The sequence below is a fragment of the Sinohyriopsis cumingii genome, chromosome 4 (assembly GCF_028554795.1).
Source record: "Sinohyriopsis cumingii isolate HCF-2022 chromosome 4, ASM2855479v2, whole genome shotgun sequence".
NCBI classification, from domain to species: Eukaryota; Metazoa; Mollusca; class Bivalvia; order Unionida; family Unionidae; genus Sinohyriopsis; species Sinohyriopsis cumingii.
The window spans coordinates 25,904,777-26,048,955 of record NC_142964.1 but is presented as its reverse complement, the minus strand read 5'-3'; the positions used below and the strand labels follow the sequence as shown (position 1 = coordinate 26,048,955).

The 144,179-nt window shown below is 38.8% G+C and overlaps 1 protein-coding gene across 2 annotated transcripts; it reads left to right on the top strand.

Annotated features, from left to right (window-relative positions):
- The first annotated feature begins 66,789 nt into the window (after positions 1 to 66,789).
- Positions 66,790 to 129,647, top strand: LOC149800835 (ceramide transfer protein-like). Of its 2 annotated transcripts, none has more exons than XM_089954844.1 (14): positions 66,790 to 67,187; positions 80,502 to 80,618; positions 87,089 to 87,193; positions 88,536 to 88,668; positions 89,854 to 89,970; positions 94,280 to 94,434; positions 98,936 to 99,028; positions 108,245 to 108,331; positions 112,301 to 112,372; positions 113,596 to 113,763; positions 118,623 to 118,686; positions 125,506 to 125,705; positions 126,142 to 126,265; positions 126,728 to 129,647. In XM_089954844.1, exons 1-14 carry the CDS (start codon positions 66,951 to 66,953, stop codon positions 126,853 to 126,855), a joined length of 1,800 nt encoding a protein of 599 aa, XP_089810970.1. In that variant the 5' UTR covers positions 66,790 to 66,950; the 3' UTR covers positions 126,856 to 129,647. The 2 variants fall into 2 exon arrangements, with proteins under 2 accessions (XP_089810970.1, XP_089810969.1); XM_089954843.1 differs by having other exon boundaries at positions 87,086 to 87,193.
- Positions 129,648 to 144,179: the final 14,532 nt, after the last annotated feature.

The following is a 144,179-nucleotide window of genomic DNA, read 5'->3' as shown; positions in this document are numbered from 1 at the left end:
TTCCTCCTCGCTTTCTTCCCTTCTTCTTTTTTTCTCCTGTTTCTTTTTCTTCACCTGTCTTCTTTCTTCCTCAGAAGAATCCCTCTCTTCCTCTGAAGAATCCCTCTCTTCTTCTGAAGAATTCCTCTTTTCTTCTGACTCCTCTTGTTTCTTTTTTGGGCAATCTGGAGACCAATGTCCTTTTTCTTTACAATAATAACAGGTATCTTGACTTTTGTCTTTTTTATCCCCTGTTTTTTTTCTTTTTTGACGGTCTGGACACTCTGAAGACCAATGCCCTTTCTTCTGACAGATATAGCAAGTATCTTGACTTTTATCTCTAAAGGAAGGAGAGTAGTCCGTAGGCTGGTCTGAAGAGAATTTTCTAATGACCCCTCGCAAAGCTCTGACGAAACGTTCCATCTGGTTAGTCTCTTCCATCGTTGTGCTCGGCTTGAGAGTGAAATGAACAGTGAAAGGACAAGACACACACCCTTTTATATACGCTGGTCTGCTATGACTATAAAGTAGTTTATGGTGTTTGAACTTGAGTCATTTGACTTTTTGCTTTCAAGATGAAACGATCCCATTCATTCGAGAAGAAAGAAGAAGAAAGTAAGAGGCAGAAACGTGATCTATCGCCTCGTACCAGGGCTGAAATCTTGGCACAAATTCATGCCAGTGATTTTGAAGAGGACATGAGTGAACCAGAATCCGAACCCTCTAAACCAAGTTCACCACCCTTTGTCAACCCTGAAAAGTACTATTCCATTCGAGAGACGGAAAAGCGCTCCTCTAGAAAATTTAGAACCACGGCTTACAAATACACGGTGAAGTTTAAAGATTTCAAGTCCGAAGTATCGTTAGAGAAAGCAGAAGGGTTCATCACTGAGGTGTGGGATTCTTTGCTCACTGCACTTAGGCGACAATGTCAACCCAAAGAAGACGATCGCTTGAGACTTTCCATACAACACGACGGTTTGAAATCCCCTGTTTGGATCGAGTTTAGCACCCCTGCAGAATTGACTGCTTCCAAAGTCATGGACAAGATTCAACACGTACAACAATCTAATGATCAGTTTGACATCACCGATGGTAAAGCCACACTGGACATGACCCACGTCTCTCCTCCTCAAGGGACAGGACGCAAAAAGATGTTATTGGTGGACGACCTTCGCAACACCAAAACGAGTCTCGTCCGAATTAACAACCCTCATGACCAGATGTGTTTAGCCCGTGCCATCGTGGTGGGACGAACCTATGCCAACAAGAACGACACGGTAGAATGGAAAAGAACCTGGAACACTATTCAACGTTCCGACCGAGCCAAACAACGAAACGAAGCAGAACTCCTGTTACAACAAGCCGGACTGCCCAAAGACACACCCTGTGGCATTCCCGAGATGCAAAAATTGCAAGATGTCCTAGCTCCACGATACACCTTGAAAGTGCACCCTCAAGAAATGCGCGGGCCTCTATTGTTTCGAGGCCAAGATTTTAAGGACGGAAAATACATTCACCTTTATCATCACGATGACCATTTCGATACCATTACCAGTATCACTGGATTCCTGGGATATGTTTATTATTGTGAGAAATGTGACTATGGTTATAATAATCGAGAGCAACACAAACATTGTGGATGGAAATGCTCAGGATGTTTGGCCTCTTCACCCTGTCTGAGCGAAGAACCAGTGCCTTGTTCCACTTGTCTGCGCACGTTTGTCAGCCCTACCTGTTACCAACAACATTTGAAGACGCAAGGTTCACAGAAGAAATGCGCTTGTCAACTGCTGAGATTGTGCCCCGCGTGTGGACAAGTCATACGTACCAATAATACCAAGGCACACGTATGTTCAGGAAAGAAAAAATGTCACATTTGTCACCACATCGTGGACTTGGAACACGAATGTTACGTGCAAAAATACCAACCACCACCAGAGAAAGAGGACGGTCACAAGAAGAAAGGCAATTTCATCTTTTTCGATTTCGAATGCATGCAAGAGACTGGCATTCACATTCCTAATTTCTGCGTGGCTCATCGAGCGTGCGAGAAGTGTATTCAAGAACCTATCTTCAGTTATTGCCCTCACTGCAGCAAGATTCCTGGAGGACGTGAAAAAATCTTTCGGGGGACGAACACGTTAGCCGATTTTGCCCAATGGGTCTTAGACCCCGTCGACAAGACGTGGAGCCAAGAGGATATCGAACGTTACGGAGATTGTCATCGTCATGCCACGGTGATGGCTCACAATTAATTTCTCCGGATACGATGGACAGTTTCTTTTGAGGTATTATACGGAACAAGGCACCGAGCGTCCTAAAGTGACTTTGAACGGAGCCAAAATCATTTTCATGCAAGTGGGACAAGTACAGTTTAAAGATTCGATGAGTTACTTGGCCATGCCTTTGAGTCGAATGCCTAAAACGTTTGGAATGACAGAAATGGCTAAAGGGTACTTTCCACACTTTTTCAATACGGAAGCCAATCAACACGCCGTTCTACCCCATTTGCCTGAGGCTCACTATTACGACCCCGACAACATGCGTACCGAACAACGAGAAGCTTTCTACGCTTGGTACCAGATTCACGCCTCGGACCCTTTCGACTTTCAGGAAGAAATGTTAAAGTATTGTCGTTCCGACGTGGACATTTTACGACGTTGCTGTGGAAAATTTCGAGAACTGTTCATGGAACACGGAGGGGTCGATCCTTTGAAAGAAGCTTGCACCATTGCCAAAGCGTGTTCCTTAGTGTATCGACAACGATTCATGCCTGAAAAGACCGTGGCTGTCATCAGTCCTCAAACGACCCACTTTGTCAAACGTCAATACTCGGTCAAAGCCCTACGTTGGTTACATTACTTGTGCGACAAGGAAGACAAGTGGATTCAGCATGCCCGCAACGGAGGGGGCGAAAAGACCATCGGAACGCATTCGGTCGATGGCTGGGACTTAGAAAACCCCAAGATCGTGTACGAGTTTAACGGTTGCTTATTTCACGGATGTCCCGTCTGTTACCCTGACCGTGGCACTAAAAATCAGTTTTTGCAACGAACCATGGAAGACTTGTACCAGGACACTTGTCAGCGACGCTTGAAGTTAGAACAGCAAGGATACCAAGTGGTGGAAATGTGGGAACACGAGTACGATCACCGTATGAAAACCGATCCCGAGTTTAAACGCCTCGTGGAAAGTTACCAGTTCATGGACCCGCTGAACCCGAGGGATAGTTTCTACGGAGGAAGGACCAATGCTACCTGTTTGCTGTACCAAGCCGACGAAGAGAAAGGAGAAGAAATCAAATACTTGGATGTGTGTTCGCTGTATCCCTACGTGTGCAAATATTGTCGTTTTCCCGTAGGGCACCCACAATTGCTGACGGAACACATCGACCTGAAAAACATTCGACAATACGAAGGCTTGATCAAGTGCAAAATTTTGCCTCCCACGAACCTATACCATCCCGTCTTACCTCACCATTGTCAAGGCAAACTGATGTTTCCCTTGTGCCGTACTTGTGCCGAAACGTGCAACCAAGACCAAGCTTGTCAGCACAGCCAGGAAGAACGGGCCTTGACGGGAACCTGGGTCAGCGTAGAATTGTTCAAAGCTTTGGACATGGGATACCAACTGTTAGAAGTGTACGAAATTTGCCACTTTCCCAAGACACAACAATACCGCAAGGGTGACCCTACTCAGAAAGGCATTTTCGCCGACTACGTGGATGCCTTTCTGAAACTGAAGCAAGAAGCCAGCGGCTATCCTTCCAGGTGTCACACTCCCGAAGACCAAATACAATTCAAAGAGAAATACTACGAACAAGAAGGCATCACTTTAGACCACATCGAGAAAAACGAAGGCAGGCGATCGTTTGCCAAAGTGATGTTAAATTGCTTGTGGGGTAAAATGGCACAACGACCGTGTTTACCCAAGACGGAATATTTGACAGAACCTTCCCGCTACTTCCAGATGATTCACGACAAAACCAAATACATGAAACACGTGGACGTCGTTCGAGAGAATTTGATCTTGGTCAATTACGAAGAAGATCTGGACTTTGTACAAGACGACCCTTTTGGAAATGTCATCATTGCGGCTTACGTGACAGCCCATGCTCGCTTAAAATTGTACGAAGCTTTAGAACTGTTAGAAGAACGCGTCCTGTACTTTGACACGGACAGTTGCATTTACATCCATCACCCGATTCAACATCACCCTAACATCGAAGGAGACCGTTTAGGAGCCTGGACAGACGAGCATCCCGACGACAAGATTCTAAGTTTCGTCAGTGGCGGTCCCAAAAATTACGGCTACGAATACCGTGACAAACAAGGAGAAGTGCACACGACGTGCAAAGTGAAAGGACTGACTCTGAATTATCGTACCAGTCGAGTGGTCAACTTTGGGGTATTGATAGAAGCCTTGCAATCGGGAGAGGATGGAAACTTTAAAGTGACCACTCACCAACCGAACAAGATTGTACGTTTACCCACTCACCACATCGTCAGTCGACCCTTGGAAAAAGTCTATCAAATCGTGTACCAGAAGCGAGTGCGACTTCCCAATCATTTCACCTTACCGTACGGTCACGTCGGTATTGGTCTGTATATAAAAAAGGAACCCTAGGCAAGATCGATAGTTCATTGGGACTACCAAGATCGAGCGAACAAGATGAATACTTTGAAAGAGACATCGTTCCAGTTTGGGGATTGTAAAAAAGTTGTATCTTCCTCTGGTGTGACTAATATTGGATGGATAAGACCCATGCATTGCGACGGAAAATGTCCGGAAGGAAACTGCGATTGTCCATGCGGTTACCATTGTAATTGCGTAACGGAGTTTGCAGACGAGTGCGATTGTGAGCCTTGCGATGGATACGATGCTGTACCTTGTGACCTGAGCGATGCCGTAAAGCATCATGGGAACTTTGTTCTCACTGCCCCTATCATGGAAAGTGATGCTGTGCGTGTCAAACCTGAGGGATGCGAAAGCGATGCCGCTCGTCCTCTTAGACATTTTACCGGGTTTAAAGGGGAATGTCGACCTTCACGTTTACCTCCCTACGGATGTCATCCAGCCCTGAGCAAACTCCTGTTCATGTCACCCAACCCTCATCGAAACGAACCTGTGAAAGACGAATATTCGTTTCCTGTGCGTTTGTCGGAATACTGCGACTTTGAAAATCGTCTTCAATCGTTCAAAGGAAAATGGCCAAAGTATCTGGGAGGACCGACCCCCGAAGAATTAGCCAGAGCCGGATTTTTCTACTTGGGCGAAGGAGATAAAGTCAAGTGCTTCAGTTGCGGTGTGTCACTTCACCACTGGGAACCGCAAGATTCGGCCTACGTAGAACATGCTCGATGGTCACCGAATTGTCATTACTTACCCTTAGTGGGACCGAGACATTGAAGTAACTTCTTACCATAATAATCTGTTCATGGATACTTTACAAGAGAACATTTGTGCTTTGCCTGTGGAGTTGAGAGAACGCATTTATCGAGAACTAGTTAAAATACAAGTGAAACGTAAAGAACAATTGCATCCGTTACGTCACCGGTGTTTGAACCACTGGTACCTTCAGGCTATACAAGGACTGATTGAGTTGAAAGTGTTCCATTGGACAAACATTGATCAACGACCTCCTGGTTATAAAAAGGAATGGTTTGGTATGGACGATTCTATCTACTACATTGTAAACGTACTGCATCGAATTCCAGAGGAAGAGTTAACGAATTACCAACATCTTTCACGCAATGTCAACTTGGTGAAAGAGGAAACTTCTGAACGAATTGTAATGTGTAAATTAGTGGTGAAACGATTTAGATTCGACAATGAATTAAAACCATGTTTGTGCAAACAGTACATTTCTTGTGTCAGACCAGAGAGGATTTAGTATGACCTATTCATGGATACTTTACAAGAGAACATTCGTGCTTTGCCTGTGGAGTTGAGAGAACGCATTTACCGAGAGCTGGTCAAAATACAAGTGAAACGTAAAGAACAATTGCATCCGTTACGTCACCAGATCTTTAACCACTGGTACCTGAAGGGTATAAGAGAACTGATTCGTCAGAAATTGTTTCAGTGGTCAGACCTTGTTCAATACTTCCAGGCCCCCGATGATTCACGTGTTGATCATTTTGGTTACTTCGAGATTCACCTAGAGCAACCCATTGAGGAAGACGAGGTAAAGGATTACCAACATTTATTACGTGGAATATACTTAGCGGAAGAGGAAACTTCTAATCGAACTCTGACGTTTCGGTTACAGTATGCAAGATTTACATTCCCCACTGGAGAACGAAGATCACTGGCTAGAAAGTACGTGTATTCTTTTCGAAACAAAGAGACTATAAAAACAGACAGCTATACCACGACTTATGTCGTATGTAATCCAACAGATTCCGTGGAAGGAACTCAATGACCATATTCAAACCGTGGATCATTACCATCGATTATTACAAGAACTTTATCCATTCTATTTGGGACGACAAGTGGTGTGTGTCTTAGTGACTTGTTTTCTGGGATTTCGTTTACCAGCCGATTCTTTGTGGACTCTTTACGATCAGTACTTACCACCTCCATGGCCTTAAATGGTCACGAAAAACTTCTTTTGCTCAAAGTCTTGCGGTTTCATCTGGATACTTCTCGACCTCAACAGGAAAAAAAGATTCGTCAACTTTTAGCTACCCAAGACGTGTATGACGATGTGTGTGTAGCTTGTGACTTACACCCTCATTGGACAGATGTTCGTGACTGGAAAAAGGGGGGTTTTGAGGCTTGGACCCAAGAAGTGGCCCAGTATGCACAAGAGTTGTTCAAGGAAAAAAGTTACTTTTCAACCTGTGTTAGTGACGGTGCCAGAAGAACCCGTCACCGAGAACAACCACTCGCTTCAGGACAGGACTGTCGTGGACATTCCTGAAAGGTCATTCCGGGAGGACACTTGTGTGACAATACCTCATGTAGAGACTGTAAGAACATTACACACTGTCCCTAGGACATCTTGGTTACCCAAAACATGTTGTACAGACACTTGTTTATATTCCACTTTGATCGCTTTGCTGTGTTTTATATTCCTGTACATCACTATTTGGGTTGTATGTATTTTTGTCTTTCGTGTTCATATTTGAAACATTCAATAAACGTGTTCTGAAAAAAGTATATAAACTCTTGTCTTGTTTGTTTTTCGTGTCACAAGTGACATTTCTCACACCATGGCTACCTCTGCTGTCTCTGCTCCCTCTTCCTCTACTGTCAAAGTCATCGACGAACACTTAGATCGTGCCAGTTGGGAGGCTTTGTATCTTCGCCATCCCTTTAACATGCTCATTGCTGGACCTAGCGGTTCAGGCAAAACCGAATTCGTCAAACGTTTGATCGAACATAAACATCATTTGATCGATCGGCCCCCTCAACGGATCGTGTGGTGTTACAAAGAGTGGCAATCGGCGTACAGCCTTTTGCGAGAAAGTCAAGGCGATTCCATCGTGTTTGTGGAAGGCATTCCTAAAGAAGACGACAGCATCGTCTCTGACTCCCGTCAAACCCATTTGGTCATTTTCGACGACATGTTAGGAGAAGACGAAGAAGAAATTAAATTGTGGTTCACGCGCAAAGGGCATCACCGTAATGCCAGTGTCATTTACATCACCCAAAATTTGTTTCAACAAAGTAAAGCCCATCGCACCATCAGTCTCAATGCGCATTACGTGGTCTTGTTTAAAAGCCCTCGAGATAAATCGCAAGTGCAAGTCTTAGCCAAACAGTTAGGAACGCCTTGGCTGACTCAGGCGTACGACGATGCCACTCAAACACCACACGCCTATTTACTCGTCGATTTGAAACCTACGACCCCCGATGATTTGCGATTTCGTACCCACTTGTTTCACCACTGGTGCCAAGACGGAGGGCCTGTCCTGTACACGTCTCCGTCCTCGACTTCATTTCACTCCCCATGAAAAAAATCTATAAAAACCTCAAACCCTTTTTCGTCTGTCTCACACAGTGTGAACATGACGTCCCTTCAGTCACATCTTCCCGTCAAATTGATTCGTGCCTTGTATGGCATCAGTCGAGAAAAAGATCCACAAACACGAGCCCGTGTCTTAGAAGCTAGTGTCAAAGAAGTCTTACGATGGTTCACGGTGACGGCACGTCAATTACTCCAAGGAATCATTCAGATTCCTCATCAAACCCAACGCTTTTTCGATCGAAACAAAGTCGCTTTGGTCCAACTGGCCGATCCCCGCATCGACACTCAAACCAAAAAACAAATCATTTTGAAACCTGGAGGGAGCGGTACTCTAGGAGGGGTCATCATTCGCTGACTCTTAAGATGGGATCCTAATGCCCCCAAAGTTATCCCCAAGACAAAAGTCCAACGAAGCCCCAAGAAGAAAAAGAAAAAGACCAAGTCCCCAAGAAGAATAACTTCTCCAGTGGCAGGACCCTCCTCTGACCAGACACCACCACCCCGGAAAAAGAAAAGAAGCCCCCAGAAAAAGAAACAGAGAAAAAGTCCCCAGAAAAAGAAAAGTCCACAGAAGAAGAAAACTAGTCGCAAGAGAGGCACTTCGGCCAGGATGCAACCTTACACTCGCAAACCACGACCTGCCACAGCGTCTCCGGCAGCCTCACGTTTGTCCACTTCTCCGTTGATGTCACCAGGAACTGAAGAGTACTTGGAGACGTTAATCACACCAAGAACTTCTCCGTTGATGACCCCCAAAAGAACTTCCCCAGTGGCAGGACCTTCCCATTTAGCGGCAGTGGCTGCTGCTCACAAATTACCTTCTCCCAAAATCAAAGTCCATGAAAGATCGGGCATGTTACAAAGTTTACTGGATTTGTCCAAGCAAGAACTGGCTCGATTTAGTCCGTTACGTACCCCTGCACGACGTGTCATGCCTGTCATGAAGTTGATACGCCGTAAAGACAATCAGTGGCGACGCGTTCCAGTATAAAAAAGGCCTGTGACCAAGTAGGGTATCAGTGTTCTTTTGGTGCTCCTAAAGACTCAAAGATGTCACCCTCCAGAAAACCCCAAGGAAAGAAAAGGAAAGGAGTGCCACCACGTTTAGCCAAACATGGGGACCTGTTATCTGTCCTGTCCAAAGCTTCTCCACCCCTACGAAAAAAACTCATTCAAACGGCCTCCAAAGAGGTCATCGATACCGTGTGCGAATGTTGTTTGAACGTTTTGAAAGGCACGATCCCTTTGTCCAAACACCAGAAACAATGCTTACGCAAACATCGTCACGTTCTTCGCCAAATGGTTCAAAAGAAAATTCCCATTCGTCAAAAAAAGAAGATGTTGGTTCAACGTGGAGGCATTTTGCCTCTCTTGTTAGGCCCCATACTGAAAGGAGTCTTGGGAACCATGTTGGGAGGACTGATGGGAGCAAGATAAAAAGGCCTTCGAAAGTCCCAAGATCTCAGAATCGACCCCTGACAACCCCATGGAAGGACGAAAACTAGCTTTAGTGCCTTACAAACGATGGATGGAATACCATCGGTGGCAAGAACAACGCACCCCGCATTTACCTCCCAATCCCAATTTGAGCGAGATGTCCCAGTTACAACACGAATTGCAGTCCTTGATGGATCGCCAAGATTTGTCCGAAACAGAAAAATCGCAAAAGTACGGTCAACTCTTGCAACGACTGCAACTCTTTCACCAGAAAGCTTTAGACGAAACAGCTTTACCCACTCTGAAAGATTTTAAGACCTTGATGAAAAGTCCAGCACCATCATCATCATTACCACCACTACCATCCCCAAGGGTCACCAGAGATGCTACCCCACAAAGACCTGAGGAAGAAGAGATGCGCGAAGTGTTTCAAACACCGTCAGCAGCTCCCATTTCGAGTAAGATTGCAGCATCCTTGTTGACCCCGTCCCCTACACCCCAACGAGAAGAAATGAAAGCTTGGGTTAAAAAGATGATGTCCACGCCTCCTTCGACAGAAGTGAAAAAGAAAGAAGGGAAACCAGAAGCGAAAAAAGAAAAGAAGACCAAAGCCATTCCATTGCCACCACCACCACCACTACCTTCGACTTCTACTCCCGTAGCCCATCGGACACGTAAATCCGTTTCCAAACCACCCTTTCGACCCACCCAAAGTAGCATCACCGAAGAGTGGGTGACTTATTAACACACCAACACAAAATAAAAAATGGAAAAAGTCTTAGCCAGCATTTACTACGATCCCTCACATCCTGCAGGTTACGCAGGAGTTCAAAAATTGTATCGTGCTGCCAAAACGCGACTGAAAAGTCTCCGTTTACCTCAAGTGCAACGATGGTTACAAGAACAAGCTACCTACACTTTACACAAACCCATTCGACGCAAGTTTGCCAGAAGTCGCACCCGAGTGGAAGGCATCGATCATCAATGGCAAGCCGATTTAGCCGATGTCTCTCATTTGGCCAGCTACAATCGCGGCTACAAATATTTGTTTTGTGTCATCGACGTCTTTTCCAAATTTGCCTGGGTCGTGCCTTTGACTTCCAAATCGAGCAGCGAGTTAGTGCGAGCCCTGCAACGGGTGTTGAAACAAAGCGGTCGTCGCCCTCTTCGATGGCAAACGGACAAAGGCACCGAATTTCTGAACCAAGCTTTCCAAAAAGAATTAAAGAAACGTGACATTCATTTTTTTACCACCGAGAATCCCGAAACCAAAGCCAGCATCGTGGAACGTTTTCAATGTACTTTGAAAGAACGCATGTGGAAATATTTTACGCATCACCACACTCTGAAGTACATCGACATCTTACCACACCTGGTGCAAGCGTACAACCAATCTTACCATCGAAGCATCGGACGTGCCCCGCAAGACGTGACTCCCGACAACGAAGTGCTGGTGTTTGAGCGTCTGTTTGGTACGTCCGCGACGAGGGCTGTCCCCGAGAAAAGTGGAGAGTTGACCGTAGGAGATTGGGTGCGCATTGGCAAAACCAAACGCACCTTCGACAAAGGTTACTTACCTAACTGGACGACCGAATTGTTTCGCGTCACTGGACGAGTGCATGGCCGTCATCCTGCCGTCTATAAATTGGAAGACATGAACGGAGAAGTACTCAAAGGAACGTTTTATTTGCCCGAGTTACAACGTGTCACCAAAAAAGAAGACGACGTGTACGACATCGAAAGCATTCTCGAACGCAGAACCCGTAAAGTGGGCAAACGACGTGTCAAAGAAGTCAAAGTACGTTGGAAAGGATATCCACCCAGTTTCGATTCTTGGATCGACGCTTCGCAAGTCATCGACTATAAAAAGAAGAAGTGACCATCATACCCTTTCACACATCAGACGCAGCTACGTCGACCACTCCTTCTTCACCAAGTTCTTCTGTGCAAGATTTACAAAAACAACCCTTGTGGGTGTGGTGTGGAGAACGTGTGCCTAAAACGCAAATCGTCTTTTTCTGCCAAATCTTCGTGGTGTATTGTGTCATCGGGGCAGCCATTGCCAATTTGAGTTTGCAACAAGGAGACAAACAATTGTGGACCATTTTATTGAGCAGTTGCATCGGTTACCTGCTTCCCAATCCCTCCCTGAAATTCTCCTCGAACGGGAACGTTGTGTCAAGTGCCAGTGCCAGTCACCACTCCAACCACAATCAGAACCCCATTTTGGGCGGAGACACGCCTCTGACGTCCATTAATAACCCCTCGGACAGCCACAGAACTCTGGAATTATGAGTCACCAAAACCAATTTTACTTAACCTTACCCAGTGACAGTTCCATGGAGGTGTTTCCCCACAACACGTTGTGCTGTTACACGGCCAAATTACCTCAGACCATCCCCTTAGATCACGAAGCCCATTGGGAAGTGGCTTTAGTGGAAATGATTCACCCGACCCAAGTCCTCAATGTCCTTCCCAATCAAAATGTTTTTGATGTGGAAGTTCATGACGAACAATTGCAACAGTACTTGGATACCTATGGCAAATATGACAAGAAAACCCCTGGCACAAAAAATCAAAAGTACACCACCTATCACTTGTTCATTCCCCCAGGGTATTATTTTAGTGGTCAACATTTGGTGAGCACCATTACCTCCAGGTTTAATGTCGTGTTTCTGAAAGCTTTGGAAAGTGTCAAAAAAAGTGTCACCATGGAATACCACAAAACAGCTCGTCGCTTCTTGATGAAATTTGACGGGAGTAAAATCCTGTCCATTTTATTTTGTCCTGAATTGTTTGACATGTTGGGCGGAGACATGGACATGAGAATGGCCATGATGAAGAAAAACGAATCACCCATCGTTTACGACAACGAGTCTTTTAGCAAGTTATTTCGTGCCCCGGTAGAACTGAACCAAGGACTGAATTTGATGTTTGTGTACTCCGATGTGGTGGAGTACAACGTGGTGGGACACACCTCCGTACCGTTACTGCGTGTCATTCCTTTCAAAGTGGATTCTGCCGCGAACGCTGACGAGGAAGGTGGAAACACTTATCACGTCCACCGCGAATTTGTCCATCCTCACTATTTGCCTGTCAGCAAGTCGTATTTGGACACGGTCAACATTACTATAAAAGGAGATTTGGGACAAAATATTCCATTCACCAAAGGAAAAGTCACGGTGAAACTCCATTTTCGAAAACGGTTCTCTCACGATTCGTAAGTAAGTCATGTATCCAGTGTACCGAGGGGTTCCTCGACAGCGAGGACACGGTTTAGGAGACATGCTGAAATCGGCCTTTCGTTCGGTGGCTCCGGTGTTGAAACCGATGGTGACACGCGGATTGCACGCCTTGAAAGATGCGGCACTGACGCAAGGCAAAGAATTTCTCCAAAATGTCATCATCGACAAACAAAACCCTAAAGAAGCCTTCATGAGGGCAGGCAAAAATGTCTTGCTGCAAACGGGTAAAGACATTTTGGGCCGACGAGACACACCTATAAATGCCCTGCACGCTACCGAGTCAGGCATTCAGCAAGGACAAGGCAGAAAGAGACGACGAAGAAAACACCCTTTCACCAGACTTCAAGCGAGAAAGGCCAAGAAAAGAAGAACCGTTCGAGACTTAGACGTTTTCGATTATTGAGAAAGAGAAAAAAATGATGCACCGAGAGTCTTGCGCTTGTTCCAAGACGGAACTGGACCTGTTTGCCATGCCCCCCACCATGATGACCATGCAAGAATCCCAGTGGGTGGAATTTCATCCCGTCTCCTCTTTGACGGAATCAGCTCCCATCGAGTTTGAAATCAAAGGACAACCCGAAGATTACATCGATCTGAATAGCAGTTACCTGTATTTGAAAGTGAAAGTGATCAAAACGGACAACACCAATCCAGGAGGCGATGCTAGAGTAGCTCCAGTCAACAATTTCATGCATTCCTTATTTAGCGAAGTGGACTTGTACTTGAATAACAAACTGGTCAGCAGCAGCATGGATACTTACCCATATCGTGCCTACTTGGAAAATCTCTTGACGTACGGAAAAGAAGCCAAGAATACTCATCTGGATGCTTGCGTGGTATGGAAACCTGACACAGCAGGTGTAGGCACGTTTAGCGACACAGTCCTGACAGAAGATGACAATCCTCACAATGTGGGGTTTAACGACCGTCGTAAGAAAATTCTGCAAGGGCGAAGTTTAGAACTGATGGATCGTTTGCATTTGGACATGTGGTTACAAGAAAAGTATTTGCTCAACGGGGTGGATATCCGTCTGAGACTGAATCGTAGCAGTGCCACTTTCCATTTGATGGCCCATGCCAACGAATACAAAACTATCATTCAAGAAGCCCGACTTTACGTACGTCGTGTGGAAGTGTTACCTAAAGTGGGAAACGACGTCAGTCAGACGTTGAGCAGAACGACTGCCAAGTATCCGATACGACGCGTAGAAGTGAAAACGTTCACCATTCCTGCTGGACAGCGATCTATGATCGAAGATCATCTGTTCCAAGGACAGTTACCCAAACGTTTGATTGTTGGTATCGTCAGGAATTCAGCCTTCAACGGAACCCACGATCAAAATCCTTTTGAGTTTCAACATTACAATGTGTCCAAGATCGAAGTCAGTCGCGACGGCAAGACCTTGTGTACCCGACCCTTTGAGCCCAACTTTGGTGTCGCAAAGAATTATTTGAGATCGTACGTGTCGCTGTACGAAGCCACGGGACAGTTAGGAACCAACACTAGTCACGGTATTTCGTACGACGATTATGCAGGAGGCTATGCTTTGTGGGGTTTTGATTTCACTCCAGACCAAGGCAGCGACGAGGGACATTTCCACCCTATAAAATCAGGCCAGATTCGTGTGGAACTTCAGTTTGCAAATCCACCTCCAGATCACACAGTGAACGTCATCCTGTATGCAGAATTTGACAATACCATAGAAATCAACAGTTTGAGAGAAGTCATTCTAGATTACTAGAAGTCATGGAAGACTGTTATCCCTCTTTACCTAGTGGAGAAACTTTGGACATGAAATGTGAGGAGACTGTGGAAGAAGAAGTGATCATAATGAAGTCGAGATGGCCAGAACAAGAAGCCCATTTAGTCTCCTGTTTTGCCAAACACTTGGTCGATAAAATGACGGAATTGATCAAGAAAAATTGCTATGGATGTCAAAACGATCATCCCAGTCAAATTCAACACGATAAATGCCTAATGTTAAGTCAAGAAGAAAAATTGGACGAGTATCTGGACGAAGCTTGGAGTCTCATCTCGAACAAAGACGTGTTGCACCAGTGGTATAAAGACTTGCGTGAACATTCTTGTCCACCATTAACCACTCAAGAGATCCATCGTATCGAAGCTCTCCTGAATCAGAGTGAGGAAACAGAACGAATAACCGTTTATTCGTCAGACATTTTCAAGCAAAAAGTCAGGATCGAATTGACGACTTATTATTACCTGTGAAGAAGAAAACACAAAACAATGGATACCTGGGAACTTCATTACCTTTTGAACCACAGTTCGTATACGGCTTCTTGGAATCCTGTCGTCTGTGCTAAAGATGAACTCCCTCATCGCAAACCTAAAGACCATCAAGCTTATGTGATCAACACGGACGACAGTCATCTCCCAGGAACCCACTGGGTAGCCGTCTACTTTCCTCAAGAAGGATGTGTGGAATATTTCGATTCGTACGGATTGCCCCCTTTGGAAGACGATATCATCGACTTTATGAGAAGAAATGCTCAAACCACCCGATTCAATAACGTGAAATTACAAGGCACAGATTCCTTGGTGTGTGGACAGTACTGTGTGTATTTTCTGCATCATCGCAGCCTGGGCTATTCCTTAGAACATTTAGTGACTCATTTCGATCCTCGTTCTTCTGCTAGAAACGATGTGAAAGTAGATCGATGGTTTTGTGACCATTATGCTTATCTTTTATCTCAAGCTAGGAAACGTAGTGTCCATCAATGGCCTAATGATTTCCAACAGTGGAAATCACAATTTCATTCACAACGTTGTCAGCCCTGTTCAAAGTAGATTGTACATTGAGAAAAAATGTTTGTAATTTGAAGAAAAAAATTGTTTGATGTTATAGTGTTGGATTATTGTTAAAAAATGTTAGAGTTGTTGTTTAGTGTTAAGTGATTTTTGAATAAAAAATGTTGTATTTTGAAAAAATGCTTTTGTCTTTTGTTTAGCTATAAGACTGTTGGATTGATGCTCTTTCATTTCTTACTATCCCTCTCATGACACTCACTAAACGTTACGGCTCGAAAACCGTGTGGGGGATGTTTTCCTTCACGTCCGCGCTTTGACTTTAAGAACCGGGGTTGTTTCCAGTCTAACCATCCATTGTCGACTCATCCTCCTACGAAGATGTGCTCCAAACTAGCTAAGCTCAACGAAGCCTACGTGAATTTGCATAGGGTCAGACACAGTCTGATACCGAAGCCAGAAGAAATAGAGAATGTGAGAATGTTAAAAATCACTGAAGACCTGATAGAAGAGCTCTTCAGAGAAGAAATGAACAGGGAGAAAGAAGAATGGACAGAGAAGTACAGACTTCAGAGACAGCAGCAACAGCAGCAACAACAGCAACAGCAGCAGCAGCAACCTGAACCTGACAGAGGCTTTGTCGATTGTCGTATCGACACCAAAGAGTTCTTCTTCTCTTTCCGAAGAAACAGACCTATCGCCAGAAAGTCTATCATCAGAGGACATCGCATTCTTAGAAACTAAAAAAAGAATGCCATAGCAAAACAAAAAAACAGCCCTTTTCAGGGCTACCCAATACTCTGGAAAAGAAATAACGATCGATTTGCCAATGTGAGTAGGTAGAGTAGTGTGAAAATAAACACTAACTCTTTCTTAAAAATGTGAGGGTATGTGTTGGTGTGTTTGTGTTAGTAAGTGATCAAGTAGGTTGGTGCGGATAGTAGATTAAAATTATGTTTTTTTGGTGTTTGAGGTGTATATTTGGAGTTAGATTGAATTGCTTTGCGTATGTGGATAGTCTATTGAAGTGATTTATAAAAAATTTTACAATAGTGATGGGTAGCATAAAAAAGTGAGTGAGTGTTTCTTTTAGGTCCGCGCGTTGTTGTTGTTTTGGTCATGATCTAGGTAAGATGAATTTTATGTTATTAGGGGATGTTTTCCTTCACGTCCGCGCTTTCAGTATAAATTGAAACTCGTTCGGCAGTCCAGCTACCCTTGTTGATTGATCAACACCAAAAAATGAACACGAGACTTGAGAAACTGTTGGAGCTTCATGTGCATCTGGAATATGCCAGGCGCATATTAAATGAACTGGCCGCGGAAGCCATTGTCGAGGAGGGAAGGATAAGAGAGGAGGAAAGAAGAAACAAAGAAGAGGAGGAGAGAAGATATAAAGAAGAAGAAGAAAGAAGATATAAAGAGGAAAGAAGAAACAAAGAAGAGGAGGAGGAAAAGGAGAGAAGAAATTTCAAAATCCCAGAGAGCGAAAATTGGGATTCTGAAGCGACATATCCTGCCTCTGCTCTCTCCCCCCAAAAGGTAAAAAGTAACTGGGGGATAAGATGTGTATGTGGCGCCAGGCCTGGAAGGTGCCACCATTAACCAGGTGTCCATGAAGTTCCAAACAAAACAGCCCTTTTCAGGGCTACCCAATACTCTAGAAAAGAAATAACGATCGATTTGCCAATGTGTGTAGGTAGAGTAGTGTGAAAATAAACACTATCTCTTTCTTAAAAAATGTGAGGGTATGTGTTTGTGTGTTTGTGTGTTTGTGTTTGTGTTAGTAACTAATAAAGTAAGTTTGTGTGAATAGTAGATTATGGGTTTCTTTATTGTTTCTTAGCGTATGTGAGAGTATAGTTTGGGTTATATTATATGAAATGAGAAAAGTGGGGGTGTTTTCCTTCACGTCCGCGCGATGTTAGTCATGATCTAGGTAAGATCAAATTTATGTTTTTTAGGGGGATGTTTTCCTTCACGTTCGCGCTTTCACTATAAGAACCCACAGTGTTCGTTGTTCAAACCATTCTGCAAAGAATAAAAAGAAGATGGCGTCAAACCAAATCGACAAAATACAAACCTTGCAAGACGTTTTAGACAACTTAGGAATAATGGAACAGATGCTATTAAGACTGGTTGAAGACCATTATTCCTATAGTCCCCATCGTGTGAAGATGGAAATTAATAACTTAAGGAAAGCAAAGGACAAGATTAGTGGTGTCATGAAAGAGATCAAGGAGGAGAAGGAGGATGAAGAGGAAAGAATAAGAATACGCAATTGGAACGAAAAAATTGAAAAAGAAGAAGAAAATGAAAAGAGGAAGAAAGAAGAGGAGGAAGAGAAGAAGAATGAAGAGGAGGAGAAGAAAAAAAAGAAAGAGAAGAAGAGTGTAGGAGATAAAATAAGAACTTGGTGGAGGAAAAGAAGAAATTAGAAGAAGAAAAACCCAAAGGCCCTTTTCAGGGCCAGCCATATATCTCGAAAAGAGATAGCCTTTCCATTGCCTACCCCTTTTTTTAAAACAAATTTTTTTTTAAAAAAATCCCATGTTAAATTCCCCTTGTACGTAGAGTGACCCACGATTTATTGCCATGTTAAATTCCCCTTGTACGTAGAGTGACCCACGATTTATTGCCATGTTAAATTCCCCTTGTACGTAGAGTGACCCACGATTTTTCGCCATGTTAAATTTCCATTGTACGTAGAGTGACCCAGGGGTCCCTGTAATGCTAATTCCCATTGTACGTAGGGTGACCCCTTTCACTACTTATGTATGACCAGTGTATTAGGCAATGCGTCAAATCCGTCTTAGACCAATTTTTTTTTTTAATTTCAACCCCTTTGATATGTTGAAGGTAGAGATCTGTTCCTACAGTAACACAATTCTTTTAAACTTTGTGGGGCCAATTTAAAAATACAGAGGGCTACATTTATGGGATGGGATGGAGGAAGATGAAACGTCTGAGTTTATTGCTTTGTTAGATGTTAACGAGTCTTTATTTATTATGGGGAGTCGGCGTTGGGACAATATTTCTCAAACAGAGTAATTACTTTAATTCTAGGAACAAATGCCATAATCTACAGTATTCGCGAGAATTTGTGATAGTATGGATTCGTTATTACTTAACACAAGGAATTCTCCAGATGGATATACGTATTCGTGTTTAGTAATTTGAAATAGGAATAGTTCTTTGTTTTAGATATTTCGATCATGTCTCGTGGTCCATGTTGGGAAGTACTAATATTCCTTTCAGAATGGCTTACTAATGAATCATACAAACGTGAAACCAGAGAAATGGTCCCAGTGTGAAATTAGTTTCGTAATGAGAGTTTTTGTAAGGGTCATTTTGTTAATGACATCTTTTTTTTAATACTGATATATTATGATCACAATTTCGCACTGTAAAATGAGTCGTGTATCAAGCGCGTCGATTCATTCATGAAATTCTCAGGTTAAGATGTATTATAGTTCAGGTAAACACCACGTGACCTAACCCAGGACATGAGTTCTGAAAGGCCAACATGACTTATTTTATGACTAGTCGGTGTTAGAACAGCTCATGTGTTTACTGATATAGTGATTTCGAAATACCAAGGTGATTCATTCAATTCCCGTACTGCATTCTCTCTAATGGTTATTTATATTCCATATAATTATTTCGTAGAATTAGGAATCATTACTAGTACTCTCAGCCTTGGAAGAGTTATATTTAGAGAATTGATTCATTTATTTGACTCAATCCTTCGTTATAATTACAGTGGATACATTATAGCTGCCAAGGGATTTGAATTTATGAAAATACATTTTAGAGTTATAACATCTGAATTGTTGATGCATCATTAAAATACAGGCTATCATTTGGAATACCTTTGGAACTCATTCGGTTTGAGAGAACATTTTGGACATTATGATTTCATTCACCTTAATGAAAGTTATTTTTAGTTTTCGACATTGTCTTTTAGGGAATAAATGATCTGTTCCATTATATAAAACTTGTTTGGTATCGCTCTTTCTTGTTTCTTATTTTCATGTTTCGTTTTAATTTCAATTTTGTTACTTTCATATCAGAGCTATATTATACAGTACACAGGCTTACTAAATTAACCCAAAGCACTTGCATCCAATATTTCTCTTTCCACCAAATAGTGAACCAAAAATTTTTTAATATCCTATTTTAAGTATGACGGTTTTATATCCGAAAGAGGAGAGCTACTCATCTTTACGTAAACAATCCAACCCTTCCTGGGTCGGATTGGAAGCAAAACTCTCCACCATCTATGATATTGTGAAAACTTGTTGTTTTCACTATGTGAAATTAAGAGACCAGGGACAAAGAAAATGAATTCAAGTTTTAAAATATTAATTTCTCTGAAATATTTATAAAATTCATATCCGGACGAACCCCAAATTTCTGCTATGATTCAATGGTCATAAACTAAGAAACAGAAAGAATCAAAGCCAACGCAATTTGTAACACTTAGCAAATAGTGTCATTATCAAAGTTATATAGGAACGTGCAGTATTATTAATTGAATCCAAAATAATCCTAAAATGGTTCTATCCAAATCCCAAAGAATAGAATGTTCCGAATGAATTTCAAATTCCCGAGTGTACTGCTCTGCCAATAGTTTTGATGTACTAAAATGAATTGTCCATAACACCTTTGAATAAATTCACAATAGTCCAAGAATACTATTTTAGTCCAATGTGATTACGAAAACTTTGTAATTCCGATGAATAATCATAACAAATGTCTCCTCTCAAATTATTTAAACACAACATACAGTACCACAAGAAAAATGGGAATTAAACCAATTGCTCAGTTCTCTCCTTAATATATGCAAGAATACAGCACTAAAACGCATTTTGTTCCAACTCGCTATGTAAGATTTTTGTATATATCTCACATCGTAAAATAACATATCTAACCTAACCCATCTAGTTGTTTCAGTGGGAAATAACTTAATTCTTATAAGAACTCACCCGACTGTACTATCAAATGGAAAATAACCTCCAACATGAAACCGTGTTTGATTATTAAAAACACCATCATTGGCGGCTCAGTCTCGAGAGACCATGCGAATAGCGCCCTTGGAGTGTTGTCTTTCTCTGGGGTGTTGCCATCGTCTGCTGTGGCTGTGCAGGCCTATGCGCGAGTGGCAGTCCCTGTTGCAGTTAGTACAGACATACTGGGAAGTCCCAGTTACTGAGGTTGCTGCCACGCTTTTCTTTCTCTCACATTTCTCTGCCGCCAACTGGCCTCTCCTCGCATCAGCGACTGCTATGACCTTGCTTATCTTCAGTCTCCAGGTGCCTCGATCCTCGGCCAGCAAATCCCAATCGTTGGGTGAAATGTCGCATGCCTTTATGTCCCTCTTGCACACATGCTTGAAACGAAGTGAGTGGCGGCCGACCCTTCTGGCACCAGTGGCCAGCTGTCCATATAGGATGCCCTTTGGCAGCCTCCCATCCTCCATGCGTTGGACATGTCCCACTCATCAAAGGTGGCGTTTGCTCCGCATGTAGTATATCCTGGGGGTACCTGCACGCTGCAGGACCTCCCTGTGTGTGACGCGGTTTTACAAGCTGATTTTCAAGATGCGTTTTAGGCACCGTATATGGAAGGAGTTGAGAGGGCGCGCTTGCCTCATGTAGGTGCTTCAGGTCTCACTTCCATATAGAAGGGTGCTGAGAACGCAGGCTTGGTAGACTTGGATCTTGGTGTGCTCTGTCAGCGCGTTGTTTTTCCACACCCTCTTTGTTAGTTGTGTAAATGATGGTGTTTGCATTTCCAAGCCTTCTGTTGAGCTCCACATCAAGCGAGAGAGTGTTGCTAAAGTTGACCCCAGGTAAGTAAAGTTGTTGACTGCTTCCAGGGTGACACCGTTAATTTCCAGGGTGACACCGTTAATTTTGATGGAAGGGGCAATGGTGGTATATGGCACGCTGATTTTTGTATTTTCCAGGCTGATGGTGAGCCCAAACTGCTTGCAGGCATCAACGAAACAGTCCCCCAGTCTCTGGAGGGCGTCCTCAGTGTGGATCACAAGAGCCGCGTCATCTGCAAAAAGCATCTCCCTGATGAACACCGACCTCACCTTGGTCTTCGAACGCAGTCGTGCCAGGTTGAACAGCCTCCCGTCGGACCTGGTATGTAGATATACGCCATCAGTGGACCAGTCGAAGGCGTAGGACAGGAGCAGGGATAAGAAGATCCCGAAAAGGGTTGGCACGAGCACGCAGCCCTGCTTCACGCCGTTGTTGATTTGGAAGGAGGCTGAGAAGGATCCATCATACAGGACTGTTCCCTTCATATTGACATGGGAAAAAAATTATCATGCTGCTGATTTTTTTGGGGGGCAGCCAATCTTAATGAGAAGTTCAAAAAGGCTCTTCCTGCTGACCAGGTCAAAGGTCTTGGTGAGGTCGATGGACATCATGTAGAGTGGTTGACCTTGCTTTCTGCTCTTCGCTTGGAGTTGTCGTAGGGAGATGATTATGCCTGTCGTCGACCTGCCTGCTCTGAAGCCGTACTGTGATTCTGGGTACACACGGTCCGTCAGCAGCTGCAGCCTGTTAAGTATGATGTGGTCATACACTTTGCCATCGACGCTCAGGAGCAAGACCCCTCTGTAATTATTACAGTCGCTGAGGTCTCCCTTGTTTTTGTAAAGCGTCACAATCGTGGCGTCGCGCATGTCTTGGGGGACTGCTTCTTCCTCTCAGCAATTCCAAAGTAGCTCATGAAGCGGCTGAAGCAGTACAGGTTTCCCACGTTTGATAGCTTCGGGCGGGATGCTGTCACTACCTGGTGTTTTGTCGTTTGGGAGGGAGTCCATTGCTTTGCTGAGCTCCTCTAAGGTGGGCACTTTGTCGAGCTCCTCCATGGTGGGCAGTTTCTTTATGCTGCTAATGTTCGCATCGGTGACTGACGTTTCTCAGGAGTATAGCTCTAAGTAGTGATCCAGCCATCTGACCATCTGTTGCTCACGGTCAGTGATTTTCTCTCCCGTCAGAGATTGGGGGGGGGGGCTACCCTTTTCACTGTAGGGCCTAGAGCCTTCTTGGTGCCACTGTACATACCTTGGATGTTTCCGGACTGTGCACTGCGCTGAATTCCTTCACACAGTTGTTGCCAGTACTCGTTCGCGCACTGTCTAGCGATGCGTTGTGTGATGCTTCGGGAACTTCTGAGAGCAGCAAGCATCCGTTCATTAGGGCATTTTTTGTAAGCTATGAAGTTTTTCGTTTGCCTTCAACTATTGGTTCCATCCATTAATAGATGATTGTTGAACCAGTCCTAACTGGGTCATTCCTTCTTGCCAAACGTGGACATGACTGTGCTGTATATGGCACCCTTCATTACGTTCCACTTGGCTGTAGCATCGTGTTCTGCCAGGTCCTGGATAGCCTGGTCCAGGGCGGACGCATACTCCTCCACCTTGGAGGGGACCGACCTCTGCGCAATGTATATGCGAGGGCTTATTTTGGTTTTGAGCGGTGTAGTGTGTGTGGCTGTAGGCAGACCCTGCTGTTAACGGTGGCGTGGTCGGAGTCGCAGTCTGCACTGTGGTAGGTTCTGGTGGAGAGGACGCTGTTAAGGACAGAGCGCCTGGTGATGACCACGTCGAGCTGGTACCAGCGATGAGACCTGGGGTGTTTCCATGACACTTTGTGTTGGGGCTTACACTTAAAAAGGTGTTTGTGACTCACAGGTCATAGTAGGTGCAAGCTCCAGCAGTCTCTGGCCGTTTTCGTTGGTCTTTTCAGTGCCATGATGTCCGAGGCAGGTAGGTAATGACTCGTCGTAAGCACCTACTCTAGAAATAGATGTTTACGTATGTGTTGACAATTATTAATAATAGCCTTAATTTAATGATAGCCTTTAGTCGACTAAAAATCAATAATATAAGCTGTCACGTGGAGTCTATTGCGAAATACAACCGCAGTAAACGGTGTATATAAGGAGAAAACTAAGCATTCAGAGCCATTCACATTTATCGTGTTCCTGTAAGTTTGTCGAAGTGTTTTATGTTGTAATGAGATAGTATACGAGAGGAAAAACATTTGTTTGGATTGTCCAGTGGATACAGAAAGTGCTCATTTTTTAGACTATAATATTATTCTGGAACTGGTATAAATTATTCGAAGGAATTCTGGACAAAACCTTTTTGACAAAGTCACGGTATTTGGAGGACCAATGCATTTCCGGTATTTAAATTTATAGGGAACTTTTCTTTCACTTAAGACTTTCTTTGACCCTTATAAGGACTAGTTTGGATCTACTTTAAAATACTGTAAGTTATTCTCACATTTGTTACTTATAACTACGATAATTAATCTGGTTTTAAGGTTTATACAACTTGTTGGTTTTGCTTCTTTAATGTTACTTATGTTTGTGACCATGGAGTTGTAACATTATGGAAATTGCCATCAAACTATAACAAAAATTGTTTCTAGAACGTTCTGAGGTATGTATAAAAGTTGTACGTAGAACTCAAACCTGCTAAACATGTTTACCTCTAAGTAATAATAAAACTAAATTCATAAACAAGCATTAGCTATGTAATATGTTGTTTACAACAACAACTAAAAAATGATGCGAGTAATCAGGTAGGCCTTTAGTCTCAATACTGACCAACGACAATCACACCTGGTACTTTCTTGTAGGAGAGATCCCTGTGTTAGTTTCTTCTCTGAAGAGCTCTTCTATCAGTTCTTCAGTGACTTTCAACATTCTAACATTCTCTATCTCTTCAGGCTTTGGTATCAGACTGTGTCTAACCCTATGCAAATTCAAGTAGGCTTCGTTCAGCTTAGCTAATCTTGAGCACATCTTCGTAGGAGGATGAGTCGACAATGGATGGTCAGACTGGAGACTACCCCGGTTTTATGGTCAAAGCGCGGTCGAGAAGGAAAACATCCCTACACGGTTTTCGAGTCGGAACGTTCAAATAGTGTAATGTGAAGGATAGAGAGAAGTCAAAGAGCATGAATCATGATACCTATAGCCAAACAAACCACAAAGACATTTTTTTCTTCAAAACAACATTTTTTGTTCAAAATCACTTAACACTAACAAATAACCATACAATTGTAACATTAACCATTCAATATAACATTAAACATTTTTTCTCAAATAACACTCGATTTTGGATAGGGCTGACAACGTTGTGAATGAAATTGTGATTTCCACTTTTGGAAGTCATTAGGCCATTGATGGACACTACGTTTCCTAGCTTGAGACAAAAGATAAGCATAATGGTCACAAAACCATCGATCTATTTTCTCATCGTTTCTAGAAGAATGACGATCAAAATAAGTCACTAAATGTTCTAAGGAATATCCCAGACTGCGATGATGCAGAAAATACACACAATATTGTCCACACACCAAGGAATCTGTGCCTTGTATTTTCACATTATTGAAGCGTCTGGTCTGAGCATTTCTTCTCATAAAGTCAATGATATCGTCTTCCAAAGGAGGCAATCCATACGAATCAAAATACTCCACACATCCTTCTTCAGGAAAGTAGACAGCTACCCAGTGGGTTCCTGGGAGATGACTGTCGTCCGTGTTGATCACATAAGCTTGATGGTCTTGAGGTTTGCGATGAGGGAGTTCATCTTTAGCACATACGACAGGATTCCAAGAAGCAGTATACGAACTGTTGCTCAAAAGATAATAAAGTGTCCAGGTATCCATGTTTTGTGTGGTTTTTTTCTTCACAGGTGACAATAAGTGATCAATTCGATCCTGATTTTCTCTTGGAAAATGTCTGTGAGGTAAAGGGGTACGAGCTCCGACTTCGGACCCTGGTTCACGAGAGTTTCGATGCGACGGATCTCCAGAGGCTTAAATGGAGGAGAAGAATATTTACGCAAGCCTTTATGCCACTGATCCAACACGAATTCTATCTCGATGAGACTCCAAGCTTTTTCCAGATACTCGTCCAATTTTTCTTCTTGACTCAGCATCAGACATTTATCGTGTTGAATTTGACTGGGATGATCGTTTTGACATCCATAACACTCTTTCTTGATCAATCCCTTCATTTTATCTCCCAGGACTGTAGCAAAACAGGAGACTAAATGGGCTTCTTGTTCTGGCCATCTCGACTGCATCATGACTTCTTCGTCTTTGTCTTGGGATTCTTCTGCCATGGTCTCCGTACATTCCATGTCCAAAGTTTCTCCAGTAGGTAAAGAGGGATACCAGTCTTCCATGGCTTCTAATAGTCTAGAATGACTTCTCTCAAACTGTCGTATTGTCAAATTCTGCATACAGGAGGACGTTCACTGTGTCAGGTAGAGGATTAGTAAACTGAAGTTCCACTCGAATCTGGCCGGGTTTTATAGGGTGGAAATGTCCCTCGTCGCTGCCTTGGTCTGGAGTGAAATCAAAAGCCCAGAAACCGTAGCCTCCTGTATAAACCTCGTACAATATGCCGTGACTGGTGTTGGTTCCTAACTGTCCGGTGGCTTCATACAGGGACAATTACGACCTCAAGTAAGTCCTGTCACCAAACTTAGGCTCAAAGGGTCGGGTACACAGTGTATTGCCATTGCGACTGACTTCTATCTTGGCTACGTTTTAATGATGAAACAGGAAAGGATTTTCGTTGTGAACTCCGTTGAAAGCTGAATTCTTGACGATACCAATAATCCAACGCTTGACTTCCACGCGTCGTATCGGATACATGGCGGTCGTTCTGTTCAACGTGTGACTGATGTCGTTTCCCACTTTGGGTAACACTTCCACACGTCGCACGTAGAGCCTGGATTCTTGGATGATGGTTTTGTACTCGTTAGCATGGGCCATCAAATAGAAAGCGGTACTGCTACGATTCAGTCTCAGCCGAATATCCACCCCGTTCAGCAAATACTTTTCTTGTAAACACATGTCCAAATGCAAAAGATCCATCAATTCTAAACTACGTCCTTGCATTATTTTATTTCTACGTGTGTTAAACCCCACATTGTCAAGATCATCATCTGCTGTTAGGACTGTGTCGTTAAACGTGTTATCACCCGCTGTGTCAGCATTCCATACCACGCAAGCATCCAGATGAGTGTTTTGGGTTTCTTTTCCGTACGTCAAGAGATTTTCCAGGTAGGCTTGATAAGGGTAAGTATCCATACTACTGCTGACCAGTTTGTTATTCAAGTACAAGTCCACTTCGCTGAACAAGGAATGCATGAAATTGTTGACAGGAGTTACTCTATCATCGGCTCCTGGATTAATGTTGTCCGTTTTGATCACTTTGACTTTCAAGTACAGGTAACTGCTATTCACATCGATGTAATCTTCGGGCTGACCTTTGTTATCAAACTCGATGGTAGCTGAATCCGTCAAAGAGGAGACGGGATGAAATTCGACCCACTGAGATTCTTGCATCGTCATCATGGTCGGGGGCAGGGCAAACAGATCCAGTTCCGACTTGGAACAGGCGCAAGACTCGGTTTCTCAATACTTTAATATTCGAAAACGTCTAAGTCTCGAACGGTTCTTCTTTTCTTTGTCTTTCTAGCTTTAGAAGTGTGAAGTCTGGTGAAAGGGTGTTTTCTTCGTCGTCTCTTTCTGCCTTATCCTTGCTGTCTCGTGAAGGAAGTAGGAATGCCCGACTCGGCAGTGTGCATGGCATTTATAGGTGTTTCTCGTCGACCCAAAAGATCTTTGCCCGTTTGCAACAAGACATTTTTGCCTGCTCTGAAGAAAGCTTCTTTTGGGTTTTGTTTGTCGATGATGACATTTTGGAGAAATTCTTTGCCGTGTGTCAATGCCACATCTTTCAAGGCGTGTAATCCGCGTGTCACCATCGGTTTCAACACCGGAGGCACCGAACGAAAGGCTGATTTTAACATATCTCCTAAACCTTGTCCTCGCTGTCGAGCAACGCCTCGGTACACTGGATACATGACTTACGAGTCGTTAGAGAACCGTTTTCGAAAAGGAGTTTCACCGTGACTTTCCTTTTGGTGAATGAAATATTTTGTCCCAGATCTCGTTTTATAGGAATGTTGACCGTGTCCAAATAAGACTTGCTGACAGGCAAATAGTGAGGATGTACAAATTCGCGGTGAACGTGATAAGTGTTTCCACCTTCCTCGTCAACGACCATGGCAGAATCCACTTTGAAAGGAATGACACGCAGTAACAGTACGGAGGTGTGTCCCACCACGTTATACTCCACCACATCGGAATACACAAAGATCAAATTCAGTCCTTGGTTCAATTCTACCGGGGAACGAAAGAACTTGGTAAAAGAAGCGTTGTCTGAAATGACTGGTAATTCGTTTTTCTTGATCATGGTCATCCTCATCTCCACGGCTCCACCCAACATGTCAAACAATTCAGGACAAAATAAAAAAGACAACATTTTGTTCCCCTCAGGAAATTTCATCAGGAAGCGACGAGCTACTTTATGGTACTCCAGGATGACACTTTTTCACACTCTCCAAAGCTTTAAGAAACTCGACATTAAACCTGGAGGCAATGGTGCTGATCAAATGTTGACCACTAAAATAATAGCCTGAGGGAATGATCAAGCGATAGGTCGACTTGAGTTTCTGAGTTATGTATTTTGTTATCATATTTTACATTGGTATCCAAGTGCTGTTGCATTTCCTCGTCATGAACTTCCACTGAAAAAAAATTTTGATTGGGAAGGACATTAAGGACTTACGTCAGGTGAATGATTTCTACCAAAGCCACTTCCCAATGGGCTTCGTGATCTAATTGGATGGCCTGAGGTAATTTGGCCGTGTAACAGCACAATGTGTTGTTGGGAAACACCTCCATGGAACTGTCACTGGGTAAGGTTAAGCAAAACTGGTTAGTGTGACTCATAATTCCAGAGTTCTGTGGCTGTCCGAGGGGCTACTGGAAGTTAGAGGAGTGTCTCCGCCCAAAATGGGGTTGTTGTTATTGTTGTTGGAGTGGTGACTGACACTAGCACTGGACACAATGTTCCCGATGTTCCCGTTCGAGGAGAATTTTAGGAAGGGATTGGGAGGCAGGTAACCGATGCAACTGCTAAATAAAATGGTCCACAATTGTTTGTCTCCTTGTTGGAAACTCAAATTGGCAATGGCTGCACCGATGACACAATACAACACAAAAATTTGGCAGAAAAAGACGATTTGCGTTTTAGGCACACGTTCTCCACACCACACCCACAAGGATTGTTTCTGTAAATCTTGCAGAGATGAACTGGGTGAAGGAGTGGTCGCACTAGCTGAGTCTGTGTGAAAGGGCATGATGGTCACTTCTTTTTTATAGTCGATTACTTGCGAAGCGTTGATCCAAGAATCAAAACTGGGAGGATACCCTTTCCAACGTACTTTAACTTCTTTGACACGTCGTTTGCCTACTTTACGGGTTCTGCGTTCGAGAATGCTTTCGATGTCGTACACGTCGTCTTATTTTTTGGTGACACGTTGTAACTCGGGTAAGTAAAACGTTCCTTTTAACACTTCTCCGTTCATGTCTTAAAATTTATAGACAGCAGGATGACGGCCATGCACTCGTTCAGTGACACGAAACAATTCGGTAGTCCATTTAGGTAAGTAACCTTTGTCGAAAGTGCGTTTGGTTTTGCCAATGCGCACCCAATCTCCTACGGCCAACACTCCACTTTTCTTGGGAACAGCTCCCGTCGGGGACGTACCAAAGAGGCGATCAGACACCAGCACTTCGTTGTCGGGTGTCACCTCTTGCGGGGCACGTCCAATGCTTCGATGGTAAGATTGGTTGTACGCTTGCACCAGGTGTGGTAAGATGTCGATGTACTTCAGAGTGTGGTGATGCGTAAAATATTTCCACATGCGTTCTTTCAAGGTATGTTGAAACGTTCCACGATGCTGGCTTTGGTTTCAGGATTCTCAGTGGTAAAAAAATGAATGTCACGTTTCTTTAATTCTTTTTAGAAAGCTTGGTTCAGAAATTCGGTATCTTTGTCCGTTTGCCATCGAAGAGGGTGACGACCACTTTGTTTCAACACCGTTGCAGGGCTCGCACTAACTCACTGCTCGGTTTGGAAGTAAATGGAAAGATCCAGGCAAATTTGGAAAAGACGTCGATGACAAAAAACAAATATTTGTAGCCACGATTGTAGCTGGCCAAATGAGAGGCATCGGTTAAATCGGCTTGCCATTGATGATCGATGCCTTCCACTCGGGTGCGACTTCTGGCAAACTTGCGTCGAATGGGTTTGTGTAAAGTGTAGGTAGCTTGTTCTTGTAACCATCGTTGTACTTGAGGTAAGCGGAGACTTTTCAGTCGAGGTTTGGCAGCACGATATAATTTTTGAAATCCTCCGTAACCTTAAGGATGGGATGGATCGTAGTAAATGCTGGCTAACACCTTCTCCATTTTTTTGTTTCTTAATAAGGCACCCACTCTTCGATAATGCTACTTTGGGCGGGACGAAAGGGTGGTCTGGAAACGGATTTACGTGTCTGATGGTCTACGGGAGTAGAAGTCAAAGGTAGTGGTGGAGGTGGTAATGGAATGACTTTGGTCTTCTTTTCTTTATTCACTTCTGGTTTCCCTTCTTTCTTTTTCACTTCTGTCGAAGGAGGAGTGGACATCATCTTTTTAACCCAAGCTTTCATTTCTTCTCGTTGGGGTGTGGGGGAAGGGGTCAACAAGGATGCTGCAATGTTTCTGGAAATGGGAGCTGCTGACAGTGTTTGAAAAACTTTTCTTATCTCTTCTTCCTCAGGCCTTCGTGGGGTAGCGTCTCTGGTTACCCCAGGGGATGGTAGTAGTGGTGGTGGTGGTGTTGTGGGGGATGCACATTTCATCAAGTCTTAAAATCTTTCAGAGTGGGAAGGGCTGTTTCGTCTGAAGCTTTCTGGTGAAAGAGTTGCAGTCGTTGCAAGAGTTGACCGTACTTTTGCGATTTTTCTGTTTCTCAGAAATCTTGGCGATCCATCAAGGTTTGCAATTCGTGTTGTAACTGGGACATCTCGGTCTTTCGACAGGACAGATAACATGTCACCATGTTTGACTAAACGAGGAGGTAGCCCTTTCCTTTTCTTTCCTTGGGGTTTAGAAGAGGGATGTTTTCTGGAGGGTGACATCTTTGCTTGTTGGTTCCGTGACATTCACCAAAAATACACTAACGTCGATGTCTAAGCACACGCGCGTTTATCTGTGTTTTCTTTTTCGGAGGACTTCTCTGTTTCTTTTTATGGGGGCTTTTCTTTTTCCGGGGTGGTGACCTGGTCTTCACACCGTTGCTCTTTTTCTTCTTGGGGTTTTGTTTGACTTTTTTCTTGGGGAGAACTTTGGGAGCATTAGGATCCCATCTTAAGAGACACCGAATAATGACACCTCCTAGAGTTCCTCTTCCTCCAGGTTTCAAAATGATTTGTTTTTTGGTTTGAGTGTCGATGCGGGGATCGACCGGTTGGGTCAAAGCAACTTTGTTTCGATCAAAAAGGCGTTTGGTTTGATGAGGTATCTGAATGATGCCTTGCAGTAATTGACGTGCTTTCAGCGTGAACCATCGTAAGACTTCTTTGAGACTGGCTTCTAAGACACGAGCACGTATCTGTGGATTTTTTTCGCGACTGATAGCATACAAGGCACGAATCAATTTGACGGGAAGATGCCACTGAAGGGACATCATGTTCAAACTGTGTGAGACAGACGAAAAGTGTCTGAGGTTTTTATAGATTTTTTTGGAGTGAAATTAAGTCGAGGACGGAGACGTGTACAGGACAGGCCCTCCGTCTTGGCACCAGTAGTGAAACAATTGGGTACGAAATCGCAAATAATCAGGGGAGTCGGTTTCAAATCGACGAGCAAAGATAGGCGTGTGGAGTTTGAGTGGCATCGTCGCACGCCTGAGTGAGCCAAGACGTTCCTAACTGTTTGGCTAATACTTGCCCTTGCGATTTATCTCGAGGGCTTTTAAACAAGACCACGTAATGAGCATTGAGACTGATGGTGCGATGGGCTTTACTTTGTTGAAACAAATTTTGAGTGATGTAAATGACACTGGCATTACGATGATTCCCTTTGCGCGTAAACCAAAGTTTAATTTCTTCTTCGTCTTCTCCTAACATGTCGTCGAAAATGACCAAATGGGTTTGACGGGAGTCAGAGACGATGCCGTCGTCTTCGTTAGGAATACCTTCCACAAACACGATGGAATCGCCTTGACTTTCTCGCAAGAGACTGTACGCCGATTGCCACTCTTTGTAACACCACACGATGCGTTGAGGTGGACGATCGACAAAATGATGTTTATGTTCGATCAAACGTTTGACAAATTCGGTTTTGCCTGAACCGCTAGGTCCAGCAATGAGCATGTTAAAGGGATGGCGAAGATACAAAGCCTCCCAACTGGCACGATCTAAGTGTTCGACGATGACTTTGAAAGTGGAGGAAGAGGGAGCAAAGACAGCAGAAGTAGACATAGTGTCAGGAACGTCACTTGTGACACGAAAACAGACAAGACAAGAATTTTTTTACTTTTTTCAGGACACGTTTATTAAAGTTTTAAAAATGAACACGAAATATTAAAATGCATAAAAGCTAAAGGCTTAAGTACAACGATAAAATGCACATGAAAACGATCAACGTGGAATAGAAACAAGTTTCTGTACAACATGTTTTGGGTAATGTTCTGACCAGTTCAACAGGGGGTAAGGTCACACAAGTGTCCTCCCGAAAGGGTCTTTCAGGAATGTCCACGACAGTCCTGTCCTGAGTGACGAGTTCTGCTTCTGGTACTGTCACTAACACAGGTTGAAAAGTGACTTTTTTCTTTGGACGTTGAAAGGAAGGATCATAACTCTCGAGCAAACTGGGCCACTTCTTGGGTCCAAGCCTCAAAACCCCATTTTGTTCCAGGCACGTAACTCTTTCCAATGGGGGCGTAAGTCACAAGCTACACACACATCGTCATACACGTCTTCGGTAGCTAATAGTTGACGACTCTTTTTTCCCGTAAAGGACGAGAAATATCCAGATGAAAACGCAAAGATTTGAGTCATTCGTGAACATTTAAGGCCATTTGGGTGGTAAGAAATGTTCGTAAAGAATCCAGAAGGAATCGGCTGGTAAACGAAATCCCAGAAAACAAGTCACTAAGACACACACCACTTGTCGACCGAAATTGAACGGAAACAGTTCTTGTACTGAGTATTAGTAATCTTCCACGGTTTGAATATGGTCATTGAGTTCCTTCCACGGAATCTATTCAATCACATGTGATAAATGTCGTGGCATGGCAACCTGTTTTTATACTCTCTTTTTTTCGGAAGCAATACACGTACTTTCTAGCCAGAGATCTTCGTTCTTCAGTAGGAAATCTAAATCTTGCATACTGTAACCTACACTTCAGAGTTCGATTAGAAGTTTCCTCTTCCACTAAGTATATTCCACGTAAAATATGTTGGTAATCCTTTAACTCTTCTTCCTCAATTCGTTGCTCTAGGTGAATCTCGAAGTAACCAAAATCACGAACATGTCGATCATTTGCGACCTGGAAGTACTGAACAAGGTCTGACTACTGGAAAAATTTCTGACGAATCAGTTCTTTTATACCATTCAGGTACCAGTGGTTTAAAAATCGGTGACGTAACGGATGCAACTGTTCTTTACGTTTCACTTGTATTTTGACCAGTTCTCGGTAAATGCGTTCTCTCAATTCAACAGGCAAAGCACGAATGTTCTCTTGTAAAGTATCCATGAAGTCATACTAAAAAAAATTTTTCTCGTAGACAATAAGTGTACTGCCTGGTCATAGATGGTTTTACTTCAGTAGCAAATCTAAATGGTTTAGTCACTAACTTGCACTTTATAGTTCGTTCAGAAGTTTCCTCTTCCACTAAGGTGACATTCTGTAAAAGATGTTGGTATTCCTTTAATTCTTCTTCCTCTGAAATTTGTTGCAGTAGGTCTACCTGGTAGCAAATAGAATCATCAATAACAAACAAATTCTTTGAACTAAAAGGTAGTTGATGAAGGTCTGACCAATGAAACACTTTCAAATGAATCAGTCCGCTTATAGCATTCCGGTCCCAATGATTTAAAAATCGGTGACGTAACGGATGCAATTGTTCTTTACGTTTGACTTGTATTTGGACCAGTTCTCGGTAAATGCGTTCTCTCAATTCCACAGGCAAAGCACGAATGTTCTCTTGTAAAGTATCCATTCAAATATATTGTCCTACTAAAGGTAAATAGTGACAACTGGGAGACCATTGAGCATGTTCTAGGTAGGCCAAATCTTGTGGTTCCCAGTGGTGAAGTGACACACCGCAACTGAAGCACTTGACTTTATCCCCTTCGCCCAAGTAGAAAAATCCGGCTCTGGCTAATTCTTCGGGGGTTGGTCCTCCCAGATACTTAGGCCATTTTCCTTTGAACGATTGAAAACGATTTTCAAAGTTGCAGTATTCAGACAAACGCACAGGGAACGAATATTCGTCTTTCCCAGGTTCGTTTCGATGAGGGCAGGGTGACATCGACAAGAGTTTGCTCAGGGCTGGATGACATCCGTAGGGTGATAGACGTGAAGGTTGACATCCACATTGACCATGAAACCCAGTAAAGTGTCCAAGAGGACGAGTGGCATCGCTTTCGCATCCATCAGATTTGACACGCACAGCATCACTTTCCATGATAGGGGTAGTGAGAACAAAGTTCCCATGATGCTTTACGGCATCGCTAATGTCACAGCGTACAGCATCTCTCACATCGCAAGGCTCACAATCGCATTCCACTTCAGAGGCCCCAAACTTGAATTGTGAATGTCTGAACTTGTTTTGTGTTTCTCTGAAAGTATTCGTCTTGTTCGGTTGGTCTTGGTAGTTACAGTGAACTATTGATCTTGGACATTGTCCCTTTTAATATACAGACCTATACCGACGTGTCCATACGGTAAAGTCAAGTGATTGGGAAGTCGCACTCGCTTTGGTACACGATTTGATAGACTTTTTCCAAGGGTCGACTGACGATGTGGTGAGTGGGTAAACGTACAATCTTGGTTGGCTGGTAGGTGGTCACTTTAAAGTTTTCATCTTCTCCAGACTGCAAGGCTTCTTTCAATCCGCCAAAGTTCACCACTCGACTGGTACGATAATTCCTAATTTTTAGGACCGCCACTCGCGAAACTTAAAATTTTCTCGTCGGGGTGCTTGTCTGTCCAGGCATCTAAACGGTCTCCTTCGATGTTAGGGTGCTGTTGACTCGGGTGATCGATGTAGATGAAAATGTGTGTGTCAAAGTACAAGACGCGTTCCTCAAACAGTTCTAAAGCTTCGTACAATTTTAAGCGAGCATGAGCTGTCACGTAAGCCGCAATGATGACATTTCCAAATTCGTCGGCTTGTACAAAGCCTAGATCTTCGTAATTGACTAAGATCAAATCCTCGCGAACGACGTCCACGTGTTTGATGCATTTGGTTTTGTCGTGAATCATCTGAAAGTAGCGAGAAGGTTCTGTCAAATATTCCGTCTTGGGTAAACACGGTCGTTGTGCCATTTTGCCCCACAAACAATTTAACATCACTTTGGCAAACGATCGCCTGCCTCCGTTCTTATCGATGTGGTCTAAAGGGATGCCTTCTTGTGCCCAGCATTTCTCTTTGAACGTCTTTTGGTCTTCGGGAGTGTGACACCAGGAAGGATAGCCACTGGCTTCTTGTTTCAGTTTCAAAAAGGCATCCACGTAGTCTGTGAAAATGCCTTTCTGAGTGGGGTCACCCTTGTGGTATTGTTGTGTCTTGGGAGAGTGACAAATTTTGTACACTTCTAACAGTTGGTATCCCATGTCCAGAGCTTTGAACAATTCCACGCTAACCCTCGTCCCTGTCAAGGTGCATTCTTCTTGGGTGTGCTGACAAGGCTGGTCTTGGTTGCATGTGTCGGCACAAGTACAGCACAAGGGAAACATCAGCTTGCCTTGGCAATAGTGAGGTAAGACGGGATGGTAGAAGTCCGTGGGAGGCAAAACTTTGCACTTGATCAGACCTTCGTATTGTCGAATGTTTTTCAGGTCGATGTGTTTCGTTAGCGATCGCGGGTGCCCTACAGGAAAGCGACAATATTTGCACACGTAGGGATACAGCGAACACATGTCCAAGTATTTGATTTCTTCTCCTTTCTCTTCGTCGGCTTGGTACAGCAAACAGGTGGCATTGGTTCTTCCTCCTTACAAACTATCAGGGGATCCATGAACTGGTAACTTTCCACATGCGTTTAAACTCGAAATCGATTTTCAAACGGTGATCGTACTCGTGTTCCCACATTTCCACCACTTGGTATCCCTGCCGTTCTAACTTCAAGCGCCGCTGACAAGTGTCCTGGTACAAGTCTTTCATGGTTCGATGTAAAAACTGATTTTTAGTGCCACGATCAGGGTAACAGACGGGACATCCGTGAAATAAGCAACCGTTAAACTCGTACACGATCTTGGGGTTTTCTAAGTCCCAGTCATCTACCGAATACGTTCCGATGGTCTTTTCGCCCCCTCTCGAAATTTTGCACAGCAACGCCGTAAAATGTCCACGTCGGAACGACAATACTTTAGCATTTCTTCCTGAAAGTCAAAAGGGTCCGAGGCGTGAGCCTGGTACCAAGCGTAGAAAGCTTCTCGTTGTTCGGTACGCATGTTGTCGGGGTCGTAGTCTTTAGGCTGAGGCAAATGGGGTAGAACGGCATGTTGATTGGCTTCGGTATTGAAAAAGTGTGGAAAGTACCCTTTAGCCATTTCTGTCATTCCAAACGTTTTAGGCATTCGACTCAAAGGCATGGCCAAGTTACTCATCGAATCTTTAAACTGCACTTGTCCCATTTGCATGAAAATGATTTTGGCTCCGTTCAAAGTGACTTTAGGACGCTCGGTACTTTGATCCGTATAGTATCTGAGAAGAAACTGTCCATCGTATCCGGAGAAATCACCGTGGCATGACGATGACAATCTCCGTAACGTTCGATATCCTCTTGACTCCACGTCTTGTCGATGGGGTCTAAGACCCATCGGGCAAAATCGGCCAACGTGTTCGGCCCTCGAAAGATTTTTTCACGTCCTCCAGGAATGTTGCTGCAGTGAGGACAATGACTGAAGATAGGTTCTTGAATGCACTTCTCGCACGCTTGATGAGCCACGCAGAAATTAGGAATGTGAATGCCGGTCTCTTGCATGCATTCGAAATCAAAAAAGATGAAATTGCATTTATTCTTCTTCTTGTGACCATCATTTTTCTCTTGTTGGGGTTGGTATTTTTGCATGTAGCATTGGTGTTCCAAGTCCACGATTTGGTGACAAATGTGACATTTTTTTCTTTCCTGAACATACGTGTGCCTTGGTATTATTGGTACATATGCCTTGTCCACACGTATGGCATATTCTCAGGAGTTGACAAGTACATTTCTGCTGTGGACCGTGTGTCTTCAGACGTTGTTGGCAATAGGCAGGGCTGACAAACGTGTGCAGACAAGCAGGACAATGTACTCGTTCTTGCCCTTTGTCCAAACAGGGTTGAGAGGCCAAACATCCTGAGCGTATCGATCCACAATGTTTGTGTTGCTCTCGATTGTTGTAACCATAGTCACATTTCTCACAGTAATAACCGTATCCCAGGAATGAAGTGATACTGGTAATGGTATCAAAATGTTCAACGTGATAATAGAGATGAATGTATTTTCCGTCCTTAAAGTCTTGGCCTCGAAACAATAGAGGCCCGCGCACTTCTTGAGGTTGCACTTTCAAGGTGTAGCGTGGAGCTAGGGCATTTTGCAATTTTTGCATCTCAGGAATGCCGCAGGGTGTGTCTTTGGACAGTCCGGCTTGTTGTAACAGGAGTTCTGCTTCATTTCGTTTTTTGACTCGGTTCGATTTTCGAATGTTCTGCCAGGCTCTTTTCCATTCTACCGTGTCGTTTTTGTCGGCATAGTTTAGTCCCACCACGATAGCCCTGGCTAAACACATCTGGTCTTGAGAATTGTGAATTTGGACGAGGCTACGCTTAATGCTGCGAAGGCCGTTCACCAATAAGACCTTTTTGCGTCCAGACCCTTGAGGAGGAGAGACGTGGGTCATGGACAGTGTCGCCTTTCCATCGGTGATGTCAAACTGGTCATTGGATTGTTGCACGTGTTGAATCTTATCCATGACTCTGGAAGGGGTCAATTCTGCGGGACTGCTGAACTTGATCCAAACAGGGGATTTCAAGCCATCGTGTTCTATGGAAAATCTCAAGCGATCGTATTCTTTGGGTTGACATTGTCACTTGAGTGTGGTGAGGAAAGAATCCCACATCTCGGTGATGAACCCTTCTGCTTTCTCCAAGGGTACGTCGGCCTTGAAACCTTTAAACTTCACCCTGTAAGTGTAAGCCGTGGTTCTAAATTTTCTAGAGGAGCGCTTTTCCGTCTCTAGAATGTGATAGTACTTTTCAGTGTTAACTGGGGAAGACTCTCTGGGTTTGGATTCTGGTCCACTCATGTCTTCTTCAAAATCACTGACATGAATTTGTGCCAAGACTTCAGCAATGCTACGAGGCGATAGATCACGTTTCTGCCTCTTACTTTCTTCTCCTCTCTTCACGAATGAATTGGATCGTTTCATCTTGACTGTAATAAGTCAAATGACTAAAGTTTAAACACCATAGGTCACTTTATATTCATGACAGACCAGCGTATATAACGGGTGTGTGTCTTGTCCTTCCGCTATTCATTTCACTCTCTAACCGAGCAGAACAATGGACGAGACTACACAGATCGAACTTTTCATCAGAGCTTTGCGAGGGGTCATCAGAAAATTTTCTTCAGACACACCGACGGACTACTCACCCTCCTTTCGAGATAAAAGTCAAGATACTTGCTATATCTGTCAGAAGAAAGGACATTGGTCTTCAGAGTGTCCAGACCGTCCAAAAAAACCCAGGGGATAGAAGAGACAAAAGTCAAGATACCTGTTATCATTGTCAAGAAAAAGGACATTGGTCTCCAGATTGCCCTAAGAAACAACAGAAGCAAGAAGAAGAAGAAGAGGGGAGTTATGGAGAGGAAGAAAGAAGACAGGTGAAGAAACAGAAACAGGAGAAAAAAAGAAGGGAAGAAAGTGAGGATGAAGAGGAGGAAAAAGCTATGAAAGTGAAGACATTTAAAAAAAAAAGAGACAGTGAAGACAGGCAAAGAAGAAGCCTATGAACTTTTTAAAGTGATATTTTGTGCTGTGAATTGGATTGTAAAATTTGTAGCAGAATAGACAGTCTATAAAACATAAGTGTCTCTTGGTTTTGATTTTTAGAATAAGAATCTGCACTCACGCACTCAATCATTCACACGTACTATAGGGGTAAAAAAGGGGTTTTTGAGTTTTAATTGATGTTGGCAATTGAAATACTATCTCTTTTCGAGAGACATGGGTGGCCCTGAAAAGGGTCTTTGGGTATTTGTTGGTTTAAATTAACTTTAACTGCCTTAAGCCTTTGCCACGGCAAAGGCCTACTTCTGGACTGCGTACTGTCGATGATGATGATTTGGTAGAATTAATTAAGGGTGGTATGGTAGGTGTTGTCACAGGGTTGGGTTGTTTAGCTCGGGAAGGTCTTTTTCTCTTCGGTCGTAATAAAGAAGTCTGATACATTTGTTTCAGAGTTCTTAACTCCGCTAAAATGTCTAACAGTATCGTAACCGTTTGACTTTCACCCTCTTGTATCTTTGCTGCTTTTTCTTGTTGTTTCTTTCTTACCTCTTCTTCTTGCTGTTGTAGTTGAAAAGCTTGTTCTGCTTCCTTTTGCTGTTGTATAAATTTCTCCAATTCTTCTTTCTGTCTCTGTTTAAAATTCTCCACGTGTGGTAAAGAAGGAGAAGGTGGCGAAGGTACTGGTTCCGGAACAAATTCTTGCGAAAGAAAATCCACAAAATCCCAATTCACCTCTTCTGGAAGTAAGTCCGGGTTCACTTGGGTAGTCTCGACGGTCGGTGTACCCCCATTCATTGTCTTCTGAGTTTGCGCCATGTTTATGCTAATTGTGTCGCATGGATTGACTGCGCACAAACGCTAGGGCCTCTATATAGGGAATGTGACGTCACGGACTTCTCTTTTCCGATTGGACGAATGGTGACTGAATTTTGTAACGCGTGTTTGGATTGGTCAATCAACTCAATCAGTTTCGATCCTCCCTTTCCCTATAAATACTCGCAGTTTGCTGCATTCCTTCACCTGTTCTCGTCACCAAGATATGGACCGACGTGGAACCCTCTACTCTCGTCTCTTCAATGATGTTTAGAACGGACTTACCCATGTACGTCCGATCCTCGTGGACTATTGTCAAGATGACGGATACATGTGTGTGGAAAAGAAGAATCTACGTAGAAAGACAAGGTTGTTTAAAGAGGGTTCTGATTTACGGTCCAGAAGTGAGAAAGAGTTTAAGGAAAAGAAGGAGACCTATGCGGTGCCCTCTATGTTAACAGTATGGTATGTTAACATAAAACCCAAAGGCCCTTTTCAGGGCCAATTCTATGTCTCGAAAAGAAATTCACTTTCATGCCTCAATTATATATATATATATATATATATATATATATATATATATATATATATATATATATATATATATATATATATATATATATATATATATAGTCTGTGTTTTCTCCAGTGTTCCATTTCCATTGTCCCTCTATAGTCTCATCCATGTTAAAATTCCCCATGTTAAATTCCCATTGTCCCTATATAGTCCCATCCCACCATGTTAAATTTCCATAGTCCCTACGGTATCCCACAAATTTTCCCATGTTAAAATTTCCATAGTCCCTACGGTACAACCTTCCTATTTTATCATTAACGTCCCTAGTCCCTACGGTATCCCACTTCACTACTCAAGTATTTATACGTTTCTTCTTCTTTTTCTTCTTCTTCAGACAGACATCAAACGGAAACGTGCTACTGACAGGACCTCCTTCTTAACATCAACTGTGAAATAAATTGGTATGACATTTCAAGCAAGGGAATGGTAGGTTTGAAATCGATAAGTATTTCGATACATAGATACTCACGGGATATTTTAGTGGTATCATCCTACGCATTATACGGACAACGTGTTCCTAAATGAATGGCTATCATTTAAACTTGAGATTCATTGGTTGCATATTTAAACAATATCACATAATGGGCAGTTTGCTACTGATGGTGCCATGTGTTTTAAGTTGTCGAAATAAATTTTGTATATGTAAATGATATTAACATTACAGTGAAATCAGTTTTGTGTAAACCGAAGTTTAATTTATCCTTCGTATTCTCCTAACATATCATCTAAGATATATAGATGTATTAGGACAGAACTTTAAGTAAAAGTATTACGATTGAAATTTAAGCATTATAAAGATCCTAGGGATTATCGACCTCCAACACCGAATGCAGCCGACACAGTCCCTCAGTCGACTCAGGCACCACATGATCAAGCAAGCAATGAAGACGCACTAACTGACAATAGTACAGAATCGTACTCAGTTGATAAACTTATGAAATCCAAATGGATTTCGGGGAAGAAACATTACTTGGTTAAGTGGAACGATGGATCCACGCCATCATGGCAACCAACGGAGAATGTCTCTCAGGCATTAAAAGAAGCATTTCACAGAACACGCAAACAATCGAATATACGTCGCAAACGACTAGGTCCAATATTTCGTCATTGAATTCAATACGAAATTCAGAAGGGAAGTTTTTTCGTAATTGGGAGAAATAATTCTGGTCCTTTCAGCCAATCCGCCAATTCCTCATGCCTTCTATTTCTTTTTCTCTTCCTCTCTTGCCGGCAAATCTCTCAAACCTCTTTCTTTTTCTTTAAGGTATGGGTGGAATGTGGATTTGGGTCGTAGGGATGCTTCTCCTGACTCTGAATCCAGGGTCTGCAGTGGATGAGCAAAGACTGAACTATGGAGTTATTTTTCAGTCTCTCCCACCAGTATATTGTTCAGGTGATAAGTGGATCCACACTTTTCAAATACAACTTCCAGAGAATATTTCAGTCGAACGTATACAGTATTGTGTTAAAGATGTAAAATGTAGCTACAAAAATCCCCTTCTTCAGCAATTAAATGCAATACGTCTTACAATGACTGCACAGTTTAACATAAAAATCTCATTAATTAATGAGTTAATACCACAAGGTGTTTTTCAACCTTCAAATGTGTCAAAAAGGGCAATTTTGCCTTTCATTGGTGAAATAGGTAAAAACCTATTTGGGTTGGCCACAACGGGAGACGTTGCCACATTAGCAAGTCACATAAATATGCTGACGAGACAAAATAATAAAATTCCAGGTGCTCTTGCTCGACATGGAGGTGACTTTTCCTCCTATATCTCACAAGTCGATAATCGATTTAATAATATGTTAACAGCGATTGGTAGAAACTCGAAAACGCTTCTCCTATTAAAGAAAGCGATGATTGAAAATGAAGAAAATATACGTCAACATTATCAGAAATCAGAAGAAGTCATTGCCACTCAAATGCTGGAATCTCAACAAATTAGGAATGAGTTAGAGAAATTACAATTAGCAACAGTTGAATTGGCAGCAGGCAAGTTACCTGCTATACTGATTTCTCCTCGTGTTTTAGCGGAATCAATCAATCAAATCGAGACCATTATATCTACCGATTATCCGGGTTATTCAATAACGCCGAAAGATTCACGTTACTATGATCAGTTTGGGCCATTTATAGCAACGCGTAAGGATCGCGACCTATATATTGCGCTACAGATTCCAATTTCTGCCCAACAGCGACCATTCGAAACGTATCGAATTCAATCACTTCCTGTCCCAATTAACGCATCATCAACACACGTTACACAATTACTTGATTTACCCGACATAATGATTGTATCTGATGACCATCAGTTTTACACAACACTAGCGTTATCAACCCTAAATCAATGTACCGGTAAGGACATCTTACACTGTAATATTCGTCCTACAATTAAACCCTTGTCTAAGCTTGAATGTATCAATAGTCTATTTCTAGATTATAAAGATAATACCCATCAGACCTGTAACTTCCGTTTTATGACAAACCGCGTAGTACCATATATTCTCGATATCTCCTCAAATCAAATATTAGTTTACCTCATGGACGAAATAATACTCGAATGTCAAAATCGACGTGGCGTTATTAAAGGTTGTCGTTTTTGAATTATGACTATTCCATGTCATTGCGCAATCGTTACTACGTCTATGACATATGACGGACACATCACTACGTATAACGACAAATCGACAGAAGTTACTCAGCTTCACCCAATTAACTTGGCACTTTTACAACATTTTTTCAATTCTACGCATTTAGCAGCCATCGTGGGTAACACCTCTTTTGACAATCCCTTGACTAATTCCTTACCTGAATTCAAACTATATGAGCACCAAATGTCAAAATATTTCGCTACAGATAAGGAATTTGATTTAAGTCTTAAGAAAGTAGCTGCACGTGCTAAAAGCGATCAAAGAATCTTTTTGTTTTTAGCTGAAACAATGTTGAGTGGTGAAATCGCAATTGACAGTAATTCATGGTTTGATTGCCTACATATTATGACTATTATTAGTTTTTCCTTGTCTATTCTTAACACATTGGCAATTGTTTGGCTCATATAGCGTTTTAGAATATTGTCGACTGTATTGTTACCTACACAAGCGACAAAAGCTCAATCTATAGTTAACTTCCAGTATACCATAGTACCTGCGAGTTCTCCTCCCTAGTTGGTTTACTACTATTTCGGATGTACTCTCATGGGATCATTTGATATTTTCAGTTTCAATCATGACATTTACAATTGCCCTTGTCCAAGTTTATAAATGGATTTCACAATCCAATGCGCGAACTAAACTTCGTCTTGAAATTACTACGGGAGTTCAATGCGTAATGGTTGATATTATTCAGCTTAGCCTATGTCCGTCATATTGGAACCTTACTGGACCATCAATGATTGATAGCCTTCATGTCACGGGTTATCTTCGACCATGATTACATGTTCACCAAAGCAAACGGTAACACTGAACTAACAATACCAACTTCGCTTCGTATTGATCTTGTATCCGCATACAAACTTCGTTCAATTTTTAGCCAGCCCTTTTGAGCTTATGTTATTTGGACACACCATGACTTTTCTATAAGAAAATAATTAGGTCACAAATTATATATATATTTTGCTTTGTTTTTGTCGAATTTAGCACTGTAACACTGGACATATTCCCGAAGGGATCGTGTGGTGGGACACAGTTCTGATTCATTTTAAAGCAATACATTTTTGAATAGGATCAGCTAAGGCAACTAGTGAAGGGTGGAAGAGTCAATCACGTTAATTTTCGGTACGAACAAGAATATTGTTCTGCGATCCCCTGTACTCGAAAAAGTGGTTGACCTTTCACCGGTGTTACAGGCGTTTCAGAATCCATGGTGGAGAGGATCTTTTCTCCGTATGGATAAATTCGATATCACTGTAGCTAGGCATTTATTTTTATCGACTGACAAAGGCACGACACTATATAATAATCCAAATTCTTTATTTCACGTTGTTAATATTGTAGCTTACCTATTATTCGTTGAAGAAACGTTAGCACAATTACTCACGGGTATTGTACCCTCTTCTCATATGATTCCTAGCTTTCTAGGTTTTTTTCATCAACTTCTAACCCATGCTTACACTGGATTCGCCGAATTATATATTCGTTCTGCTAAATTACCACTTTCATTGTTACAGAACCCACAAATTCTATATCACAAATTCAAAAAATTATGCCGAGATGTCCATAATCTCGAAGAATATTTGGCTAAACGAGAGAGACCAGGTTGTGTCTGTCCCGGATGCACTCAGCATCGCACAGAACGTTGTCGACCAAGTCTCAACACATATATACCTCATCTTGTCTACCCAGGTAGAATACGTATCTTTCCTCAAAGGTCCGCGTTACCCTCATATTTGGCACTTAAGGATAGTCAAACCACTCCTGCTCAAAATACAAATACACGGTAAGATAATTAAAAAAAAGAGTGCTTCTGTTATTAAAATACCACACTGGAAATTACATTGATCCGTAGGATGTCTACGACGGCAAACGTCTAGTATCCTCTTGTTACGGCGATAATCATCTAACAAGACTAGTCGTAAATGTAAATAACGTAGAATTTTATTGTAATATTTTAAAACGCTTTTTTGTCATTGTATCTTTTCAATTTTTATTTGGTGTCGTGCCATGCTTTTTTGCTTGTAATTTTCAATTTTATTGAATGTCGTGAAGTGTCCTTTTCATTTTTATTTGAAATTTACTAAATACTTTGCAATGTACTTTTCAATGTATCTTTTTTTCTTCTTTTTTTGTTGCATTCTACTGAGTATTTTGCAGTTTTTCATTTTGTTTTTGAACTTCACTAAATGTCTGGCAATGTTTTATCCATTGTATATTTTGAATTTTACCGACCGACTGTTTAAAATATTATTGTATTTTTGATCTTTCACCTTTTTGAATGTAATTTATTTTTCCTCTATCGAGCCTCGAGGACTCGGCTCAAATGACCAGGAGGGTATTATTAGGACAGAACTTTAAGTAAAAGTATTACGATTGAAATTTATTCTAAATTGTATTAAAAGTAATTTTTCATTACTTTATATTGAAAATAATCTTCCACTAAAATATATGGAGATAAAAATTATATATCTGTGAAATATAACTGTATGTTAGTTTATAAAGATCGCACTTTACAAGCAGGTGCAGAAACCCATACAATAATACAATACATTTCGCTCGTAACTAAATATCAACAAATTGTCAGCACAAAATATACAATACATTTCGCTCGTAACTAAATGTCAACATTTATCAGCACAAGTACATTTTGTTCGTAACTAAAAATCAACAATTGTCAGCACAAAATACATTTCGCTCGTATCTAAATGTCATCAATTTAGATTTGGAGGAAAGCTGCAGAACATGCAAATTATTAATATATCAATATTGGATGCGTTGCGCAGATGGTACACACAATGGCCATGGAAAAGTTCAAAAGGCATGTTCTCACTAACATTGAGCAAACGAAAAACTGTATAAATAGCGAATCAGGCTTACGAAGAATTGATTCGTTGCTCCAGTCAGAACAGCTCTGTCTTTTCCTGACAGCGGTTCCGTACCTCATTCCCCAAAGATGTAGTCGTATCTTCACGGTTATTGGTGACACCCTTGTTAGAGAGTCTGAATTCCCTTTCTCTCTCTCTCTGTCTCTAACCATGGGCAAAGACATTCTTAGCTTATAAGTAATCCCTTCTCATAGCAAGAGATGAGAAGAAGGGTATGATACAAAGTCATGTCATAACAGATGTGTTTGACTAAAGTTAGACACAATCCCGTCGTCTTTGCACGGAATGGCTTTTACTAATTAAATGGAGTCTCCTCTACTTTGAGAAAGGTATCAACCAATTCTTTGTAACACCACATGGTACAGTATGATGGAGGAACAGAATTGTAATTGCATTCGAATAAGACGTTTGCAAATTCGGTTTTGACTAAAACCACTGGGTTAAGAAATTAGCGTATTACAGGAAAGGCGAAGATACAATGCTTCCCAACTTTGACGTTCTAATCTTTCGTCAATCACTTTGAGAACGAAGGGGACGGGGGTGGCGTGCATCCATAACAGTGGTCATCAGAATTCTAAGATTTCATTCAATGACACAATACAGTGTATATATTTTAGATAAGTTTAATGTTTTGCTAATGTTATGAAGACGAGGACACTGTAAATGACGTACCTCCGCATAATTTACTGCAACATCGAGCGGATTGTTTTCTTTTTAAGGAAAAAGTCATATTTTGTACAAGCTGTATCTACAGGTAAAAATGTAAAAAATAACTTTTCAGTCACTAGCACACGCACACATCACACGTACAGAAGAAGAAGTCTTGTCCTGAGGTGACACTTCTTTTAAAAGTATTATGTAATCCTCATCAAAGTTTTCATCCTCTAGTAGAATTTTTTGTAGTATTCAAACACTGAAGGTAGAAATCTTGACAGCGAACCTCTTTTGAGTCGTAGGGAGTTAATCAACGACTGATCTTTGAACACATTCAACCAAATCAACCCTCTCTTAATTCACTCGTGCATCTTCTTAATTCACAGAAATCAAATCTTCACCGACGATCTCCACGTGTTTCACAAGTCTTCACAAACTGAAAGTAGCGACTTGGATCTGACAAGTATTCCATCTGGGACAATATCGAACGTTGCGCCAGTTTTCCTCACAAATAACTCAACATGACGTTGGCAGTATGGTGTATCCATTTCTTTCCACATCAAAGTGGATAGAAGACCATCTTCTGCTTAAATCACAGGGGTTGGTATCGTTGCTTACAATTTACCTGTCGTACATGTACTAGATAACAATGTACGACAGGTAAGTTGTAAGCAACAATACGAGCCCCTGTGACTTAAATAACTTTCATTACATTTACGACTCCTATAAGAGTACATGATTTCTTGCTGGATTTTTTTTAAGGGGCGGGGTATTTAAATTTTTAAAAAAATCGTTAAATATTTTAGATGAATCTATGCACCAATTAGACTGACTAAAAATGGATTGTCTCCTGCAATGTGATACTTATTTTAAATAAGGTAAATAAACTTCATTTCTGATGCAAACTTGTCCTGATGACCTATACCACCAAAGTAGTGAAGTGGGGTACCCTAGAGACAATAGGACTTACCATTAAAAACAGGGACCCGGCACTCTGGGGACTATGTAAATTTAACATGGGGAAAACTGGCCCGGCACTCTGGGGACAATGGGAATTTAACATGGGAATATAGTTTGGGCCTGTCTAGGGACAATGGGAATTGAACATGGGAATATAGTGTGGGCCTATCAATGGACAAGGGGAAATGGAACAGGGTCGGGACCCTATTTTAATATGGTCCCGACCTGATGGGTCTATGGAAATGGAACGGGCGAAAATTGAAACAGGGAGGGGTCTCTATTTTTTTCTTAAAAAAATAAAAAAAATAAAAAAGGGATAGGCAATGAAAGTCAAGGTCTTTTCGAGATATTGGAGTGGCCCTGAAAAGGGACTTTGGTTTTCTTCTTCTTCTTCTAATTTCTTCTATTTCTCCACCAGCTTCTTATTTTCTGTCCTACACATTTTCTATTCTTTTCTTTCTTTTCTTCCTCCTTTTTCTTCTTATTCTCTTCTTTCTGCTTCTCCTCCTGTTCTTTCTTCCTCTTCTCATTTTCTTCTTCCTTTTCAATTTTTTCGTTCCATACTCTCATCCTTATCCTTTCCTCTTCATCCTCCTTCTCCTCCTTTATTTCTTTCATCAGATCACTGATAATTTCCTTTACTTTTCTTAAATTGTTGATCTCCATCTTCACTCAATGCGGACTATAAGAATAGTGATCCTCGTTTAGGTTAACTAACATTTGCTCCATCATACCCAAATTGTCTAGGACGTCTTGCAATTTTTTCATTTTATCAAGTTGGTTTGAAGCCATCTTCTTTTTTATTCTTTGTAGAATGGTTTGAACGACGAATACTGTGGGTTCTTATACGAAAAGAGCGGACCTGAAGGAAAACATCCCCCTAAGACCCAAAACTTATATTACCTAGATCATCACTTAAAACGCGCGGACGTGAAGGAAAACATCCCCTACTTTTCTCATTTCATATTATCTACTATCCACATACGTGAAGCAGCAATAAACAAACCCAAAATATACTATCCACACACGCAAAGCATTAAAATCAAACCAAAATCTACTATCCACACAAACATACGTCAGTGCTTACAAACACAAACACATACACTCACACTAGGAAAAAAGAGTCAGTGTTTATATTCACACTACTCTACATACACACATTGGCAAATCGATTACTATTTCTTTTCTAGAGGTTTGGGGTAGCCCTGAAAAGGGCTGTTTTCTTTTTTTAAATTCCACTGCACCTGGTTAATGATGGCACCTTCCAGGCCTGGCACCACACACACATCTCCTACTCCAATCTCCTTTCACTCTTTTTGGGGGGAGAGCAGAGGCGGAATGAGTGGCTTCAGATTACCAATCTTCTGTCTCTGGGATTCTGAAATTTCCTTCTTGTGTCTGTGTTACAGCCATTCCTCTCTCCTTTTCGTCCTCTTCTTTTTTCCTTCTCTCCTCCTCTTCTTTCTTTCTTCTCTCCTCCTCTTTCATCCTTCCCTCTTCGACGATGGCCTCCGCGGCCAGTTCATTTAGTATGAGCCTGGCATATTCCAGGTGCACATAAAGTTCCAACAGTTTCGCTAGCCTTCTGCTCATTCTCTAGTGTTGATCAATCAACAAGGGTAGCTAGACTGCTGAGCGATTTTCAATTTATAGTTAAAGCGCGGACGTGAAGGAAAACATCCCCAAGACAAAAGTTATATTACCTAGATCATGACTAAACAACGCGCGGACCTAAAAGAAACACTCACTCACATTTTTTGCTATTCATTACTAATTTAAAAATTTTCATTAATCACTTCAATATACTATCCACATACGCAAAGCAATCAAATCAAACCCCAGATCTACTCTCCACGCACGTCAAACAGCGAAAAACATTATCATTATCTACTATCCACACAAACACATACACTCACACCACAAAAGAGTCAGTGTTTATATTCACACTACTCTACATACATACATTGGCAAATCGATTGTTATTTTTTTTTCTAGAGTATTGGGTAGACCTGAAAAGGGCTGTTTTTTTTTGTGCGAAGTTGAAGCTAGGGCGATCTTTTAGTTTCTAAAAATGCGACGTCCTCTGACGATAGACTTTCTGACGGTAGGTCTGCTTCTTCGGAAAGAGAAGAAGAACTCTTTTGTGTCGATACGACAGTTGACAAAGCCTCTGTCAGGTTCAGGTTTCTGTTGCTGCTGTTGTTGTTGCTGTTGCTGCTCTCTCTCTCTCTCTCTCTCTCTCTGCTGTTTCTGAAGTCTGTACTTCTCTGTCCATTCTTCTTTCTCCCTGTTCATTTCTTCTCTGAAGAGCTCTTCTATCAGGTCTTCAGTGACTTTTAACATTCTCACATTCTCTATCTCTTCTGGCTTCGGTATCAGACTGTGTCTGACCCTATGCAAATTCACGTAGGCTTCGTTTAGCTTAGCTAGTCTGGAGCACATCTTCGTAGGAAAGGATGAGTCGACAATGGATGGTTAGACTGGAAACTACCCCGGTTTTTTAAAGTCAAAGCGCGGACGTGAAGGAAAACATCCTCACACGGTTTTCGAGTCGGAACGTTTAATGAGTGTCATGAGAGGGATAGTAAGAAATCAAAGAGCATGAATCAAGATATCCATAGCCAAACAAACCACAAAGGCATTTTTTCTTCAAAACAACATTTTTTATTCAAAATCACTTAACTCTAACATTTTTAACAATAATCCAACAATATAACATCAAACAGTTTTTTTCAAATCACAAACACTTTTTAACTAACACATTATTTTGGACAAGGCGGACAACGTTGTGAATGAAATTGTGATTTCCACTGTTGGAAGTCATTAGGCCATTGATGGACACTACGTTTCCTAGCTTGAGACAAAATATAAGTATAATGGTCACAAAACCATTTATCTACCTTCACATCGTTTCTACAAGAAGAACGAGGATCAAAATGAGTCACTAAATGTTCTAAGGAATAGCCCAGGCTGCGATGATGCAGAAAATACACACAATATTGTCCACACACCAAGGAATCTGTGCCTTGTAATTTCACATTATTGAATCGGGTGGTCTGAGCATTTCTTCTCATAAAGTCGATGATATCGTCTTCCAAAGGAGGCAATCCATACGAATCGAAATATTTCACACATCCTTCTTGAGGAAAGTAGACGGCTACCCAGTGGATTCCTGGGAGATGACTGTCGTCCGTGTTGATCACATAAGCTTGATGGTCTTGAGGTTTGCGATGAGGGAATTCATCTTTTGCACAGACGACAGGATTCCAAGAAGCCGTGAACGAACTGTGGTTGAAAAGGTAATAAAGTTCCCAGGTATCCATCGATTTGTGTGGTTTTTTTTCTTTTTTCTTCTTCACAGGTAATAATAAGTGATCAAGTCGATCCTCACTTTTTGCTTGAAAATGTCTGACAAATAACCGTTTCTTCGCTTCGTCTCCCCACTCTGATTCAGGAGAGCTTCGATACGATGGATCTCTTGAGTGGTTAATGGTGGACAAGAATGTTCAAGCAAGTCTTTATACCACTGATGCAACACGACTTCGTCCGAGATGAGACTCCAAGCTTCGTCCAGATACTCGTTCAATTTTTCTTCTTCACTCAGCATCAGGCATTTATCGTGTTGAATTTGACTGGGATGATCGTTTTGACATCCATAGCAATCTTTCTTGATCAATTCCGTAATTTTTTCGACTAAGTGTTTGGCAAAACAGGAGACTAAATGGGCTTCTTGTTCTGGCCATCTTGACTTCATCATGATAACTTCTTCCACGGTCTCCTCACATTCAATGTCTAAAGTTTCTCCACTTTGTAAAGAGGGATAACAGTCTTCCATGGTTTCTAATAATCTAGAATGACTTCTCTCAAACTGTTGATTTCTATGGCATTATCGAATTCTGCATACAGGATGACGTTCACCGTATGATTTGGAGGTGGGTTTGCAAACTGAATTTCCACATGAATCTGACAGGATTTTATAGGGTGGAAATGTCCGTCGTCGCTGCCTTGGTCTGGAGTGAAATCAAAACCCCACACAGCATAGCCTCCTGCATAATCGTCGTACGTAATACTGTGACTAGTGTTGGTTCCTAACTGTCCGGTGGCTTCGTACAGGGACAAGTATGATCTCAAGTAATTGTTCTGGGTAAAGTTAGGCTCGAAAGGTCGGCTACACAAGGCCTTGCCATCGCGACTGAATTCGATTTTGGCTACGTTGTAATGTTTAAACTCAAAAGGATTTTTATCGACAGAAAGTGTTTCCACCTTCCTCGTCAGCGATCGTGGCAGAATCCACTTTGAAAGGAATAACACGCAGTAACGGTACAGAGGTGTGTCCCACCACGTTGTACTCCACCACATCGGAGTACACAAAAATCAAATTCAGTCCTTGGTTCATTTCTACCGGGGAACGAAATAACTTGCTAAAAGAATCGTTGTCGGAAATGACTTGTAATTCGTTTTTCTTGATCATGGTCATTCTCATGTCCATGTCCCCTCCCAACATGTCAAACAATTCAGGACAAAATAAAATAGACATGATTTTACCCCCGTCAAATTTCATCAAGAAGCGACGAGCTGCTTTGTGGTATTCCATAGTGGCACTTTTTTTGACACTTTCCAAAGCATTAAGAAACACGACATTAAATCTGGAGCTAATGGTGCTGACCAAATGTTGACCACTAAAATAATAGCCTGGGGGAACGAACAAGCGGTAGGACCACTTTTGAGTTTTGTCATCATAGGTTTTATTGTCATATTTGACATGGGTATTCAAGTACTTTTGCAATGATTCCTCATGAACTTCCACCGTAAAAAAAATTTTTGATTAGGAAGGACATTGAGGACTTGGGTCGGGTGAATGATTTCCACTAAAGCCACTTCCCAATGGGCTTCGTGATCTAATTGGATGGCCTGAGGTAATTTGGCCGTGTAACAGCACAACGTGTTGTTGGGAAACACCTCCATAGAACTGTCACAGGGTAAGGTTAAGTAAAATTGGTTGTTATTGTTCATAATTCCAGAGTTCTGTGGCTGTCCGAGGGGTTACTGGACGTCAGAGGCGTGTCTCCGCCTATAATGGGGTTGTTGTTGTGGTTGTTATTGGAGTGGTGACTGACACTGGCACTGGACACAAGGTTCCCGTTGTTCCCGTTCGAGGAGAATTTCAGGGAGGGATTGGGAAGCAGGTAACCGATGCAACTGCTCAATAAAATGGTCCACAATTGTTTGTCTCCTTGTTGCAAACTCAAATTGGCAATGGCTGCCCCAATGACACAATACACCACGAAGATTTGGCAGAAAAAGACGATTTGTGTTTCAGGCACACGTTCTCCACACCACACCCACAAAGGTTGTTTTTGTAAATCTTGCAAAGAAGAACTGGGTGAAGGAGTGGTAGCAGTAGTAGCTGCGTCTGTGTGAAAGGGCATGATGGTCACTTCTTTTTGTAGTCGATGACTTGCGAAGCGTCGATCCAAGAATCAAAACTGGGTGGATATCCTTTCCAACGTACTTTGACTTCTTTGACACGTCGTTTGCCTACTTTACGGGTTCTGCTTTCGAGATGTCGTACACGTCGTCTTCTTTTTTGGTGACACTTTGTAACTCGGACAAATAAAACGTTCCTTTGAGCACTTCTCCGTTCATGTCTTCCAATTTATAGACGGCAGGATGACGGCCATGCACTCGTCCAGTGACACGAAACAATTTGGTCGTCCAGTTAGGTAAGTAACCTTTGTCGAAAGTGCGTTTGGTTTTGTCAATGCGTACCCAATCTCCTACGGCTAACACTTCACCTTTCTTGGGGACAGCCCTCGTCGGGGACGTACCAAACAGGCGCTCAAACACCAGCACTTCGTTCTCAGGAGTCACCTCTTGCGGGGCACGTCCAATGCTTCGATGGTAAGATTGGTTGTACGCTTGCACCAGGTGCGGTAAGATGTCGATGTACTTTAGAGTGTGATGATGCATAAAATATTTCCACATGCGTTCTTTCAAAGTGCGTTGAAAACGTTTCACGATGCTGGCTTTGGTTTCGGGATTCTCGGTGGTAAAAAAATGAATGTCACGTTTCTTTAATTCTTTTTGGAAAGCTTGGTTCAGAAATTCGGTGCCTTTGTCCGTTTGCCATCGAAAAGGGTGACGACCGCTTTGTTTCAACACTCGTTTCAGGGCTCGCACTAACTCACTGCTCGATTTGGAAGTCAAGGGTACGACCCAGGCAAATTTGGAAAAGACGTCGATGACACAAAACAAATATTTGTAGCCACGATTGTAGCTGGCCAAATGAGAGACATCGGCTAAATCGGCTTGCCATTGATGATCGATGCCTTCCACTCGGGTGCGACTTCTGGCAAACTTGCGTCGAATGGGTTTGTGTAAAGTGTAGGTAGCTTGTTCTTGTAACCATCGTTGCACTTGAGGTAAACGGGGACTTTTCAGTCGAGTTTTGGCAGCACGATACAATTTTTGAACTCCTACGTAACCTGCAGGATGGGAGGGATCGTAGTAAATGCTGGCTAACACCTTCTCCATTTTTTTGTTTCTTAATAAGGCACCCACTCTTCGAGGATGCTACTTTGGGTGGGACGAAAGGGTGGTTTGGAAACGGATTTACGTGTCCGATGGGCTACGGGAGTAGAAGTCGAAGGTAGTGGTGGTGCAGGGGGCAATGGAATGGCTTTGGTCTTCTTTTCTTTTTTGCAGTTCTGGTTTTCCTTCTTTCTTTTTCACTTCTGTCGAAGGAGGAGTGGACATCATCTTTTTAACCCAAGATTTCATTTCTTCTCGTTGGGGTGTGGGGGACGGGGTCAACAAGGATGCTGCAATCTTACTAGACATGGGAGCTGCTGACGGTGTTTGAAACACTTCTCGCATCTCTTCTTGTTCAGGTCTTCGTGGGGTAGCATCTCTGGTGACCCCTGTGGATGGTAGTAGTGGTGGTGGTGGTAGTGATGATGGTGCGGACTTTTCATCAAGGTCTTAAAATCTTTCAGAGTGGGTAGAGCTGTTTCGTCTAAAGCTTTCTGGTGATAGAGTTGCAGTCGTTGCAAGAGTTGACCGTACTTTTGCGATTTTCTGTTTCGGACAAATCTTTTCGATCCATAAAGGACTGCAATTCGTGTTGTAACTGGGACATCTCGCTCAAATTGGGATTGGGAGGTAAATGCGGGCCGCGTTGTTCTTGCCAACGATGGTATTTCATCCATCGTTTGTAAGGCACTAAAACTTGCTTTCGTCCTTCCATGGGATGTCAGGGATTGATTCTGAGATCTTGGGACTCCAGAGGGCCTTTTTATCTTGCTCCCACCTGTCCTCCCAACATGGTTCTCAAGACTCCTTTCAGCAAGCGGCCTAACAAGAGGGGTAAAATTCCTCCACGTTGGACCAACATCTTCTTTTTTTGACGAATGGGGATTTTCTTTTGAACCATTTGGCGAAGAACATGACGATGTTTGCGTAAGCATTGTTTCTGGTGTTTGGACAAAGGGATCGTACCTTTCAAGACGTTCAAACAACATTCGCACACGGTATCGATAACCTCTTTGGAGGCCGTTTGAATGAGTTTTTTTCGTAGGGGTGGAGAAGCTTTGGACAGGACAGATAACATGTCCCCATGTTTGACTAAACGAGGAGGTAGTCCTTTCCTTTTCTTTCCTTGGGTTTTAGAAGAGGGATGTTTTCTGGAGGGTGACATCTTTGAGTCTTCGGGAGCACCAAAAACACTGATACCCCTACTTGGTCACAGGCCTTTTTTATACTAGGACGCGTCGCCACTGGTTGTCTTTACGTCGTATCAACTTGAGGACAGGCATGACACGTCGTGCAGGGGTACGTAACGGACTAAATCGAGCCAGTTCTTGCTTGGACAAATCCAGTAAACTCTGTAACATGCCCGATCTTTCTTGGACTTTGATTTTGGAAGAAGGTACTTTGTGAGCAGCAGCCACTGCCGCTAAATTGGAGGGACCTGCCACTGGAGAAGTTCTTGGGGTTATCAACGGAGAAGGTCTTGCTGTAATCAACGTCTCCAAGTACTCTTCAGTTCTTGGTGTCATGAATGGAGAAGTGAATGAACCTGAGGCTACCGGAGACGCGGTTACGGCCGTTGCTGGTCGTGGTTTGCGAGTGTAAGGTTGCGTCCTGGCCGAAGTGCCTCTCTTGCGACTAGTTTTCTTCTGTGGGCTTTTCTTTTTCTGGGGACTTTTTCTCTGTTTCTTTTTCTGGGGGCCTCTTTTCTTTTTCCGGGGTGGTGACTGGTAAGAGGAGGGTCCCGCAACTGGAGAAGTTCTTGGAGACACGGGTCTCCTTGGGGACTTGGTCTTGACACCGTGGCTCTTTTTCTTCTTCTTGGAGCTTCGTTTGACTTTTTTTCTTGATGAGAAGTTTGGGAGCATTAGGATCCCATCTTAAGAGAGAGCGAATGATGACCCCTCCTAGAGTACCGCTCCCTCCAGGTTTCAAAATGATTTGCTTTTTGGTTTGAGTGTCGATGCGGGGATCAGCCAGTTGGGTGAAAGCGACTTTGTTTCGATCAAAAAAGCGTTTGGTTTGATGAGGAATCTGAATGATCCTTTGCAGTAATAGACGTGATGTCACCGTGAACCATCGTAAGACTTCTTTGAGACTAGCTTCTAAGACACGAGCTCGTATTTGTGGATTTTGTTCTCGACTGATGCCATACAAGGCACGAATCAATTTGACGGGAAGATGCGACTGAAGGGACGTCATGTTCAAACTGTGTGAGACAGACGAAAAGTGTCTGAGGTTTTTATAGATTTTTTTTTGAGTGAAATAAGTCGAGGACGGAGACGTGTACAGGACAGGCCCTCCGTCTTGGCACCAGTGGGGAAACAATTGGGTACGAAATCGCAAATCATCGGGGGTCGTAGGTTTCAAATCGACGAGTAAATAGGCGTGTGGAGTTTGAGTGGCATCGTCGTAGGCCTGAGTCAGCCAAGGCGTCCCTAACTGTTTGGCTAAGACTTGCCCTTGCGATTTATCTCTAGGGCTTTTAAACAAGACCACGTAATGCGCATTGAGACTGATGGTGCGAGGGGCTTTACTTTGTTGAAACAAATTTTGGGTGATGTAAACGACACTGGCATTATGGTGATGCCCTTTGTGCGTAAACCACAGTTTAATTTCTTCTTCGTCTTCTCCTAACATGTCGTCGAAAATGACCAAATCGGTTTGACGGGAGTCAGAGACGATGCCGTCGTCTTCTTTAGAAATGCCTTCCACAAACACGATGGAATCGCCTTGACTTTCTCGCAAGAGGCTGTACGCCGATTGCCACTCTTTGTAACACCACACGATGCGCTGAGGTGGTCGATCGATCAAATGATGTTTATGTTCGATCAAACTTTTGACGAATTCGGTTTTGCCTGAACCGCTAGGTCCAGTAATGAGCATGTTAAAGGGATGGCGAAGATACAAAGCCTCCCAACTGGCACGATCTAAGTGTTCGTCGATGACTTTGAAAGTGGAGGAAGAGGGAGCAGAGACAGCAGAGGTAGCCATAGTGTTAGGAATGTCACTTGTGGCACGAAAACAGACAAGACAAGAGTTTATATACTTTTTCGGGACACGTTTATTGAATGTTTTAAACATGAACACGAAAGACAAAAATACATAAAAGCCAAAGGCTTAAGTACAACGATAAAAGGCACATGAAAACCATCAATGTGGAATAAAAACAAGTGTCTGTACAACATGTTTTGGGTAATGTTCTGACCAGTTCTATAGGGGGTAAGGTCACACAAGTGTCCTCCCGAAAGGGTCTTTCAGTCATGTCCACGACAGTCCTGTCCCGGGTGACGGGTTCTTCTTCTTCTGGCACGGTCACTAACACAAGTTGAAAAGTAACTTTTTTCCTTAAACAACTCTCGTACATACTGGGCCACTTCTTGGGTCCAAGCCTCAAAACCCCATTTTTCCACTCACGGACATCTGCCCAATGGGAATGTAAGTCACAAGCTACACACACATCGTCATACACGTCTTTGGTAACTAAAAGTTGACGAATCTTTTTTTCCCGTAGAGGTCGAGAAGTATCCAGATGAAAACGCAAGGCTTTGAGCAATAGGAGTCTTTCGTGACCATTTAAGACCATTAGTTGGATGGTAAGTACTGTTCGTAAAGAGTCCACAAGGAATCAGCTGGTAAACGAAATCCCAGAAAACAAGTCACTAAGACACACACTATGCGTCCACCCAAATTGAATGGATACAGTTCTTGTAATAATTGATGGTAATGATCCACGGTTTGAATATGGCCATTGAGTTCCTTCAACGGAATATGTTCAATCACATGTGATAAAAGTCGTGGCATGGATTCCTGTTTTTATAGTCTCTTTGTTTCGGAAGCAATACACGTACTTTCTAGCCAGAGATCTTCGTTCTCCAGTGGGGAATCTAAATATTGCATTCTGTAACCTTAACTTCAGAGTTCTATTAGAAGTTTCCTCTTCCTCTAAGTAGCTTCCACGTAAAATATGTTGGTAATCCTTTAACTTGTCTTCCTCAATGCGATGCACTAGGTAACTCTCGAAGTAACCAAAATGATGAACATTTCGTTCATTCACTAACTCAAAGTGTTGAACAAGGTCTGACCACTGAAACAATTTCTGACGAATCAGTTCTTTTATACCATTCAGGTACCAGTGGTTAAAGATCTGGTGACGTAACGGATGCAATTGTTCTTTACGTTTGACTTGTATTTTGACCAGCTCTTGGTAAATGCGTTCTCTCAACTCCACAGGCAAAGCACAAATGTTCTCTTGTAAAGTATCCATGAATAGGTCATACTAAATCCTCTTTCTGACAAAATAAATGTACCGTTTGCACAGACATGGTTTTAATTCATTGTCGAATCTAAATCGTTTAATCACTAATTTACACATTAGAATTCGTTGAGAAGTTTCCTCTTTCACTAAGCTGACATTGTGTAAAAGATGTTGGTAATTCGTTAACTCTTCCTCTGGAATTCGATGCAGCAAGTGTACAATGTAGTAGATAGAATCATCAATAGCAAACCAATCCTTTTTAAAACCAGGGGGTCGTTGATCAATGTCTGTCCAATGGAACACTTTCAACTGAATCAGTCCTTGTATAGGATTCAGGTACCAGTGGTTCAAACACCGGTGACGTAACGGATGCAACTGTTCTTTACGTTTCACTTGTATTCTGACCAGTTCTCGGTAAATGCGGTCTCTCAACTCCACAGGCAAAGCACGAATGTTCTCTTGTAAAGTATCCATGAATAGGTCAGTCCGTACAATTCACAATCTTCTCCTAGAGCAAAAGTAATCCACATAGTGAGTAATTTCTGAACAATGCCACTCAGGGTAACGTCCAAGAATCTCATTGAACTCTTTTGATGTAAACGGTTTAGAGTAATATAATAGGATGAATGCACCCTTGACCCAGAGAAATCTAACACACTGGTTGACTTTTTTCACTTTCCTCTTGTGAATTTCTCGGCATAAAAGTTCTACAGTCACCCATTGAGATTTCACTCTGGCAAGCCCCTGCCAAACTTCTTTGTAAATCTTCTCTTCCAGTTCTTTAGGTAATGATTCAATATCGCTTTTGAAATGGAGTTTAAATACTGGTCTTGGTGATGTCCAACATTTGACTCCTAACCAGTTTGGTTTCTTCTTCAACGACATGTTAAGTTACTTCAATGACTCGGTCCCACTAAGGGTAAGTAATGACAATTCGATGACCAACGAGCATGTTCTACGTAGGCCGAGTCTCGTGGCTCCCAGTGGTGAAGTGACACACCGCAACTGTAGCACTTGACTTTATCCCCTTCGCCCAAGTAGAAAAATCCGGCTCTGGCTAATTCTTCGGGGGTCGGTCCTCCCAGATACTTAGGCCATTTTCCTTTGAACAATTGAAGACGAGTTTCAAAGTCGCATTATTCCGACAAACGCACAGGAAACGAATATTCGTCTTTCACAGGTTCGTTTCGATGAGGGTTGGGTGACATGGGCGGGAGTTTGCTCAGGGCTGGATGACATCCGTAGGGAGGTAGACGTGAAGGTGGACATTCACCTTAAAACGAAACCCTCTAAAGTGTCCAAGAGCACCAGCGGCATCGCTTTCGCATCCCTCAGGTTTCGCACGCACAGCATCACTTTCCATGATAGGGGTAGTGAGAACAAAGTTCCCATGATGCTTTACGGAATCGCTAAGGTCACAACGTACAGCATCGTTCCCATCGCAAGGCTCACAATCGCATTCCACTTCAGAGGCCCCAAACTTGAATTGTGCCTGTCTGAACTTGTTTTGTGTTTCTCTGAAAGTATTCATCTTGTTCGCTTGGTCTTGGTAGTCACAATGAACTATCGATCTTGACCATAACACCTTTTTATACTAGTCGCAATGCAGTCTCAAGCTTGTACATCGTTCCTTTTTTATGACTAGTTTTGGAAGGTACCGTCTGTAAGATAGCGTCATAATTGTACCGTAGTGTAACGGGTGGAAAGGCGATAGAAAGGTAAGGGCAGTGCGGAGACCATCGAGTATGTTCCAAAATAGCTGAATCTTTGTAGATACATAGATCCATTCGTAACTTCAGTCCGCAAGCGAAACACTGTACTTCGTATCCCAATCCATACTCAGGTCCCAAGTAGACAAATCCTGTTCTAGCTAAAACATTCGAAGAAGGTAATCCTTCCCTATCCGTAGGCCATGCTTGAAACATTTCCAATCGACGGGAACAATCACAATAATCAGGTAAGAAGACCGGAAAATTGTAGGGTTTGAACTTGGAGTTCTTACTGGATTTCTCACTCGATTCTTGCTGTGGCGAAGTCATACTTCTGGTGGGTGGCTCTCCTCTTACAACCAATGTTTTATACAGACATGTCCATACGGCAAAGTAAAGTGGTTGGGAAGCCGCACTCGCTTCTGGTACACGATTTGATAGACTTTTTCCAAGGGTCGACTGACGATGTGGTGAGTGGGTAAACGTACAATCTTGTTGGGCTGATAGGTGGTCACTTTAAAGTGTTCATCCTCTCTAGACTGCAAGGCTTCTTTCAGTACTCCAAAGCTGACCACTCGACTGGTGCGATAATTCAGAGTCAATCCTTTCACTTTACACTTCGTGTGCACTTCTCCTTGTTTGTCCCGATATTCGTAGCCGTAATGTTTAGGACCACCACTGACGAAACTTAAAATCTTGTCGTCGGGGTGCTCGTCTGTCCAGGCTCCTAAACGGTCTCCCTCGATGTCGGTGATGTTGACTCGGGTGATGGATGTAAATGCAACTGTCCGTGTCAAGGTACAGGACACGTTCCCTTAACAGTTCTAAAGCTTCGTACAATTTTAAGCGAGCATGAGCTGTCACGTAAGCCGCAATGATGACATTTCCAAAGGGGTCGTCTTGTACAAAGTCCAGATCTTCTTCGTAATTCACTAAGATCAAAATTTCGCGAACGACGTCCACGTGTTTGATGAATTTGGTTTTGTCGTGAATCATCTGGAAATAGCGGGAAGGTTGTGTCAAATATTCCGTCTTGGGTAAACACGGTCGTTGTGCCATTTTACCCCACAAGCAATTTAACATCACTTTGGCAAACGATCGCCTGCCTTCGTTTTTCTCGATGTGATCTAAAGTGATGCGTTCTTGTTCCCGGTATTTCTCTTTGAATTTTATTTGGTCTTCGGGAGTGTGACACCAGGAAGGATAGCCACTGGCTTCTTGCTTCAGTTTCAAAAAGGCATCCACGTAATCTGCGAAAATGCCTTTCTGAGTGGGGTCACCCTTGTGGTATTGTTTTGTCTTGGGAAAGTGACAAAGTTCGTACACTTCTAACAGTTGGTATCCCATGTCCAGAGCTTTGAACAATTCTACGCTGACCCACGTCCCCGCCAAGGCCCGTTCTTCCTGGGTGTGATGACAAGGCTGATCTTGGTTGCACGTTTCGGCACAAGTACGGCACAAAGGAAACATCAGTTTGCCTTGGCAATGGTGAGGTAAGACGGGATGGTATAGGTTTGTGGGAGGCAAAACTTTGCACTTGATCAAGCCTTCGTATTGTCGAATGTTTTTCAAGTCGATGTGTTCCGTGAACAATTGTGGGTGCCCTGCAGGAAAGCGACAATATTTGCACACGTAGGGATACAGCGAACACACGTTCAAGTATTTGATTTCTTCTCCTTTCTCTTCGTCAGCTTGGTACAGCAAACAGGTGGCATTGGTCCTTCCTCCGTACAAACTATCCCTCGGGTTCAGGGGGTCCATGAACTGTTAACTTTCCACGAGGCGTTTAAGCTCGGGATCGGTTTTCAAACGGTGATCGTATTCGTGTTCCCACATTTCCACCACTTGGTATCCTTCCTGTTCTAACTTTAGGCGTCGCTGACATGTGGCCTGGTACAAGTCTTCCATGGTTCGTTGTAAAAACTGATTTTTAGTGCCACGGTCAGGGTAACAGACGGAACATCCGTGAAATAAGCAACCGTTAAACTCGTACACGATCTTGGAGTTTTCTAAGTCCCAACCATCGACCGAATGCGTTCCGATAGTCTTTTCGCCTCCTCCGTTGCGGGCATGCTGAATCCATTTGTCTTCCTTGTCACACAAGTAATGTAAGTAGCTTAGGGCTTTGACCGAGTATAGACGTTTGACATAGTTGGTCGTTTGAGGACTGATGATAGCCACAGTGTTTTCAGGCATGAATCGTTGCCTGTACACTAAGGAACACGCTTTGGCAATGGTGCAAGCTTCTTTCAAAGGATCGACCCCTCCGTGTTCCATGAACAGTTCTCGAAATTTTCCACAGCATCGCCGTAAAATGTCCACGTCGGAACGACAATACTTTAACAGCTCTTCCTGAAAGTCGAAAGGGTCGGAGGCATGAGCCTGGAACCAAGCGTAGAAAGCTTCTCATTGTTCGGTACGCATGTTGTCGGGGTCGTAACAGTGAGCCTCAGGCAAATGGGGTAGAACGGCATGTTGATTGGCTTCCGTATTGAAAAAGTGAGGAAAATACCCTTTAGCCATTTCTGTCATTCCAAACGTTTTAGGCATTCGACTCAAGGGCATGGCCAAGTAACTCATCGAATCTTTAAACTGCACTTGTCCCACTTGCATGAAAATGATTTTGGCTCCGTTCAAAGTGACTTTGGGACGTTCGGTGCCATGTTCCGTATAGTATCTCAAAAGAAACTGTCCATCGTATCCGGAGAAATTGTGAGCCATCACCGTGGCATGACGATGACAATCTCCGTAACGTTCGATGTCCTCTTGGCTCTACGTCTTGTCGATGGGATCTAAGACCCATCGGGCGAAATCGGCTAGCGTTTTCGGTCCCCGAAAGATTTTTTCACGTCCTCCAGGAATCTTACTGCATTGAGGGTAATGACTGAAGATAGGTTCTTGAATGCACTTCTCACACGCTCGATGAGCCACGCAGAAATTAGGAATGTGAATGCCGGTCTCTTGCATGCATTCAAGATCGAAAAAGATAAAATTGCCCTTTTTCTTGTGACCGTCCTCTTTCTCTGGTTGGGGTTGGTATTTTTGCACGTAGCATTGATGTTCGAAGTCCACAATGTGGTGAGAAATGTGACATTTTTTCTTTCCTCGACATACGTGTGCCTTGGTATTATTGGTAAGTATGCCTTGTCTACACGTGGGGCACAATCTGAGCAGTTAACAAGCACATTTCTTCTGTGAACCTTGCGTCTTCAAATGTTGTTGGTAACAGGCACGGCTGACAAACGTGCGGAGACAAGTTGAACAATGCACTGGTTCTTGTCCTACGCACAGACAGGGTTGAGAGGCCAACCATCCTGTGCATTTCGATCCACAATGTTTGTGTTGTTCTCGATTATTATAGCCATAGTCACATTTCTCACAGTAATAACTGTATCCTAGGAATCCGGTGATGGCGGTAGTGGTATCGAAATGGTCGTCGTGATGATAGAGATGAATGTATTTTCCGTCCTTAAAGACTTGGCCTCGAAACAAGAGAGGTCCGCGCACTTCTTGAGGGTGCACTTTCAATGTGTAGCGTGGAGCTAGGGCATCTTGCAGTTTTTGCATCTCAGGAATGCCACAGGGTGTGTCTTTGGACAGGCCAACTTGTTGTAACAGGAGTTCTGCTTCATTTCGTGGTTTGGCTCGGTTCGATTTTCGAATGTTATCCCAGGTCGTTTTCCATTCTGTCGTGTCGTTTGTGTCAACATTCGTCCCACCACGATGGCACGGGCTAAACACATCTGGTCTTGAGAATTGTGAATTTGGACGAGACTTGTTTTGGTGTTGCGAAGACCGTTCACCAATAAGACTTTTTGTGTCCTGTCGCTTGAGGAGGAGAGACGTGGGTTATGTCCTGTGTGGCTTTTCCATCGGTGATGTCAAACTGGTCATTAGATTGTTGCACGTGTTGAATCTTGTCCATGACTTTGGAAGGGTCAATTTTGCAGGGGTGCTAAGCTCGATCCAAACTGGGGATTTCAAACCGTCGTGTTCTATAGAAAGTCTCAAGCGATCGTCTTCTTTGGGTTGACATTGTCGCTTGAGTGTGGTGAGCAAAGAATTCCACATCTCGGTGATGAACCCTTCTGCTTTCTCTAACGGTACTTCGGACTTGAAATCTTTAAACTTCACAGTGTATTTGTAAGCCGTGGTTCTAAATTTTCTAGAGGGACGCTTTTCCGTCTCTCGAATGGAATATTACTTTTCAGGGTTGACTAAGGGCGGTGAACTTTGTTTAGAGGAAGACTCTCTGGGCTTAAATTCTGGTTCACTCATGTCCTCTTCAAAATCACTGGCATGAATTTGTGCCAAGACTTCAGCTCTGGTACGAGGCGATAGATCACGTTTCTGCCTCTTACTTTCTTCTTCTTTCTTCTTGAATGAAATCGATCGTTTCATCTTGACTGTAAAAGTCAAATGACTAATGCTTAAACACCATGGGTTACTTTATAGTCATGGCAGACCAGCGTATATAAAAGGGTGTGTGTCTTGTCCTTTCACTATTCATTTCACTCTCAAACCGAGCACAACGATGGAAGAGACTAACCAAATCGAACATTTCATCAGAGCGTTGCGAGGGGTCATTAGAAAATTTTCTTCAGACCAGTCGTCGGACTACTCACCTTCCTTTCGAGATAAAAGTCAAGATACTTGCTATATCTGTCAGAAGAAAGGGCATTGGTCTTCAGAGTGTCTAGACCGTCGAAAAAGCAAAAAAAGGGTTAGAAGAGACAAAAGTCAAGATACCTGTTATCATTGTCAAGAAAAAGGACATTGGTCTCCAGATTGCCCAAAAAAGAAACAAGAGGAGTCAGAAGAGAGGGATTCTTCATAGGAAGAGAAAGAAGAAGAGGAAGAAGAAGAAGAGGAAGAAAACAGACAGGTGATGAAAAAGAATAAGGAGAAACAAAGAAGAAGGGAAGAAAGTGAGGAGGAAGAGGAGAAAAAGACTGTGACGGTGAAGAAATTGAAAAAACAGAGAGAGTGAACAATGAGACAAAAGAAGTGTATGAACTTTTTAAAGTGCTCTGTTGTGAATTGTGAATTGGATTGTAAATATTTATAAAAGAATAAATTAGGTATAAAAAGGTAAGTGTCTTTGGGTTTTGATTTTAAAATAAGAACGTACACTCACACACTCATACACAGAAACGTACTATAGGGGTAAAAAATGTTGTTTTTTTTTAGTTTGAATGGATGTTGGCAATTGAAAGTCTATCTCTTTTCGAGAGACTTGGATGGCCCTGACAAGGGCCTTTTTTCTTGGTGTAGGGGTGAGTTTAAGCAATCAACTTTAACTGTCTTAAGCCTTTGCCACGGCCAAGGCCTACTTCTGGACTGCGTACTGTTGATGATGATAATTTGGTTGAGATCACTAAGGGTGGCACAGTAGGCTTAGTCACAGGGTTGGAGTGTTTAGCTCGGGAAGGTCGTATTCTTTTCGGTCGTAATAAAGAAGTCTGATACATTTGTTTCAGACTTCTTAACTCAGATAAAATGTCTGACAGTACCGTGACCGTTTGATTTTCACACCCTTGTTTCTTTGCTGCTGCTTGTTGTTGTTGTTGTTGTTGTTGTTGTTTTCTTACCTCTTCTTCTTGCTCTTGTTGCTGTAGGAGAAAAGCTTGTTCTGCTTCCTTTTGCTGTTGTATAAATTTCTCCAATTCTTCTTTCTGTCTCTGTCTAAAATTCTCCACGTGTGGTAATGAAGGAGAAGGTGGCGAAGGTACCGGAAGAAATTCTTGCGAGGCAAGAAAATCCACAAAATCCCAATTCACCTCTTCTGAAGTAAGTCCGGGTTCCCTTGGGCGGTCTCCACTGCTGGTGCACCCCAACTTATCGTTTTCTGAGTTTCTGTCATGTTGAAAAACTGTCGCATGGATTGACTGCACACAAGTGATAGCAAATCTATATAGACCACGTGACGTCACAGACTGCTCTCTTCGGATTGGATGTGGGCTGACTGAATTTTGTAACGCGTGTTTGGATTGGTCAATAAACTCAATCCGTTTCAATCCTTCCTCTCTCTATAAATAAGCTCAGTTCACTGCATTCATTCACCTGTTCTCGGCGCCTCAACATGTGGACCGACGTTCAATCTTCTACACTTGTGTCAACGACGATGTTCAGGACGGACATACCGATGTATGTCAGATCCAAGTGGACAGTTGTCCATAGGACCGACACCAGCCTATGGATACGAAGAGTCTATGTGGAGAGGCAAGGATGTCTCAAGAGAGTACTAATCTATGGCCTTACAGTTAGGCGAAGCTTAAGAAGATGTCACAGATGCCCTTTATGTTAAGAGCATATTAACATAAACCCAAAGGCCCTTTTCAGGGCCACTCCAATATCTCGAGAAGACCTTGACTTTCATTGCCTATCCCTTTTTTATCTTTTTTATATTTTTTAAAAAATAATAGAGACCCCTCCCTGTTTCAATTTTCTCCATTCCATTTCCATAGACCCATCAGGTCGGGACCATATTAAAATAGGGTGCCGACCCTGTTCCATTTCCCCTTGTCCCTTCATAGGCCCACACTGTATTCCCATGTTCAATTCCCATTGTCCCTAGACAGGCCCAAACTATATTCCCATGTTAAATTCCCATTGTCCCCAGAGTGCCGGGCCAGTTTTCCCCATGTTAAATTTACATAGTCCCCAGAGTGCCGGGACCCTGTTTTTAATGGTAAGTCCCATTATCCCTAGGGTACCCCACTTCACTGCTCACCAAGTAGGTCTCCGCATTTTTCTTTTCTTCTGACAGCGGAGACCAACGTCGTCCGACCCTATTCCATCCTTTAGTTTCACGCTGTTTTTAACCTCCCCATCAGTTCTGATGATCGGACGCTTGCTAGTAATTAATAAATTTATTTCGATTGACCTTGGTTTGCGAATGGCCTACGCCGTCAGAAGAAAAAAAAGCGGAGACCTACTTGTTGGTCTAACTGATGACCATGATAATGTTAAGTGTTTGTAAAAAAATGCTTATTTCCGCTTATTTCATTATTTGCATTCTTTCGCCTCAGGTTAATGAATTATTATTAAGAATCATGTTTTAATTGCTGTTTTCGGTTAGATGACTTAAAAAAGGATGGAGTTTATGACCGGAAGAGTTTATCATTGCAATTTTTGAATAGAGTTACTCCCCTTGAACATCCGATAGATGGCGGTGCTTTCAAGGTTTCCTTTATGACTTCATGCCGGGTAGACATGTATGTGGAAGAATTGAATGATATGCGCTAATAATTTTCTGAATTATGGGTTTAGTTAGGCGTTAACCAGTCATTTTGTCCAAGAATTGATAGTTAGTACGTTAAAAGAGATGACAGAAGAAAAAACAGACGTATTAAGTGACACAGACACTGAAAACGAAGAGTCGGACGGCGAACCTTCCCTCCCGGAGAAACAGGGAATCCTGAGCAAATGGACAAACTATTTACATGGTTGGCAGGACAGATATATCGTTTTGAAGGATGGAACATTGAGCTACTACAAGTCGGAAAATGACATTTCCTTTGGCTGTAGAGGAGCCGTCAGTTTGTCTCGAGCCTCTGTTACGGTAAGAATTCGCCTGCGGAAAAGAAAGAGATCATGAAAGCGGGGGCGTGTCCCGTGGGCGGCAGAACATACTTTTATTTGGTTAGGTTCCTTATAGAGCAACATTTGTACATATCACGCACAATTTTGAAACAGAGGGTGTGACATTCTTTTCATTTTTCGGCTCCTTACGTTGCTCTTTTACAGTTTAATTAGGGTTATTGGTAAAGCAAACAGGCGTCCTATGATGGGTGGATAGTGTGTAGTCCTGCATTGTAATATTGTTTATGGTGTAGTGTAGATCATCATGTTGTTGATTTACTTTTTTCTTTTCTGACGTGTTTGGTGGTGTCAAAGAACTGTATATAAGGACATATCCATTCTGGATGGTTTGCTTGTTAAACGTGCAGATTATAGGGCTTCTTGCTACAAATTCATGAATTTATTTTGACCGATCATCATAGGTAGATGTTTTTAACCCATCCTCTGTTGATCTATGGCATTAAATCCATTACAAATCTCACTTTTTAATGTTTGTCCCAGTCAGAACAAAACACTAGTCCTAAAAATGTAAAACACCTCCCCTGATATTCATCTTTTTAGGTGTCCTAAGTCTTAAAGAACAGAAATATCAAGGGAGGCATCTTACATCATAGAACTTAACAGAATACATGTATATTCAATGACTATTTACCTCAAATTTCAACTGCAGATGCATGATTCTTATGCAGCCTCACCCCATGGCAAGAGCAACACATCCTGTCTCAAGCATTAACCAGTTCCTGGTGATTATATGCATTGCTAGACAGTTAAGACACATTGCTCTTGTTATTGCTGACCCTCCAGTCCTGAATGAAAATTAATATTGTCATGAGGTTTTTACAAGAATACTGGTGTGTAGTTGGTCCAGATTGAATAGTGTCCGATGTCCAGTATGACCACTTTGGCCATATTGAAAATATTGGTATTTTGAATGGTGTTTTTACTTAACAATTTTGTATAATGTCTGGTTGATCCTAATGGTACCATTCATTCAGTGATATTGGACATATTGAAGATCTTATGTTTCTCCTGAATGAATGGTTATATCAGCACCTGGATTCTACAGTGGTCATATCAGCATGTGGTTTCCACTGAAAGGCTTATGATGATGTCAGGTTGGTCGTAAATGAAAATGGTGCCAATGTCACTTCTGATACACTGGCCATATTGATAATTTTGTTATCACTGTTTCTTTTAAATCCATATTTTGATTTCAACGAAAGACTTATTATTTCTGTTTGGTACTAAGTAGAAATGGTGCCAGTCTCATCAATTATGGCATCCATCTTGAAAATCTTTTAAGTTTTATCTTTGCTTTTCCTTATTGGAATGAAAAGTTGCTGCATGGGCAGTCTTTTCAGTTTTTTCATTATTAGTAATTGTCATAATGGTGTTTTAAACAAAGATTGGTAAATATATTTCATTTTTTCAATAGAGACGATGCCAAAATATTTGTTGTTTTTATTAGATTAATACAAGGTCCACAAGTTTAGCAGAATATCGATGTATGATATTGTATTGACATTATCCAAGTTTAATTGTTTAGATTATAAGTGTTAATTAGCAGGATAACAAATTCTACATAAATCAAACAAAAGTATTAATATCCTGAGACCTATATTATTATTTATTATAGAGGTCTCTCTAGGATTTTAAAACTAGGAGTCCAGGACTCCTATTTTGGAGAAAAAAACAGGAGTCCCACCAGCAAAAGTTGCAGCCCCCTACCAGAAGCATATTGTGCATACCTAAAGTGGCTAAATTTCCAGATGATTAGAACTAGTTGTTGCCAGTGAGTTTAATTTTCTAACTTCCTTACAACACTGATATATAACTCTGGTTTGTCCATTAAAGTGAGAGTGAATTATGACAGGCCAAGGAAATGTCTTACTCCATGCACTAAGCTATGCATCACACATAGTGTTCCATGTGAAATATCAGTTCTAGCAACTTCTAGAACTCTCTTTAATCCCATTACAATCTCTGCCAATTTGCCCCAAAATACTCATCCAAATTTACAAAAGCATTTTGTCTAACTCTCAACATGACTTAATTTCAAGGTCACATGCACTGCTTATTTGGCTACACTTGTTCATTTGATGTACTCCTACACAAAAGTACATCACTGGGTCTTTCTGTCTCTGTAATCAGTCATTGTAAATATCAGTACATTTTCCCCACCACTCTGCAGCTAATCAAGACTTTGAACTTGCAATTGAGTCATGTTCTCCAGATGAACTCTTAAAGTGACAACATGTACATCTGGGGATCTTTCAGCCACTGAATTTACTCATTGTAAATATTAACACAGCTAAAATGATCATTTGATCAACACATTTTCCCACTTAGCAGGTGGTTGAAGCAGGACTGGCAAGCCCTTGAATTTTGCCCTCTGGCAAATGTGCGTGTGTACTGAGGACTCCTGTATATGTGATTTTCTGCGTCCCAGGTTAAAACAAAATTGCATCCAAATACATGTGATTACACTTTTCCAAGACACACACACACACACACACACACACACACATATATATATATATATATATATATATATATATATATATATATATATATATATATACACACACACAGAGACACATTGAGTGAAAGAGAAAAATGTTATTACATGGGCAGTTTTCATGACTTTTTCAGTGTTAGTAATTTAATTATTTCTCAGTAAAATAAAGCAAACTTTTTAAATGCAGTTGAATGAGCTGCTTTGAAAATATTTTTTTGTTAAATAGGAAATCAACATGAATAGTCAGAATATTGATACTTGGCTTTATTGATTTGATTCATGAACAGAACAGTACCATTATCTTTCATAAAATTGGGGTTTTGAACTGCTTATTATACCGAGGAAATAGGAGAAATAAAAAAAATTATACAAAAAATGTCACATTTCAGTATAAAATGAAACGAACAGTATTTTACATGGGCTGAATCAGTACATAATGTTGTCAAAATCAGCCTAGCTTTTGGTTCCAATCATCCATGAAGAATTCTTTCAGGCAAATTACATAGTACTTTTTTGGACAAGAGATAAAATATATCTGAAATATTTTTAGGGGACCCTACTCATCAGACTCTGTTTTTTTTTTTAAACCCTGGCACTGTAAATCATAAAATGATGCACAGGATGCAGAAATATGTAGTGTCCATACTTCTGACACTTGAAATCTAAAACAGGGAGTTCATATATGTTGCTTTCATAGGAGTAAGGCAGAACATAGCACGAGTACATGTGGTCTTAGGGGTTCTCACTAGGTGCAGGCATGCAGGTTCTGATGCTTGGAATTTAAATTTGACACATTTCTGACACATAGTAATTCCAGCCTCTTCACATTGGTTCAAGCTAGAGCATCAGATTTACCTCTGGCGTAATTTCCAACTGTTGTCCATAACACATAGACTGTATGCACCAGTTACGTTACTTATAGACTGCTATTTATACCTCATCTGCCAATAATTGAATCAATGTTGAGATTATCGTTGAATCATGAATGCATGGTACTTAGATGAAGAGGGAATCAATTATGACTTGATAAGATTAACTTTAAATCAAATATGGGCATTTGTTTGATTGCCTTTCAGTATACATATAATTCTAGTGGTGGTACAGGAAAAATAAACTTTAAAAGCCATCTAAAATGCGAACTGTTCTTTAGTTGAAATCTACCCTACTGTTTTTGAAAAATAAAAGTTTGTTGCAGTATATTATTCTTCTTCTTGTTCTTCTTCTTCTTTTTATTATTATTATTATTATTATTATTATTATTATTATTATTATTATTTATTACAAAGAAATATATATATATATATTTGTGCCTTCTATCCCAACATTACAAAACCAGTGGGAAGCAGTCTTCTGGGGACTGGAAATGTTTTACCTGTGGAATCAGATAATGAAGGCTAATAAGTGCGCACACAACAAGCTGTCAGTTGGTTACCTTACAGTTGTAATCTGGAATGTTTAAACTTAAATGCATTATGTTTTATGAGGTGTAATAAAGGGGCCAATGGTCATCCATGATAGCTAAGTCTTAATACAAATGGGCATATGTGAGATAAAAAGAAGAGACTGCACAATAAATGATTTTGTTAGGTTTGATTTTTTTGTCTTGTTTGATTGGTATTGTGGTGTTAAAGATGTGGTTGATTACAGGTGTTTAATTACAATTACAGGTTGTTGGTACTGATTATGATTAGACGTTATTTGGATACCATGATTACGATTACAGGTGTATGATTGTGATTTGCTTGCTATCTTTTTTTGTTCAGGGCAGATATCTTACTTTGTATAGCTGAAAAACAATGTTAACTTTGTTTAAATGTTTATTAACAATTATTTACATACAATTAACATACTAAATGAGCACTACTTAGCACTGTTTAGATCACATTCACATAAAGTTTTTGTTGTTACAATGAATAAAAGTCAATCGTTCAAAGTTTGCATCTGTCGGATTACATTTGTCTGAAGTGATGATTTTACCTGCTATAGACAACAGGTGTTCAACTGGACACTTTTATTCTTCATATAATTATTAAGACTATAATTAACGACTTATGGGTTGTAATCAGGATTACATTATACGATAACACTGCCAATGAAGGATGATTACGATTATAGAGCCTCCAAAATCGGTGAATATGATTGCAGCTTACAATGTAATAGATTACAGTTGATTACAATCATAATCAGTGCCATGCCTGTCAAGATGTTTTCAGAGAAATATTTAAGGGCAGTTGATATATTTTTCTTCATTTCATGTCAGAATGCCAAAACATAAGCTTTCTCCCAATGCGATAAACTGCTGGCGAAGAAATATGAAACTAGGGAATATATCTCATATCCAACTTGGAAACTTTCTCCAAAGGATAAATGTAGCTTGGAGAAGTATTAGTTAACAACCTTTAAAAAAAACAGTGATTCAGGGGCCAATGTAAACCATAAAACAATGAGGGATAACAGCCAGCTATCTGCCCTATATGTGGCACCACAGAAAAACCTGGTTCCGATATTTGGCTACAATCTGGATTTTATCATTTGCCTTGTGAATCAATTGGGTGATAGATAGCTGTCATAAGTTGAAAACATTCAATTATAATGATGCCAGGGGATGTCCTGCTGTCTACCTAGTTGTCACAATAGTGAGATCATTTGTCCCTTGTGGGAAAATGGATGAAAAAATTGATCCATGTGATATGAAGCTGCAAGGATGCATTTGGAGAATGGATCCCTTCATCATTGAGTGTAGTCTGTATATGGCTACATAGTTTTTGCTAAATTCCATAAAATACAGTTCAGTATGACATCTCTTATATGTAACTATTCTTAAATATACAAATAAACCATACCTGAACTTCAGTCTTTTGTTTCTAACTCACCCATGATGCTTTGGTTTTATGTAAAACATGTACATCTGGGTATCATTGAACTACATTGTTGATATGATTTGTTTTTAAATTATGAAAAACATTTCTTTTAGAGCAAACATTAAGGATATAGTTTTGTTTATACATTAGGTACCATCCCTCTTTCTAGAAGACTGAATAAAACAACAATACCCAGAGTGTTTGCATGGACCAAGGAACCAACACTAGAGAGTTGATCAGGAAAAAAAACATGCATTGAAAAGACATGCTCAAAGGAATATTCCTCAGAAAATATAAAATGTCCACACTATTGGTCTGAATTGGATATTGACTAAATGTTACAGAGATTGTGGTTGATAATGATACTGCAGTATCATATAAACTATTTGCTGAGAAATCATAGTTTACATTCACATCATCCAAGACACAATCCCTAAAGAAACCAACATGCATGTTCTCAATTTTCATTCTAAAGAGGATTATGTAGGCATATATTTCTGTACTGGACTCTATAGACATTTGAATGCTTCACATTTGTTATCTACACTCGGGGCCTGTCAGCAGATAACCTTGATTGTGTGTGCCGCTGAGTAGTAAAGCGGGTGTAATGGATCAGTTTTCAAAAGTTTTGATTATGTTGCTGAGGCAAACAAGAAATTTTGTACTCTCCTGTTTTTGGGGTAGCTGAATCAGCCATAAATAACATTGTAATAACAGTGATAATATTCATAACAAAGCAATGGAGAGAAGTTAATCAATGGCCATCAGAAGAACTGGTACATTATTATGCCACAACTGACTTTAAGCAACAGTATCAGACAACTAGGATAATTGTGGATGGAACCAAGTGACCCTTTGAAGTCAGCAGTTTACAGCAGGCAACCATTTGAAAATACAAAACTGGAAATACAGTCAAAACATTAATTGGAGCCACAGCAGGTGGCATGGTAACATGTCCCTGGCCTAATGGAGGTGGGGTCAACTATTGGCAGGCAAATTTTTTGAGAGGGGCAGTCTGGTTAACAGGTGTGATCTCAAAGATTCATTAATGGCAGATAAGGGATTTAATGTACAATATATTTTTGCTGGACAAGATGTTACAGTAAACATTCCAACTTTCATCCCAATGAATAATTGAATGGCTGGAGAGACTATAGACTATTAGCATATAATTGGACTTGGGAAAACTGCAATAATTTTTGGTGAACCAATGTTGGCTACTAAAGCAAAATTGTCATTTGAAATCATTTTCATTTGTTACATGCTATTTAATTTTAGAACTTGTATTATTGCTAAGAATGCATGATTATTAATACATTTATCAATGAAAACAAATAATGTCTTTTATGTCTTATTTTTTTGTTGTAACTCAAAAGATACAACAACAGTTTTTGAAGTCACTGAAATTGCCATTTGTCTTTTAGTTAAATTAGTATATCTTCATAATTTTGCACTCCTGTTCAGATTTGTAGCACCAGCCTAGTATATATCCAAACTTAATGCTCTTAATGTCATTTTCTTTTCTGCCGATCAGTGTGGCATACTATAATTCTCCTGATTAGTGTGGCATAATATAATTCTCCTGATTAGTATGGCATAATATAATTCTCCTGATTAGTATGGCATAATATAATTCTCCTGATTAGTGTGGCATACTATAATTCTCCTGATTAGTGTGGCATACTATAATTCTCCTGATTAGTGTGGCATACTATAATTCTCCTGATCAGTGTGGCATACTATAATTCTCCTGATTAGTGAGGCATACTATAATTTTCCTGATTAGTGTGGCATACTATAATTCTCCTGATTAGTGTGGCATACTATAATTCTCCTGATTAGTGTGGCATACTATAATTCTTCTGATTAGTGTGGCATACTATTATTCTCTGGATTAGTGTGGCATACTATAATTCTCCTGATTAGTGTGACATAATATAATTCTCCTGATTAGTATGGCATACTATAATTCTCCTGATTTGTGTGGCATACTATAATTCTCCTGATTAGTGTGGCATAATATAATTATCCTGATTAGTGAGGCATACTATAATTCTCCTGATTAGTGTGGCATAATATAATTCTCCTGATTAGTATGGCATACTATAATTCTCCTGATTTGTGTGGCATACTATAATTCTCCTGATTAGTGTGGCATAATATAATTATCCTGATTAGTGTGGCATACTATTATTCTCTGGATTAGTGTGGCATACTATAATTCTCCTGATTTGTGTGGCATACTATAATTCTCCTGATTAGTATGGCATAATATAATTATCCTGATTAGTGAGGCATACTATAATTCTCCTGATTAGTGTGGCATAATATAATTCTCCTGATTAGTATGGCATACTATAATTCTCCTGATTTGTGTGGCATACTATAATTCTCCTGATTAGTGTGGCATACTATAATTATCCTGATTAGTGTGGCGTACTATAATTCTCCTGATTAGTGTGGCATACTATAATTCTCCTGATTAGTGAGGCATACTATAATTCTCCTGATTAGTGTGGCATACTATAATTCTCCTGATCAATGTGGCATAATATAATTCTCCTGATTAGTGTGGCATAATATAATTATCCTGATTAGTGTGGCTTAGCGGAAATCTTCCAATTATTGTGTCTCAATTAAAATCTGATTAGTGTGGCTTGGCAACAATCTCCTGATTAGTGTGACTTAGTGAAAATCTCCAGATTTTTGTGGCTAAGCGAAAATCTCATGATTGGTGTAGCTTAATGAAAATCTCATGATTAGTGCGGATTAGCAAAATTCTCCTGAATAGTGCGGCTTACTGAAAATCACCTGATTAGTGTGGCTCAGTGAAAATCTCTTTATTAGTGTGGATTAGCAAAATTCTCCTGATTAGTGTGGCTTAGTGAAAATCTCCAGATTGGTGTGGCATGGTGAAAATCTCCTGATTAGTGTGGCTCAGTGAAAATCTCCTAATTGGTGTGGCTTGGTGAAAATCTCCTGATTGGTGTGGCTTAGTGAAGATCTTCTCATTAGTGTGGTTTAGTAAAATTCTCCTGATAAGTGTGGCTTGGTGCAAATCTCCTGATTAGAGTGGCTTAGGAAAAATCGCCTGATTAGTGTGGTTTAGTGAAAATCTCCTGATAAGTGTGGCTTGGTGAAAATCTCCTGATTAGTGTGGCTTAGTGAAAATCTCCTGAATAGTGTTGCTTAGTGAAAATCTCATGATTGGTGTGGCTTAGTGAAAATCAACTGATTCTTGTGGCTTAGTGAAAATCTCCTGATTAGTGTGACTCAGTGAAAATCTGATTGGTGTGGCTTGGTGAAAGTCTCCTGATTGGTGTGACTTAGTGAAAATCTTCTGATTAGTGTGGCTTGGTGAAAATCTCCTGATTAGTATGGCTTAGTGAAAATCTCCTGATTGGTGTGGCTTAGTGAAAATCTGATTAGTGTTTCTCAGGGAAAATCTCCTGAATAGTGTTGCTTAGTGAAAATCTTCTGATTAGTGTGACTTAGTGAAAATCTCCTGATTAGTGTGGCTTAGTGAAAATCTCCTGAATAGTGTTGCTTAGTGAAAATCTCCTGATTGGTGTGGCTTAGTGAAAATCAACTGATTCTTGTGGCTTAGTGAAAATCTCCTGATTAGTGTGACTCAGTGAAAATCTGATTGGTGTGGCTTGGTGAAAGTCTCCTGATTGGTGTGACTTAGCGAAAATCTTCTGATTAGTGTGGCTTGGTGAAAATCTCCTGATTAGTGTGGCTTAGTGAAAATCTCCTGATTGGTGTGGCTTGGTGAAAATCTCCTGATTGGTGTGGCTTAGTGAAAATCTTCTGAGTTGTGTGGAATAGTGACAGAATTTGAAAATGACATGCTGCATTTTATGATTAAGTATATGGGAAAAAGAACTTGGTAAAAATAACAAAAAGTGCAACTGACTGCTTTATTATTTTTGTTTACTCTTTATAAGACAATTAAATATATGCAAAGCAACAATGACATCAAATTGTGTTGTAAACATTGTACAGAAATAATAAAAGAAATTGAATTTATTTGGTGAACAAGTCTGAAATACAGGTCATGAGAGTTGGATAGACATGGCATAGTTTATAACGACTACCAATGCAGCCCTTGAATAAATAATTGATAAATAAATCTATGAACAGATTGATTTTATTTTTTCTGGTCATCAGAAAGAGTTCCCATAAAAAATATTCAGTCAGATGTTTTATTGCCACAAATGCAGTGAAGTTTTCTAAATCATTTTACATTTTAATAACTGTCAGTGCAAAACTGAAAACACACTAATAACCACACCGCATTATTTAGACTACGTCATGATAATGTTCTGCCTTTTTTCTGCCAGTAAAGTAGTATTTTGGGTTTAGATTATGGGATTTTTAAAAATTGACATGTAATATATTTGACATCTATCACTGCACACACACAAACACACACACACACACATCTCTCTGCATCACTGTTTTGTTTAATTTGAAAAGAAAATAGGAATTTATAATAAAGTCTGGTAGATAATGAGTGAACACTAAAGTTTGATGAGAGTAAGATGAAGAAAGAAGTTTCCATGGTATAGCTATTTCAGATGATCCAGATATTCATACATGTAATGTGTTCATGAGTTACTTGAGTACATGATAATGTAAGTATGCAAGGAAATATGATAGTAATACAGTTAAGGTGACAAAGCCGATAAAAAAAATTCCCGCTTGTCCAGGGCTAACAGTTGCAGAACATTCACTTGTCTCACCTACATTTTGACTTGTCCCAACATATCAAAAGCTTGCGTAGATTCAGTGAGATGTATGCACTTTAATCCATAGAAAAAACAAAATTAGCACATAACATTTGTTTCCTCAAAGTGTTTAGTTTGTCAGTTCTTGGTTGTCAAGGTATCTCATATACACTAAATCTTGCTGATATGTAGCATCAGTACTTAAATCGGCAAGGATGGAATGGAATTTAATGGAATCTGGACTTTCCCAAACGTCTTAGAAGACTTGATAAATGAGAGAAACATTGCATGACTTGTAATTCTTGTAATTAACATAACGTTAATTAGGACCATTTTACCTGAGTGCAAGCAGTTGTCAACGTAAGAGAATGGTGTTCAATGACAGGGTATGCAGTGATAAGATGAGTCGTACTTTTATCTTTCTCTCAATTCATATTTAATTTTAAAATGTCCTTTCATAATGGAGTATCAGCAAGTCTAATGGAAGGGATTTTCTGCACATGCTGGCTGGTGTCATATATTGTGATGCCTTATGATGTCCAGCTCTTTAACACATTTACCCCTAGCAACGACTTAACGGGGCAGGAGGTAGTAGCCTACTGCCGAGCTCTGTAGCATCATGGTCATCATGCATGATACACTAAAGTGGGTGGTATTATAGAAAGGTAGACAGATGTAGCTCTACAATGGTACCAAATAATCTGGAATATCTAGTTGCACTACAAAATACAGATTAAAAAACCTCATATTGTGGACCCTACTTTTTTCTACCCAAAATTCGCCCGTGGTTGGAATCTGATTTTGTGTCCAGATTTTAGACTTTTTGGTCTCAGATGTAAGGCAAACCAGTATGAACTGCAAACAGACAGATGAGCCTTTGCAGAAAGTAGGATAAGATGGGCATTTGGAATAAAGAGTGGTCTCCATACAAAAATAATGGCTCCGTTTAGCAAAAAAACATATAAATAAATATAACTCCAACTTTTACCCTTCTGCTCGTGCATGAGCTCTTTCTCATTGGTTTCATAATTGACATGTTTGCTTCCACAAAGTCTAGATTGTCTTGTTAGAGAAATACCTACCTCCAACTCAGTAGCATCATTATGTTTTATTCCTTTACTTTCATGTGAAAGTTTCTAATCCAAATTTTCCCTATAAACTAACTTGCAAAAATAATTTTGTAAAGTTGTTTTTATCACCCTATTAGCTGATCCTGTGTGTAATCAATAAAGAAATTCAAGAATTATTACTGTCTTTTTAATTAGTTCATAAAGGAAACTGACTTTAATATTGATAAAGAAACTTTTATTAATTTAACTGCATTGACCGACTGGGTTGAAATGAAAGGGTGATCCACTCATATCTGGGTTGAGTCAGTGCAGTATAACAAAGCTGTTTAAAACACTGCTAATTAACCTTACCATATATTTTTTATATGAAATGTTTTCATTGGCCATTAAGTCAGTCACTTAGTCCAATATGCATTCAAGCATTTACTTGCACACATGCAACAGTTATCGATGACAGCCACTAACTGTAGAATCACAGAATATGAATAAATAAATGGAGAGGTGTTGGTTAAAGAATTCAGTATGCCCAAGGGGTTGGGGGCACGAATGGCAAGGTAAAGTTAGATACAGTGATTAAAGCATGAAAATTAGCGCTTGCCTGTCTTGCTTTGAACAAGGACATATGCACTTGTCCCAGACTATCCTCTTGCAAAACTTTACTCATCTGACCTTGAAAATGAATAGTCCAAAACATTAGGCTCTGGGATTTGATCAGTCCTGAAGTGGCAAGACTGTCACAGTGGGTTTGAACCCCGGCCAAGTCATATCAAAGACTTATAAAATTGGTACTAACAGCTGTCTGCTAGGCGCTCAGTATTAAGAGGTTAGTGTTAGGACTGGCCAACCTAATGTCAGGATAATGTGACTGGGTGGGACATCATACTACATGTCGGCAGCATGATGCCCCAGTACTAGACATCACTATAAATTGCCACATTGCAGACATGATAACGATATGACTGAAAATTGTTTAAGCTAAAAATCAAAAACATGCACATACATGTATTTGCTTGGCAATCAAACATACATCACTAAAGGTATTTGATAAACAGTGATCCCAATCAAATCATAATTGATTCCCACTTTATTTTGCTACCATAAACCTTGAAGATAATTTTACAAAATTTAACCTTTATTTGGTTATATATCAGTGGCCTGTTTGCTTTGTCCAGTTCATAATGATTTTACACAAGTGTGATGATATTGGCTTGCAAGGTGTAAACAGTGTGGATTATTAATGCATACAGTAAAAAAAATTATGGACAGCATGTGCTTAGTGGGACATTATGCCACAGGTGTAATACAAACCACTACTCCATACCAAATCAATGCAAGTCATAAATAGGTGCATATTGGAATTTCCATCTGTTCCAAGTGTCAAAACCAGAGTGTATATGTCTATTGAGAACCCTGGCTGTTCCAAGTATCAAAACCAGAGTGTATGTGTCTATTGCCCTTGTAATCCTACATGTCCCATGCCCTTGTAATCCTATGTTTCCCCTGCCCTTGAGATCCTATGTGTTCCCTGCCCTTAAGATCAAAGGTGTCCCCTGACCTTGGGATCCTAGGTGCCACAATGGTTAAGGGATCATTTACCAATTTGTACAGCATTAAATTTCATGCTTGTAATGTGTGAAAATTTTTCTAGCAACAGGCTTTTAATATGTTGTTGTTGTTGTTGTTGTTGTAGGGTTTAACGCCATTTTTCAGCACATGATAGGCTATACATGGCGGCCAGTATTAATGGTGGAGGAAGAACCCGGGAAAACCCCGGAGAGAACCACCGACCCACGAGAAGCTACTGGCAAGCTTTCTCATATACCCACATTGGCTAAATCCGAGACTCAAACCCATGCAGACAGAGGTGAGATGGCTGTGATCCTTAACGGACAGCGCTTTAGACCACTCGGCCACTTGGGGCCCCGGCTTTTAATATGTGAAATTTTTTTCCTAGCAACATGATTGTAATATGTGATTTTTTTTTTCTAGCAACAGGCTTGTAATGGTATTTTTCATGAAGTTTCATTGATTCATTGATTGTAGTCGTTACTTCTAGTAATTTTGTTTGTAAGCCATTTTCTGTTCAATATTTGATGAAATATTTTTTTCTTTCAGCCCCATCAGTTTGATGAGTTCAGATTTGATGTCAGTGTCAACGATTCAGTGTGGTATTTGCGGGCTGAATCAGAGCAGGAGAGACAAATATGGATTGAAGCTATTGAGGCACACAGGGTGAGTGTGGTCTAAGGATTGGGTTGTTTATACAGTGTGACCCTGCAATAACGCGAATTTGGATTTAACGCAGTCTTGGTGTGGCTTCTGAAATTTCGTATTTTCATTCACACATGAACAAATATTTGTTTGGTCCAAGTACGTGAAATAGTGTTAAAAAAATTAATTATCATTTTGGGGAAGAGATCGTGTATGAATTCGAATATAATACTATCGTTGCGTGGTTCCTGAAATTTTAAATACTTGTACATGTATTTTTCTTGTAGGAGGGATTTTTTTATGTACGAGAAATAGTGTGTACAACTTTTATTATCATTTTGGGGAAGAGTTCGAGTATAAATTCGTATACAATACGATTGTGGTGTGGTTAATGAAATTTTAAAATACATGTACATGTATTTTTCTCTTACCAGGAAAAAATGTTTGTTTTTTTTTAGTATAAGAAATAGTGTGTAAAATGTTTATTATCATTTTGAGGAAGAGTTAGCGCACAAATTTGAATGTAATACAATCCTGGTGTAGCTACTGAAATTTAACAATTTCGCCAGGTTCTTGAAGTGTTATGGCAAAGTAAACATTATCGGAAATGTTACTTATTACTTGTCCATGAGTAAAGCCAGTAAGTCGTCTTTGTGATTGTCTTAAATTAATTCTGTATAGAGCTGTTGCTCAAACAATAGCCAACATGTGTTTCTTCTTTAACTGCATGCACAACCAAGCAGCAGACAATGCGATCGTTGATAAAAGAGTCTCACAATTTAATAAATATAAAAAAACCGAAAGATGCCAACATGTTTGCTGGGCTTGGTGATGTTATTAGATGCAATCGGTTGACTAGTAAATAATGTCCACTTTATTAGCTGGAAATTGAAAGGGTATAAAATTGTACATGCGTTCAGCTTTAAAAAATTTATAAAAATGACTCATGACCATTGCAGGCCTACTACACTTAGTTCTCTGGTTTTACATGTGTATGATACTTGTTTATGAACTTGTTATTAATTTCCTATTTGTCATTAAAGTATTTTACCGTTATGGAAAAGTAAGGTCACAAACGCAAGTCGTTCTCTGCGCTTTGTGGAATGATTAGTACCGGGTGTAGTAGTTTTTACACGTTTCTTTTGATATTCACAAAATCTGAAGTAAAAGTTATATGCACACTGAAAGCACATGTTGATCATTAATTATTCTTGCTGTAGGTGTACAATCGTTAATTATTGGAAATTTACACTGAAACAGATATGAGAAAATTTTAGCAGCATGGAATTTGTACGGACACCGTTCATAGAACCTGGAATGTAATGAACTGTACACATGCTTTGTCTTTCTTAACCTAATTTTGCTGTTTATTTTTCCCATTGAATTCAGACACATAATGATGTGTGACAAAATTATTGAATAGTTTAAATATTTATGGAATTACATGTATTATGGATTAATTGCAAGCCCCGAGGTATGATATCAGACAGCAAGTAAACGGTGTTAATACTCTGTTCATACTGTATATTAGACGTTGAATTTAGACACAATGATCTGGGACAAAATTATTGAATATTGTAAATCTGTGTACAATTTTTCGATGGAATTGCATGCATTATGGATAAACTGCATGCCACGATAGCACAACAGTTAACGATGCTGATACTGTGTTCATCATATACATTAGACATGAATACACGTATATGTGCCAATGAGTTGTTCTCTGAAAAAGTTAAATACTATAAAACCCTGCATTAATGCGACCCCCATATTAACGCGATCCAATTTTTAAAACCCCAATTATTGCGTTATAGTGGGGTTCCACTGTAATGATGGTGAAGAAGCAAACCAACTCTTAAATAACTGAACAATGTGTCTAAATTGCTTGTATAGTAATAAAACAGTTCACTGCTACAAAATAAACACAAATTCATTAAATTACTGTCTGATGTTACACACAGATACTTCTCCAGGACAGGTGATTTTGTGAAAGTGACTTGTCCTGACCAATATTTACTTGCCAAGTGTTTCTAACCATAGTTTTATTAATTCCCTAGTTTCAGTTTTAGCATGACTGACATGTTCATTTTACTGTTTGCCATAAAAATAAATCATTTATGTTATTCAAGTTATCCAATGTAAAATAAAGTTTCCCATTCTTCATTGCCAGTCCCCTCAAACCTGGTAGAAACTGGGCTCAGGAGTTATTTGTCCCTGTTCTAAGTACATGTATGCTTTTACTAAAGAACCAGAGATAGCTAATGCAAGCTTGATACTAAAATGTGTAAAAAAAAAAAACATGCAAATATTATGCTTTTATGGATCCATAGATAAAATTATAATAAACGAGAAGGTTTGTAACTTGAGATATTGCAGTTGCAAACAAAGGCATTTACTTTACTTCCTGGTGGTATTCATATTTACAGCGATGCCTTTATTTTACTGTGTCATAATTTTCTTTTTCAGACATGTTTATGAGTTAAATATGTATTATGACTCAGTGGTCTTAAACTAAGTAACAGAAAAGAGTGAGTCCAACAAGTTCTGTAAAATTCAATAATTTATTTCCCTAGAATACAAAGTAAAAAATTGAAAAAGAGCTAATATTGTGAATTAAATCCCAGATGGTCCAAAAAGTTATGAGTCCAAATGAATAAAGTTTTTATTAATTTCTTTGGTCTTCCAATAAAAAGCTAATACTCTCTGTTGATGTGCCTTTAGTGGTTAGTGATGTAGAGACGTGCCAGAAGGCAACACACAGGTAGCATAAAGGAAGATTGCTGATTGCCCAAAAGAATTGAAACATTTTGACGTCATTGCCCCAACTAAATATCAAACAATCAGTTGCTGTTTTGACATTATCTGCTTTATAAATTATGACCATACATTGTGTAAATGTTGGTTTGAATAGGTGGACACACTTAAAATGCACATTTAAATTTAAACTGTCAACATTTTCTTGTGAAAAGTAATGACACTCTGACAGAATTATCTACTGGCATCTTCCCTTTTGCATGTAATGTGTCAATAAAGTTTCAGGCTTGAAAATACTGGTGACCCTGGGAAATGAGAAAAAAATTGTGTCCATAGCATTAGCTTTTTACTTGCCAGCAGAATGACTCATCAGGATCAGAGACAACTCACTGTAATGGAGGTTTTATTTTGGCTCAGAATGATGCCTACATTTAGTAAAAGTATCCCCATAAATTTGAATACCATTAAGAAATTGAGGGTTAGGTGTGAAACTGCAACATATCATTTTTTTAATCTTTACCCATTTTAATTTCAAGCTTATATCAGGTACTGGGACCCCAGTTAGTAGAGTGGTCTAAAGCATTCATTTTTACCAGTCACTGCCATCTCAACTTTGTCTGCATGGGTTTGAGTCTCATGCTCAGCCGGTGTGGTTATGTGAGAAGGCTTGCCGTTAGTATCCCATTTCTCTATGGTTCTTACCTGGGGATTTCCCAGATTCTTCCTCCACCATTTATACTGACCACCATGTATGGCCCTATCTTGTACAGAGAAATGGTGTTAAACCAAAGCAACAGCAAAAAAAGTTGGTTTCCTTTGTGACATGTTCATAGCATATTGTGCAAAAGTTATCCACTGTATAAGTGATGCACACTGAATGTTAAGTGATGTTGAACTTCAGCACTTAATAGTGCATAAAATGTTTTTACTTTTTAAGTACAAGAAGTTCTTTTGAGTCCTGAGAGAACATCAGATTTGGGTATTCATTGTCACTCTCTGGAACCATTGTTGGTGGGGTGTGCCGTAAGGAACCATTGGGATGCCTTGGAATGCATTTATAGCTTTAAGTGGCAGTGAGAAAGAAACTTTAGGTTTGGCAGTGTCTGAATAGATCAGTTTTGTTTTTTTTTCTTCTAATATGATTCCAGAATGTACTAGACAAAATATCATATTGGTATGCCAGCTGGAAAAATTGTGGCTTCCATTAAGCTCAAGTATAGATGAAGTTGACAATCAGCATACCGATCTAAGATATATTGTCTAGTACATTTGTAATCTGTCCTGTTACATTAGACCCCACCGAACTTGAATTTTCTTCCAGTTGGGCACTTTTTTAAATATTTATTTTCTGGATGCTATCGAATGGTTTCCATTGGTGATTCTGAATACTGTCAAATTCTAAAAAGAATCCCAGTGTGGTTTCATGATAAAGGAAAAAAATATATAATTATTTAACTACAAATGATGAGTTTTATTGCACAATATCAAGCTGATTTTAGTTCACATAACAAAAATCTTTCTGAATCATTTGTGGAATACCTAAGACCTTTCTACCAGCATTAACTCTAACATAGTTTTTGTATCAGTGGTGTAATGATTAAGCAACAGTTAATTCTTTAGAAAAGTCCAAAGTTGCTCAAATGCAAGAATCCTATTAAATTTGTTGCAAAATTTTGAATATTTTATCACTACTTTTAGATGAAATAACATATAAAAACTGGGTTTTCATTAGTCGGGGTCTTACAAAAAAGCCCCATATATTTGGTATTAAATAAAAATGTTGTCGATCTGACATCCATTGTGGACACCATGGCAGCCATCGTGAAAATCTTAGCACTAATCCTGAATGAGTGACAAATCAACATATAGTTTTCACTAAAAGATTTCTCATGTTGGTGCTAATCTGACATTCAATATGGCCAATGTGAAAATCATGTTTTTGCTACTCTTGAAATGAAAGTCGTATCAACATCGGGTTTTCACTGGAAGACTTGTATCGTCTAGTTGGTCCTAAATGAAAATAGTGCTGATTTGACATCCAGTATGATCTGCACAGTGACCATTTTGAAAAACATGCTGTTGGTACTTGTATTTTATGAAAAGTTAATTTGACAGTGGCTTTTCATTTTTAGCTGATCCTAAATGAAAATAGAACCTGTCTGACATTTATTATGGCATCCATCTTGACAATCTTGTTAGCACTAGTCCTTCTGAATTGGGAGTGGGTTCAAATTAACATGGGGTTTTCAATAGAAGAATTAACAATGTCAACTTGGTTCTAAATGAAAATGGTGCTGATATGACATACAATTTGTCTGCCATAGTAGCCATCCTGAAAATCTTGGTTTTGCTAATCTTAAAGGAAAGTCATATCAACATGGGGTTTTCACTGGAAAACTTACAGTGTATAGTTGGTTCTGAATGACAGTTTTATTGCCAGATCTGACATCTAGTATGGAGACTACAGTGACCATCTTGAAAATCTTGTCACTACGTCTCCCAAATGGAATGTCAGGTCAGTTTTGGATTTTCTCCAGAAGACTTCTAATAATGTCTATTAGGCCATAAATGAAAAGGGTGCAGATATTACAACCAGTATGGTTTCTGAAGCAGCAAATTAGACAATCTTATTGCACAGAAATATAATAGATGATTTCAGCACGCAGAAGTTAAAGATAAGAAATTGACTTATCTTAAATTCTGGAATTTCTTTTTGTGCAGGAGAGCATCAGTCCCTCAAAGGACTCTTATAGAAAAATTACAATTGCCTGAGACTTGCATCAGATATTGGCATTGGGCCATTCAGTTTGTACAGCATTGATAATAACAAAGCTTTGTGTTGTGTGCTTATATTATGAGCACTAACAGTTTTAAATTCAAATATTCTTGAACTGTCTGTGTCATATAATTGTCCATAGTTGATGGTTGGAGCTGTTGCCTACCTGAATTTTGTGACAGTTATAAGTAGTAAACAGGATGTTTATGTGACTTTGTGTTCTAGGCTTGACTTAGTTTACGAGTTAGTGGGTGTTTCCATTAGAAATCTGTTACCTCATAGGGCAGATGAAATTTGTATATATAGATGATTTGGTGAACAAAATTCACTTCTGTTTCATATCAGTATTTGGGAATCTGTGATCAGAGTTTGAAGTTATGTTCTGATAAAATTTGGGAGGAATTATTATATTATTTAAATTATTCATTGGATTTACAAAGTGCTCATTGATTTCAGAACTAAAACTTTTGGGATTACTGAGAATTCTTTCAGAGACATTCTCGTATATATCTTTGTGGTACATCAGGAAAATCAAGACAGTTTGTTGTTCAGTACATGCAAGACTTAGTAAATCAGAACATTCAAGACTATTGGTACTTCATGACATTCAAGACTATTGGATTTCATTGGAAACATTCCATACTTTTGGACTTATGATAGAACATACTTTATTTTGAATTTAATTCACAATATTGTTAGTGTCATATGAATTTTTTTTTGTATTCTTGGGAAATAAATTGTTTCTTGAATTTTACTAAACTTGATGGTTTGGCTTCTTTCTGTTATATAGTTTAAGACCATGGCTTCTTTCTGTTATATAGTTTAAGACCATAGAGTCATAGCAATTCTGATACTGTATCACCATTTAATGCCAAAAAAGAATTTAATCAAATTGCAGTAAGCTTGAAAAATGTGTGGTATGATTATGAATGTACTTTCAGTCTTTATTTTATTGCAGCAGGCAGAATCTGGTTATGGTAGCGAGTCGAATTTACATCGACATGGATCTATGATCTCCCTGACATCAGGCACAAGTCTCTCAACAGCATCAGCCTCGTCTTATAAGGTATGTGTTAAACTTGGCTCCACTTTCACTAATCACATTGGTTGTTTACATTATGAAAACGAATGTCTTTTTTGCTGGTTTTAAGGGCACTGTATTGGCTATATCGTGCAGAGGAAATGGGAGCTAGTGTCTTTGACAAGAACACGCCATGCTAGTGTGTTAAGTACATGTATTCAGGTGCAACACCATGAATCATCCTTAGATTTTCAGTACAGTGGTTGTTTTCTAATTGAATTTTACTTAATTTCTCTAGTCTACAAAATATTTTCTCATTTGTTGAGTATGCATATTTTATATTTGCTGATATTCTCTGATAAATATTTTGCCCAGGTGCTGGCATCTCACTCAATATTTCTTTGCTATCAGTAGTGTTGCTAGTAAATTTTCAGCTTCAATGTCAATGCTTCCTTTTTTATCAACAAGCTCTCTGATATCGACACAATGTGTTTGACAGGGTGTCAGCCACGTTATAAGCTTAATTATGCCACTTAGTTACATATTCTCAATTACAACTTTGGCAACAATCATTCACATAACAAATTCATCCACTGTTCGGTACTGATCATTTATTTTTCGTGGGGGCGGGCTACCATTGTTTTGTTGACCAGAGATTTTTGATTTTATTTTATCTCAAAATAATTAATAAACAATAATATCTCTGTGTGTGTTTTGGAGTTTTAACATAGATTTGACAATTTTTCATCTTATTGCTACAGTGTCTGCAGTGTGCCTGCTTATAGTGATGTCTTGCACTTTGGCATCATGTCCCACCCAGACACATAATCCTGACACCAGGCTGACAAGTCCTAACAGAGTGGTCAAATAATAATATAATTGCTATAATTTGGTGTTAATTTGATATGCTTATGGGTTGCACTTGGTCTAAAGAAGAACCCTCGTAAGCCACTTGACTAAAAGAAGGAAAAACCTTCTGCTCAGAAATGCAAGTTTGCTACTAATCTACATTTACTAGATTATGTGAATGGCTTGCACTTGGGGTAAGGAATAACCAATAACAACTTCATGGTCAAAAGATCAAAGTTACTCTGAATGAAAGAAGAAAAGGGTCTCCACACAATAACTTGAGTTCTGCATCAAATATGGTTACCAAACATTGTGGATGGTTTGCACTTGGGGCAATTTTGGGTTCAAATGTTAAAGGTCAAGGTCATTCTTTATTTCTGCACTTTAACATTAGTTTTAACTGAAGCTTATAAAGAAATGCTCAGATTGTAAATAATACACAGGAGGGTAGTCTTCACACTTGTATTAAATAAAAAAAATTGTGTGCAAGATATGGTAGTCAGACAATAATATGATGGTATGCAACTTTTCTTGACAGCGAGGCAGAGGATTAAGAGAGAAGTTGGCAGAAGTGGAAACATTCAGAGACATATTGTCCCGTCAAGTCGATACCCTGCAGAGCTACTTTGACACTTGTGCATCTGCTGTCGCTCATGGAGTTGTACAGGAATGTAGGTTTTGGACAGAGTTACCTCTCTTGTATATACATTACAGTTTCTGAAAATAGTGTTCTCATTAGTAGCTGGCAACAAGTTTTAACACATTCTCCTTTGACAACTTGAAATATTGTAGCTATCTTCTTCTACAACACTTAACATTTTTTTGCTGCAGTGTTGTATGTTCCCTGCCCAATACTTGGAATATGAGTTTACTGCTTCAATAGATACTGAGAATGTAATTTATCATTTATTGTTATGAAAAGTATCTTGACCAGTGTTAGATAGGGAACTTAAGTTACAAATTTTGCAGTACTTATTTCAGGAGATGGAATTAATGATGAACTTCTTAATGATCCTGATAACAGATAAGTGTTGCTTATTTTAAAATTTTCTTTCCATACTTGTAGGGTAATTAGAAGCTGCATACAAGTAAGTTGGATTCTTGCTCATGGAATATTGTTCACTTTATTGGCAGGACTACAAAGGCGTTATTGGCAAAATTAAAGATGTTTTTCAGTTTCATGTCGGAAACAAGTTAAAACTTTAAGAGAATTTTGAATTCATTAAATCAAACTGTAACGTACATCTCATGGAACAATGTTTTTCAGTACCTTGATATTAAATTAATATATATGTCATTAGTTTTGAAGTCAGTTAAGGTTGTAAACACTTATTTTTTGTATAAGCACATGCAATACTGAAATCTCTTTGATGCCATTATTTATTTTGATTTAATATTAAGATTTTTCAGACACATTTAATTCTAGATAGTATTGTTGATTTAAAGAAGAATGACTGCAAGAAGATAAAGGCCAAATCATATAAGAGTATGCATGTATAAGTGTTGAATGGCACATCAGTACAATAATGGCTAAAATGTTCCTATTAAAACTTAAGTTCTACAAATGTAAATGAACAAATGCACAAATACTTTAGGAAGATAAACCATTCAAACTGAATGTAAACATGAAGTACAAAATAAAATATTAAAGGTAAAAATTTTAAAATTTTGTGAAAGGTATGTAAATAGATAATAATTGTTCTAAATGGCATTTGGAAATGGAACAGATGACAGATGAGCTAATGTTACCTATTAGGTTTCATATATATTCAGTATGTGTCTTGTACGCACATATTTTTGCAACAAAAACACCAGAAGTGTGCTTGTTTCCAGATTTTATAATAAACTTGTTTCAGTGACTGAGAATGACGATATAGGAGACCCTGATGACTTAGACAGTCCTAGCTCTGACCACCACCACCACCATGGCGGAACTGGTGCAGTATATGGCAACACGACAGGCAGAGACCTAGGTGAGTCATTTGGACCATCACATATTTCTCCATCATAAAACTGCTTTGGATGCATGTTGGCACAGTGATTTACGAAACAAAACATACATTTTGTATGCCCTAGTGCTAGACATCACTGTAAACTACCACACTGCAGACGTCGTAGTAATATGACTGAAAAATTGTTAAAGCAATGTTAAAAATCCAGAACACACACACACACACACACACACATTTTGTTTGACAGAAATTTCTTTGCAAAAGGAAACCACAATATCTTTAGACCACCTGGTATATTTCTATGATTGGATTGACTGTAGTTCTGACCTAGATCTTGGAAATGAAAAAGTAGTTTGATGCATTCGCAACTCCTCGGCCTATTCTTGATTCATAAATAAATGGGATGACGCGAACATCAGCTACTGCCAGCTGTTGGCATTCATTCGAAGTATGATCTGTAAGATGGGTTTATTAATGTCTGTTGTACTGCACTGCTAATGCCATAGAGCAGTGCTGTCCAACCTTTTTGACACCATGGGCAATTGAAAAATGTTTTTCTTGAAGCCAAGGGCCGCAGCATAAACTGAAAAGCAACAACTATATAGCTGCTCTAGCTCTGGCAGGACATTTAATATCAGCCCGCAGGCGGCCTGTGGGCCGTGGGTTGGACAGCACTGCCATAGGGTCATTTTGTGTTGCCTTTGCCCATCTGTCTATCTGGTTGGTTCAGTTTTGTGTTTAGTTAAGTTGTTAGGCACTGTTGTTATGTATTATTGTTATATGAACACATTTCTAATTTCTGTTAGACCCCACAATAACATTTAGATTATTTAGTGTTACCCAGGTCTGTTAATGGTTTTAAGACATTGTTGCCATGGAAATGGAAGTTATGCTCCTTTCCCAAGGGTACACCAAGTCTTACGCTGAACCGTCTGTTCATATGACGTTCTCATCCTTACCTTCAGTGTGTCAGCATAAAATGAGGCATTCCAAACTAGAATTTAAATACTTTAGAGATCATTTCATAACTACTTTTGTATGAAGTTTCTGTGTTACTTTGTATCTATTTAGATTGAGTTTTGATGCCAACACTTTTGCTGTAGATCCAGTGAGTAGGCTAAAGTTTGTCCTGATTGATGGTTATTGTTTTACTCAAGACTTGAACAAACAATAACCACCAATCAGAATTGAATGTAACATATTTCACAATTATATGACGCACCCTTATATTCAATATAAATGGACAAGATGTGAAGCAACAGCAAATATGGCATAAAAGTGGGTATTAAATGATCAGTAAAGGAACTAAATCATTTATGGGGAACAAATCTGGAATATCTTCTTTATGTTAATATATCTTATCTGTGGCTGAGCATGCTGACTGACTGGATCACATGATCATTATGGAATGGGTAAAGTCAAATTTTGAACCACACAAGTTAGTTTTCTTGTGTTTGCTAATTTGTGGAAGGTGAGTGGGTGTTGTCAGTTTTCCTTCGTTGCTGATATAAATAAGTGCATGTGCCTGCTATGGCCGTCTCAGTGGAATTCTCAATTTAAAGAATAAAAAGGCAAACAACTAATAATTATTCTCAACTGCTGAAGATTAAGATGTACAGAGTAAATATAATATTGTATTGATTCTATACCTCTTGTATCGATATGGATATCAATATGAAAAAAAATAGAAATACATCGATAGATTGATTAATCAATTTACCTCTAGAAATAACCACACAGATACAAGATCATACATGATAATATTGGCAGTGGCAAGATAAACATCACCATGATAGAATCTCACTTTGCACTTTACTAATATTTTAGTTTTGGCAACTGTGCTTTATGTTCATTAAGTTCATTGATTTTGCTGGCATGTTCATATTTACCAGAATGATACAGAATATTTCCTGTTATCACTGTGTTGATGATTGGGCATTCAAAAGTGGCATCGTCTGTAGGTTTTGTGCCATTGCAGTGAACGTTTTGTCCTCCCAATGCTGAATTTTTTCACATCATTATTCATTTAGTCAATGAAAAGATAATTGTGGTCAGCCAACAACAAGACAATTCCACTTGCACATGTGTCATCCATTTGTTCATCGTGATTGAGTCATAACACGGGATTGATGGCAAAAGTAAAAGATAATGAGCAAAATTAACTTACCCCTCCATTATCCATGTTTGGTGACACACTCCTTCAAAATATCACAGCCAGTTATAAATGAATTGACAACTTGTGCCTTGATACATATATCACAGAACATCTGCTTCAACTTTGTATTATATCTCAGCCACAGACATCCAAGTTTCCAGCTGTCAAGAAATTTTCTGGAATTTTTTGACCCATTCATCATGGTGTGTTGTTGCACTTGAAGCATTACTACCATCATAATTGTGACAGTGTTGTCTGATGAATTTGCGCTAAATCCAAAAGCTGTTAATTTTGTTAACTTACTGTTAGGATCAGACGATGAACACGCAACGGTAAACTTTCATTTACTCATGATAAAGTTGCATTGTTGACAGTTTATAACTCAGAGATATTTTTCCATTTGCTCTGTATTTATACACAGCAATCTATATTTCAAAGGTAATCCAGTTTTCTTTGAAGTTTCAGCAAAATTTGTATTGGTACATTTAAAAAAAACAACAGAAGGATCAGCCGTCATTCAATTAATTGTAGCTGTTTCTGTTCGCGTCTAAAGATGTTGGTCAATTGTAGGTATAGTCGAGTAGCATGACTGAGTGTATCACAGCATACAGAACTCAGGCCAGATGTCAACATAAGCAGATTATGATATAACAATTCACTGTAAAGATGGGTTTGTCAATACAAACAAAGGATTTGGTTATGTAACAGATTCCAGTGCATTGTGCATCCAAGTCTGGCTTCCCTTTGCATGTCTCCACTCCAAATCCATGATTGTATGTACAAATTAAACAGCCAAATAGGTTGTCACCAAAAAAGTTGCCAGATGGTATATTTTGTTACCAATAAGGAAACAAAATTGCAATTTGCAACATTGGCGAAGCCCAGGATGATCCCTGGTTATTTAACAGGTTTAATTTCAGCCTGCCTCTGTAACTCCTCCTTGTTGGTAATTTTTTAAAATTTCTGCAAGAACTGAGCTTGATTGTGGAATTGTTCGGTAGAGCCCCATGAGTTGAAAATATTTACCATGTATATAAAGAATGAATTTGTCAGCATCTCTACTATATATATAAGTGTTATCAACAATTAGAGAAAAAGACAATATTTTTTTGCTATATTATTTTGGCAAATTTACCAGGACTTATATTAGTCTTCCCCATAGTGTAGTCTTATTGCTAGTTTTCCATACCAACAGTGTCTTTGAGATCATTCAAATCTACTTCTGTTTATCGATGTCCACAGGGATAATGTTTACCAGTCAGTGCATGGTTATCTCAAAGTTTGTCACAATTCCTCATTATGGCCTACATGGTATGAAGATAAGCAAGGCCTTCCTTGCTACATTTCATCATGTTTTGATTGACCTCATTGACAATAATAGTCCAAAGTTCACATATATGTGACTGTGTAGTTGGAAGTGGAATAATTTGTCCACATTCGTGTTCAGTGTGACATCTTTGCATTATGTGATCTACGCGATCAAACTCCAATTTATTCATCTTAGTGGCATCAGTAATAGATGCCATCATTTGCCTGTCAGTGTCAATAGGTTGTCATCTGTATATGTAAATTTTATATCTTTGATTGGAAGAGAGATGATCAGTAAAAAAAAAATTGTATTCTTATTTTTTGCAGATGTTTTATTAGAATTGTTCCAGATCTTTCATTGAAAAATGTTAGAAGATAATTTTTATACAGCTTGTATTAAGCTTTTACACCACGTTGCATTTACAGAATTGGACCACCACCTTTGTGAACCACAGCAGCATGTATCTAGCAATTATATTCATTTATGCATTGTCACTTGCACTTGGATTTTTTCCCCAGAGAAACAATGGGTAAATTGCTTTTTTCCAGTCATATATAATATGTATATCATTTTGTCTGTTTATATTTAATTATTTTTTTCTGGGAAGAGACCCTCCCAAATGACTGCACATATTCATGCATACATCATGTAAAATCCCATAAAATACACCTTCTAAAGTTGTCAGGTGTGCCAAATGGGTTATGAAGTTTACATTGGAGAACAAAGAGGCAACCTATGGTAGAAAATGGTGGTGTCACCTAAGGTGCTGCTGGAATTGTTCTGAAATGTAACATGTTAAAGCATTGTTTACATGTTAGATATGGTGTTCCGTAAAACCATTGTACAAGATTTATTTGTTCTTGTAGCTTCAGTCCTACAGCAGCATGGTGGGCATGCTGTAGACTTCAAAGGGGAAGCCTTTACCTTCAAGGCTACAACAGCTGGTATTATTGCTACTCTAAGCCATTGTATTGAGCTGATGTCACAGAGGGAAGAGGCACTCCGAAAGAAACTGGAAAGAGTGAGTACAGTTAAATCTATTGGGAGCAAATTCTAGTCAAACATTGTTAGTGTTTAGAAAGAAGGGAACTTGTTTTTATCTTGCTTGGGCATTTTGAGTGATAATTATCACTTTTTTGTCTCACGAGGCTGAGCATGTTGAGAGTTATCACTTTTTTTTGTCTCACCAGGCTGAGTATGTTGAGAGATAGTTGTCACTTTTCTGACAGTGATGCAGAATTCAAGATAAGAATTCTGTCAACTGTATAATTTACTCTTTGGTTTGGAGATGATTGCATTTTTTAAAAATTTGATTGGGTATTTTGTGAAGAACACAAAACTTGACAAGACTGGCTTAATCATGAAGACATTTTGAATCTGTTACATGGCTTACAGACCAATACTAGCTCACAGTGCATTTTATTATACGGCTTACAGACCAATACTAGCTCACGGTGCATTTTATTATATGGATTACAGACCAATACTAGCTCACAGTGCATTTTGGGGGCCCTGAGTGGCCGAGTGGTCTAAAGCGCTCTCCGTTACGGATCACTGCCATCTCACCTCTGTCTGCGTGGGTTCAAGTCTTGGATTCGGCTAATGTGGGTATGTGAGAAAGCTTGCCAGTAGCTTCTCATGGGTCGGTGGTTCTTTCCGGGTTTTTCCAGGTTCTTCCTCCACCATTAATACTGGCCGCCATGTATAGCCTATCGTCTGCTGAAAAATGGCGTTAAACCCTACAACAACAACAACAACAACACTGCATTTTATTATATGGCTTAAAGACCAATACTAGCTCACAGTGCATTTTATATGGCTTACAGACCAATACTAGCTCACAGTGCATTTTATTATATGGCTTACAGGCCAATACTAGCTCACAGTGCATTTTATATGGCTTACAGACCAATACTAGCTCACAGTGCATTTTATTATATGGCTTACAGACCAATACTAGCTCACAGTGCATTTTATATGGCTTACAGACCAATACTAGCTCACAGTGCATTTTATATGGCTTACAGACCAATACTAGCTCACAGTGCATTTTATTATATGGCTTACAGACCAATACTAGCTCACAGTGCATTTTATATGGCTTACAGACCAATACTAGCTCACAGTACATTTTATTATATGGCTTACAGACCAATACTAGCTCACAGTGCATTTTATATGGCTTACAGACCAATACTAGCTCACAGTGCATTTTATTATATGGCTTACAGACCAATACTAGCTCACAGTGCATTGTATTATATGGCTTACAGACCAATACTAGCTCACAGTGCATTTTATTATATGGCTTACAGACCAATACTAGCTCACAGTGCATTTTATTATGTCTTAAAGACCAATACTAGCTCACAGAGCATTTTATTATATGTCTTACAGACCAATACTAGCTCACAGTACATTTTATTATATGGCTTACAGACCAATACTAGCTCACAGTGCATTTTATATGGCTTACAGACCAATACTAGCTCACAGTGCATTTTATTATATGGCATACAGACCAATACTAGCTCACAGTGCATTGTATTATATGTCTTAAAGACCAATACTAGCTCACAGTGCATTTTATTATATGGCTTACAGACCAATACTAGCTCACAGTGCATTTTATTGTGTCTGAAAGACCAATACTAGCTCACAGAGCATTTTATTATATGGCTTACAGACCAATACTAGCTCACAGTGCATTGTATTATATGTCTTACAGACCAATACTAGCTCACAGTGCATTTTATTATATGGCTTACAGACCAATACTAGCTCACAGTGCATTTTATTATGTCTTAAAGACCAATACTAGCTCACAGTGCATTTTATTATATGTCTTACAGACCAATACTAGCTCACAGTGCATTTTATATGGCTTACAGACCAATACTAGCTCACAGTGCATTTTATTATATGGCATACAGACCAATACTAGCTCACAGTGCATTGTATTATATGGCTTACAGACCAATACTAGCTCACCGTGCATTGTATTATATGGCTTAAAGACCAATACTAGCTCACAGTGCATTTTATTATATGGCTTACAGACCAATACTAGCTCACAGTGCATTGTATTATATGTCTTAAAGACCAATACTAGCTTACAGTGCATTTTATTATGTCTGAAAGACCAATACTAGCTCACAGAGCATTTTATTATAGGGCTTACAGACCAATACTAGCTCACAGTGCATTGTATTATATGTCTTACAGACCAATACTAGCTCACAGTGCATTGTATTATATGTCTTAAAGACCAATACTAGCTCACAGTGCATTTTATTATAGGGCTTACAGACCAATACTAGCTCACAGTGCATTTTATTATAGGGCTTACAGACCAATACTAGCTCACAGTGCATTTTATTATATGTCTTAAAGACCAATACTAGCTCACAGTGCATTTTATTATGTCTTAAAGACCAATACTAGCTGACAGAGCATTTTATTATATGGCTTACAGACCAATACTAGCTCACAGTGCATTGTATTATGTGTCTTACAGACCAATACTAGCTCACAGTGCATTGTATTATGTGTCTTACAGACCAATACTAGCTCACAGTGCATTGTATTATATGTCTTAAAGACCAATACTAGCTCACAGTGCATTTTATTATAGGGCTTACAGACCAATACTAGCTCACAGTGCATTTTATTATATGGCTTACAGACCAATACTAGCTCACAGTGCATTTAATTATATGGCTTACAGACCAGAACTAGCACACAGAGCATTTTATTACTTGGCTTACAGACCAATACTGTGGCTGAGTGGTCTAAAGTGCTTGCTGTTACAGGTCACTGTCATCTCACCTCTGTCTGGGTGGGTTCGAGTCTTGGGTTTGGCGAATGTGGGTATGTGAGATAGCTTGCCAGTATCTTCTTGTGGGTCAGTGGTTCTTTCCAGGGTTTTCCTAGGTTCTTCCTCCACTATTAATACTGTCGGCCATGTATGGCTTTTCTTGTGCTGAAAAATGGCATTAAACCCTACAACAACAACAACAGACCAATACTAGCTTACAGAGCATTTTATTTTGTGGCTCTACTGTGACTTTTTGCATTGATCTAGTACATTAATTTCAAATGTACATAGAACATCTGGAACTTGAGCCAGTAGCAAAGTCTATATTAATTTAACATGTCATGGTATAACATGCCTATGCTTACAGCAGGAGAAATATGCTGGCATAGTTTATATTGAATATGCCATGGTATAACATGGCCTGTGGTTGCAGCATTAGCAATATGCTGGCATAGTTTATATTGATTATGCCATGATATAACATGGCCTGTGATTACAGCAGGAGAAATATGCTGGCATAGTTTATAGTGAATATGCCATGATATAACATGGCCTGTTATTACAGCAGGAGAAATATGCTGGCATAGTTTTTTTTTAATTGACTTTGCCATGATATAACATGGCCTGTAATTGCAGCAGGAGAAATATGATGGCATAGTTTATACTGAAAGAGCCATGATACAACATGGCCTGAGATTATTGCTGGAAAAATAGGCTAGCAAGGTTTATATTGAATATGCCATGATAAAACATGGCCTGTGCTTACAGCAGGAGACAAATGGTGATAATTTTGCTTAAAATGAAATTGTTGTGCATAAATTTCAAGACATGAAAAATATTCCAGATGCATCTTTAGTTAAATTGACTTTGCAAAGTAGGCAGGTACACTGCTTTTTTAGATCCTTGGTAGCAGTATTAGGATTATTGGGTAAAGCTTTTGCAGATTGAGTATAAAGGCTGCAAATTAAGTATAGGGGTGGGGGTGGCATTGAACAAATTGCAGGTGCCACACCCAGTTCTGGAGAGCTAATGTCTTTGAACATGACAAACACTTGAAGTTATTATCAGTCATTCAGTACTTGTTGCAGGAAGAAAATGACTAAAAAAGATTCACTTGAAATGATTTGGAATTTTTTGTTAATTGGGTTAATCGAAAGAAATCACTTAAAATGACGCCACAATTTGAATTTATTGAATTACCATTAAAAGTTTGAAAGCAGATCGTGTATGAGTAGAGAAGAAAATTTCTTGCCTTAAGATTTTATAATCACTGATGTTGTTTGCTCCTTAACAGGTTTGTACTCCAATGTTTACAAAAGGAAATACTTGAGTAGCTGTGTTTGAACAATGAAACATTTTTTTGAAGATATTACCGCTATCTACTACAGCAGATATTGCAATACACAACTAATTTTGATGTGTTATTCTAGATTTTTTGGTCTGCAGGAATTGGAAGCCACTTATTTTGAATAGTATGTAGCAGTGTGGTTGGTAATGCAGACTAAGGTCCAATTAAAATTTGATAGACTTTGATATCTTTCTAAATATAAACCTCTCCTGACTTATCCCCACTTCCCAGATAAAAAGAATGTTTTTTATTCAAGAATATGAACACTGTTTATAACCATAACAATTCAGTTAGCTTTGTCACTGGTTTTACTGAGTACTGAGTCACCTCTCATAATCTGTTTTACTGCTGATGTAGGAAATAGAGAAAAGGAAGAAAGTTGAGGAGGAATTGAAGACACTTAATGAGCACAAGCAACACAGGCTGGTTATTGGCGGGCCTGATTTTGAGGTCAGTTTATTAAAAGTAATTTGCGGTCATTAGTGTATATGCTATTTTGTTTATGATTCATATAATGTCTTGATAAATTAGTCCTGTCTCATCACCCAGTCTCCACCACAGGTAAGGTTTAGGAGGTAATTTCTGTCTTGCTTTAATTTTGGTAGAATTCCAAGTTTTGCTCAGTGTAATTGTTGTAGTAAGCAATTTTACTTATTTAAGTTGCCTTTTTAATGAACACATATTAATTTTTTTGTTTAATGACATTTTATTCCTCAAATTCAAACTAGGTTATAATATGTGCAAATCACAGTTAGGTTACATAAATTATTTAAGCCAGATTTTCTCATATGCAGTAACAGATCAAAGTCAATCACTTATCGTAAAATCCTTGGTAAGAAATACTGCTTGTAACAAATTGGATTCCAGGTTCCTATTATTGTCTCACATTAATTCCATTACTGAATTGTTGCATTTTTAATAATGTCACTTACTGCAAATTATTGTCTTTATAAAGTTTTTTGAGATCTTAGAGACATCTAATCTCTGATATAGCGAAACAAGTGCTATTAAAATACAGTGGCAGTATGTCATAGCATCATGTAAAAGTAGGCACTGCAGTCTGTGAAAGCTATCTTTTGTGGGGAATAATCTGATAATGGGGGCATAATTGTTTAGCTGCTATCCATTTGTATATCTTTAACTTCCGCAAGTCTGTTGGCCAAACCATTTTAGCATGATAACGTAAGTCTGTATAACCAAATTGATTTTAGATCCATTTTAGCACAGAAAGAAGCCATGAAATTTTATGTACTTTATCTTGGTCATAAGTAGATGATTTGGTTAGATTTTAAGGCTCTCCTGGCAATTTTTCAATTTTGTGCACATTTTTAACATCGTCAACTTGACTGAAACTGGCCATTTTATCAGTCAAATGAAAATGGAATACAGAGTAAATGAAGAATAAATTAAATTTTAATAAGACTGAATGTTAATGGAATATAGGGTGAACACCAGATGATAAATACATTTACATGGAAAAGGTGAGCATCACTGCTCAATGCAGAATGATAAATAATTGAAAAAAGTGGAACACAGTGCAAACACATTTCATTGTTGACTTGAAAATCATTGACTTTCAAGTGGCCGGTGACTTTCCATGGTTGAAAGTTGCTATTGACTTTTTTAATGTATACTTAATTTGTATTATTTGTTGGCTTTCTGACCAGCAACATTTATTTTGTAAACAACATAATACATAGCTAATATTTCTCTATGAGTTTGGATTAAATATTCAGATCATTATCAATGGAGGTAAACATTTTTATTTGAGTCTGAGTCCACTTGGAAACTTCTTAACTTGCTGACAACTTTAAATGTTTTGTAAAGGAGACTCTTCTACATCCTGGCCCTATTATTGTGTCTTAGCTTTTTATACAGTGTTATTTACTTGAAAAATTACTTATTCTTGCCTTAATGTCTGAAGCAGAATCCATGTTATTGTTACGTTTAGTATGTGATTTGGGTGGATTTATTTATTAAAATTATTATTCACTTGACTTACAAAGTGATCAATAATATTCTTGAACAGAAACATTAATTTGGAATTATAGTGAATTCAGACAAGGACTTTTAGATTATATTATTGTGATACATCAAATGACTCTTAACACTTCATCACAATCCAGGCAATTGACACATTAGCATGTTTGAGATGACAGGCACATCAACACATTAAATTTTGGAAAATATTTGGAATACCACTGGAATTCATTTTAACTTCATAATTTGGATTTGTGATAGAACTATTAGGACTATATGGGATTTAATTAACAATGCTGTTAAGTTCTTTTTAAATTTTCACTTTGTATTCTAGGGAAATAAATAAAGTATTTTTTGAATTTTACAAAACTTGTTTGTTCTTGCTCATTTCTGTTACTTAAAGGCAATAAACTTGTAACAACTTTCCTTGGTTTAAAGCTATAACTGACAGTCCACGGTTGAAAGCTGTCATGGACTTTGTGGCTGAAAGCTATCATGGACTTTACGGTTGAAAGCCTTTTTGCTTGAGCATGTAGGATTAGATTCTTTTCAAATTTAGAATGCTTCATCCACTTACAAACCATAATATTGTTCTTTTCAAAACAGTCATGAAAATAACATTGATGTGATGATGTCATAACTGTTGTTTGTACCTGTGCAGATTTTATTTGAACAGAGTAAGAAATATAATCTTATAAATCTTGTTATCACTTCTCCAGGATGGAAAGTCACCAGAAGACTTCTTATGTTGTCTGGTTGGTCCCAAATGAACACGATTCCACTCAGACTTTACAGTATGGCTGTTGCAGTGACCATCTAGAAAATTTTGTTATTGGTACTCCTCCATACTTGAAAGTGCTATCAAAATGAAAATGGTGCCAATCTGACATCCAATATGGCCTCCATGACAGCCATCTTGAAACTCTTGTCATTGTTACTAATTCTCCTGAACAGTCTTATTGACATGAGGTTTCAGCCTTATAATTTTGTCTATTTGGTCTTAAATGAAAATGGTTCTGCTCAGACAGCCAATATAGCCACCATAGTAGGCATTTTAAAATAGCTCATTGTTGATACTCCATTTGAATTGATGGTCAATTCAGAATGTGATTTTTATTTAAAAATTTCTTATGATGTTTAGTTGGTTCTTTTTGAAAATGGTACTGACCTGACATCCAATATATCCAACACAGCACCCATCTTAAAAATCTTGTTATTACTACTCCTGATGAAGAGAGAGTCAAATCAGCATGAGGTTTTCATTTGAAAGACTTGTTATTGTGTCCATTTGGTTTTAAATAAACATTTTGCAATTCTAATATCTAGTATGGCCACCACAGCAGCCATCTTGAACACATTGTCTTGTTAGATATCAGTATTTATTTTTCACCAGAAGACTTAATATGATGTCTCTGACATCCAGTATAACCATGAAAACTGTCTTGAAAATCTCATACCACTCTAAATGGAAAGTTGTACAACATGGGTATTTCACCAGAAGACTAATCATAATATGAAAGTTGATCCTGAATAAAAATGACAATGATCTAACCTCAAATATGGCTGCCACAATTAACATATTGAATATCTTTTCTCTAATTCTCCAGAATGGATGGTGATATGAACATGGGGTTTACACTGAAAGACATCTAATGGTGTCTAGTTTGCCTTAAATGATAAAGGGGCTGATCTTTCATGCAGTATGGCTGCCACCTTTGACAATTCGAAAATCTTATAACTAAAGAATATCAGAGATGGTTTCAACGCTAAATAGTTAAAAAGAAAAGAAATGTCTTTTCTCTGCCAAACACATTACATTAGGATAACTTTATTTGCTACTTCTGAATGCATCCCACTGAGAAAGACAGGAAAATGTCCCCTCTGTGGATATATTATTACATAGTCAAAGGGAAGCAACTCTAATACCCCTTTCTACCTGCTTGATGACTACAGTGGTGTAAACCAGCTTTTACTTTTCGCTAGCTTTGCCGTATAGATGTCCTTTAGACAATCCAGTTAAATTCTATAACCTCTATAACTTAAATTTAATCATCCACATTTCTTTTTCAGTGGCACTGTAAGTGAAAATGTGTTAAATATGGTGCATACAGCATTTTTTTGTAAATAGAGTGAATTTATTCATATCTTTGCAATTATTTTACCGTTCATTATTGTCCATGTGATTTCAATCAGTAACGTTCAATTTCACCTGAGAAATTTTTGGGCACTGTACTTGTCAACTATTATACTTTTTAATCATTTTGATATCATGATTTACGTTATTTCATTTTTAATATTTACATATTTGTTGTATGCACTTTTGTTCCCCTTCTTCATTACTGAGATGACAAGCAAGTACAAGAAGTGCAAATGATTTTAAGCTCACAGACATACCTACCCATAAAATTATTCATTGGCACACACATTACATTAGTACAAAAATAGTTTGTCCAAGCTTAAGCAAAACACAATCATACTCTAGTACATTGTAATAAGGCTTTTAACACTAACTTTGCAACTGTCCATCTGTCTATATCTTTTATCAAGATATCCTCTCCACCCCATGTGTACAAGCAGAAATAGCACCAGAACATACTGTTTTCCTTGAATACAGTAGAATCATTAATTAATCTTATGGGTGATTACAAGATCCTCTCTCTTCATCCCCATTGAAAATGTAAAATAGCACCAGAATATGCCATATGTGTGAATTTGGTAGTAACATTTATTAGTTTCATTGGTGATGTCAAAATGCATTCTCCACCCTACCTCCATTGTAGATGCAGAAACTGCGCCAGAACATACTGTATCCCTATATACTGTTGAACTGCAGGCAATTACATTCATTGTCTCAGAATTGCATATGATCAGTGACTCAGAAGGCTTTGTTGTTGACATGTCCACAAGTTGAAGTTTATATATTGTATATAGGACTCCACCAAGTAGTCATGATGACTTTCAATCATTTACCCTGTTGTTGCATGATAATATTAAGAAAACCTGGCAGTGAATTTGATCGGTATGATATGGACTGATGGTCCTTACAGTATGGACAGCCTGTACTGACCGTAATGCAGCAGACAGCTGGACCTCAAAGTGTACATCATCTTTGGTATGCCATTATGAATGCCAACCACCGAGCAGTGTACACTTAGAATGGTCAGGAATCTGTTATCTCCAACTGCAGTCAGCTGACCATACCGCACCACCCAGCTGCACTGCAAGGCATATACTAACCAATCGACTGGACTCAACATTATTATGAAATCTATAGCAAAATGACATTACTTGTGAAGTCTGACTGAGCAAAGTTGTCTGCACCAGACCTGCTTTCCATGATGCAATCTGTACTGACGGCATATCCAATGGGCGAAATGATCGTGCATGCTAATGATACTTATCATCATTTCCCATTGATGAAGATTATGAAACCGAAATGCCAGAACATGCAGAACTGGTCCATAGAATTCCACTGGGATGAAGTCCTCTACTTTCCATCAGTTCTATCCTAAAAGGTCGATATCATAGTAGATGTAGATGATGATGACAACAATTCATCATTCAGAACCTTGCTACATTTTGTACAGGATTGCAAAAAGTACTGAGCATCTCTAGAAGCATTTGTGGCCCTGGGATTGCAAGAACTTCTTGTGGTGAGTCAGCTGCATGCAGCTTTCTCACCTCATTGGTAAAATGTCATGTTCAGAGATATTTTCTCTCTATGTACCTTGTCTAGATCTTGATAAAGTGCACAGACACGTCTTAAATGCCACAGGAACTTTGTCCACTTCCTCCCTATTCAACATAATGCATCTGATGATTTTTCATCTAGCCAAAAAAGCCACTAACATTCATTGCTGTTTTCTATACACTCCCTCCCTTTCAGTTCTCCACGTCTATTAGTGTCCAATTTTGGAGGTTAGAAAGCAAGAGGCACAAGAAGAGCCCTAACTCTGCACAACCCTGTTAGGGAACACACTAGTGAAGGGATGATTGTCACCAGAGAATGCACAGAGGTGGTTCTTAACAATGGCATGTTTTATTTTATTTTTCTCCTGGCCAATCAATTTATAACTAGCTATATGTCCCTATTTTCGCAGGCAGGCAGGTAGGGGATAGAGAGGAACAGTTTCTTTTTCCCGAAGCCTTCCATCAGTTGTCACCCACTCGCTCTGATGACCCACCTGTGGTGCCAGACTAACTTTTAGTTAGATTTGGACAAACCATTTTCACAAAATGATGAGTTTTCCAAAATGGGTCATATAGATTCCATATTTTGTTATCGGAACCACTCCATTCTTATCTTCCTACCTTCTTGAAAGAAATAACGATCACATAAAGAGGCATATTTTTACACCAGAAAATCTAGTTTTCTGCCTGTAAAGGGCAGTGTATATGGTATGAAAACTGCACAGTGCTTTTACTCCAGAATATTTCTGGTTAAAAAGTCTGATGGCAATTGAGACCTTAGATGTAGATATACTGATTCATATAGTCCCAATCAAAGCCCTTGGACTATTACTAAGAGTTTAGTGCATCCACTGCAGAGATGGTGATGTTCCTGCACAATATGGTCACAAAAAATGTTTGATACAATTGGATTTTGGTTAACAAAATTAACAACCTTACTTCCCTTATTGTATAGTGGATAATTAATGTACAAAGTTGAAATTTGTCTTTTCTGAACATTTTGGTCCATCTGTCTAACCTTCAGCACTTGGCCTTCTCCCAGAAGCAATGAAAGAATCATGCATGCATCACAGAAGGCATTAATCAAGACACTGATCCTTCTGTAAGATGTTAGACCAAGTCGTACTCCAGTTCAGGACATCCTTCACAGAGAAAGTGGCATTCCTGGACAACACACTACAAAGCCAGTTTTTAAGTATGGTTTTGATTCAGGAACAACCTTACTTTCCCTCATTTACAGTTCAGGGTGAATAATCAACTGAGAAAAGTCAGACCATATCCATTCTCAACATTTTGTTGACCACTCTGGTGGCCTAGTGGTTAGAGCATTCGCCTTGGATGCAGGAGGTCGCAGGTGCTGGGCATCACTACACACTGCTACACTGCAGATATTGTAGTGATATGACTGAAATTTTTTTAAAGCTGTGTTAACAGTTTAAATCTCTCTCTTTCTCTCTCTCTCACACACACACACACGCACACACCATTTTGTCCATCTAGATACAGAACTCTTACATATTGATTTTGAATCTTTCTCCTAAGTACATCAGAGAAAGCATCAGACAAGACATTGTTTAGGTGAGGAAGTTTCTTACCTCTGCAGGACATACTCATTGCAGGGTTTGACCTGTTACAATGCCGGCTTATCAGTTGACCTGTGATGGTCAGTGACATGTGGATTCTTCAAGAAAGAGCTCTGCATATCAACCTCTTGGAAATGAAAGCCAGTCTCAATGCCTTCCTTACATAGATGGAACATATCCATGAAACGTTGTCCTAATAATGTAAGACAATCTCAGTTGTGGTGACGTACCTCTGTTAGGGGGCATCAGTTATCAGACCTTTTGCCCCATGATAGGGGAATACCTTCATGGGTACTCCTAATATCAGGTAATATTCAAGTCAACCACATTCCTTTCTGGCTTAATGTCATGGCTGACTCATTATCATGGGAGGACAACTGTTTCATACAAAGTTGTACCTCCAGGAACCATTGATCAGGTCTGTCCCCTTTGGAGTAATCCAATGCTTGACATTTCTTTTTCTTTTTTCCATGACCCCAGAAGTATGTGCTGTTTTAATCAGCTGGGAGGTAATAAGGGCATACACCTTCACTTCTTCAATTTTGATTGTGAAAACAGTTTATTGAGAGCACAGACTGCAATAGCTCTGATTGCTCCACTTAGATGGAATGCCCTGGATCAAAGTTCTGCTCAGTTTAGCAAAGACATATCCAGACAAGTCATAATGACTTTAACTGCACTCAGTCAAGATGGGTACTAATCCACCCAGGTTTAAAGAAACTTTTTCACTCATGGCTCCTTCAAGGGACTGGAGTTTCAGTCCTAAACAGGATTGCAACAACTGAAGATCATCCACATATCCAGACACATTCTTTCACATTATTTGCAGTTGATTCTTTTCTGGGGCTTGACATGGCCAAACTCATACAAAGTTGTAGCCAATTATTATATATGATTAACGCCAACTTCATCATGCAGGTGAGTGAGTGTGGTGTCTAGATCTGAAATACGTGCAGTTCCATTCTGATGGTTCATTCATTTTAATGACACAGCCTGGTTTCTTCATTAGAATAGCTTGCCATTCTAGTCAACCAACAATAACTGTTTGTTCTCTCTTCCTGATCAATCTGTCAAGAGAAGTAAAGATGCTGGTGTACAGATGTAAATACCCTCAGATGTTACTCCAGATGCATGGACAATATCTGCATCAATTTTAAAAGACTGTTCCTACTGCTGAAGACCCACAATTGGTTAAAAGAGCTATTAAATCAGTGTACTCTGATCTTTAACAGGATCAGGTAAATGAATGATTTCAGCAAACAAAATACAGGTGATTCCCATGTGCCTGGATATGGTGCTGTCTCCAGACTAGCACACCCAGTCTGATTTCTCCAGTTTCTTGCTAAGGAGAGAAATGAATCTCATTGGGTTAGTGGTAGCTACGCAGACAGTGCCCACTCCCCCATTCATGGAAGTACAATGTTTGACCCAGACATGAAATTCACACTTCTCTGGATGATCCCAAGAAATATTTGATGAGAGACATTAATCAAGTGTAGAATTACACAGGGATCTCCCACGCATGTGTACAAATAAATTGTCTCTTGTTGTGCTAAACTAACATTAGAAGTTCATCCTTTTAGTATAGCAGTTGTGCTCCTTTTGGATCACACAGGTTGAGGTAGGATGCTCAGCATTTCTTCCTCTTACCTATTCTCTTAATGTTATATGATTAGGTAATGTATTTGAGGGAGAAAGCAAATGTTTTTGTAAATTATGTTTCTTGGAACATCCTTTAAGGTGTTGTTCAAGTAAAAACTGATTTAAGCCAGTTACAATATTAACCGCATAGTGGATAGAAAGGGGAGTTAACCCATAAGAGTTGCTTCTCTCTAATGGCAGAAGACGACTTTTCGGCAAGGGCTGGATTCAGAGGTAGCAAAGAAAGTTATCCTAATATAATGTAGTCAGGTAAGTATTATCAGAGAAACATAATTTAGAATTTTGTTTCTTGAATTCCAAAAAAAAATTTAATACAGTAGAAGGTCAGTGCCTTTGATGGACTGTTACTACAACATTTGTTCCTAAGCAGTGAAACCATGATACCCAGTCATAAATGTTGGTAGGGATAAGAAATTGTTTCTTGAATTCCAGAAAAAAATTTAATACAGTAGAATGTCAGTGCCTTTGATGGACTGTTACTACAATTTGTTCCTAAGCAGTGAAACCAAGATACCCAGTCATAAATGTTGGTAGGGATAAGAAATTCCTACTACTTTTGACAAACTTCTTTTTCATTTCAAGTCTTTACTCAAAAAGACTATCGCTCCCCTTGTTTATTTCCTGAAATCCATTATAGATTTCTGATTATTTTAATTGTGTTTGATTTTTTATATATCGAGTGATTTTGTAAGTCTGCAGTAAAATTGATGCACTTGCCACTATTTTCAACCAATCATACATATCATTCTAGGAAGGACCACATTGTGCTATCAAGGAAGACGAGTTCTTTGATGCAGTGGATGCGTCTATTGACAAGCTTGTCCAGGAGGAGGAGAATGTAAGTCATTACATTTACTGAAGCTTTATTTCTAAATTAGACATTGACTGTCATATCTTGTCATTTTACAAAGGTCAATATATTTTGTGTATTATTAGCAGACTGCTAGTACTGTCAAACCTATGGATAATGGACATCAATGGAAAAGGCTAAAATGGCCTTATACTGGTGACCTCCATACATAGGTCCACCTTACAAAATTGGTTTTTGAACAAATGCCATGCACTAAATATTATCGTTATTATTATTATTATTATCATTGTTGCTGTTGTGTTGTCAAAATTGTTTGATCATGACTATTAAACAAACTAAAAAATATGAATATATGATGTTCTTTCCCATATTTATTCCACACAAGATTTCTGTGCCCTGCCCACTTTAATCCATCCTGTAAGCTAAATCATCAGTGACTTAAAATAATTTCCATTCTTTGTTTTGTGTACCATGGCAAAACACTAATTTTACTACTGAACGACAGCTTGCATGTGATTGTAAAATAAGACAGACTCTTAGGTCAGCCAGCTTATACAAGTTTCACTTGGAAACAGCTGTCCATACTTTAAAAATATCTGGATTAGCCAGTTGCTCAGCTTGCCCAGATCAAAAGACAGCTTATATGAGAATTCAATTTGACAAATAGGAAATAAAAAGAACCTGTATATTCTTTGCAACCCATGATGCGAAACTTTGCATGTCTTTACAAACAAGGTTTAAATATTAAATAACCCCTCACCCTCAAAAATAGGAATGTAACTCATATCTCTTTTATAAAGAAGGACTTTTATCCTCTGAGATACCTTTAATTCCCTGACAAATTGATGAAAATATCGAACTATACCTGTGACACTGGCACAAAGGTGACTTCCATTTCTGCTGTATTAACATGATTACTTTTTCCACCATCCCTAGATGAATTGCTTTGACCCTCTTCTCTAATTACAAAAATTGCATTGCTTTGAATTTGACATTGACACCATTGAGTTGCAGTGTCAATGCAACTGGGGTACAAGTGAGTTAAGAAATTTTTGCACATCAATTTACATGATGCTCCTTTATCTGAACAGTGCCTTCCTCATCAAGCAAAACTTGCTTAAGGCTGGGAGAAACCATTGTTTAGTTAAAAAAACCATCTTCTGGCTGACCACAGAAGGCAGGTGAACAAAATCTACGTATTGGGTATTTATGTAGGAAATTTGCCAGGGGAAGGGGATTAGATTGGCCAGTGTGAACAGGTGACAGATGAGGAAAGGTGACCATTAGGACAGATTTGACTGTAATACATTAAAATGTCAATCTCATTAGCAGGTTGTCAGTAATATGTTCAAGTTTAAGTTGGATTAGCAGGCTGCATGTAATATGTTCAAGTTTAAGTTGGTTTAGCAGGCTGCCTGTAATATGTTCAAGTTTAAGTTGGATTAGCAGGCTGCCTGTAATATGTTCAAGTTTAAGTTGGATTAGCAGGCTGCCTGTAATATGTTCAAGTTTAAGTTGGATTAGCAGGCTGCCTGTAATATGTTCAAGTTTAAGTTGGATTAGCAGGCTGCCTGTAATATGTTCAAGTTTAAGTTGGATTAGCAGGCTGCCTGTAATATGTTCAAGTTTAAGTTGGATTAGCAGGCTGCCTGTAATATGTTCAAGTTTAAGTTGGATTAGCAGGCTGCCTGTAATATGTTCAAGTTTAAGTTGGATTAGCAGGCTGCCTGTAATATGTTCAAGTTTAAGTTGGATTAGCAGGCTGCCAGTAATATGTTCAAGTTTAAGTTGGATTAGCAGGTTGTCAGTAATATGTTCAAGTTTAAGTTGGTTTAGCAGGTTGTCAGTAATATGTTCAAGTTTAAGTTGGATTAGCAGGTTGTCAGTAATATGTACAAGTGTAAGTCTTATTAACAGGCTACCAGTGATATGTTCAGATGTTGGCCTTTTTACCAAGCTGCAAGTATTATGTTCAGACAAATGGCAAAGTACTTTTTTAAGTGCTCAAATATGAATACAAGAAATTTAAGTTTGATGAGTGGGAGTGCAAGTAATTGTGGTTTCATAAGAGCAAGCACTTTTCAGAATTACATCTGAATACTAATGGAATACTCCTGGCATTGCCACTATATAGAAATTAGGGCTTCATAATCTACGGTTTTGATAAAAGCAATAAATTATATCCCATTTCACAACATACCAGATTCTGCTGTTCTAAGCATTGTTATTATTTTTTAAAATTCAAGTTATTTTTTATTTTTCAAACTGGATGATTTTTTAACTAAAAGCAAACATTCATTCTGATATGATGCATACAGTATATTAAAGTTCCAGATTGTCATGTTCAGATGATCAAATGTAGTGTGAAATGTATATTTTGATTATGTCTTCCTCTATTTATTTTTTATATAGAATGAAACTAGTTTGATTTCCTCTATTTGTATTATCTTTTATATAGACTGAAACCAGTTTAATTTCTCTCTTTTTGTATTATCTCTACTTAGGCTGAAATTGTTACCATTGTATCTTTTTTACTGTACTGTTGGAAAAGACTTTGAAAAACAGAATTGAACAAGTCCTTGCAAGTAATCAACAGTTCTGTATTTGCGTTTTGTAAGATAACACCCATATTTCCAAATGAAATAAAGCAGAAGACAAACTCTGATTCAGTGTTGAATGGAGTGTGATTTAAAAATGCAGGGTTAACATTCTGCAGCTTTCCAGTCTGGTAAAATAACACTGTTGGCTCAGACAAAGAAGGAATTAACAGTCTGGTATAGTCAGAAGGAATTAACAGTCTGGTATGGTCAGAAGGAATTAACAGTCTGGTATGGTCCATTAATATGAAATTAGTTTTGTTTAATCATCATTTTTACAAGGTAAGTTAGACTGGGATAACAAAAACAGGTGTACATGGTTTTCAAATGAAATAGGGGATTGAACATTCTTGTTCTTAACCGGTAGATCCAGAAAACATGATTCTTTCAAGGTTCACTAATAAAGGTCATTCAAGGAAAGATAATCACCATCGGTAATGAAGGTTACTCAAGAAAAGATAATCACCATAGGGTATGATGGACACTCAAGAAAAGATAATCACCACATAGAATAAAGGTCACTCAAGATAATCACCATAGGGAATAAAGGTCATTCAAAAAAAGATGATCACCATAGAGAAAAAAGGTTACTCAAGAAAAGATAATCAATATCGAGAATAAAGGTCACTCAAGATAATTGCCATAGGGAATAAAAGTCATTCAAGATAATCACCATAGGGAATAAAGTTCACTCAAGAAATGATAATCACCATAGGAAATAAAGGTCACTCACAAAATGATAATCACCATAGGGAATAAAGGTCACTCAAGAAATGTTAATCACCATAGGGAATAAAGGTCACTCACAAAAAGACAATCACCATAGGGAATAAAGCAATGCTTACATTCTCTTACATTCTCTTCTTTGTGTGAGATTAATTCTGTTTTCTTCAGTTTTGAACTAAAAATAAGTGGAAGTTAAGAATATTTTAGAGTTAAGCCTTTTATCTCCAAAATTTACTGTTGATTACTGCTTCGGGATACTCATCCATTTGAAGGTAAGAGTGAATACAAACACAGGTATGAATAAGTGGGTTTTCAGGTCTCCAGAGTACAAATTAATTGAGTACTCTCGAGACCTGAATAATGTCTCAGCCCCATATCAGCACTTCACCCTTTCAACCTAACTATGAAAAGATTTGAATCAAAATGGTTTTTAGCCCATTTGAAAGGCCAGGTCTTTTGTAATTAGAAAAAGTGAATAACCTCAATAATGAACTCAAGTTGAGATACCAGCTTATATTTCAGTTTTAAATAATGTTGTAAAAATTTGTGAAATCGGTTGCAATTGATACAAATGGTTCATGTGAAAGCAGAAAAGGCCATATCTTTAAGGTAAGATATAAATATGTATTTAAGTGGTGGGATTTAAAACCTGTCTTTGTTTACTTTTTTTCAGAAAATAGCTATAAAGACCACAAAACCGCCACCAAAGATTTTACTACAGCCTTCCAATCCATATTATGATGAGGTAATTAGCATAAAATGTGTTTTCTGATGTATAGGTTATTTACTCCTTCCTTCCATATGTGTATTGATTGTCAGATTACATTTTCTTTATTATTATCACAGTTTGATCATCTTGACTTGGTCCTGTATGTACGCCCAACTACATACATGTAAAACAACTACTGTGGCCACAGACTCTGTCAGTAAAAAAAGGAAACTATTGATAACAACCATTCCATTTTGACAAATTAACAAGGTGACTATAAATTTTTTGGTTTGGAATCTGGCCCATTGCTGATTCTGTGCCAATGTTTTTTTTATCCCATCAGCACATTCATTCACTAATTACATGTATCAGTGTTAAAGGAGATATTACAAACTTGTTCTTCACATGCAGTTTAAGTCCTTTGCAGATTGTTTAATGGCAGCTTTTGCATGAAGTTTCTCTCTTGCTTTGAATTCAAATTTCCTAGTTTGGACTTCAATACTTCACTCATTAAATACATCAGAATTTTTCTTCTGATGGGTGGTTATTGTTTTACTCTGGACGTGAACAAACAATAACCACCAATCAGAATTAAATGTGACATACTTCTCCACATGACAGACAGGAAGATCAATGCAAGTTGACAAGATGTAAAGCAGCAGAGAAACTTTGTGTAAATGTAGTTATTAAATGATCAGTGAAATGCATAAGAACAATATCTTCTTTATGATAATTTATTATTAGTGGCTGAACATGCTGAAGGGATGAAATAATTAGCATGGAATTATTGGCAATGAAACATGGAGACTTATTTCAAACCACATGAGTTAGTCACCTTGTGTTTGTTATTTGTAGAAGATGGGTAGGCGTCAACAATAGTTTTTTTTAGTTTTACAGAAGTGAGTGCATTCTTCCTGCCATGGCTGTCTCAAACGAATTGCCAATAAAATGGCAAACAACTAATAATTATTCATGACTGCTGAAGATTAAAGTAACATGTATTGGGTAATTATCATTTTGTATTGATTCTTCTTCTCTTGCCTTGGTTTGTATAGATATGGTAAAAGTATTGATGGATTGATGTCGATTAATCATATCACCTCTAAACAATACCCAGACAAAAGTTGGATGAAATGCTTAAAATAAATTTATTAGCATAATAGGAAAAATGCATTTGTATTTGGTCAAATTGCTTTCTTTAAGTATACAGACTACTTATTTAGACCTGTTAGTATACTTGTAACATTCTTTTCTTACAGATAAATGAGGTGGTTTCTCGGCATATCCATCGTATATATGAGAAGACGAAGGGTGGAGAGGATACATGGGAATGTATTGCGGAGGAAGGAGAGCTCAAGGTGTACAAAAGAGAGATTGAGGAAAATGGGATTGTTTTAGATCCCTTGAAAGCTGTACATACAGTCACTGTGAGTATAACATATAGTCAAATAATCCCTGAATCAGAGACAAACATGTCTACTATAAATATAACTTTCTTTTTTTTTAAATTTAAGATTTACAACAAAAAGAATTACTCTTTTATTTCTCAGCCAAAGGTAAAATGTCACAAAATTTTGCTGAAAGCTAGGGAAGTCGTAACAGTTTTAATTTTGGACATTATTGTACTACCCCTGACATGATTGGTACACATGAAAAAACTTGTACAACCTCAGTGATAATTGGATGCATCTTGACAAATACTTCACCCTCATCATAAAGTTTGTCACTTTGATCCGTCTTTCATGTTTTGCTGACTTTGGTCAAATTTTATGCTTTTGATATTTTATTCTCAGTTTCTGTTTATCAAAAGCCATTAAAATAGAAGATTGTGCCACACCCTTACAACCAAAGAAGGTTACTGTGACTTATTTTAAGTATTTTCATTTAGTGCATGACATGGGTTATACATGTCTGTCATAAGACTGGGTGTTTTAAGTTGTGATCTTATCCATCCATGTCTGTCTGTTACCAGTTTCATTACACAAAGCAACCTGAGTTGTCCACAATCTACAGTTACCAAATTTGGTGGATGGCTTGCATTTGGGGTAAGGAAGAACTTGAGTTCAATAACACTAATACTTTATTATTTCAGAACTTACAGACCACAGTATAACGCAAGCATATAAGGGACCAGTGATTTAATGTGTTGGGGGAAGGGTCCTGGGATCATTTTTAAATTTCAAAATCTTAAATAGCTTGGGAAAAAAATCTTGTTCTGTTTTATAAGAAAATAACACAATATTAAATTCATTATATTATTTGAAATAAATAATTTTCAGATAACAAAATAAAATATCTCTGCTTGAGAGTACTGTAATATTAAATGGTCAGTACCTTATAGTATGCATATGTTCATTGTTAAATATGTAGTGCTCACATTATAGAACATATTGATAAAAGTAGGAAGTGTGTACACTTAAGCCGGCAAGTTGCTAGCTACACTATTGATGTAATAGGCAGGAAAACTTTTTGTGTCATGCCAACATATTGATATAATAGGCAGGAAAACTTTTAGGGGCATGCCAACATATTGATATAATAGGCAGGAAAACTTTTAGGGGCATGCTAGGATATTGATATAATAGGCAGGAAAACTTTTTGTGGCATGCCAACATATTGCAAGATATTTCTCACAGAGGGTCAGTAAAAGTGAAACATGCTGACTTGGCAAACAAGAAAATATTTTGTGGATTAGAAACTTTATGTAAAATTCAAGCAGAAAACAAATTCTTTCCTGAAATTATTAGGATTATTCACAGTTATGTAAATATATACCTAACACATTAACATAGAAAAGTAAATAACTAAAAAAGAACTTTCTTTTTCCTATTTTTTTTTTGTTTTAAATTTTTTGAAACGTTTGATCTGCTTTGAATATCTTTCACAACATACCATTGATCTGCCATGATTAAAGATTCACAAATATAACTATATTTGTAATATTCCAAAAACAATTGTGGCAAATACAAATGTTTTGTAAACAAATTAATAATATTTGGAACTATTTTGTAAAGAAAAATGAAAAAATGCTTTTAATACAGTTTCATTCATATCAAGATTAGGTGGGAATTTCCATACATATCTTACTGACAGAAACTACCAAAATACCAGTACAGTGAAAAAGTTCTGTGATGCAGATGACTGGAATTAAAAAAATGCAGGCAGTCAGCATACCAGTAATAGTACACACATTTAGGAAGAACACTATAAATTTTGAGGTCAAAAGCTCAGATGTCTTGTACTGTGTGACTGAAAGAAGAAAAATTATTTTCACACAATAAGTCGAGTTCTCCACCACCTACAGTTATCAAAATTTAGTTGATGGTTAGCTCTTGCGGTGAGGAAGAACCCGATCACTTTCAGTGTCATAAGATCACAGGTCAGATGGAAAGAAGAAAAATTGTATCTGTACAGTATGCTTTCTGTGGAATAGGAAACGATCCCAATTCCATAAAGACCCATCAAACAGTGATTTATGGAAACAATTCGGCCTCTTCCAAACTTCATAAAGACCTAACAGACAATGATCATTCTATCAAAGCAATACAAGTCAATCCAAAATCCAACAATGAATGATCCTTGTTTGGAAACAATACAAGCCCTTCCACAATCCATAAAGGCCCAATAAACAACAATGCTTTTATGGAAACAGTAAAAACCCTTCCAAAATCCATAAAGGCCCAGTAAACAAAGATACTTTTATGGAAACAAGACAAGCCTTTCCAAAATCCATAAAGACCCAACAATCAAAGATCATTCTATGACAACAATACAAACCCTTCCAAAATCCATAAAGACCCAACAAATGTTGACCATTCTATGGAAGCAATATGACTACTTCCCGAATTCATAAAGATCCACCTGTTAGGTATATCTTCATCGTGTTTTTGATCTTGAACAGTTATTGAGGACAGGTGTCTACTGGACTATTCACATCTTTTTGGAGCTGGCTTTGTTTGTAAACAACACATTACATAGTTAATATATGATTTTAGATTATATATTAAAATAATTATTAGTTGAAGGTAAACATGTTTACTAGGTTTTAGTTTTCCATACAGCCTTGATTCTGGTTTTACAATTTTCTAGAAGCAAATTTCGTTTTCATTTTGATGGAAATTTCCATTATGTTGACCCTCTTCCTGGTTCTGAAGTAGTGTCTTTGTTTTTCATATACACGTTGTCTACTTCAGAATTAGTGATTTCGTATCTTAACATCAGTCTTTGTGGAATCAGTTTGTAGTCAGTTAATGGAATTTAATTTATTTATTTCAGTTATTCATTGGATTTACAAAGTGCTCATTGATCAAGTTTGAAATTCATTCACACTGTTCCAGGCTACTGGCACATAAGCCCCAACAAGTTTGAAATTCATTCACACTGTTCCATGCTACTGGCACATAAGCCCCAACAAGTTTGAAATTCATTCACACTGTTCCAGGCTACTGGCACGTAAGCCCCAACAAGTTTGAAATTCATTCACACTGTTCCAGGCTACTGGCACATAAGCCCCAACAAGTTTGAAATTCATTCACACTGTTCCATGCTACTGGCACATAAGCCCCAACAAGTTTGAAATTCATTCACACTGTTCCAGGCTACTGGCACGTAAGCCCCAACAAGTTTGAAATTCATTCACACTGTTCCAGGCTACTGGCACATAAGCCCCAACAAGTTTGAAATTCATTCACACTGTTCCATGCTACTGGCACATAAGCCCCAACAAGTTTGAAATTCATTCACACTGTTCCAGGCTACTGGCACGTAAGCCCCAACAAGTTTGAAATTCATTCACACTGTTCCAGGCTACTGGCACATAAGCCCCAACAAATTTGAAATTCATTCACACTGTTCCAGGCTACTGGCACATAAGCCCCAACAAGTTTATAATTCGTTCACACTGTTCCAGGCTACTGGCACGTAAGCCCCAACAAGTTTGAAATTCATTGACACTGTTCCAGGCTACTGGCATATAAGTCCAAACAAGTTTGAAATTCATTCACACTGTTCCAGGCTACTGGCATATAAGCCCAAACAAGTTTGAAATTCATTCAGAACACCATTAGAATTCATTTGGAATACCCTCTGCATTTGGACTTGTGATAGAACTTTTAGGACTGTTATGGGATTTAATTCACAAGTTCTTTATAAATTTTCACCTTTTATCCTGGGGAAATAAATTATTTGTTGAACTTCACAATTTTCTCTCCTTTGTGTTACTTTGTTTAAGGCCACAGAGTCATAACACCAACATACAAGGATCTCTCTACGGAAGCAATAGTACCATCTGTGAAGCAGTAAGACCCCCTTCCCAAAACCACAAATTTAAGCACCAGAAAAAATGTAATTGTTTGGAAACAGTGCAAATTAATGTTTGAAAAGAAATGATTCAGAGTACAGTATGCTGGTAGTGCAAATTAATGTTTGAAAAGAAATGATTCAGAATACAGTATGCTGGTAGTGCAAATTAATGTTTGAAAAGAAATGATTCAGAGTACAGTATGCTGGTAGTGCAAATTAATGTTTGAAAAGAAATGATTCAGAGTACAGTATGCTGGTTACAACATCCTTTATATTTAACATCATTTGTCAGAATAAAGTGGGTCCAGGGTGGCTTGCCTTTACCGACCTCTATCATCTCACCTCTGTCCTTGTAGGTTTGAGTCTCAGGCACAACCATAATGGGTATGTGAGAAAGCTTTCTGAACTATGTTAGTGACACAATTGTCTGAATGGGAACACTAGCTCTTCATGAGCTATTTTACTGACACAACATAAAAGAAGAAAAACAGAGCTGAAAGAAGCAGACACATGAGAAATATTCATACATACATAGAATTATAAAGCCAACACGTATTACATTTTTGCAACTGACATGTACATATTTTCCATAAAACTGAGTAATAAACTACTGCTACATTGTATAGAAACCTCCCCTAAAACTGGCCAATGGGCTTTTGATCCTTTTTGTTTTGTTATAGCTTTGTGCATTGTTGTGATTTCCCATCCAAGCATTGATCTCTTCTATTTGAGAGTCAGCATTATTGTAGATGGTGGGGGATGACAGGTCCATGACCAGTTAGTCAGGGCCACTAACATTCATTCTTGGGCAACTACAATTTCATGCAAGTAGCCAACCTTTTAATGTGGAAAGAAGCAAAGAATAAATATAGAATTTTAAGGCCAATCATCCTTGCCAGGGTAGTAGGTGAAAATTGGAATTATTTCTGGTCATGCCTACCTTCAAGGTGAGATAATTGTTAATATAATTTTGTGTTAAAAACAGGGCATTACTGGACATGAGGTGTGCCACCACTTCTGGGACATCAAAGTCAGGATGGACTGGGAAGGTTTGTAGTCTTTTCTACTATATTTAAGTTGCTTAATGTATGAAAACCTGCATAAAACTGAATTTTTCTAACTCCGCTTATATTTGCCATGTAATTATTATCTCCACACATTTGTAGGGGAAATAGTTATATGCTCCATCCATACACCTACCTGTCTTTTACCTGTTCTAAAAACACCGCAATTTATTGCAGACCAGTTTTGTGCACAACACTTATCAGTATTACTTACTGTTTGAGTCATGGTCAGTTGAAGAGTCCTATTGACAATATGTACAGCATGTTTGTTGAGTGTTCTGAGCATGCTTGGTTACATTTTGAAATTATTCCATTGATTTTGTAATCTGACACATTGAACTATGATGATAGTCACTCGAAGCGATATTCACAACAGGATAGTCACATGAGAGATATTAACAGCCATGATAATAGTCACAGAGATATTCACAACCTGAGAGTCACTATAACTACTGCTACATGTCCCATTAAATCATTGAGATCTTGTGCTCTTCCTTTTACCACAACCATCATAAAGTCAAGAATTTGGAAAAAACAAATTGTGGAAAGTTCAAATAGACACAAATTTGGACTGCATAATGACTAGAAGATTAATCAGATACAGCACATCAGGCTGCAAGTAAATATTAATGTCATTTAATTATCTTACAACAGGCTACATGATCATATTAATGTTAAATAACTTGCATTAGGGTACAAATCCATATTAATGTCATGCAACTCTTACATCAGCTACAAGACCATATTAATGTAATATAACTTTCCTGCATCTGGCTACAAGACCATATTAATGTAATATAACTTTCCTGCATCAGGCAACAAGGCCATATTAATGTAATATAACTTTCCTGCATCAGGCAACAAGGCCATATTAATGTAATATAACTTTCCTGCATCAGGCAACAAGGCCATATTAATGTAATATAACTTTCCTGCATCAGGCTACAGGGTCATATTAATGTAATATAGCTTTCCTGCATCTGGCTATAAGGCCATATTAATGTAATATAACTTTCCTGCATCAGGCTACAAGGCCATATTAATGTAATACAACTCTTTCATCAGGCTACAATGCCATGTTAATGTAATATAACTTTCCTGCATCAGGCTACCAGGTCATATTAATGTAATATAACTTCCTGCATCAGGCTACAAGGTCATATTAATGTAATACAACTCTTTCATCAGGCTACAAGGCCATATTAATGTAATATAACTTTCCTGCATCAGGCTACCAGGTCATATTAATGTAATATAACTTCCTGCATCAGGCTACAGGGTCATATTAATGTAATACAACTCTTTCATCAGGATACAATGCCATATTAATGTAATATAACTTTACTGCATAAGGCTACAACATCATATTAATGTAATATAACTTTCCTGCATCAGGATACAGGGTCATAATAATGTAATATAACTTTCCTGCATCAGGCTACAGGGTCATGTTAATGTAATATATGGCATGAAATATGCTCTTCACCCAGTCATGTGGGACAAATACCCAAAATTATAAATGGTTCATTTTCACATTAAATTAGTTATGGATCAGTGATCTAGTATCCTATCTGCAATAAAGTAAGAGTGGGAAGATAACTCTGTCAGTTTTCCTTTCAACATATTGCTTGTCAGATCATTGCAGTCATTTACTTGTAACTCAGTTAACAGGATGGACAAATTAAATATTCAGCTGATGACTTATTTCAATATCTGGATAATAATTAACATAAATCTATCACAGCTACATAATGAATAAAAGCATCAGCATCTGTATGGTTAAAATGTATGTAAAACTTTTCCATTTATCATGTACTCGTCAACCATCAAGTAACAACAACTTCAAACATTACATTACGCATTTATAAATAGACTGATATAGTCTATAGTTATATTATGTTGCATTATTTTCATTTGCAGTGTATTATATTAAATGATTATGCACCTCACATAGTATGCTCCATGGCATGCCAACTTGCTTAGGGTGACTTCTGAATTAAGTACTTGATGTCACAGGAAACTCTTGTCCTTATTGTTGATCTGATGCTGCTGTTGCTATAAAGTATTTTATAGTTCTCAATGTAAATTCTTTCAAAATCTGATTTTAAGCAAAGCAGTGCTATATTGTGTAACTTTCCTTGACAGTAGACAAGAATCACTTTACAATGACTGCCAGTTCTGTTCCATAAATGTTACATGAGATGCACATATGTTAATTAGAAGTAATTAAATTATAAACAATTCTTAATTGGAAATGCAGTATTTATTTCAGTTTAATTAAGTGGATGTGATTGCTTTCATCTTAAAATAACGATACATAAGAATCACTAAACAGTAATCAAGTTTTGTGGCTGCCATTTTTGTTCTGTTGATGTTAAGTGATTTGCACACAGGTTGGTCAGAAATAAACATTTTGATTGTACTGCAAAAAGACAAAATGTCAATATTAAGGCTATTTTCAGGAGTTTCAGCAGGATAAATTGGTATAGAATTTCACTTTTGTTTATTAGCATTACAGCTGTTTATGCACAACAAAATAACATGGACAAACACTTCCAGTCAGTAAATGTCACTTGAGTCTGGTTTTGATGTCAGTCATAAACGACCATCTCGAGAGTGCCGAGAATATACAGGTGTTTCCTTGCTGAATTTTATTGTTTTTCTGGTCATCATGCATTTGTAATTAAAGATAAGCAATTTATCTTAAGTCTATTTGCTACCCTTTTAAAGAATTCTTTTATTTTGTCACATATCATTTAACTTACTGGTTCACATAAGTCACATAACATCCTTACTGACATCCTGAGCATCTTGATCAACTGTAAACAACCTCTAATTGGTTATATGATGGTTTTGAGAACAGGATAACAAGTGTGCCATGTGAAAGCTGAATGTCATGTGCAACTGGTTGGGTTTTTGACAAAAATGGTACCAAAAATTTTACTCACATAAAGGGGAAAGCAGACAGACAGTTTGTCTGTGAATTTTGTAAATGCTGAACATAAAAGTGTTTACGATTTCTTTATTCAAACGCAACTTAACGTGACTCCACAATGCACATCTTACCATTTAATTTACTGAAAATATTATGACAGGGAAAGCAAGTCGTCGATCACCACATAACCAGTCAGACAGATGTATCACATGCAAGAGTGGGGTGATGAAAATATCATTATAGCAGATGTTACATGGACTAGAGTGCTTGTGTTATGTACATCGTAGTAATGGATGCATAACAGTACTGGGTATCACATACATATTTGTAATGGATGCTTACAGTACTCAGTGCTACATACATAGTAGTTATGGTTGCTAACATTGTATCATAATAGTAAAATGCTGACAGTACTGAGTATTGCATGCTTAATGGTAATGGATGCTAATAGTACTGTGTTATATACATCATAGTAATGGATGCATAACAGTACTCAGTGTTTGTGACGTTCTGTCGTATTGGGGTGGGGTTCTCCCAATATAATTTAATTAAATTAAATTGAAAGTTCCACCCTGGCTCGTTAGGTTAAAAAGTTAAATTAGTGATGATGTAGATTTACAGCTCTGAGCCCCCAGTCAGCAATGCTGACGGTTAAATTATAGAGAACATGAAGATGAAATTCAATCAATAACAATTTAATAAATGTGATAATTTAAAAACAATAACTTCCAATCACTCGTCTTTCCCTCGACCAAGTGACAGCCTAATTCATCCCGTGATTTACAGTGTGAGTTCGATTTTCCCCCTGTCCTTGCATCTACTCATCTATTTCTTCCCGCTGATTCCTTCCTTCTTTCCACTCCTCTAACTCCTCCTTTGTCTCCGTTTCCCTCTCTACTATTTCCTCCTCCAACTTCGCTCCCAGACTTCAACTTCTCTTTTCTTCTCCTTTCCCTCTCTATTATCTCCTCCTCCAATTTCCTCCCAGACTTCAACTTCACCTTCTCCTCCTTCCCTCCGTCTCTCTATCTGAGACCACGGGACCAAACTTTAACTGGTCTGTCCCTCAAAGCTTCCGTTTGAAGCTTTCTGTACTTAGACCTTCCCGCTCTAAGATTTTCCCGCCAATAACGAATGGCTATTCGGAGTTACGCTAACCTCTTCTCTGGGTAATTTCTCTCAGCGAACTAACTTTTGCCGGAAAACGCAGGGATATCATTCTACCCAAATCAAGGTCTCCCCCCATCTCGATTCTGATTGGGTGGCGCTGTGCCCCTGTCCAATCGTCTTAGCGGCCAGTTCAACCTGTCTGTCTGTTTGCAGGGGAAAAAAGTTAGGACACTCCCACTTCTTCATGCAATTTCTTTTGATCTGGGAACATTTCGACACCTAGGTGATAATTGGCTATCGGCGCCTCGCAACTCCGATGTCCGGTTTTTCGATTCTAGCCACAACAGTCTTACGTAACGGATTAGTGCTAGCCTTCGGCAATGTTCGACATAAAACAATGACCCGTCAGAATTACCTTGATTATACATGTTTCAAACTGGGCTACTCTGGGTCGGGGTAAACATGACTGTTAGATCATTGTTGTGGATGCTAATACTACTCAGTGTTATATACATCATAGTAACGGATGCATAACAGTACTCTGTTAGATCATTGTTGTGGATGCATAATAGTACTCAGTATTGCATAACAGTAATGGCTGCATGACAGTACTCCATGTTACATATATAGTAGTAATGGATGCAGAACAGTACTCATTGTTACATAGTAGTAATGGTTGCAGAACATTACTCAGCAGTACATACACAATAATAATAGATACTAACAGTACTCCATGATTGATACATCATAGCAATGTGTGCCTTGAAGTACTGCATTATGTGCATCACAGCTTTTGTATGCATTCTGTACATTGTAATAATGGATGAATACAGAGCTCTGTTGTGTACATCATCATGATAGATACATTGCACTCTCATTATTTACATCATACTACTGGATGTATCACATGATGTGTTATGTACATCATAGCAATTTATGCATTACAGTAATCTGTTATGTACATCATAGTAACAGATGCAGTGATGTTACTGTATGTATTATGTACACCATAGTAACAGATTCAGTGCTGTACTGTATGTATTATGTACACCATAGTAACAGATGCAATGATGTACAATATATATTATGTACACCATAGTAACAGATGCAGTGATGTTACTGTATGTATTATGTACACCATAGTAACAGATGCAGTGCTGTTACTGTATGTATTATGTACACCATAGTAACAGATGCAGTGCTGTACTGTATGTATTATGCACACCATAGTAACAGATGCAATGGTGTCCTGTATGTTTTATGCACACCATAGTAACAGATGCAATGGTGAGATGTATGTACTATGCACACCATAGTAACAGATGCAATGGTGAGCTGTATGTATTATGTACACCATAGTAACAGATGCAGTGGTGTACTGTATGTATTATGTACACCATAGTAACAGATGCAGTGCTGTACTGTATGTATTATGTACACCATAGTAACAGATGCATTGCAGTACTGTATGTATTATGTACACCATAGTAACAGATGCATTGCTTTACTGTATGTATTATGTACACCATAGTAACAGATGCAATGCTGTACTGTATGTATTATGTACACCATAGTAACAGAGGCAGTGCTGTACTGTATGTATTATGTACGCCATAGTAACAGATGCAGTGCTGTACTGTATGTATTATGTACACCATAGTAACAGATGCAGTGCTGTACTGTATGTATTATGTACACCATAGTAACAGATGCATTGCAGTACTGTATGTATTATGTACACCATAGTAACAGATGCATTGCTTTACTGTATGTATTATGTACACCATAGTAACAGATGCAGTGCTGTACTGTATGTATTATGTACACCATAGTAACAGATGCAGTGCTGTACTGTATGTATTATGTACACCATAGTAACAGATGCAGTGCTGTGCTGTATTATGTACACCATAGTAACAGAGGCAGTGCTGTACTGTATGTATTATGTACACCATAGTAACAGAGGCAATGCTGTACTGTATGTATTATGTACACCATAGTTACAGATGCAGTGCTGTACTGTATGCATTACGTACACCATAGTAACAGATGCAGTGCTGTACTGTATGCATTACGTACACCATAGTAACAGATGCAGTGCTGTACTGTATGCATTACGTACACCATATTAACAGATGCAGTGCTGTACTGTATGCATTACGTACATCATAGTAACATGCAGTGCTGTACTGTATGCATTACGTACACCATAGTAACAGATGCAGTGCTGTACTGTATGCATTACGTACACCATAGTAACAGATGCAGTGCTGTACTGTATGCATTACGTACACCATAGTAACAGATGCAATGCTGTACTGTATGCATTAGGTACACCATAGTAACAGATGCAATGCTGTACTGTATGCATTAGGTACACCATAGTAACAGATGCAATGCTGTACTTTATGCATTAGGTACACCATAGTAACAGATGCAATGCTGTACTGTATGCATTACGCACATCACAGTGACAGATGCAATGCTGTACTGTATGCATTATGTACATCATAGTAACAGATGCAATGCTTTACTGTATGTATTATGTACACCATAGTAACAGATGCAATGCTGTATGTATTATGTACACCATATACATCATTATATTGTTTGAAATGACAGAACCCTGCTATGGGCATTAAATCAAATGTAGATGTTATTTCTGTTTACTCATCCATCCTGAAAACTAGTGATGTCATTGAAGCGTGGTCAGTGGTCACTTTCATCTGTCAGTGTAAATGTTATTTCTTTTTACACAGCCACTCTGGAAAGCAGTGATGTTGTTGAGTGGCTGTCAGAGGACACATTCATATGTCATAATGTCATCAAGAGAGTATGGCCTGCTTCACAGCGAGATGCAGTATTTTGGACACATATCCGACATGTTCCTGGTGAGAGTGATGAGGAGCCAGATGTCTGGATTGTTGTCAATTACTCAACTGACCATAAATCTGTTCCGGTATGATCTGTTTGTCTGTCTCTCTTTCTGTCAATCACACTCTCTACCTGTCTTCTCTCATGTGAGTACTTAAGTTGATGACTTGTAAAAGAATCAGAGAAACTCAGATAAGAAAAATACTTGCGCTACATAAAGTTACTATGAGACTCAGAACTCAAAGAAGAGGAAAACTTTAAAGTTCCTGTCAAGCACATGTTTGATGATAGGTTTTATATTTAGAAAACTGTTAACAAATGATAGTTTTGTCTTCTTCATTTTAATAATAAACATGGCAGTTGTTCTGGGCTGCATATAGGAGAAATACTGAATTAATTTTGGATTATTATTATGATTTCTATCATCTTTTATCAGGTCCATGATAGCAAGTGTTGGACATTGTTTTAAGATATGTAGGTTTGTATATATGAAGTCCATTAATCTCATAATTTTTCTCCAGACAGGAAAGTATGTACGGGTGACTATGAATGTTGCAATGGTCTGTCAAACAATCATAGACCCACCAGCTGATGGAAAAATCACCAGAGACAACATTCGCTGTAAAATTAGTTATACTGCTGATGGTAAGTGGTTCCCATAGAGATGGGACGTTTTATGGAAATGTACATAAGATTTTAATTAAGCTCATGATCTCAGAGTTCAAGGTCACTAGAGACTGAGAAAAGTTGTCACTTCCAAAACATTTATTAAGTGCTTCATTTATAGGAGCTTGAGAGTTGAGAAAGCAAAGTCAATCAGTCAGCTGGAGTTTGCTTTGATCATTCAAAACCCATACATCTTGCAGGAATATAGTGTAGTTTTGAAAGTTCTTTCATCATTCAAAACCCATACATCTTACAGGAATATAATGTAGTTTTGAAAGTTCTTTCATTGCACTAAGTTTCAATCTGTAAGCTGTGTCCTTTCTCAAGACATTTACTTGTAACATGGGGTTTGAATAAGTACTTTTTAGTAGTCAGTCATTAATTGTTTGGTATGTGTATTCTGATGATCTTTGCATGCAATATATATTTTCTTCTTTTTAGTGAACCCTGGGGGCTGGGCTCCTGCATCAGTTCTTAGGGCAGTGTACAAGAGGGAGTACCCAAGGTTTCTTAAGAGATTTACATCTTATGTAAAGGACGCCACAGCTAAAAAAGAAGTCATGTTTTGAGATGACCAACCACTTATTTCTACCAATGGCTCAAGCAGGGAGAAAGGTGTTCTGGGACTTTAGGCAGCATGTTTTTTTTCTTCAGTAGTAAATAGAAAGAAAGGAAAAAATCCCAGCCAGTATAGATGTTGTGTCCTGAGTAATCTGTCAAAGGACTCTGTCAGGCATGCAGTATATTCAATACACAGTACAGAACTTGTATGCAAAATTCCATTCATACCAAGAAATAACAGCATTCATCTATCTAGACAGAAATTATATCCTATGCTTATGCCATAACAATGCAAACTCTTTTTTATTTCCCACAACAGAAGTTGTAAAACATAGTGTTATCATTGTCCCTCCATATGTACATCTTGCTGTCTCTCTGCTTCACAATGTCCCTTGCTGTCTGTCTGAATTAGGTCTATGTTCGGACACTAATGTGGATCATCTGTGGTAAAACTTAACAGAGGAGTCTAGAACAGCATACTCAGCAATGACACAGTCAATGAATAATTCAGATTGTATGAAATTTATATTAATTGTTTGCTGTAAAAGGAGACCGTTGGAAAATGTTATGCAGCATTCCTAAGTAAATCAAGTATATAATGGTTATCAGTAATCATTTCATACTAATTTGTAATTTGGTTTGTATTGTATTAAGTCAGAGTGTTGCATATCTCAAGTGGAGACAGTTCTGCAGAGTCTGTTCATATGTTATATGGAGCTGTTATAAAAAATAACGTTCCTGTAATGTAATTCCTCTTTAAGGCAGACAGGCAAGTTGAGGGCTGGCTTTGGACTGCTGAAGCCAGAAATTGTGAAGCATGTTCTTGTATAATATAATAAAACCAAGGACACCAATATTGGTTTGTAACTTCTTGTTCAAAAAGATGACTAACTTTTTGTTCCTTGACTTTTGAGCAGACAGCACGATTGTATGGTGTGCCTAAGGCAAATGTACCTCATTTTTCCTGAGGCAGTTGTACCTCATGTTTCCTGGGGCAAATATGTCTCAGCTTTTATGAGGCAAATGAGCCTCATGTTTCATGAGGCAAATATGCCTCATGTTTCATGAAGCAAATGTACCTCATACTTCAGAGTTGTTTTAAGTCTCCACTGCTCACAAAGCTAGGTCACTAGTACTTGTTAACATTTACTGTTAAAATTCCAGTGTGTTTCTTTGCCTGAGTTATCATTATTATTATTATTATTATTATTGTTATTATTATTATTATTATTATTAACTTTTCAGAGCCTATGCAAAGGCTTTTCTGATACTATGCTGGTTGACAGTTCCACTGGTCTTAGACCAAAGAACTTAAAGGATTGCCTGTTGTAATGTCATCTGGTACCTGTCATGCTTCCATCCATTAACACAAGTTTGTTATCACTACTCCTCCTAAACTACTAGGAGAATTGCCATGAAACTACTTTACATGCAGAGTAATCCCATGGTCTAGTTGGTTGTAAATGAAAATGGTTCAACTAAGACATCCAGTAATGGCCACCACAATGACCATCTTGAAAATCTTGCAGTTGCTACATCTGAGGCCATGTCTACATGAGGTTTCACTAAAATATTTCTTGTGATGTCTGCTTTTTCATATAATTAAAATTGTGCTGATCAGACTTCCCGTATGACCACCATAACAACTATTTTAAAAATCTTGTTATTCCTACTACTGAATGGAAAGTCATATTGGTTTGGTTTTTCACCTAAAGACTTTATGATGGTCCTAAATGAAAATGCTGCCACACTGACATCCAATGTGGTCACAGCAGTAGCTAGTTTTGAACATTTTATTACAGCTACTCCACCTGAATGAACATGTCAACCATGTTGAAAATCTTGTTTATACATTTCCTAAATGGAAGTCATATTGACATAGGGTTTTCAGTGTATGGTGCATATTGGGGCCTGAATGAAAATTATTCCAATCTGACATTCAGTATAGCCACTGTGGTGGCCATCTTGAAAATAATATCATTACACTCTAACATAGATGGTCACGTTGACACGATGATGTCTAGTTGGTCTTAAGTGAAATTTGTGCCCGGCAGAGATCCACTATGTCACTAAGTTTCCTGAATGGATGGTCATTTTGGCATGGTGTTTTCACCATAGACTTATAATGGTGTCTAGTTTGTCCTAAACAAAATTGGTGCCAATCCTGCATCAGGTATGGCTGCCACAGTGGCTAACTTGAAAATCTTGTAGAAAATGAATATCAGAGATTGTTTCAGCACTCATTGCTTCAAAAAGGAAATGGTTGTATCTTGAATTCCTGGAAATTCTCTTGGACTGTAAAGCATCAGTCCCTTTGAGGGACTTTTGTTCATTTCAGCAGACTTCTTATAAGCTAGTCTATATGGCATGACATGTTCTTTTGAATATATGGAAAATATTACACCTATTATTGTTGGCTTTCTACCAGTTTTATCAGCATATGAGGTGTGATATTTTTCATAAAACATCACTATCTTTTTGTAACTTATTTTGAGTGCATCTGTTGTGTTTTATGAATGGTAATTTTCTCAGGTTGAGATTTTGTTCATTCCCTGTTGTCTTTTCTGCATGTAGCAATATTAAAGTTTGTGTTAATTAATCGTCCTCATATCTAAATTTTGATGATTTTATTTCAGATGTCAATGCAATGTAGTGTGATCTTTACTTCACAGTGAACTAGATTAGTTGTATTTCAAAAGATTTATCATTTATATTATGTGTAAATCTTTTATATTTATAAGTTTTCAATCAAGTTATTGTAAAAAAATATTTTCATGATAAAAGACGCTGTGTTTGTGTATTTGTGTATTTTGTACCATTCTCTTGTGCATATTTTGTACAACATTCACATACATGACTTTCTCTTTTGCATATTTTATACAGGATTCACATACCTGACATTCTCATGGGCATATTTTGTACAGGATTCACATACCAGACATTCTCATGGGCATATTTTGTACAGTATTCACATACGTGACATTCTCATTGGCATATTTATACAGTATTCACATACCTGACATTCTCATTGGCATATTCATGTAGTATTCACACACCTGACATTCTCTTGAGCATATTTTGTATATGATTCACATACCTGACATTCTAAACCCAAATTCAGATAGATGCAAAAGGTATAGGTAAAGTTTTCATCATTGGGTACCTCATTACAAGTTGCAATATAAGGTCGCACATAATTCAACATCAGCTTTTTTTACTTCATATTTGGTTCATACGGTGGCAAAACAATTGTGTCGGCATAGTTTTATTCTTTCATATTCTTTATTTTTGGTATTTTTAGAGGTTGAACCATGGAATAAACTACCTACTAATATGCAAACTTTGACAGGTTAAACCACGAATTTAAGTACCCACGAAAATGTTTTTTTTTTTTTTTTTTTTTTTTTTTTTTTTTTTTTTTTTTTTTTTTTTTTTTTTACAAAACCATGAAAATTGAGCCTAATGAAAATAAATGATACTACAGGACTTGATTGGGCGAAGGACTGATTTAGGACTTCTTCATTCCTCTTGAATTAGTTATAAGTATTCCCATTTATCATCACCAACACCTTAAGTTCATGGTAGCAGTATTACAGTTTGTGGTTTTGCAGTTAATAAAACCCACTAGGATCATGGCTAGTAAGTGGTCTGTTCATCAGACAAACCCACTTAGATTATCACAAGTGACTGGTCTATATATACAAACCCACTAAAGTATGTTGAGTGACCAGTCTATTCATGTCACAGACCTACTAAGACTATGTCAAATGACCAGTCTGTTCATCACACAAACCCATTAAAATTAGTCAGGTGCCCAGCCTGTTTGTCACACAAACCCGCTGAGATCATGGTGAGTGACTGGTCTGTTCATCACACAAAACCCAGTAAGATATGGCTAGTGACCAGTTTGTTTGTCACACAAAGTCACTAAAATTATGGCAAGTGACTAGTCTTTTGATCACACAAAACCCACTAATAGTACTGTAAGTGACTGGTCTGTTTGATACACAAGTCCAATATAATTATACTGAGTGACCATGATTTTGGCAAGTGACTTGTCTATTCATCACATGCAACCACAAAGGTTATAAAGAGTAACCAGTCTGTTCCTCACAAAAACCCATTAAGATTATGGCAAGTGATTGGTCTGGTCCCACACACCCCCACTTGGATTATGGCAAGTGATTTGTCTGGTCACCACACACACCCACCTTGATTATGGAAAGTGACCAGTCTGATCATCACAAACCCACCAAGATTATGGTATATGACTGGTCTCATCAAACACACTGATTTAGATTATGGAGAATGATAGCCTGTTCATTAGAAACCCAACAAGCTTATGGTATACAGTACTGGTCTGTTCATCACATAAACCCACAAATAAGTAACCAATCCGTTTATCATGCAAACCCACTACAATTTTGGCAAGTTTATGATCTGTTCATCACATACACCCGGTAAAATTATGGTGAGTGACCTGTCTGCAAATCACATTAGCCTTGTGATATTAGGGCAAGTGACAGGTCTGTTCTTCACACACATTATCAAATCAAAAAGACAAGTTTATCTATTCTGAATAAATATGGTTTCTGATGAGATAATTCAAGACTTGTTAAGCCATTTCTCATGCAGTTTCATATGTAGTAGAGGGCTCATGGTCATCTTGGTAACTTCTGAGATCCACATAAATTAATGGCGAAAATTGTGTGTTTGTGGGGGGTAGGTCAGTTGATTGAGGTCCGATTTACTGGACGGTTCCTTGCATGGTGATCGATGTAGAGATATTAATGGTTGTGCTTTCCCTACTAATAAATTTCTGATACCAGTCAGTCTAATCAGAATCACTTGTCTTCTTCGATAATTTAGACATAAATTGCAAGAATGGCTTGAGGCAATTAACATTTTTTTTGTTTCCTGATAATGAATATTCAAAATCAGTCATAAATAATTGGAATAACATTGTTTTCTCTGTTATAATATCAATTTTTAATGTCTCTGTCAGAAAAATGTCACATGTAGCTCTAACTGCATAGGATGACTACAGAATGTAGGAGGTGGACAGTAATATGAAAAAGTTTGCTTGGGCCTGGTTGGATCGATATGTTAATGTATTAATAAATCAAGTCATTCAAATTGTAAAAGTTTGTAACAGAAGTGACATAGTAGGAAAAGTGTTGTGTTCACTGTGTGTATGCCTCATTAGTTATGGCTGTTGTTGTAGGGTTTAACGCCATTTTTCAGCACAAGACAGGCTATACATGGCAGCCAGTATAACTGGTGGAGGAAGAACCCTGGAAAATCCCAGGAATAACCACCGACCCACGAGAAGCTACTGGCAAGCTTTTTCACGTACCCACATTAGCTGAGCCTGAGACTTGAACCCACGCAAACAGGTGAGATGGCAGTGATCCAGAACAGTGACCACTTTAGACCACTTGGGGCCCCCCCATTAGTTATGGAAACAATGGTTGTTGTTGTTCTATGGTTTAACACCATTTTTCAGCACAAGATAGGCTATACATGGCGGCCAGTATAACTGGTGGAGGAAGAACCCTGGAAAACCCAGGGAAGAACCACCGACCCACGAGAAGCTACTGACAGGCTTTCCCACTTAGAAACAATGGTGTCTGGGCACTAAAAGAACTCTGTACATACATAAGTGGCTTTCATCAAACTTGCCAGTTATTAAATATAGAGAACATGGAACAATTTCTAATAACTGCTTAACTGAATTTGGAAAACTTTGAGAAAGACCATCCTATAATGTACAAATAATGCCAGTCAACTGATAAAAGTAGAAAAGAAACCATTTGCACAGCTTGATGTAAAAACAAAACATATTCTGAACAGAATTTGAATAAACTTTGAGACAAAGCATCCTGGTATAGGAACCATTTTATATTGGCTGAATGATGATGATATTGCAGCAGGTACGGGTGAAGATGGTAAAACTAGAGAAACCTTGAAACATTTGCTTTCATGACATATGCAATGAACAATATTGGATGAAACAGAAAGCACCTTATTGATCTTGATTTCCTGGCCTACTCCTTTTGCATTAGTTATTAGGCATGTGACAGCCAGGAGAGCAATCTCAAGCCATGGAACCCTTGTTTCTTAAGTATTACAACTTTGAAATTTATAATGTTAAATTGTTCACATAATAATGTACATATTTCTGCCAAATTAACCGATGTAGATTTGTGCAAATTTCATGTTAACACGATTTCTTAAATGTTTTTAATTCAATTTTTTTTAGCAAAGACTAATAAATAATGAAATTATTTGTCTAAAACAATAAAATTAGGATTCATAAATGGCTAAAATGAAGGGTATTAAGGTTAATTCAATTATATTTTTTTTTCAATGAACATTAAAGGCAGTGAAACCCAAAATTTAGAGTTATGCAATTTGAAGTTACACAACCACTCATGAAAATGTAGCTGTGTAAGTCAGGGATTAGCTGTACTGTACATGTACACAGGTTTGTAGTTTTTATAATAACAGTTTGCATTATCAGACATGGATATTGGCCATTTTAAGCTTATCCAATTGTAGATAGCATAGACACAATTCTTCTATTTCAGAATGGTAGATCAGGGTCAGGGTCTTTAATGGTCAACGCTGATAAATAAGCTATTTCACTGATAGATCAGGGTCTACACCAGTAGATGAGAGTCGACCCTAGTAGGTTTGGGTCTACACCGGTAGATCAGGGTCAACCTTAGTAGGTTGGGGTCTACACCAATACATCATGGTTTACACTACTGGATCAGGGTTTGCACCAGTACATTATGGTTTATACTGCTAGGTTGGAGTCTGGACTAGTAGACTAGGGTATACAAAAGTAGACCAGTGTATAAACCAGTAGATTAGGGTCTGTACTGTAAATCAGGGTCCACACAAGTGGGTCAGGGTCTACACCAGTAGATAAAGGTTTACACCAGTTGGTCAGGGTCTGTACTGTAGATCAGTCTATGCACCAGTAGGTCAGGTCTGTACTATGGATCAGAGCCCACACCAGTGGATCAGGATATGCACCAGTAAATCAGGGTCTACACCAGTGGGTCAGGGTGTACAACTATGGATCAGTATCTACACCAGTAGGTCAGGGTATTCAACATTAGCTCAATATATGCACCAGTAGGTCAGGGTCTGTACTGTAGATCAGAGTCTACAACAGTAGGTAAGGGTTTGTGCTGTAGATCAGAGTCTACAACAGTAGGTCAGGATATGTAAAGTAGGTCAGGGTATACAACATTAAATCTGGGTATACACCAGTGGGTCAGGTTATACAACAGTAGATTGGAATCTACACCAGTAGGTCAGGGTCTGTAAATCGTGGTGTTTACTGGTAGATCAGTGTGTACACTAGTAGATAATGGTCTACATTGGGATATCAGGGGTTTTAGTGGTAGAACATAGTACACACTGTTGATTCTACTTAGAATTTCCATGCAGATTATACTGATCTGTTATGGTCTTGCTCATCCTGACCTCTTGTATGGCTTCATGAGATCCCCACCAAATGAGGGTTTGGTGAAATTCTAAGTTGTTACATCAGATTGATAAGCAGATGAGAGATGATGCAGTGCATCATTTTGATGATGAGGTGGCATTCTGTTGTATGTAAACACAGATAATTTCATTTATTGGTTTAGATGTGCCTTCTGAATAGGCCTCCCTTTACAAGCTGATGTTTATTAATATCTTTTTAAAATTACAATATAATGATTTAAAATTACAAGATGATGCCAGAATGATTGCAGAAAGTATGCCTAGATAAATAATGAAATAGGGAACAATGTTCACTTCTACAAAGTTGGAATAAAATGCCCTATTATGGTATAAGAAAGAAATCTCATCGAGTAACACTGGACTCTGGTTGAACAAGACTAGATCTGTCCAAGTAGTTTTCAGCTTCAACAGATCAAGGTATAATCTGTCCATGGTTCAGTATTTTTTATATGTGGTAAGCAGATATGGGGATTATGCATATCAGTTTTCCTAGGTCTACTCTGTACTAGATTGGGTGTAAGTGATACATGGATCAGCAGATCTGTGTGTATTCTGTCCAGAGCTGGTTGTAGGATATACATGGATCAGCAGATCTGGATGTAGTCTGTTCAGGTTTATGTGTAGGATATACATGGGTCAGTGGATTTGGGTGTACTCTGTCCATGGCTGGGTGTAGGATATACAGGAATCAGCAGGTCTGTGTGTATTCTGTCTGGAACTGGGTGTAGGATATACATGGATCAGCAGATCTTGATGTAGACTGTTCAGGGTTATGTGTAGGATATATGTGTGTCAGTGGATCTGGGTGTAGTCTCCACAATTGGGTGTAAGTTTTACATGGTTCATAAGATCTGGATGAACTTTCTAGGGTTGGGTTTAGGATGTACATGGGTCAACAGATCTTGGTGTAGTCTCCATTCTTGGGTGTAAGTTACACATGGTCAGGAGATCTATATGTAGTCTTTGCAGGTTTGGGTGTAGGTTATACATGGGTCAACAGATCTGGGTATACTCAGTCCAGGGTTGGGTGTAGATTACATATAGGTCAGCAGATCACGATATACTTCATGAAGGGTTTGGGTTTATGTAATAAATTAGTGAACAGTTCAATGTGTAGTCTGGCCATGGTTGGATGTTGGTATTACTTTAGTGAACAGATCAGTGTGTGGCCTGTCCACTGTTCAGTGTTGGTTTTATATGGGTGAATAGATCAGTGTGTAGTCTGGCCATGGTTGAATGTTAGTTTTACTTGGATCAACAGATCTGAGTTTAAGTTATGGTATAAAGATTGTTTATAACATTTCACTGGGGGACACTTTTTTTGTATATCATAACTTTTATCCAAATTCATTATTTATTTTTCAGAATGTTTATGTTCGTGTCTATGTTGATGTATGTTGATGCTGTTTGATGTACATGTAGTAAAGAAAGTTTTAGAATCAGTTCAAAACATCATTTATATATATATACATGTAACAGCTGGAAAGAAATTGTCAGTAGCCATCTGGATCTTATTAATCAGTTATTTTCTTGTTGACATGTTTTTCACTGACATGCAAATGCTCATAAAGGTGGTCAGGTTTGTCACTCAGCTTGTAGTTACAATCTAATGTCCACTGTGGTATCTAGAACCTTGCTGCTACAGATACAAAAGCTGGTATTAAGTCATACAAAGGTTAGTACAAAGTCATACAGAAGCTGGTACCAAGTCATACAAAGGCTGGTACTAAGTCATACAAAGGCTGGTACCAAGTCATACAAAGAATGGTACTAAGTCATACAGATATAGAATGCCATTTTGTGTTCCAAAGAGTACAAAATGAAGCATTTCAAGTGATAAAAATGTTAAAATTGAGCTAATTTCCTCTGACGGAAAACACAACCAGTTGCTATTACCAATTAAATGTTGTAACAAAGGAACTTAATAACAAAACCATTGGAATATAATATAAATTGAAATTTGACTGGAGGAAATTTAACATGCAGATTTGTACAGATAACACTTTTTTCCAAGAACATAATAATGAATCTTTACTGTACAAGAGTCATGAGATTTGTTTATTCTGTCATGGTTTGTATATAAGTTCTAAATGGGTCAACACTGCACATATAAATGTATGTCATGAAGAAATGGGTCAACATTGTACAGTGTATGTAAATGTATGATATGAAGAAATGGGTCAACACTTCATAAAAATACATGTCATGAAGAAATGGGCCATCATTGTACAGTATATGTAAATGTATGATATGAAGAAATGGGTCAACATTGTACATGTAATTATATGTATTGTAGATATAATATTATCCATGTACCGATGCCTGATGGATAATGCATTCAGCCACAGCAGGTCAAGCCCATAATACATGTAAATAGGGAACAAATTATTTACAGACCAATAGAATCAATTTCAGGGAAGTGCTGATAACTTTATGCTGATGAGGCGAGACAGGTGAGATGTATTTGGTGTTACATGTACAATAATTCATCATTTTTTATTTTTTAGAATACAGTCATACAACCTGCTCTTCTTAAAGCTGGATCATACCATATTTTGCTTAGAATAATAGTCACACAAACATTTAACGTTTTTCTCACTTGATCTGTTAGCCATCTTAAAGCACTGGTTGACTTGTGCACGATTCATATAGAAAGGGCAATAGATGCAATTAAAATCCCCTCCATATACTGATTGGGTAAAATTGTATCATATGCTGCTTTGTGTTGAAGGTCTTACCAAGATTTGTAAGAAAGTTTATTGTTAAAGTCCTCGCTTTCTATTACACCACCAAATAAACATATAGAGAATATCTCTGTTTTCTGAGTATATGAAAGGAAATGATTTACAAGTAGGGTGGAAACAGTTTACTGTCCTGAGTGACTTTGCTGCTCTAGTATCTTATATACTCTAAAAGACACGGTTTTCATTTCTTTATATATATCTTTAGAGCAAAAACTTGTTTTGCATGGGTTTGTTTCTCCATTTTGTGTTGATGTGATCAACAGCTGCATTACTATATGGTTCAAAAGAAGTTTGAAATTGTACAATAATGTTAGGACAGTGACTCAATACAAATTGTACAGTAATGTTAGGACATTGACTCTATACAAATTGTACAATAATGTTAGGACAGTAACTCTTTACAAATTTTACAATAATGCTAGGACAGTGGCTCTTTACACATTTTACAATAATGTTAGGACAGTGACTCTTTACAAATTGTACAGTAATGTTTGGACAGTTACTCTTTACAAATTTAGATTGCACATGTAATGCTTTAAATTGCATATTTTGTCTAATTAATGAATGTTTTCCTTCAAAAATGATGATTCTTATTTTCATTAGCACATTTCTTGCATGGATTGATACAGTGAATTTTGTGGGGGAAAAAAAGAAAGGTTGATATGGAACCAATATATGAACAGGACAGAACAGTCCAACACACTTTGGAGGATGACGTCATTAAGCAACAGATGTTAATGATTGTGAGTTTATCTGTAAGGATTTTGGCAGCTGTTTTTGGTTATTTCTGCATTCAGACATGAATTTTTGTGTAATTTCAGTCTGCAACCTATTTTCGTAACAGACAATGTACCCAAATTTCCATTGTAATTAATATCAGTCTGCAGTTAAAATTAATCAATGTCTGATTTCTCCATTATTTTCAGACATGATTAAGACTGTGCTGATGGTTAAAATTGGTACTTAAAGAGTGATATTACTATAAAAGTTTTTCTTAATAATGTGTGCCATTTGACATTGAGTCTAACAGGTATATGATACTGTATGGGTGGCACAGAATATTAAATGGCAACAATCATGTAACTTCAGTCACTGACAATTAATATGACTGATGTGGAAAACTAATTATTAAAGGGCTAATACTTAAGCCTTCTGTGCCTTCTCATTGATTACTTAAATGTCAACAGTCCTGACAAATTCAAGATCCCTTCATCCTGATTGGATGAAAGAGAGGAAGGTTGGGAGAGAGAGGGGGAGGGGGGAGAAGAAATAATGGGCCTAACTATGGAATTAAAGCTCTGAATAACATACCTAAGGGCAGGTATACTGCCTAAATGGAAAGAGAAGTTGTTCCAAAGTGATATCACCAATGTGGCAATAAAAGTGGTATTGCCACTGGTGATATCATTTTTCTCCCACTGATAAATTTCAGTATCTCATTTTGAAGTATAAAATAAATGCACAGTATCATCCAGGTCATCACATCCTTTAACCAGGGATGTCGGGGGCGGGGGGGGCATTTGCATGTGCTTTAAAATTGCTGTAGCCTGTATACAAAAATTAACAAGCCCATCAAGTTGTGATCCCCACCCCCCCAATCAATTTTTGTCGTGGCCGAGTGGTCTAAAGCGCTCTCCATTACAGATCACTGCCATCTCACCTCTGTCTGCATGGGTTCGAGTCTCGGATTCGGCCAATGTTGGTATGTACAAAAGCTTGCCAGTAGCTTCTCGTGGGTCGGTGGTTCTTTCCTGGATTTTTCCAGGTTCTTCCTCCACCATTAATACTGGCCACCATGTATAGCCTATCATGTGCTGAAAAATGGCGTTAAACCCTACAGCAACAACATATTTTGTCTCCTCCTCCCCCCCCCCCCGAAAAAGTTGAAATGACATCCCTGCCTTTAACACAGGCAGTAAAAGTAAAAATCTGTACAAAATATCATCAGAATCCTTACATATAATCATCAGTCCTCACTTTCTATTGCACCTCCATATTGACTACTGATATATATATATATACATATATTATCATCAGTCCTCACTTTTTATTACACCTCCATAATTATTGAATATTGTAATTATTGGAATTACATGCATTACAGATGAACTGCATGCCACGGCGACACGATAGTAAACGGTGTTGATGCCCTATTCATCATATACATTAGACATGAATACACGTATATGTGCCAATGAGTTGTTCTCTGAAAAAGATAATGCTGTAAAATCCCGCATTAATGCGACCCCACTATTAACGCGATCCAATTTTTTGGACCCCAATTATCGCGTTATATCAGGGTTCCACTGTGTATATATATTATCATCAGTGCTCGCTTTCTATTACATCACCATATTAACCACTGGTGTATAGACAATATCATTAAAGTGCTTGCTTTCTATGACACCATCATATTAGCTACAGATATATACATTAGCATCTGAGTCCTTGTATTAACTAATGAAATATACATGATGTCATCAGAATCCTTGCTTTCTATTACACCAACATATTAACTACTGATATAAACAGAACATCATTTAAGTTGTACCAACATGTAAAATATTAAGATATACACTGCATCATCAGTAACCATAATACACTGCATCCTCCAATAAAACATACATTATACAAAATACTCCATGTGAAAGAAGCTAATTGTTAGCCATTGTTTTATAATACAGAGATTGTAAAAGTTTTCATATTATCAATTACAAATAATTTCTGCATAAAATGGAATGGAAGCACATTGTTTTCAGTAATATTCCTCAAAGAAATATCAGAAAAGTTATTGTATGAATTGTTCCATTTTTATTCCATTAAAGTATATCAGTGTAGTCAATGCATTTCAATTAAAACTTGAGCAAGTTTCTGTAACATTCCTTTTGTCTTTTCTTCTAAAACATTACTGATGCTGTGTTGTAACAGAACACAGATTTAGAGGTGTATGGATCTTTCAAAACTTTTTATGCCCCCCCCCCCATCCCTTCCCTCCTCATCACTCCTCTCCTTATCCCCCGAAATTGATTGGGCATGTAGTGTTGTCCATCTGTACACTCCTATGATTAAGTTTTGCATATAGATCAGTTTTAAGGGCATTGGTGTTAAGAAAAGTTTTTCAGGCACTTTGGTGATGCATTTGTGTTATGGTCAGTTTTTCAAGCACTAGGGCAGGACATTAGTGTTATGGTCAGTTTTTCAAGCAGTAGGGCAGGACATTTGTGTTATGGTCAGTTTTTCAAGCAGTAAGGCAGGACATTTGTGTTATGGTCAGTTTTTCAAGCAGTAGGGCAGGACATTTGTGTTATGGTCCATTTTTCAAGCAGTAAGGCAGGACATTTGTGTTATGGTCAGTTTTTCAAGCAGTAGGGCAGGACATTTGTGTTATGGTCAGTTTTTCAAGCAGTAGGGCAGGGCATTTGTGTTATGGTCAGTTTTTCAAGCAGTAGGGCAGGGCATTTGTGCTATGGTAAGTTTTTCAAGCAGTAGGGCAGGACATTTGTGTTTAGGTCAGTTTTTCAAGCAGTAGGGCAGGGCATTTGTGTTTAGGTCAGCTGTTCAGGCACTTTGGTGGGACATTTGTATTTCAGGAACATATTTCTTGTTCTGAGGATTTTTACCTCAACTCTTTGCATTTAATATATTCATGTAAGCAACTTTAAAAAGTATTGGTAATTTGATAATTTTGGTTGTGTGTGTTTGTGGGATTTGGATTTTTAACGTAGATTTAACAATTTGTCAGTCATATCACTACATTGTTTGCAGTGTGGCAGTTTATAGTGATATCTACCACTGAGACATCATACCACAGGCATGTAGCAGCATGTCTCGCCAAGTCACATTATCCTGACACCAGGCTGACCAGTCCTATCATGAACCTCTTAATGTTAGTGCCACGCAATGCGGTTGATTGTACCATTTTTTAAATAAGTCTTTGGTATGACTCAGGCAGGGTTTTGAACCCATGACTCTCCCACATCTAAGGTGGATGATCTTAACCACTTAGACAACTGGAGTGGCCATTTTTGGTTTTAGAAATGCTCTTATTAATTCCCTTGCCAATAAAGTTTAGAGGTGGGGGCATGTTGCATGGTCTGTTCATTATCAGTTCATTTGTTCATTTATTTGTTAGTAATCATTTTCTTACCCACTTAATATCTTAGACCCATATTTCACCAACACTTCTAAAAATTGGTATGTGCATACATCTTGAGAAGAATAACAACATTAAAACTAGGTCACCATGACCTAATTTGCATTTGGAGTGACTTAGGCATGTTCAGGTTTTTTTGTTCATTACTCTATCATTATCTTTAACTCCTCTTTTTACATGCACTCGTGTATATTGGTGTATAGATAATTTTGGACAAAAATAACAATATCAAAAAATGTAAGTGTGGCCTAATTTGCCTGCCTGAGTGACTTTAATATTTTTAGCTGTTCATTCATTATACCCGCAGTATCATGGGCTGTATCATACTTACACTCTTGAAAATTGGTTTGTAAATACAGCTTGAAAAAAAAATAACTATTCCAAAACTAGGTCAGTATAACATAATATGCACACTTGATTGACATTTCTATTTTCAGTTTTTGTTTCTTACAGCCTCAAAACCTTGGACCTTTATTCACATACATTCATGAAAATCAGCATTTGGATACATCTCCAGCCATACCAAAACTAGCTAAATTTACCCAACTTAACACTGGGGTGACTGTTGTTTTTTCTGCTGCCCATTTCATTCACTTTCAATATTTTTGACCCTGTTTCACATGAAAGCTGGTATGTTTTTGCATCTCATTCAAACATTAAGAAAACATGGCAAGTCTGACGACATTTTCAAGCTTGAGCTACATTTGAAACTTTTTTTCAATTTGTTCACCTTCAGTGTCATGGACCCTATTTCACATACACTCATGAAACATGGCTTGTGGAGGCATCTCAGGGAGAATAACTGGGCCATACCAAAATTAGGTCATTAACTTAAATTTCATGCTGGGAACCTGGGTGTCCAAGTGCTCTAAGGCACTAATATTTACAGATCACCAGCACACCTCACCTCATTTCTCAGCTTGGCCAACTTGGGCATGTGAGAGAGTTCACCAGTAGCTTCCCTTTGGTCCAGGTTTCTTCCTGGATTCTTCCTCCACCAGATATACTGAATCAACCAGATATATTGACTGCCATCTATTGCCTATCAAGTGCTGAAAAATGGCATTGAACTGCTGATTTTCATGCTTAAACAACATTTGTTTTTTCAGCTATATGTTGGTTATATACTTAATGTCAAGGAGCCCATTTCACCTCTACTTACGAAAATGGTATGTGGATGCATCTCTTGGAGTGTAACTCACCCATACCAAAACTAGTCACGGTGACTTGATTTTGAATCTTGTATTACTGTTATTTTCATATACGTGTTTCTATTTTGTCAGCTACTCTGCATGTTTGATCCTGTTAGCAAGTGCATTCCTGTCTGTGAGCAAATTATGAGTAAACTTCTTTAGATGACAAAATCATAATAAATGTATTGCCTTCAAATGTTTATTACAATTCGCGTAGAGGAAAGCCAACATCTTGTAACATTTGCATCAATTTGTGTAGCCAATTGTAAGTGCTATGTAACAGTGACGTCAATTTGTGTAGCCAATTGTAAGTGCTATGTAACAGTGACATCAATTTGTGTAGCCAGTTGTAAGTGCTATGTAACAGTGACATCACTTGTATAATCAATTGCAAACGTTATGTAACAGTGACATCACTTGTATAATCAATTGCAAACGTTATGTAACAGTGACATCACTTGTATAATCAATAGCAAACGTTATGTAACAGTAACATCACTTGTATAATCAATTGCAAATGTTATGTAACAGTGACATCACTTGTATACTCAATTGTAAATGTTATGTAACAGTGACATCACTTGTATAATCAATTGCAGATGTTATGTAACAGTGACATCACTTGTATAATCAATTGCAAATGTTATGTAATGGTGACATCACTTGTATAATCAATTGCAAACATTATGTAACAGTGACATCACTTGTAAAATCAATTGCAAACATTATGTAACAGTGACATCACTTGTATAATCATGTGTAAGTGCTATGTAACAGTGACATCACTTTTATAACTACTTGTGTATGTGTGTGTGTGCAGACATGTAGCATGATGTCCCACCCAGTCACATTATCCTGACACCAGGCCAACCAATCCTAACACTAACCTCTTAATTCTGAGCGCCAAGCGAGGCAGCTGTTAGTACCATTTTTATAAGTCTTTGTTATGACTCTGCCAGGGATTGAACCCACGACTTCCTGCATTCAAGGCAGATGCTCTAACCACTAGGCCACCAGAGTGATCACTTGTACGTGTTATGCAACAGTTACAACACTTCATATAACCAGTTGTAGATGCCATGTAACAGTTGTGTCACTTTTTGGTATAATTACTTGTAAGTGCTATGTAACAGTTGCATCACTTAGTACAACTACTTGTAACTGTTACATAACAGTGGTATATAGTGTTGCCCATGTCCATCTGTACATCTGGTTTTAAGGCACTGTGTCAGGGTATTTGTGTTCCATAAACACATTTTTTAATTTTATTGTTATGAAACTGTAAAAAAGCTATTAGATATGACTTTCTCATATAATAAACACTTTCATTTTGATCCTGTTTAATTAACCATCTTCTCTGAATCCTCAAAGCCATCAGTATTCATAGTACTGGAATGTAGTCTTATAACATTTATCCGCACAGAAATGAACTCCTCAAATGGTATCAATCAGTGCTATAACCTTGTTTAACTCCATGGAAATACACTCCTCAATGGGTATCAATTAATGCTATAACCTTGTTTAACCCCTTGAAAATGCACTCCTCAATGGGTATCAGTGTTATAACCTTGTTTAACCCCATGTAAATGTACTCCTCAAATGGTATCAACCAGTGTTATAATGTTGTTCAACCCCGTAGAAATGTGCACTTCAAATGGTATCAATCAGTGTTATAATGTTGTTCAACCCCATGGAAATGTGCACTTCAAATGGTATCAGTC

Bases quoted from the DNA above. Each gene is read 5' to 3' on its own strand.
- LOC149800835 (XM_089954843.1), top strand. From the start codon at position 66,951: ATGACAGAAGAAAAAACAGACGTATTAAGTGACACAGACACTGAAAAC. The intron at 80,619-87,085 runs GTGAGTGTGGTC...ATTTTATTGCAG, and splicing joins AAGCTATTGAGGCACACAGG to CAGGCAGAATCTGGTTATGG. The intron at 125,706-126,141 runs GTATGATCTGTT...ATTTTTCTCCAG, and splicing joins CTGACCATAAATCTGTTCCG to ACAGGAAAGTATGTACGGGT.